The sequence below is a fragment of the Haliotis cracherodii genome, unplaced genomic scaffold (assembly GCF_022045235.1).
Source record: "Haliotis cracherodii isolate W230 unplaced genomic scaffold, xgHalCrac1.p SCAF_13, whole genome shotgun sequence".
NCBI lineage: Eukaryota > Metazoa > Mollusca > Gastropoda > Lepetellida > Haliotidae > Haliotis > Haliotis cracherodii.
In genome coordinates this window covers 11,857,424-11,997,879 of record NW_027266268.1, presented here as the reverse complement: position 1 = coordinate 11,997,879, position 140,456 = coordinate 11,857,424, and the positions used below count along the sequence as shown (strand labels likewise).

The 140,456-nt window shown below is 40.8% G+C and overlaps 9 protein-coding genes and 2 pseudogenes across 9 annotated transcripts; 8 read left to right on the top strand and 3 right to left on the bottom strand.

Moving 5' to 3' along the window:
• Positions 1-5,202: 5,202 nt before the first annotated feature.
• LOC139458908 (tubulin beta chain-like) lies at positions 5,203-8,024 on the bottom strand. The gene is made up of 5 exons (XM_071240343.1): positions 7,968-8,024; positions 6,967-7,075; positions 6,826-6,831; positions 6,396-6,751; positions 5,203-6,021 (listed from the first exon to the last, which is right to left on the bottom strand). Exons 1-5 carry the CDS (start codon positions 8,022-8,024, stop codon positions 5,203-5,205), a joined length of 1,347 nt encoding a protein of 448 aa, XP_071096444.1.
• Positions 8,025-12,399: 4,375 nt separating this feature from the next.
• LOC139458907 (tyramine beta-hydroxylase-like) lies at positions 12,400-23,522 on the top strand. The gene is made up of 10 exons (XM_071240342.1): positions 12,400-12,416; positions 13,690-13,876; positions 15,967-16,096; positions 18,014-18,112; positions 18,529-18,720; positions 19,161-19,315; positions 19,470-19,713; positions 20,973-21,069; positions 21,427-21,712; positions 23,235-23,522. Exons 1-10 carry the CDS (start codon positions 12,400-12,402, stop codon positions 23,520-23,522), a joined length of 1,695 nt encoding a protein of 564 aa, XP_071096443.1.
• A 5,629-nt stretch (positions 23,523-29,151) lies between these two features.
• On the top strand, positions 29,152-38,057 carry LOC139458904 (dopamine beta-hydroxylase-like). The gene is made up of 10 exons (XM_071240340.1): positions 29,152-29,207; positions 30,650-30,839; positions 33,249-33,378; positions 34,238-34,336; positions 34,640-34,831; positions 35,179-35,333; positions 35,472-35,715; positions 36,296-36,392; positions 36,961-37,240; positions 37,773-38,057. Exons 1-10 carry the CDS (start codon positions 29,152-29,154, stop codon positions 38,055-38,057), a joined length of 1,728 nt encoding a protein of 575 aa, XP_071096441.1.
• A 21,842-nt stretch (positions 38,058-59,899) lies between these two features.
• LOC139459471 (uncharacterized) lies at positions 59,900-61,669 on the bottom strand. Its single transcript, XM_071240912.1, has 2 exons — positions 61,291-61,669; positions 59,900-59,913 (listed from the first exon to the last, which is right to left on the bottom strand). The coding sequence occupies exons 1-2, from the start codon at positions 61,667-61,669 to the stop codon at positions 59,900-59,902; spliced, it is 393 nt and encodes a 130-aa protein (XP_071097013.1).
• A 5,521-nt stretch (positions 61,670-67,190) lies between these two features.
• LOC139459470 (uncharacterized) lies at positions 67,191-68,950 on the top strand (annotated as a pseudogene).
• A 5,679-nt stretch (positions 68,951-74,629) lies between these two features.
• Positions 74,630-77,660, top strand: LOC139459469 (serine/threonine-protein phosphatase 6 regulatory ankyrin repeat subunit C-like; annotated as a pseudogene).
• A 9,610-nt stretch (positions 77,661-87,270) lies between these two features.
• Positions 87,271-89,412, top strand: LOC139458903 (beta-microseminoprotein-like). The gene is made up of 3 exons (XM_071240339.1): positions 87,271-87,358; positions 88,615-88,735; positions 89,223-89,412. The coding sequence occupies exons 1-3, from the start codon at positions 87,271-87,273 to the stop codon at positions 89,410-89,412; spliced, it is 399 nt and encodes a 132-aa protein (XP_071096440.1).
• A 6,709-nt stretch (positions 89,413-96,121) lies between these two features.
• On the top strand, positions 96,122-99,326 carry LOC139458902 (beta-microseminoprotein-like). The gene is made up of 3 exons (XM_071240338.1): positions 96,122-96,271; positions 97,288-97,408; positions 99,184-99,326. Exons 1-3 carry the CDS (start codon positions 96,181-96,183, stop codon positions 99,317-99,319), a joined length of 348 nt encoding a protein of 115 aa, XP_071096439.1. The 5' UTR covers positions 96,122-96,180; the 3' UTR covers positions 99,320-99,326.
• Positions 99,327-105,105: 5,779 nt separating this feature from the next.
• Positions 105,106-110,239, top strand: LOC139458901 (beta-microseminoprotein-like). The gene is made up of 3 exons (XM_071240337.1): positions 105,106-105,270; positions 108,065-108,185; positions 109,942-110,239. Exons 1-3 carry the CDS (start codon positions 105,183-105,185, stop codon positions 110,075-110,077), a joined length of 345 nt encoding a protein of 114 aa, XP_071096438.1. The 5' UTR covers positions 105,106-105,182; the 3' UTR covers positions 110,078-110,239.
• A 4,510-nt stretch (positions 110,240-114,749) lies between these two features.
• LOC139458900 (uncharacterized) lies at positions 114,750-117,720 on the top strand. Its single transcript, XM_071240336.1, has 3 exons — positions 114,750-114,939; positions 116,297-116,417; positions 117,506-117,720. The coding sequence occupies exons 1-3, from the start codon at positions 114,852-114,854 to the stop codon at positions 117,639-117,641; spliced, it is 345 nt and encodes a 114-aa protein (XP_071096437.1). The 5' UTR covers positions 114,750-114,851; the 3' UTR covers positions 117,642-117,720.
• Positions 117,721-119,404: 1,684 nt separating this feature from the next.
• On the bottom strand, positions 119,405-132,660 carry LOC139458899 (uncharacterized). Its single transcript, XM_071240335.1, has 9 exons — positions 132,600-132,660; positions 128,598-128,738; positions 128,152-128,294; positions 126,723-126,839; positions 125,154-125,267; positions 124,274-124,426; positions 122,209-122,417; positions 120,839-120,997; positions 119,405-119,732 (listed from the first exon to the last, which is right to left on the bottom strand). Exons 2-9 carry the CDS (start codon positions 128,735-128,737, stop codon positions 119,514-119,516), a joined length of 1,254 nt encoding a protein of 417 aa, XP_071096436.1. The 5' UTR covers position 128,738; positions 132,600-132,660; the 3' UTR covers positions 119,405-119,513.
• Between the last annotated feature and the right edge of the window lie 7,796 nt (positions 132,661-140,456).

Here is a 140,456-nt window from a genome sequence, read left to right as displayed (position 1 = left end):
TAACATATAAATACAAGGTCAAAATTGTAAACTAACCAAGTCTCATAATACTAAATTGCCTAATTATCAAACATTAAAAAGTGATGGTAATGGGTTGTAGGTGCTGACATTAAAATTTGAAAGAGTTATGGATTGTAGGTGTGAACAATAACTCAGAAGGGTAATTGATTGCGGGTGTGAACAATAAACTCAGGAGGGTAATGGATTGTAGGTATGAACAATAAACTCAGAATGGTAATGGATTGCGGGTGTTACCAATAAACTCAGAATGGTAATGGATTGTAGGTGTGAACAATAAACTCAGAAGCGTAATGGATTGCGGGTGTTACCAATAAACTCAGAAGGGTAATGGATTGTAGGTGTGAACAATAAACTCAGAAGCGTAATGGATTGCGCGTGTTACCAATAAACTCAGAAGGGTAATGGATTGCTGGTGTGAACAATAAACTCAGAATGGTAATGGATTGCGGGTGTAACCAATAAACTCAGAAGGGTAATGGATTGCGGGTGTTACCAATAAACTCAGAAGGACAATGGATTGTAGGTGTTCACATTAAAAGTCTGAAGGATAATGGATTGTAGGTGTTAACATTAAAAGTCTGAAGGATAAAGGATTGTAGGTGTTAACATTAAAACGCAGAAGGGTAATGGATTGTGGGTGTTAACATTAAAACGCAGAAGGATAATGGATTGTAAGTGTTAACATTTAAACTTTAAAAATGTTTTCGTTTTCATTAAGGTGTGATAATATCTATTTTACCAAACCTCAACAAGTTCTATTGTAAAAAAATACAAATCGTATCCATTACAACATATACATATTTCTCAAATCTTGAAAGATAGAACAAGTTACCGTCACCTGATACCAGTCGTTAGAAAAACAAAGAGAAACTACATAATGTAATTTGCATAACCGCTCTCTCTGTTGCTGATGAATGTCCCTATTTATTTGGTTGTGAAGCCTTTTCACACGAAATAGTATAACAACATACTCAAACTTCACTTGGTCAAATGTAAACAACCTTAAAATGTCTTCTCAACTCGTCACGACTAAGAGAATATGAAACAAAGGTCAAAGTGTATGATAATAATATTAAATGAGAAAAAGGTAATAACTGTCACCTTGATTGACATATCTGATGATAGCATACATGTATACACATACATATACATAATATGTGTGTTTGTCTAATTATTGTTAGCTCTTGTACTGAGGTGGATGAATCATGGATTTTGTGGAGAACTGATTGGTTGATTGGTGGTCGGTTGGAAGGCTTGTTGGTTGGATTGATTGATTGACCACAAAAACGGGATCAATATGACTATCAAATATTTCTAGAATTCTTAAAAGGTGCGTCATAACCAGTTGATATTTTACAGCGTATCGACCTTGTTTTATTCCCAACTAAAATTAGATACCATCTACTTCATTTCCAAACTACACATATTCCATTTTCATTCCTTGCACCCTGTACTTATAACTTACAATTACGAGCGTCATTTCTATTTGTGCCATATTATGATTCAGAGAATATTGTTTTACACCAGTCAGCAAGCGTAGAGTCATATCAGAACAACCTGTAAATATTCGAATGAGGCCGGACCAGGCACACCCGTATTTGACTGCATGCTCAATTGTATTAGTCTTAACATTACGAGACAAGCCTTACGAGACATTAGTGTGCATGGAGTTCCAGTTTGGTTACACAGTCATACATGCGCAGTCACTTATGCCACTTTGACCGTACGTTAGTCATTATATTATTTCTGTATCAAGTAGACTTAAGCTGAACAAGAGTTATTTCAGATACTTGCACATTGAAGGAACATAAGCGAATGTCAAACTGTATTATTAATTCTATTGTGTTTCTTTGTTTGTTGTTTAACGCCGCACTCAGCAATATTCAAGCTATATTACAGCGGTCTGTAAATAATCGTGTCTGGATCAGACAATCCAGTGTTTGACGTCATAAGCAGCTATCTACGCAGTTCGGATACCTTGACATGCATCAACCAATTCAGCAAGCCTGACAACCCGATCCCAGTTCGGATACCTTGACATGCATCAATCAATTCAGCAAGCCTGACAACCCGATCCTGTTAGTCGCCTCTCGACAAGCATGGGTTGCTGGAGATCTATTTTAACCCGGATCTTCACGGGTCCACTTCTATTGCCTAACACATCATGCTTACTCTTAATAGTCATAATAACCTTTCCAAAATGAAAAGAAATCTCTGCTTGAAGCACAGTCCATTGTACTATTCCGCCTATATCATAATATAATTTCTTTTGGTATTTTCAACATATTTTCTTCACAAATGGGAATGTGGTTAGTCTTAGAATAAGCTCTCTAACCATATCTCTACCATTGTAATACAAATTAAGTATTGTTGAAAACAGTCAAAGAAGAGAAGACATTAATGGGCAGCAGAGGTAAAATCTATACACAAATGAGACAAATACAGTTTACATGGATAAATACATCAAACTTTCTCTTGAATCGTCTTGCATATGACAGAAAAATATGCAGCGAAATACTATTTTTCCTGCAATTCCATATTAAGAAATTGCACATATACTGGTATGAACTAATCAGATGTATTAGGAATGTTATCATACAATATCTGTCTTTGTTTTAATCAATGCACAGGTTACAGTCGATTAGATAATGATATTATTTTTACATGGATTACAGCATGGACAATAGGCACTGTTTAAACATAGCATATTTGAGCTGGTTAACATTGTTTCGTGACTCTTTGGTTTACCTTATTAAGTGTTGTTTGTCTACAGTCAGCATGCAGTTCTCTTTTCAGGTATAATATGTACATTAGTATCAACACTAGGTGATTTGTGATTGTTCCGCTTCCTTTCAATTGGATAACTATTGAATGGCCGGCGATTTGGTAATGAGAGTCAAATGGTCATTAACACAAACATCGAACGTAGCTCTAAGTTGATTTGGCGTAATCTTTAATTTATTTTGCTTTGATAACTCTGTTATTTTTCGAAAAGTAAGTTTTATGTTTAAATAATTTAAAACAATGGGCGGCGTTGCTTGACCGTAAACTTTACTTTCTTAATGTCACTTCTTCTTCAGACATACTAGTAAGTGAGTGAGTTGGGTTTAACGCCGCTTTTAACATTATTCCAGTTATATCACGGCGTGTCAGCTTAATACGGGAGGAAAGCCCGAAGTGATGCAGGTCTCAGACGTTTACCACTTCGATGAAACCCACGAGCACGGGTATGGTGCTGACTTGAAAAGAGAGAGAGAGAGAGAGAGAGAGAGAGAGAGAGAGAGAGAGAGAGAGAGAGAGAGAGAGAGAGAGAGAGAGAGAGGTGGAACTAAATCTTGCCTTGCATGATTACTTTCCAGAAGGCGAGCCAAATGTATGTATGAAGAAGCTGTACTACACCCTTTCAGTGCCTGTTAAATATCCAAATAATGGTGGGAAAAACAATGTTCAGGCACAGACATCCCAATAATGTTGTTTGATAGGCATTTGTTAGAAGTTGAAGGAAACACCCGTAAAATGTTTGAAACAAATCATGGGTCGCAAAGTGGACTTTGTTGATAACAACGTCATTTTACTGTAATGGCCATGTTTTGGTATGGATCCAACCGTTGTCGAGAAAGACTGAACAATAAACATGGTACAGAAAATATATGGTAGATATACATATTCTGTACCATGTTCATTATTTAACACATTTATGATATTCCTACACATTTATATACAATGGAGGGGTGTGTGATAAAAAAGAAGCATCATATTTCATTGTTTTAACATGGAAGTGTGGCATGTATAAATGGTTTTGGAGATATGTCCTTGAATGTAAATAAAAGTTGTTGTTTTTTAAAAATTGTCCAGACCGTATCATCGTATGTTGCCGAGGGCATGTAGGGCGTTGCACTCCTGGTGTTTGGTAGTGAAAAGGCACACACTGTCACATGCATGTGGTCTGTAAGTATCATGATAATTGATATATTTTCAAAACAACACGATTATATGCATAAGATCACAACAATTTAATCATTTTTCTACGTGTGTTTGTCTTCTTCACAACGTCACAAAAAGGTAAGATTTAAAAGTTCATATTCTCACTGTGGATGAATGCATACTATGAATGTTGTTCCTGGCAGCAGTGGACAGAGAATTTTATCTCATTTTACATTCAAATACTAGCTTCCGATTGGTTGAGGAGCGGGCTATTACATTCCATGTAGCCCGCTCACGTTCCCCGCTGAGAAAACAATCGGAACACATCGTAGGCAATATGCATATCTCGAATGAAACTGCGGACATATGTTCCGGGTCTGTATGAATGAATGAATGTCGATGTTATAAATTCGTTGTCAACCGATCCCTCGGGCATTTGGTGTGATGTTCCCTGTGTGTGAGCCTACGTGTATGTAACCCAAGCCCGACGCCTAGGGATAAATAGACTCACACACAAGTTTCATCACACCATATGCACCTCGAGATCAGTTGACAACTTATAAAATTCATCGGAATCGGATGTTCCTATAAAAACAATGGAATTGCTATGCTTCTGTTTCTATCAGTACATGGAATCATCACTGACTTAAACATCAATACTTTGTTGTCAAATGTCTGATCCGGGTTCGATTCTCTGTAAGGATATATCTGAAGACAATATTTGGTGTTCCCCTGCTTGAATGTTGTTTAAACCGGGCATCATCACTGATTATCTGTAATCGATTCGTATATTTTTCATTCCTATTTTGCCTTTTACGCCTATTGGAATCTGTTTCGAGGGAGAGTCGGGACTGGATATTGTCTGGCATTTTCGGATTATATTTAAATCTAAATGCAATTCAATCACTCCCTCCAAGAACGTTATATGCTTTGATGACATATAAAGTTATCCTTAAATGAACCAGACAAACTCATTTTTTGATCGGTTCAGATATGTATTTCTGAATATACACAAAAAACTTCTTCTGATTCGTCATGCGTTCTTTTTACTCAGCTAGAGTATCGTGTTGTATCTTCGACAGTGAAGTGGGTAGTTACTAGTACATTTAAAGGGGTTTTCTCTCATTTCTTCTTTCCTTGATCCTATATGGTATATTTAACACAAGTGTATATGCACTATTCATTTCGTAAAGCAAAACGAAATATTTTGATCGGGTTCAGATTTATTCTGAGTATACAGATATATGCATTTCAGAACTAGGCTTCTTCGCCTTCTCCTTCTTCCTCGTCAAACTCTCCCTCTTCCTCGGCGGTAGCGTCCTGGTACTGTTGGTATTCGGACACCAAGTCGTTCATGTTGGACTCAGCCTCAGTGAACTCCATCTCATCCATACCCTCGCCAGTGTACCAGTGAAGGAAAGCCTTGCGACGGAACATGGCTGTGAACTGCTCGGAGATACGTTTGAAGATCTCCTGGATGGCTGTGCTGTTACCAATGAAGGTAGACGACATCTTGAGACCACGTGGTGGGATGTCACAGACGGCTGTTTTAACGTTGTTTGGGATCCATTCGACAAAGTAGCTGCTGTTTTTGTTTTGAACGTTGAGCATCTGTTCGTCAACCTCCTTCATGGACATGCGACCTCGGAACATGGCAGCCACGGTTAGGTAGCGGCCGTGACGGGGATCACAGGCAGCCATCATGTTCTTGGCATCGAACATCTGCTGGGTGAGTTCGGGCACAGTCAGGGCACGGTACTGCTGGCTTCCTCTGGATGTGAGTGGAGCGAATCCGGGCATGAAGAAGTGGAGACGAGGGAAGGGCACCATGTTGACCGCCAATTTACGGAGATCGGCGTTCAACTGTCCGGGGAATCGAAGACATGTTGTTACTCCGGACATGGTGGCGGACACCAGATGGTTGAGGTCACCGTAGGTTGGTGTGGTCAGCTTGAGTGTCCTGAAGCAGATGTCGTAGAGAGCCTCGTTGTCAATACAGTAGGACTCGTCAGTGTTCTCAACCAGCTGATGTACAGACAAGGTAGCGTTGTAGGGCTCAACTACTGTGTCTGACACCTGAAAAAAGAAAACATGACATTGTACATTGCCAGATCACAGAATTGTGTTTAGGCCACGTTTGCGTCTTTGCTATTTGGCGCTTAAGGTCGCCATCATCAATATTCTAAAAACATGTATATCAAGACGACCTGTATAAAATCGACTCTGGAATCGGGAATCGGTGGTTGATATGGGACGCAACGCCCCCACACCGCCGAGGAGCGATCACACGCAATAAACAAAATCATCAAGCGTCACCACACTATTCATTAAATGCACCGCCCCTCTAATGACAAGAAGTTTCTTGGCCTCATTTAACAGACTGACGTGATAAACCTACACGTACAGTACTATCTTGGCATATTGTCAATGTGTGCAGCTTTTATACATACCTTTGGTGACGGCACAACTGAGAAGGTGTTCATGATCCTGTCGGGGTACTCCTCCCTGATCTTGCTGATGAGGAGAGTGCCCATGCCAGAGCCGGTGCCGCCACCCAGGGAGTGGGTCAGCTGGAAGCCTTGCAGACAGTCACAGCTCTCCGCCTCCTTCCGGACAACATCCAACACGGAGTCTACCAGCTCGGCGCCCTCTGTGTAGTGACCCTTGGCCCAGTTGTTGCCAGCACCGCTCTGACCGAAAACAAAGTTGTCTGGACGGAAGATTTGACCGAAAGGACCGGATCGGACAGAGTCCATGGTTCCGGGCTCCAGATCCACGAGAACAGCACGGGGAACATATTTGCCTCCTGGAAAAATATTTGTTAAGGTCAATATCCAATATCCAAATAACCAGTGTATGTCTTTGATCTTGGGATATTACCTGGAACTGCATGTTGTAATAGTATCGCTATCATCGTTTTCCATGGTATTATCGTCCTGTCATGCTGATCGTATTTGAGCACATTAATGATACGTTGTTTTGCTTGTGAAGAAAATTTAATAACCAGACACAATTACACACCTGTTGCCTCGTTGTAGTAGACGTTGATTCTCTCCAGTTGCAGGTCGGAGTCACCGTGGTAAGTGCCGGTGGGGTCAATGCCGTGCTCATCAGAGATCACCTCCCAGAACTAAAAAGTAGAAGAGTAACGTGAACTATGGCAAAACGTCGCTCAACATGAATGAAAGATATATGTATCAACGGAGGGTGTCGTATTTTCGTCAATCGAAACACCTGAAACGTATTTAGCTTCATATTATTCCGATTCTTTGGGGAGTCATTTTAGCGCGATAATTGATTTCCAGTGGTTTATATTAATTGATATCTGATCAAAAACAATCAAGTTGTATTCTGTAAATAAGGTGTAGTTTGATCAACAAAATTACTGTAAAAAGTGGATAACAGCGTATAACAAGCGTAAACGCGACAACATTCATTCTATAATTATATGAAATATCTGCAAAAAAGCAGCGTCGTTACCTTTGACAGGAATTGTTTACGAGGATTGAATTTCAAAGAGGACCGTACGAATCGTGCTCATTAGCCGTTTGATCAGGGTTACAGCAGTCAAGGCGTTCGTGAAGCTTTCAAAATGTTTTATGTAGACATGTGGAAGACAATTTCAAATTTGACGCCAAATAATGTTCGTTGCAATTCCCTACTATGCATATGGATACTTACAATATCATTCCGGAAATGGTTTACTTCGATATTTACCCTTGATTATCTCAGCAAAATTCCCAAATCATAACTATGCAGCTAACCAATCAGGAAAATGCCTTGAATTCAATTCAGCAATAATGGATGATGAAGCTTCAGACCATTTGGCTTCTTCAAATATTTCGCCACAGGATGAATTATTTGTAAAGCGTTTCAGATTGTATTGTGGGCATGTACGTGGTTTATTGGTGTATACGTGATGCTGCCTGGTGAATGTTTGTGCGAGTCCTACAAAACGGCATGTACACAGCTTGTTCATATACTTAGTGCGGACATTGAGATTCCTTCCACAACAAACTCACCTTAGCTCCGATCTGGTTGCCGCACTGGCCAGCTTGCATGTGGACGATCTCACGCATGTTGAAGTTAGGAGTTGTGTGTTGGAAATGTCCTTTCACTTATTTGAGCAAATGGTTGACTTGATCCTTGACAGAACAAGACTTCGCCTTATATAGGTTCTGGCGAATGCGTTGCATGCGTTGTCTGGCAACAAGGCTCACATCTTACTGCAGATTAGCGAATCGTTAATGACTGTCGATAACAAGCTAATGCTAATCCCCACCAACAGCTTGAGATAATCTACTATCGTTGGATCATAGGTTTTCGGGCGTCATACGTTTTCGGACAGCCATGTTTATCGCGATTACTCGCTCTATAACGTGGGGTGTAACTTCACACAGAAATTGTAAATACTCAGATGATGGCTTAAATAGCTTGTTTTAAGAGAAAGTTGTCTTCTATGAGCGAATGAGATGCTCTACAGTTGTTCATGTGATTAGAGAGAAAACTACGACTGTTTCTTAAGCGTCTGAAAACCCATAACACGGGGATATATTGTATTCTTCTGAATTAGTCAGATGAAATAGCTAGGCCAATGCTACTTCAACACCGGTTTGTGCAACATAAAATACTAAAATACTACTTACTACTATTACTACTACTACTACTACTACTACTACTACTACTACTACTACTACTACTACTACTACTACTACAAATACTACTACTACTACTGATACTATAATAATAATGATAATAATGATGATGATGATGATGATGATGATGATAATAATGATAATGATAATGATAATGATAATGATAATGATAATGATAATAATTATAACAATTATAATAATTAATTAAAATAATAATATATAGTTCATGATTGCCTACATTACACTAACATAATTTGTTTGCTTTTGTGCATTCAAACGTACATCATTAGCTCGGATGCCTTTAACGCGATATGCCGTCTAAGACGATATATTCACAGCAGAATCCATGTCAGCATTATGATCTCATATCCCGCGCCCTGATTGACTCAAACATCAACTAAATCGACATTGTGTCAATAGTCCCGATTACGTTGGGACAATGAGGTTTAAATGCATACCATTGTGTTCCAAACCTACGAGGCATTAAAAGCTACTAATTCCTGCGATGTCGTTAGATATTTAAAGGGACTCTCATTAAAGGGACTTAAACTTTAAGTGGACTCTGAACACCTGATTCATTCGTCAATTGTTGAAGCCCGATAAATGGAGTTGTTTATACAGTATTAGCAACAAGACACATTATAGTGACCCACGGGGTTCGTTTGCATGGACAATTTGGCTGTTAAACTTGAACGGATATTGCTGTATAAACAATGTGTTGACAGATCGCTACTCACCAGATGCCAGTGACGAGCTTATCAAGACAAACGTGTGACTGGTGTTTGTCGTAGGTGTCGACCTATATTTAGGCCATGGATTGTTATGAGCTAGCTTACGGACTTTCTTCTCAAACCTTTGTTCAATGGTCGAATTAAAAATAAATTTAATATCTTCAATATTTTTGGTAAGAATGAAGGGTCGATAGGACGAACAAACAATTCGAATTCACTATTTGCCTTTAGGCTATTTTTTTGCGAAATGTAAAGGGATTGGTATGCAAGCATCAATATGATTAAGTGAAGTATATTTGAAGGTTATTTCTTTGTTCCTTTGCTGTTTAACGCCACACTCCGCAATAATCGAGTCGTCACCGGGCAACCCAGTGACGGACATTATGAGCATCTTTCGACAAGCATATGGGTGTTGGAGAAACACTGTAGACACATGCAGACACTTTCATGTTTCTGTTTGATCTAACGAAGACGTCTAAAAGGTTTTTGATACCTCTGAAATTCATTACACGGAGGAACGATAAACGTATTGCTATTCCATTTGGGATTAGAATTGAGTTGACGAAAGCAGACCATTCGCCATATCCGATTTTGTTATATCGGGAGTTGGTTATGACTATGTACACACTTGTAAAGTTAGTAAACTGTACACAAATACACGCGTTATACACTTGCGTCTACTACACGCAAAGAGATGTTTTGTTTTTGTTGCATGTTAATAACTGAGTCTGGACAAGGCAAATCAGGGATGGCTATTTTGACAATCGTGCCACGCTGAAATTAGCCACAACACCGAGTCTTGTCACATCACCTGAGCCATATTACTCGATCCATTAAGTCCCTTCTTATGACAGTATCCATACTCATGCACGTTATTTGGGATCTATTCTCATACAGAATCCACACGGGGAAGTTTTCACATTTGCTGTAATTCCATCGAATAGAATTTCATGCATTGATTTACAAAATAGATAAACATGATCTCATACTTTTGTTTAATGTCCGTTTTCAGGTATCGACATTCCACTTTTGACAAAAAATGTAATTATTATTGAATCTTTCAATGATTATTTCATCCAAACAAACTGCTTTAGTAGCTATAGTTTAAACATGTAACATGTTTTTCGAGGACCGATTACGTTTTGTATGATAAAATGTACTACCTTACTTGAGCTAAATAACAATATGTTTCATATGTACATCAAATAATTGTCTATAGGATGTCTTGATGGTTTCGATTATAAGCGTATTTAGAGGTTTGCAAATAGGTATTTTGTTTGTTGAGCAATATAGGTAATACTATTCATTTCTTGGAAATATAATATTGTTCAAACTACACTTATAGACAAACAGTCTTTTGTTTCAGACTGATCTTGAGACCGAAGTACGATGTAAAGTTATGAACACGACATGTTTCTACTCGGCGTTACGGTCTGATATCTTAGATCTGTTTATCTCGAACTTTGAATAACTCGATAATGTTCAGGACGACCGGAGACGGCTCTGGACGCCATGAAAGGGCCTATTAGTTTCACCATTACAAGGTCACCGATGTCTCCTGACCGACACGCTCTTTCAAAATACTTAAACCAGGAATGTCTGCAAAGTCTGTCCAATAATACAACATAGAAAATTTAAACAATCTTATTAGATACTGTCTAACACACGAGTAAATGTACATGGCGACGTTGATGGCGATGATGGTGACGATGGTGAAAACGGTACGAAATGGCGGCGATGATGATTACAAAGACAACATTCTCATTTTTATTTATGATCTGGGATAACCGAAACCACGGGGCAAAAGAAAGTAGACACTTGAAAATTGTATTTGACCAAATTATTACAGACGTTATCAAAATATTACTAGGCTGAAAATAGTCGCCGAAACACAATAAACTTGACGTCCAAAAGGCATCTGTGATATTTGTATCAAACACTTCCCCATTGACCAACCATTTCTTGTTTGTTTCATTTTTAAAATTAACTACCACTACGCATTGGTGAATACTTTATTTTGCCCGGCAGCTTACATTCACAAGGGGGCGGTCGGGTAGCCTAGTGGTTAAAGCGTTAGCTCGAAACGCCAAAGACCCGTATTCGATTCCCGACATGGATACAATGTGTGAAGCCCATTTACCCCGCCGTGATATTACTGGAATATTGCCAAAAGCGGCGTAAACCCATACTCACTCACATTCACAAATGCATACTGGATCAACATAAAGACCATACGCTTACCCATGACAAATAGTGAGGCTCCTTTTTTTTTTTCTGTCTATACTTATGTTATTGAACTTGTTGTAAATCACAAACTATTGGAATATTGTTGTAAACAAAATAACCTCAAACAAACGATCCGATTACTATTACTTACAGGACTGAAAGTTATTGTAATACCCTGTGTCTATACAGATTCATATCAATGTAAAATATCTGCCATTCTTATTCACCTTGCATGTTACAGACACCTAATTCCATTGTTGAGCATAATATGTACTGCTTGACCATAAACTCGTCAGTTAAACAGGTCACCAGTGAAGATATTGCAAAATATGGATAAAGAGTTGAAGGTGAGATCTCCTCGCTCCACAACATACATCAACATACTGACATCTCCAAGTTGCTCTGGACGTTTGGGGAATCCGATGACTCATCCACTCACAACGACCAGCCACGAGACACATAAATCCTTATTAATACTCGTGCATGATATGTTATTTTTAAATAAAGGTCATCAGACTTAAATTTGAAAACATTCATTCACCTGTCAGGTGTGATGAAGGTATTATAATGTCGAATGGTGTTTGGTAGTGATGACTCGAGTATGCTCAACATATAAATTGAAAATACTTGGAATGACGACTCGTATCATCGTTACTATGTTTGTCGACATAGGGGTACAAAACAAAGGTATGAGGATCATCTGGTCATACTCTTATCTCTACAGTCATCATCACGTGGATTTTTATCAGTTACAATTTCACAATTGGGAGGGGCTTGTGTTAAGATAAAAAGAGGTTATACGAGTTCCCGCTCACTTCTAAATCGGTATTGCTCACAGAAACATGGAATCTTTAAAGATGTAAGTAACTTTTACTGGTATTTGCCAATATGTAAATGTGATGTCTTTTTCATTTGTATGCACAATAATACTGCTATTGTGTTAACATTATATTTTTCAGTCCCATAACATTGCAGTCAAATGAAAGTATACGCCCATGCCTTAAGATGGCTAAACACGACACAAACACGAATTGTTATTCAGTGGTGATGAATTTGATAGGGTATCAAGGTTGGGTCTTGCAGTTTTCAGTTTACATTGTTCGGCGACTGTTTTGAGGCTCCAAATGCTACGATAACATTTGTTACCTTAAAGGACAAATCCAATTTTTAAGTGTAACTTTCTTTTGTCCAGTTGTTTATGTCACGTCACAGGTATGTATTAATATGTGTTTTAAGCGTTATAAGTTGATTTGTACGGGACCATGACACGATATGGCAGAAATTCTGCCGATATGATTCTACATTGTAACTCACTCACTTGTTTCGGGCCTTTATAAATACCACACAAAATTCTGATATTTGAGATCAACAGGGTACTTTTGTTCATTAATGAAAAGAAATGTCGTGTATACTCAATAGAATACTTAACATTGTTTAAGACATTAGATTGATGGTCAGGAAATGAATACATGCACAGGACGTTATCTGTGTATAGAGCACGCATAATGTCAATGAAAATATTATATATAATGTCTCTAGAAAGATCCTGATTTCAAACTTGGGTTGATCCTCAGCGGCTGTATATTATTACCACGGTCAATGGATCAGAAATTCATTCTCAGCTCCCTAGGGAGTATACAGCCCAGGTTGCCTTGGAGGCACTTGAAGGTTAACAGCCACATAACCCTCTCATCCTATCGAGTACCCATTCACTGGGTGGACACTGGCATATTTCATTACGTGCTGGCCACTACAATAGCAGAACATGTATTTTCAATACTTGAAAATTGTGTTTTACTTGTTTCACACATTAGATATATTTCACTTGATATAGGCACTGAATGATCTATAATTGCACAATTGAAATGTATATTTGTAACACTGACCATCATGTAGAAGACAAAACTTCATGTTTTTACTACACAGTAATGTTCCTAGGTTTGATTTTACGACCTCCGAGGAAGATGATTGTGAAACTTTATGCCTCAGCAGCTGTGTGATATTTGCCAAGATAGAGTAAATATATTATTCAGTATCTTATTCTTTGCAAAGTTGACTTGATGACACATGCGAATTAATCTTGCAATATCACTTGCGCCTACTCTTGACGTTTTCTTTGTTATCTGTTTTAGATTACTTGTTTGTTTCTTCATTGGTGTTTCGTACGGATACCGACATTTCCAAGACACAATACCCAACGGGGACGCGGTACCACACCCATGCAAGATCAACTTCTTATGGCGGGGGGTGGGGCACAAGAATCCCCAGGGTGGGGGAGACAGGAATCCATTTGGTCTCGATTTCCAGCAGGTGAAACAGGTAGGATGATTTTCTTTGTATGTACTTGAAAACCACGCGAAGTCATGTGAACCATCGAAAACATCGAGTTATCCACACAAGCGAATAGTTGACAATGCTGATAATGATTCTGTTCGGTCTATGATATTGACATTGAGTAACATTTAATGTCGTTGACATGATGTTTTGGAAAATCACAGTAGGTCATCTTGATGTTGGAGAACACCAAAGAGCCATGCCGTGCTTAGACGTTTAGACGTGAAAGATGTATCGAGGAAATACAAAAATACTTTAAATTAGTGAATATTCCACCTACAAATCCTTACTACAACTGAGAAATATCTATCATCGATTAAGACAGTAAATTTAAGAAGAGCTGTAACACAGTTTAGCTGATGGTGTTTGAATGATTTTAAAATACATAAATACAGAACGTCTATGCGTTCTGTAAAGAAGATTGTGATGAATACCATACACTATTGATATGTGTAGCTTATACTAACTTAAGGTCAAGATATTTGCCTTTATATAATTATGAATATCCTACCATGCACAAATTTGCATCGCTGGTCAAAACAAATGACAATAACATTTTATTCCAGCTAGTTCTTTATATTAATTTTTTTTTACAAATTCAAAATTTTCTCAAGTATTATCCAATCATCTGTACTATTGGCCTCATGGCCAGACTATACGAAGAAAGATCTGTTCTGTACTGTTCCGAAATACTAAGCTAACAATATGCAAAGCACGAATGTATGCCATTGGCTCTCGGAAGGTAAGGTTGAAGAGTTCATGAACAAATGATTTCATACGAATACGAATGGTACTCTGCGCAGAGTTAAGCCGCATGGAGTTGACCATATTATCTCAAGGCATGGTCCGTGGTCTGTCTGCAGCATACCTTGGTCGTTGGTTACACTAAAGTGATAAACAAAAAGGACCGGTGACACTTTTGACTTGAATCCTACATTAAACTGACGTGCCGTAATGTATCTGAAGTACAGTTGAATGTGGTATTAAAACCATTTCCTCCTTCACAAAGGTTGTGTTTGATCATATCCATAGGATTCAACCATTACCCTCAGGTGAATCTGAACAAACGGGTGAAAGATACGTTGTGTTGTTTGCATTGCTTCTCTGGCTATTGATACAAACCGATACAAACCAGGGTATCCTTTAATTAGGTAACTGTTTTCTCGACCGGATCGGAGCGTGTTTTTAACGGAGGACATTGGCTTATCTGCACAGTGTAATGCTCAATGGCCCACTTTACTACTCACTCGTCGTTGTAAGCATTTATCATTAAACCCCACATGGAGATCATTGACTAAACTGGTATGTCACAATGTTGTGTTGGTTTCGACTGAGCATGTGATTGTGACGTCCCTACATTGGTTTCAGTAGAGAACACCACTTTTCTATATTTAATATTAATCTGCTTTGTGTACAAACGAATTCGTTTACATCTTACACATGTGACATGATTCAAAAGTGAAAAATCAATCGGATTTCCAAGGTTTTATATAACTGATATTAGAGTTATGTTTTAAATGAGAAGTACAAAACGAGATGTTGTAAAACAAAATGGAAATCTCAACTTTTTTGTCAGTTAAACATAGAATCATAAAGAAAAGTCAAGACGAATATGCCGTAGGTATACATAAGGTTGATAGTGGTGAACCTAAGACCCATCCATGGCTGCAAAGCTGGGTCTGTTTCCAAAGGACGTACGTTTTCACTAGAAATGATGAACGGGTGGCCCAGTCGTCCAAGGCGCCGCGATTCGCTGTGCAGAGTTGCGTCCCTTGGACACGCCAGGAACCAACGATTGTGGGTTTGAATCCCGGTTCTCCCCGATTATGGTTCTAGGTTTGTAAGCACCATACCCGTGCTCGTGGGTTTCAGCGAAGTGGTAAACGTCTGAGACCTGCATCACTTCGGGCTTTCCTCCCACATGAAGCTGACACGCCGTGATATAACTTGAATACTGTTAAAAGCGGCGTTAAACCCAACTCACTCACTCACTCGTAAATAATGTAATGTTATGTCCTTAATGTGACCCTTAATGGCATTCTTGTAAAAGGTGGCTTGTCAATATTTCGTTCCAGTGGACTACAGAACTGTGCCAGAAGGATTCTGATGGGGACGGGATGACCAATGGTCAGGAGCTAGGAGATCCAGACTGTGTGTGGCATCCGGGCAGTTTCCCCTCGAGGACCAAGAACATCACACATCCAGGTATATTCACCTGTTCCGTCACAGTGTTACATATAGCTGTGAACGTTCTTACGAAATGTTATAGTGTAAAATACAGTCTTTTAACACAAAAATAATGCTTTGAAATGATGCATCATAATCGTTGTGTCGTGTGACAGGAAAATGGAAATTCATATTAGTGGAGGCATGTCAATTAGTTACATTCAAGGACACAAGGTAAGACTAAACAGGCTGAAATAACATGGTTATACAATTCCAATTAATTCTGAAAAATAAATCACTTTAATCCACTTTGATTCAAACCATTTTAAGACATTATGTACGGTCTCTTTAAGGACGTTCATAAAATATCGACGCTTTAAAAATATTTACCCGTATTTACTGTTGACTCCCTGAATATACTAATACCTCGGCAATGTCGGACAAATCTCATTTATGAGCAGGGGGGTTAGGTTTGGTATTTCCAGGACATTCTCACAATTTTCACGTCGCTTATCTTAAACTTTTCTTCCTAAACCGTTTCTCATATCTCTCCCATCTTTGAATGCGATCGTTCGGCTAATGCGTTTATCTGCATTGCCCAGCTACATCAACTGGGAACAACTTACGACGTCATCAAGTTGCGAGTGCATGTTCGAATCTCCAAAAATGACGTCATGATCGAACAATGTTTTATCGTGAAATAAACAACATTTCGTTCTTCATCGTTCTTTGCGATTTATCGCGTAGTTATCTTATATAAAGAACTGGGTATATCAATGCTCTGCTGTCAAGATCCATGCAAGGAGTGAAAAAGACGTTTACGGAACATTAATGAAAATATTTCACTTTCCGACGCAAACAGACTGCATTGTCTTATCGTTTAGAACTCATATGGTTCAGGTCTGTTGTCATGGTAGAGAGTTTATTTGAATCTGCGTCAACTGAGCCATAGAACGACTACGTCGTGGTGCTTCTCTCATTCACTTTAGCTGTTAGCAATTTGTGACCTGTCGTACAATGTGAAGGAATTTGTTAGATAACGTACGCCGTACCATTCGCTATTTGATTCGTCCATGGTTACTGGACCCGTGAAGATTCCGGGTCAGAATAGGTCTTAGCAACCCATGCTTGCTGTAAAAGGTGACCATGCTTGTCGTAAAAGGCGACTAACGGAATTGGGTGGACAGGCTCGCTGACGTGGTTGATGCATGTCATCGAACCCAATTGCGTGGATCGATGCTCATGATATTAATCACTGGATTTTCTGGTCCAGACTCGATTATTCACAGAACGCCGTCATAATGCTGGAATATTGATGAGTGCGGCTTTAAACAACAAACCGACCAACCAACCATGGTACCTTACTGTGTGGCGTGATAATGGCGATACCTGAACTACACGTATGTCGTTAAAGGACTAGCAAACTAATTCACGCAGTGAACACAAAGTAATACCAGTAGACATCCTCAACCTAACTACTTCAATTGCAACTTCAGCAGCTAAACCGAAGGGCACGACAAGTGGTTGACATATACAACACGACCAAGCACGACATGAAGACAGCACCGTACCAAAACATCGTCAATATTAACGATGAATCGTGTGTAAAGACTAATGCCACTTTAATTGAGCACACTAATCCCGGATAATAATCCCCCCGATTGTGTCACTAATTTCGTTTCGAAACGGTTCCTCGTGACGTTAAATCCTCGTGTCCACCACTGCTGATCGAATCTAAGTTCGCCAGATTCTTGGTCTGTCAGCACAGTACACGTGTTCATGATTTTCACATTTGGGCTTTCCTTTCACATTAAGCTGACACGCCACGATAGAGCTGAAATACTATTCAAAGCGATGTTTTCATCTCTCGTCACGTTTTCTGATATACTGAATATCATAATTAGATGCATATGACTTTGAACCTTCATGGCCTCACCCAAGCGTCTCTCACTTCAGGTATCTGTGACCCCTGGGGAAGTCCTAAATGCACGGCCAAGAACGACTGGGTGTCTTGTACAGCTGGCGATTTTGTATGCAACGCCACAAAAGCTCCTGGTAAGTTGAACACTTAACCTCATCTACCTTGACTCACCAAAGAGGCAGGAGATGCGCCCAGTTTGACACACTGCAAAGTTTATAGTTGAAATTATCATTTGTGTAAAAACTGACAACTAGCCATTATCACTGTTGCTAATTGGCCTCGTGGACATGTCACATTTTAATGTTTCGGAAAGGTTTGCTGAAATTATTAGAAATGGGCAAAAGAATGACAACTATCATATTCCTCTTTCCTCCTCTTGTCAGTTATCGACTTCTGGCAAATGTTGCTTAACAGGAGTGAACAAAAGGTGATACTGACTCCAAGAGGAAATCGAATTATGAGGAAGACCATGCTGAATCGCCACACCGATGCAATGCTTAAGATATATATGTACGTTCCCTACTAACGTTACAGTACTTCCGTTTTCCAGAGGTGAAGAGCTTCACTCTGAGATATCCACCAACACGGGTGCCTCCGACTGAGACCAACTACTACTGCATGCCCTTCGACGTCAGCAAGTACATCGACATGTCACAGGACTACCACCTGATTGCAAATAAGCCAGAAATCAACAACACCAACGTCATGCACCACATCGTCCTCTTCGGATGCGATAATGATGGTAAATTTATGTTTACGTTATCAAAAGAGAATTATTGGTCTATCCTTATCGCAACATATACACACATGAAAAATCAAACCAATATGTCTGTCGATTAAATCGAAATCGCAATCACAGGGTTTGCCTGTTTTTAGGACCGACAAATATATCTTCCTTGAGTGGCATTAAAAGTTGGTATGATAAACCAGTTGGATGGTTCTGTGGATATACGATCAATGAGACGCTTCGGTGTAGATACTAACACAGTTATCAAGCATGCCATGATAATTATGTAAGGAGTGTCTTCACCAAAAACGTTGCATTCATGGTTACAAATAGAACAATCTCCCTTGTGCGACAAATGTTATCACAATAAATTCGTGATTTCTTTAAACCAATGATAACTTGTATACATTATCTTTAACAAAGGGATAGCCGCTGATATGTTTCATTGTTGACAGCTGACATAACAGACCATGCCACGCCCTGTTACATGTCCCAGAAGGGGTGCTCTCAAGTTCTTGGGCTCTGGACCCTGGGGCTGGATGGAACATGTGAATATGAAGAGGCAGGATATCGCATAGGTCGCACTGGCCCAAAGAAAATGGTTTTGCAGGTAAATAGTTCTTCTGGTCAATGCACTAGTTGTATGAGGAACGCAGTGCAGAGGTAAGCTTAATACTGCTTCGTAAGGTTCACGGCGAGGGTCGTAATAACAGTTTGGATGCTCTAGACCTATCCCCATTCCAACTTTATTTATCATGTTTCAGTTTCATTGGACTAACCCTGAGTTGAGAAGTGACTATGTTGACAGTTCTGGTTTGACCTTATATTACACGCCAAAACTGAGAAAGTACGATGCCGGATTCTTAGCTACCGGCCAACAGTATCTGGAGATTCCACCAGGTGCTAAGCGGTCCACGTTTGAGTCGACATGCACAGAAGAGTGCACCAACAAAATAATGAAGGGAAATATCTACATAACATCTGGTCTTAGCCATATGCATTATCTAGGTAAGATGTGTCTTTTAATACTAGGTAAGATGTGTCTTTTACCGATGAGACCCGTGAAGATCCGGGGTAGAATATGTCTTCATAACCCATGCTTGCCGTGAAAAGGCGACTATTCTTGTCGTAAGAGGCGACCAGCGGGATCGGGTGGTCAGGCTCGCTGGCTTGGTTGATGCTTGTCATCGATCCCAATTGCGTGGATCGATGCTCATGATATTAATCAATGGATTGTCTGGTCCAGACTCGATTATTAACAGACCGCCATCATATAGCTGGAATATGGCTGAGGGCGGGGTTAAACAACAAACCAACCAACCAACCAACTAATACCGATGCATCGGTATCTCTAGAATATGTCAACCATGACCATTCAGAGTCAGTTGTATTTCTCATTATTCATACCCGTACCCGAGGAAAGGATTCAGTTGGGATGAAGATGGTCAGTATAAACTGTGGGGCAAAAGAAAGTATACCGATGTTGTTGTCGTTCTTTAATGTAATTGAAAATTGAAATAATTGTTTTGCAATTTGATTACTCATTCCTGCAACAGCTTGTAAAAGGTGATATGTGGCTGGGTAATTATGTGTAAAAATGTATTGGTTCTATGACGGCAAAGGTAAATTGATATATATGTTATAAATTGATGCCGAAAAAAAACAAATTTCTTTATGGATTTTCAAAGATAAGATGTCTACGGTACCCATCAGCAGGTATATTTTATGGCATTTTTTAAATTTATAAAACGACAAAGGTAAATTGATATATATGTTATAAATTGATGCCGAAAAAAAACAAATTTCTTTATGGATTTTCAAAGATAAGATGTCTACGGTACCCATCAGCAGGTATATTTTATGGCATTTTTTAAATTTATAAAACGCTTAAAATGAAATTATATTTTAACAAATAGAAACCTTTTAGATTTTTTTAAAATATTGACTAAGCACCTGTATGGTTTATATTACATGATATCGCTAACTTCAGATACTATCATTTGAAAATCCAACTTGCGATCAAATCAACTAAGAGATATAGTTTATTTTGATCACCAGTTTATATGACTTTATAGTTGTGTATAAGGTACAGAATTGAGAAAATACTCACTTCATGTAAAGATTGAACTGGGACTGAATCGATTCAGAGAATAAATATATTGAACCATATTAACGTTTCATGTGCCCATCTACAGTTTGTCTAACATATGTACGTTTATCATATCAATATCTCCAGACAGAATCTTTTTGAAGACTATTTCTTGCAGGATTTGACGAGCAGGTTGAATTGTTCCGCAATGGTCAGAGGGTGGCCAAAGTTATCGACGACCCCACTTACTCCTATGACAACCCCCAGCTGAAAGTGTAAGTATTAAGGTTTCAACACTCGCGTTCATCTTATCTGGGAGCTACATGTATATGATGCCAATCCGTCTCAGACATCGTACTTCTCCGAACAGAGCTACCTCATATAGGCTAAGATGAAACGACAGTAAAAATAGCCATCCAATCCAATTTCACCCTATTGGTCACAGTAACCAGAGCATAAGTACTCGACTTGTGTCACCTCTGTGCAACAAATTGTGCGCAGAAGACGACAGGATCTCCAATGCCTCCACTTCAACAACGAAGCTGTTGTGGCGTATGTGTCCTTGTAGCACGACAGAATGGAGATCCAATAATATGCTGGATAATCGAGGAAAATACAATGTGACCTTTCAGGTACTCATCCCCGATTGAGGTGAGACAGGGTGACAGTTTGAAGACGACGTGCGTCTACAGGTCTGTGTCCAAGACCCGTACAACCATGTATGGAGAAGGTTCATATGATGAGATGTGCTATGGGCTTTTCTCCTACTTCCCAAAGCAAAACATGACCGGCTCTTGCACGACGTGGAAGAACTTCGATATCTGTAAGTTCGCCAAAGAGGATCATATAATTGACGGATGTGACATCGGAATGTTCGAAAACCTAACCAGTCCTGAAATGCGTGCGATCGTGAATGAGGTAAGCAACAAGCATCAAAGGCTATATAGTTATTGTTTATCTAATAGTTTAGTGATAAAGAATATATGATGATATTTTAGGATCAATGACATTCAACATCTGCTTATAACGACCACACGCCGAAGACCAGGGTTCGATTCCCGACATGGGTACAATGTGTGAAACCCATTTTGTGGTGTCCCCCGCCGTGATATTGCGGGAATATTGCTAAAAGCGGCGTAAAACCAAACTCACTCACTCACTATAACGACCAGTGAGTGAGTGAACAGGGTCTTTCAGTATACCAGCCGAAGTGTTATAATGGAAAAAATACATTCCAAATTGTATGGACCATTCATACAAAATGGCGGCCGTCGTCTCGACAGCGCCGATGCTTTTTTGATATTTTGTACATGTAATGTAAGTAGTGGGGCTCAGATAATGATCTTTTAACATCGATGTGTCCTTTCTGCAAATATTACCAAGAAGATGAATACGATGTTTTATTGATATATCCAGTATATGACGATATAAGAACCAAATACTTGCCTAACTATTATTATACGTATCCATCACAAAGAAAATTTGTACAGTTAACGAACAGCAAAAATAGCCACATTCTTCTCAGACTTGCAGTTTGTATTTATAAGCTATTTGAAAGAAGGATAAGACTTTGAATATAAATAAAACTGTGTACACCTATTTAGCTACAATCTAATCAGTATATACAAGTGGTGCTCCACGAGGAGTTTTCTTACAAAAAAATGTCGTACTATTGGCCTCATGGCCACAAATACGAAATATATCTGTCTGTCTATATCTCATATTACCGGTAATAAAACAAGATTATCCTAATGTTTTATCATATGTTAGTGGGGCTCAACACCTATGTTCCATATTTGCGATATTTTATATGTTGACCTTTGCACTTCAAACATAGGGAACGCTGAAACTTTCTATCTTATCTATCTTTCTTTCTTTCTTACACAGTTTTTTGGGTGTGTTCAAAATGTACCGAAATTTAGTGTGCGTGTGCGTGGTTAGTGGTGTTGTTTCATCTGTTGACATTTAAAAAAAGATTGGCATTGCTTTAACCATTGCACTTTGACTCTCGTATATTCTCGCAAAATCACTGATAGACCAAAGAAGCTGACACTTAACATGCATGCCTCTTTTAGTGTGTTCAAGATGTGTGAATCCCATCTTCAATATGGTCATATGGTTTTGTATCTGTCTTTATTGACATTTTGAAATGCTGACTGCATGTCAAGGTGCGCTGCAGACCCGTCACTAATGCCATGTATTTAGTGATGAAATACTGAATTGATCTGAATACATACAATCGATATATCCATCGAGTGAAATAACGTGTCAGTCTGCCTTAATGACACTATGTTTGATTAGTAAAACAAGACATATACCTCATCCACTGACGTGACAAACGATGTCAGGTCATCCGATGAGATTACGGGGAAAAAAGCCTTCATATATTAAACAATAATGTTTTGTAGGTTTGTTTACACAAAAACGTGATTGGTTCTAGGTGATGGATAGCTGCAACCACTATGGATCCTGCAGACCGGAATGTCCAGCTGTTCTTGCCCGACTCAACAAACATCCTTGTTTTCAAGGGGAATTGGGGGAATTCCTGCTTTTCAATTTCGCTGACGGACACGATCCACAGAGGATTAAATTTGCGCATGCGCTGAGGTCATGTGACAAGGCAGCTGACCCTGTTGAAATGAAGTATCCGATGTCGGCAGCTGCCCGTGCAGCATCCTCCGTTGTCTCTGGCATGGTTGTAGCAGCTGTGCTTGCCTTAGGTCTGTAAGTCCGTCATGGCGAAATGAGTGGTATCTGGTGATAACATTTAAGATAAATTCTTTTGACAATGTTTTCTATGGTTAACGCTAAATTTTATAGACATATATCTGTTACATGCTTCAGACACTTGTGATAATTTGTATATTGCACATGAAATAAAGGCTGAATTTATCGTCTTGGTACAATTCGTAAACATGTATAGCGAAACCAGGTCAATACGGACGGTACCGATCCAACTGAAATATTCCAGTTTGACAAGTTTCCGGTTTAAGGAATTATGGATATGGAGTCATCTCCCTTTGTCCACAAGGTGGATTTTCGGACCAAAGTGGTCCGACTTTACTTTGAGAAAAGAATGGCTTTTATCGATCAGTATCATATAGCTAAATCGATAAATGTTGAATATTTTAGCATCTGTGTCAAGTCTTCAAACGTACATATGCGGGCATGCCTGTCATCGTATCTCAGTTGCGTGGATTAATGTTCATGATGTCAATCACAGGATTTTCCGGTCAAGACTCGTTTATTTCAGACCTCCGAAATACAGCTGAGTGTATCTGATGATAATATTCCAGACAAATACTTTTCTAACAACATTTGACGGAGTTTTCAATAGTTAATGCTACATTTTACATACATATTTCTGTTTTATGCTTCAAATAACAGTGATGACTTGTTTACAGTGTACATGTAATAAAGGGTGAATTTATTAAACATGATAGTCGGAAACATATTCAGAGGACCATGTGGACGGTATCGTTCCTGTCCACTCTAACAAGTATCCGAAATAATATGTTATGGAAATGGAGTTATGTCCCTTTGTATGTATGAAGATGTACCTGAAAGTAACTGTCCACAAAGTGGTTTTCCGGACCAACGGGGTACCACTTTACATTCAGAAATAGACGGCTTTGATCGATCAGTATTATATAACTAAATCAATCAATCTTCACATGTATGGGAACTCCCCAAACGAACATAATAGAGAATACGTGTGATCGTAATTGCGTAGATAGATGCTCACTGTGTCAATCAATGGATTGTCTGGTCCACACACGATTATTTACAGACTGCCGTTACATGGACTTGTGCTTATCACGGCGTTAAACAACAAACAAACACAGGCAAGCGTACACTCTTTTAACCGATGACGAATGAGCGAGTTGGGATGAAAGCGGCTCTGAATCCACTGATGTCACGTCCCGTGTGTGGACACCCTGAAGTGGTGAAGTGATTGCCACTTTCATGAAACCCACAAGCACATATTTAGGACAAACCGGAATTCGAACCAACGATCGTAGCTTTCTTCACACATGGGGGGACAGGTGGGCCAATCTTCTAAGGCGCCGCAATTCGATGTGCAGAGTTGCGTCCCTCAGGCACGTCAGAAACCAATGATTTAGGGTTAGAATCCCTAGAATATGTTTCTGGGTTTGTCAGCACCATACCCGTGCTGGTGGGTTTCACCAAAGTAGTAAAGGTCTAAGACCTACATCACTTCGGGATTTCTTCCCACATCAAGCTGACATGCCGTTGCATAACTGGAATACTGTTAAAAGCGACTTTAAACTTAACTCACTCACTATCTCTGGCACACCTAAGATGCGTTACGCCATACCCCCAGTGTCTAATTACAAAAGTACTAATGATTTATATATTATTAGCATGTAAATAATGTACGCCTGTCCGAAATACAATACACCACTACAGAGTTTTAATTTTCAAAGACAGTACAATGCACATATGTAAACATCATTTGCAATGGAGGACATTTCAATTCTAAAAGAGAGTGAGTTTTGGTTTCAACGCCGCTTTGAACAGTGTTCCAGTTATGTCACTGCGTGTCAGCTTGATGTGGGAGGAAAGCCCGAAGCGATGCAGTTTTTTCCGATTACCACTTTGGTGAAACCAGCGAGCACGGGTATGGTGCTGACAAACCAAGAAACATAATCGGGACAGATCGAGAATCGAACCCACGATCATAACCCATTCGAGTGTAATTACGTTGAGACACCATCGTTTCATGCTTCCAACATGTGTCTGCCGACCAAAAAATAGCGTTGCTACAAGGTTGTCACAACGATTCATTTTCGTTGTGGCAACGTTAAATAGTAACGTTGGCACAACGTTAACGTGTATGGGTTTTTAACGATGCTATAACGCTACGGTGTTATGGTCTAAAAACCCTTTCCTGCAACATTCCTACAACATTGCATTATTTACACTTTTAATCATTATTGACGTTTCCTCATCTCTTCTTGACAGTGCTGACATTTATATGCAGTTCGTGATAATTCCCTTTTACCATCAAATACTGTTTATTTAGTAATGTGGTTCTCCTATCCAGTTAGAATTAAGACGTTGTGGCAACATTGGGTAAATCCCGTTGAATCAATGTCGACAAAGAAACGTTGGCCCAACGTTGGATTGACGTCAGGTATATTCCCCAATACCTGTTGGCCTGAAATGTTTGTATCAAACTTATCCTGTTAAGATATCACTAAGCAACCAGTACATGCTACAAGCTGATTTCATTTTGAACTCTATCCATGAAACAGCAGGTCAAGGAAATGCTTCCTCTCTGCGCTGGGTACTTCTGGATACTATGATGAGGGCCATAAAAACATAAAAAATAGGTTTCATATTATTTATTTTTCAATCAATTTTTGTGCACATATTCAAATTTTATTTCAATTCAATTTATACATATTTCATTTTCCGCAAAAACTTGAAAATTAAATACCATCAGACAATAGGACCTTCACAAAGCCCTACATAACGATGTGAAACATTTGATATTTTCTTGGCCTAACACCATACATTCAACATAGAGGGCAAGTTTGACACCAGCAAAATAGTCTACATGTCTGATGTCCCATGATCCATTAAAATCAAAAGTTGAATAACACAACAACATAAAGACAATAGATACTCCTGGTTGAGGTGAGCTTTATTTATTTGTTAAATGACAACTCAGAACATATGGATCTTGGGATAAGTTGCTGAGGAGCCTTTTCAGTTCTCATGAATAGTCAGAAAAACTAATCGTATAATGATCTTCAACTGCATCCATGGTCTCGCAAGTTTCAGGGTAAGAAGAACTAGATCGCTAGTCCGGGATTGGTACAAATTTCCCCACTGTTTTAACATTACAAGGGACATATTTCAAGGGCTTTTGTAAATATAAACAAAAACGGGTTGCCTACTTTTTTTAAAAAACAAATTTTATCCGAAAATATACTATATCTTAACCACCCTCACGAATATTAAATGGTCATACCGTAAAGAATATTAATGGTCCTGATAATAATACCATGATACCCTTGGGTCATAAAAGGATAAGCTCTAAATATTGAATTCATTGAAACCGGAATACATCTCTCAATTCCCGCAATGAATTAATGTTTGAAATCGTTCATATTTATTATTGCATAACGGATACCTTTCTTCTAAGTTGTAAGAGCCACCACTCCTGTCAGTGCTGTACTGAGCAAATATGCTGACATTACCTGCCAAAAATGCACACACAAAAATACCCACAAAGCATCACACTCTCAAATAAATCAATAGAGATAAATCCTATTTACTAACAGTATGTCACTCGTGTCAAATAATGTTATCAGTCAGTGGAAACCAACATAATTAATCTACAGCTAACTTAACCTTTATACTGCACATCTGAAATGGGCGATTCACGTATTAATGCGAATCTCTGACATCACGAGTCTCTGAAACCTGATGTGATGAATACATTAATTAAAAACAAATATTGCGAAATATGCATAATAGTTCAGTAAAAGCATTCATGTTCATGATGGTGAAGGCATGAATGTTGACTCTTAAGTATAAATTGACCTACCAATAAGAGATTAAAAATGTTTAAACGTCGGGTGATTTTGATTAGAATATTTGATGATTTTATATGATACATAATAATATTCATAAACTGCTAAGCAAAATAAAGTATACCGAGTTTGATTTTAATGTAACTGAAAAATGAAAGAACTGTTGTTAAGTTTGATTACTGGTGTGTCTGCGTAACCATCACTCAATCCAAAAAATAATGAAGACCTTGGTAATTTTGTGTAAAAATAAATTGGAAGGCATGGTAATGAAGAGAATGTGATACCACATGCCCAGACACCTGAGGCATATTTGCACTGCATGGGATGTTCCATTGTGGGATGTCATACATGTAGGTTACAGAAAAAGTTGCAAAAACGCTGAACAATTATTGTTTCTCAACAAACTTTATTCAATATCATTCTTTTACTTATCAAGAAGTTAGGAATTACCCCGACCCTAGTACATTATACAAATTAACAATTATACCTCCCCATCCCGAATTGAGAACATACTATTAGTATTACTGTCCTAGCTTGTCCCCGATGTCACTGCCCTGCACTGTTCTATCAATCATGCCAAAGAAATTGTTTACAGGAACAGTGCTGTTGAAGAATTGCAAGAAACCAGAAGACAGCCCAGGACTGTGAGTGTGATGCTGTTCAACATTAAAATGTTCACTTCCTATGCCTGCTGATATGCCGTTGCTGCTTCACTGGAGTATGACTAAATACCGTCTCTTTTGATCCGAAGAAGAGTCGGAACTATACGACATGAGAGACTGTGACCTATCAGCTTCACGATTTCGCGACATTCCACCCAGCATAAGAATTGCGAAAGAAGTATGACTGTTGTGGAATATTGCTGAGTGCGGCTTTAAACAACAAACGATATGAACATTTTGTTTTATCAAATATGTTGTAGTCTCGTTACACTAACTCTGGTAAAATATACAGATAATGGCTTAGTAACGAATAACGTTTATTCAGTCTGTAACGTGGTAATGAGATGTACGGTAAAATAAATCCGAAAAGAAGATACTGTTTTGTATACAAAAAATGACACTGTACGAAAGGCGACCAAGCCCTTCTCAATCACGTAATGGACGCCGATTCAAGTTTAAACAAAAGACGTGGTGGTGGTCGTGCACATGGTCAACACTCCTGGCTGGAGGCTGCCATTTTGGTACGTTTGGAAAGCAGAGAATGGTGAATAAAACAAAATTAAAAAGAAGTTAAACAAAGCAACGAAACGAAATAAAAGAAATTTGTGCTCAAAAGGCTTTCTGACAAAGTCTTGTTGAGATAAAAAAAATCATTTTGACTTGTTCATTTTTTTCTAACAGTTTTTCGTGCACTACTTCAACATACGTCGTGTTTTTATTTTGCAATATATGGCATTGTTGACATTTTCACTAAATAACTTAACACTGCTGATGATAACAGCAGGCATGATATATAAACCTGAAGCAAACAATCGCATTGTATATTATCCCGGATACGGTAAACGTTGCTGGAATCCATGTTCGACGACACACCACAGTCATGTACTGTACAAATAATGTTGAGGCCTACTCTCTTGATCCAAGCTAAAATCAAATATCGGATTCGCTGAAATGAAATATATAAGGTTTAAATAAGACCACAGTACGGAACAGACGTTTAATATCAAAAACATTATTTGATTTATTGTATGCGCAGCCTCGTATATTTCAACGGTCACTCTCACGTGAAAATGAAGTCGGTAATGCGTCACAATCTAAAGTGGATTTTGTATGGTATAAAAGCGGTTTTATGCTGGTCGAGTATCAATCTGGAGTTGCCTCTACCAACATGGATCGTTTCCAGCGGTAAGTTAGTGAGTTTGGTTTCATACCGCTTTGAACAGTGTTTCAGTTATATCACGGCGAGTCAACTTAATACGGGAGGAAAGCCTGCAGTGAAACACGCCTTTGACACTTATAGGAAAATATAAAACGTCAATGTCCGAGAATAATCAGTCTCGACTATCTGTCGAAACAGATTCCATTGGTAAAGGAAAAATAATGATGACTGTCATATGAATGGTTCTCTGAAAACCCACAATCTCAGTTTTGTTGACAAACCTAAAGACAATCTCGGAGAACCGGGATCTGAACGTCTGAGGGGTACAACTCTCTTTAATTAGATTACTGGGCTATCCGTGCCCACGGGCTTGATCCAGAATACCATTAAGATGTTTACAAGATTAAACATTATGAATTCATTTTCGAGGCTCGTAATGCGAGTACAGTAAACTACGGTTATAACGAACTCAAAGACTACTAATTCTAGTTCGTTATAACCGTAATTCGTTATAAGCATATATGCAGCATAACTACAGCATAAAGTCGGGGCTAAAAAAATAGTTCTTTATATCCGTTAGTTCGTTATAAGCGTGTTCGTTATAACCGTAGTTTACTGAAAATGCAATGGTTATGGTTGGTTTGTGATAACAAAGCAAACGTGCATTTATCTGTCTAAGTGTCATATGCGGTTTCGGATCGGACTAGGTCCACAGGACGTGGTTGTATCAAACTTCAATGATGCATTAACTTGTCATTAAACCTCCATTACCTAAAATGTCATTAATTTCGGTTGTGTCAATCTTTTGATGACTCCATCCGACACTAACGGGCGTTTGACATAATGGAGTTTTAGGAGTACCTAAACTGTCATTTAACCAAACAATATATGCTGTGATACGTATAAAAACATTGTATTATATATTTACACTTTATGAAAAAAAGAAACAATGAACGTCAGAAGTGATGCAAATAGCATTTATAACGTTTGTGTCGAGAGTGACGAGTGTTGTTTGTTAACAAGGAATTGTGGGAAAATTCCAAAAACTAATTACGCATAAATGGAATTCCTGTGCCTAAACTTCATTAGTTAATGATAGTTTAATGATTTCTGTGCACGACCTATTTCATTCTAAGAGCAACAATAATGGTAAGCTTAATCACAATGAACACGTGATTCGAAGCCGAGATCAGTGGATCCTGGGGGATGTAAGGGACGAAACTCTGCACAGCGAATTGAGGCATATTGGACGCACATGAGATCAAGAGTTGTTTGTACCAACTTGCTTGTGGGGCATCAGGCAGCTCTTTCCTTACTGAGCTAGAACAAAAACAAAATACAAAAACAAACGTTTCTGAAAGAGTCTGAGCCAAATTATTGCCAAATTCGATATGAACCGATTTATGTTTCAGTCGATTGTAGCAGGTTTATATATATCAAGTCAATATTTTGTTTCTATTTCCTTTAGACTGATTGCTTTGTGTTTCATCATCGGTGCTTCTCACGGATTCCGATATTACCAAGACACCATTCCCAACGGGGACTCGGTACCACATCCCTGCAAAAACAACTTCTTATGGCGAGGGGTGGGCCACGAGAATCCCCAGGGAGGGGGAAACAGGAATCCATTTGGTCTCGATTTCCAGCAGGTGAAACAGGTAAGATGATTTTCTTAGGCAATATACTAGTATGTACTGTGGTAAGGTATACAATGGAAAACACAGGTAAAGTAATGAAAATGCACCCTAGGAACATAAAAGACCATCTTGGTGCTACGTGCGACGTATCTTCATTTAGTTAGTTGATTTAAGAGATATAAGAGAAGCTTCTTTCCAAATCATCCCCCCTGAGGTACATGTACCAAAAGACGCTAAAAGATTGTACTTCTTACCCTCCCTGGCGCTCGTCATTCAGGGGATCAAACAAGAACTGGTCGGCTTGGGGTCAGTATTTTGTGTCGACATCGTTTCGGTGTAGACACTGACATCGTTTTTAAGCATGTGATGAGAATCAATAAAAGTTTTATGGCCCCAGGCGTCGGCACACCCGTTCTGTAGGATGACAAGTCATATTGCTTAACGTTTAAATGTGACCTAAGATTAAGTGTTGATTTGTTTTTGGTATTCCTTTTTCAATTTTATTCATAATATCACCACATTTCTAACATAAATGTTACAAATGAAACTTTAAAAAGACTTCGTATTATACGTAACATAGATTTAACTAAAACAAATAATGAATTACAAATATATTTTGCATTGATCACATTGACATTTATTGTATTGTTTGCATTGTCCAAATAATCGTTTTGTCAGTCATCTTGCCCATTTAAACGTGTCGCCGACTACGTGCTCGTCTGATTTAGGCCAGGTTCACACAGTGCCGATTATGGCTCCCGTTTGAGATCAGACACCGCTACGACACGAAGAGTGAAAAAGTCGGATTACTATCCTCGATGATCTAGAATGTCCTATCATTGTCTGAAAACATTCGTATCTGTTCGTAACAGAGTCCAACGGACCGGGAAAGGTCCAGAGAGGTCGGCCAAGAACTCCCGACAGTATGGTGCGACCCGTACCATTCTGGAAACTCCGCCGATTACGCTAGTCGGATTACAATCGTGACTATGTCATGACAAATTTTGCTGTATCGGATCAAAATCGTAGCAATGTCCTGTGTCGTCTGGACGGTGTCCTGTTGATCGGGACGCTGTCGTGATGAACGGGCATAAATTGGTCGTTGCCGTTACTTGTTGATTGAGTCCAGATTGCGTCCAGATCTTGCCGAATGGGAACCGTCTTTGTTGGTTCACTTTCCGGTCACTGTCTGATCTCTGTCGGATCGCATTCGGGAGACATGCCACGCTGTCGGGACAGATTCGGTCGTTGTTTACCATGCGGAAGATACAAATCGGATTAGATTCGGAATTGAGAACGGGAGAATCGGGACGAATTCGGCTGGAGACGGCTGAATCGGGACGCTTCCTAAACAATATCTGATTGTTTGTGAATTTCAGGCCACGAATCTCAGGATCTTGATCAGACTTTTGACAAATTTTAATCGGGAATGGTCCTGTCAAGGACGGCAGTAAAAATCCTGAATGTGTGACTGAGCCCTTAAGAACAATAATTACACTGATCGAAGTGATTTTCTTTTAAAACAGGACAAAAGTTGTAAATATACACGCTGTTATGTTTCACTGTAAACATTCAGATAGAGTAGATACATGTCTTCTCCTTAAAGTGAATACAAACTCCAATAGGATGTTCCGTCCCTATAATAGGTGGGTACAAACACCAGCATCATTTGTAGAAGAACATAGAACCTAGGGCTTTGTTGTTGGGCATTACAAAGAAAAGCTGAAGTGTCACAATCACAAGTGTTCGTTTGGGCCTTCAGATGAAATGTTTTATTGATGGCAGTGTGTGAGGACATGGCTTTACCTCGCTATTGGCATTATTTGAACAATAACGAGGCGGGCGACAACAGAAATGGACTTCACGCCCATGTTGAGAATTGAACCCGGGCCTTCAGCTGATGAGTCAACTCTTAACCACTCTGCCCTTGTCTCGTTCCATTTCTTTGGGTTTCATGTTTATTTTTTCCACGTAGTGGTAGTTGTAACGCAATTCTTTTTCAGTATCCATAAATTTAGCTATTTCAATGTCATTGTTTACTCTATGTATTTACGATATCTAAAAGATTCGAATTACTAATTATATTATCTGTACACTTAATGTGGTGTAAATATCCAACGGCAAGATCGCACTTATCTGTAGAGATCGAGATATGACAGTTTGATGATGAAAATTCCGTCATTCATTACTGGTGAAATCTATAAACTTGTAATGAAAAGACTGATGTGTAGATCGCACGTATCAAAGATCATTCAGCCTGTTTGTATAGCTGGATCGTAGTATTTATTTTCTAGTGGACTGAGGAACTGGGCCAGAAGGATGCCATTGTCGGTCATTACGTATATTCCATGTCACAAAACCTTCAGCCATGTCATTAAAACCCCTTTGTTTCTATGTTAAATTATTACAGAACACATGTTTCTGTTCCAGTGGACTGAGGAACTATGCCAGAAGGACTCCGACGGAGATGGACTGACCAATGGTCAAGAGTTAGGAGATCCTGAATGCGTATGGCATCCCGGTCAGTTCCCTCAGAGGACCAACAACATCACGCATCCAGGTACAAGAATGGTAGACATTGTCGTTCTGTCCGTTCAACTGACAGTAACTATACTCCTGGTTAACTTTAAGCGCCAGATCTCTTAATTGTCATGTATGTGTTTGAAACATCTACAGGCCGTAACGACCACCGATACCTGATCATATTCCCTATAATTGTTCGTACATAATTACGTCCATCAAGAGAACAAAATCTGCTTGAATTATGACTATTGGTTTTGGCACCAAACTGTGTTCTTGTTTTCACCAAAGTTTTCTTTGTTTGTTTGTTGTTTAATGCCTCACTCAGCAATATTCCAGCTTTATGACGGCGGTCTGTAAATAAATGAGTCTGAACCAGACAATCTAGTGATTGACATCATAAGCATCGATCCACGCAATTGGGATGGATGACTTGCTTCAACCAAGCCAGCGAGCCTGACCACCCGGTCCCGTTAGTCGTCTCTTTCGACAAGCATAGTCGCCTTTTACACCAAGTATCGATGACATGCTTCAACCAAGCTAGCGAGCCTGACCACCCCGTCCCGTTAGTCGCCTCTTTCGACAAGCATAGTCGCCTTTTACACCAAGTATCGATGACATGCTTCAACCAAGCCAGCGAGCCTGACCACCCGGTCTCGTTAGTCGCCTCTTACGGCAAGCATGGGTTGCTGAAGACCTATTGTACCCCGGATCTTCATGGGTCATTCACCAAAGCGCAAGACTTGGGGTTTGCCTGTACAGTTAAGCTGACACGCTGATATGAACTTCAAATACTGTTCAGTGCGGCGCTATACACAATTTACTGAATATCATAATGAGAGATTCATAATTATGACTTTGAACCTTCATGCCCTCACCCCTAGCGTCCCTCACTTCAGGTATCTGTGACCCCTGGGGGAGTCCTAAATGCACGGCCAAGAACGACTGGGTGTCTTGTACAGCTGGCGAGTTTGTATGCAACGCGGCAAAAGCTCCTGGTAAGTTGAACCTAAATCAATTTTACACTAAACCTCATCTACCTTCACTCACCAAGGACAAGGACGTTTTTGACATACTCGAAACGTTGAAGTTTATAGTTACTGAAATCATCAAATAGCCTTTCTTTTGCACTGTTGCAAGTTTTTGACTTCTGGTATGACCAAATTAACAAGAGTTGCCAAAGTAAGTGAAAAAAGCAGAATTTACTAACTTCAAGAGAAAATCCAATTGTTTGGACGCCCATGCCGAATCGCCACGCTGATATGCGTTCCCCACTGATGCAACAGTACTTCTGTTTTCAGAGGTGAAGAGCTTCACTCTAAGATATCCACCCACACGGGTGCCTCCGACTGAGACCAACTACTATTGCATGCCCTTCGACGTCAGCAAGTACATCGACATGTCACAGGACTACCACCTGATTGCAACTAAGCCAGAAATCAACAACACCAACGTCATGCACCACATTGCCTTGTTTGGATGCAACGACGATGGTAGTTTCTTGTGTTTATCGATTTCATGGAAATAAAAGCGTCAAGAAACATTTCCATCATTATAATAGGTCTCTTCTAAAAGATGTCTAAAGTACGATTCCGACTCCGCATGTGTTTTTGAATCAGTACCAAATAGTGATAATACCAGATGTGAACCTATTCTGCCCTGTGGGCACCCTGTCACAAACACATGCCAAAAACACGTAAGGTATGGTACAAATCAAGATAGTTAATTGTATCTGACATCATTTTTGCCACTCTTGGAAATCTCTTCCACATGGCTACCATACAGTTGTTTTCTATCGTGTTATCGGGTCAGTTGCTAATATATTCTTCAATTCTCACAGCTGACATAACAGACCATCCCACACCGTGTTACATGTCCCAGAAAGGATGTTCAGAGTTTCTTGGGCTCTGGACCCTGGGGCTTGATGGAACATGTGAATATGAAGAGGCTGGATATCGCATAGGTCGTACTGGCAGCAGGAAGATGGTGATGCAGGTAAATAGTTCTCCTTATCGCTGCAGTAGTTGTGCCTAGAAACCTAAATCGCGGCGTCTTAGACGACGGGGCCACTCGTGCCCCCAGATGCCTGAGATGTATCCCTTTAATTTCTAGCTTTAAAATATTTTGTTCCAGTTTCATTGGACAAACCCTGAGTTGCGAAGTGACTATGTTGACAGTTCTGGTATGACCATATTTTACACGCCAAAACTGAGAAAGTACGATGCCGGATTCTTAGTCACCGGCCAACAGTATCTGGAGATTCCACCAGGTGCTAAGCGGTCCACGTTTGAGTCGACATGCACAGAAGAGTGCACCAACAAAATAATGAAGGGAAATATCTACATAACATCTGGTCTTAGCCATATGCATTATCTAGGTAAGTCAACTTGAGATATCCGCCTGCTCTGAGACATTTGCATTGCTGGGGAAGACAACTTGAGATATTTGTCTGCTCTCAGTCTATGCATTAACTAGGTGAGACAGTTTGAGATATCCACCTGCTCTCAGACATGCTGGGGAAGACAACTTGAGATGTCTGCCTGCTCTCAGACATACGCATTATTCATGAATACTTCAGTGTCTCTAGATTATGTTTAATCATGGCAATTCAGGGTCAATCGTGTTCTTAATGTAGTGTACATATTAAGAATTAGTGTGACGAACATAATCACTCCATAGATATTGAAATCGACTTTAAATGTTTGAGTTAAATGAATCTATCTAAAAAAACATACGTTGGATCATTATAACGTTTGATGTTTCCTTCTAACTGTCATTTACCGACATAGCCATAGCAATGGAAGAGTAGTACACGCGTAAGTTAGAAGATGGATGAATTATGACGACCTGCTTCATGATCATATGATATGCTGCATTAACTTACACAAGTCCTTGATGTAAGTATCCTATAAATGCAAGTAAATGCAGTGTTGTATATCAGTGGCTCTGTTTTACAGGATACGACGAGCAGGTTGAGTTGTTCCGCAATGGTCAAACGATGACTAAAGTCATCGACGACCCCACGTATTCCTATGACACCCCACAGTTAAAAATGTAAGTTGAATATTGAGAAACTAACTTTCTTCTTATTTGGGAGGCGGGATATGCTAATCCGCCCAGGACACATTATGTCTATGTGCAGGGATACCCTTCATAGCCAAGGATCCGCTGATCTTTGGTTTAGTTGCCCGAAGGGAAATAGGAATACCTGCCGTCCCAATGTATGTGGATTTGAACGTCTATGACTCCTGTAACCTTGGACTTGCCACAAAAATGAATCAGTTTTTGGTTGTGGGTAATTGGAGCAGAATAGGGGAAAGGGGTCTTGGACCGTTGTTATCGTTTTTCTCATCTTGTGACGGGGAGAAAAGGAGATATTTCACTCGATGCATGAAATATCCTCTATACCTTTTCAGTCAGCGCTTCAAGGCATACATCTACTTCTGAAAGGACGAAACTAAGCATTATTTTACCCACAACACGTTATGTTTCGGACGTTTCAGCTTCTCCAGCTAACTATTTAATTTTGGGGTTAAACATTCAGGTGAAATCTTCAACAAAATTAAATTCTAGACCGTCTGTGGTATATCCTTAGCAGAAGTATTACAATCTGATCTTCCAGGTATTCCACGCCGATTGAGATGAGACAGGGTGACAGTTTGAAGACGACGTGCGTCTACAGGTCTGTGTCCAATACTCGAACAACCTTGTTTGGTGATGGCTCATACGAAGAGATGTGCTATGGACTCTTCTCCTTCTTCCCCAAGGAAAACATGACCGGAAGTTGCGTCACATGGAAGAATTTGGATCTCTGTAAATTCAGGGATAAAACTATTGACGGGTGTGACAACGAAATGTTTGGAAACCTATCCAGTCCTGAAATGCGATTGATCGTGAATGAGGTAAGCAACAAGTATGAGTTCAAATCAACCATTTGTAATGCCTTTTGGCAGCAACAACACTGTCCTTCTGTTGGTAGATCAAATCGGTACAGAAATATTTCCTCCGGCCACGCAGACCGCCTTTCAGACAGATGAGGCATTTGCTGCGTGAAATATCAAATGAACGAATGTTGTATTTCAAAATAAACCAAGTACGGAAAACCGAAATGATTATTATTATTATTGATTATCATTGGCTGAGATTATGAGATTATCTTTCAAAAACATCTGTTTAATGACGGAAATGTGTTCAGGTTAAGGATCCATAACACTATTTTATGTTCCTTGTCGTTGACTATCAGCTTACAGCAACCCCTGAGTGAATGAATCGTGTTTTGCAATTCTCCAGCCGTATCAAGGTTGGGAAATACTGAAATGACATACTGAGGTAAATGAAATAAACATGTTTTCTGGCTCGAAAATAGCAACCACCTCTATGTATTAAAGAATATGTTTTGTAGGTTTGTTTTCACACAGGCGTGATTGGTTCTAGGTGATGGGAAGCTGCAACCACTACGGCCCCTGCAGACCAGAATGTCCAGCTGTTCTTGCCCGCCTCAACAAACATCCTTGTCTGCAGGGCCAACTGGGGGACTTCCTGCTTCATAACTTCGCTAACGGACGCGATTCCGATAAGATTAAGTTTGCACATGCGCTGAGGTCATGTGACATGGGAGCTGACCCAGCTGATGCGACGTATCCGATATCAGCTGCACGTGCAGCATCTTCCGTTGTCCCTGGCATGGTTGCAGCAGCCGTACTAGCTTTAGGTCTGTAAGTCTGTCATTGCGTTGATGCTGATATTCTGGGATCATTCTCAACACTTTTTGACGGGTGTTTCCGATGATGGAACCTCGATGAATGCTTCATTTTACAGTCATATTTCTTTGATATGCTACACATAATAGTACACATATTCATATTGTACAATATGTCATGTAATAAAAGCTGAATATAAAGAACATTGGTACATTTCGGATATATGTACAGTGAAACCTGGTCAGTACGGACGGTACCGTTTCCATTGTTATTGTCCCGTTTAACAAATGTCCGGATTAACGAATTATGGATATGGAGTTATATCCCTTTGTTTGTAGACACACCTAACAGTAATTGTCCACAAGGTGAGTTTCCGGACCAACCGGGTCACACCTTACATTGACAAAAAGGATGGCTTTGGTCGGTCATCATTATATAACTAATGGATCAATGTTGAACAATATTGCTTCGCCTGAATGAGAACACTGCAAATGTACATATGCGAGGGTACATGTGTTGATAAATGAGCTGAGATGAATGCCTGAAAAGTGTTTCAGTTTTATCACGGCCTGCGTGTCCGTGTTATGTTGGAGGGAAGCCTGAAACCCGAAGTCAAAGACATTTACCACTTCCGGGAAACACACGAGCACATTTATGGTGATGGCAAACCTAGAAACATAAGTAGGCGAACGGGATTCGGGCCCACGCTCTTAGGAGGTGACTAACGGGATCAGGTGGTCAGGCTCGCTGACTTCGGTGATGCATATCATCGTACCCCAATAGCGTAGATCGATGCTTATGATGCTAATCACTGGCTTGTCTTGTCCAGATTCGATTAATTTCAGACCGCTATCATATAGCTGGAATATTGCTGAGTGTGGCTTTAAACAATTAACAAACAAACACTGTAATTAATACAACAAACTACCGTTGTGATTTTATTCTCAATGCAAAGTACAATGGAAATATGTAAACATGGAGGTAATTTCAATCGTGAGAGTAGATAGGCTTTAGATATGACAGGAAGGAAAATGGTACAAATAATGTTTTACATCATTTAGTGTGATTTAAGAAATTTAAGATTGACAATAGAAATTTAAGATAGACAATAGAGTGATTGAGTGAGTATAGTTTTACGCATCTTTTAGCAATATTCCAGCGATATCACGGCGGGGGACACCAGAAATTGGCTTCACAGGAAAGAGTCAGTGGGGGCTAAGTCTGGGCTATAGGGTGGGTGATTCAATCTCATTAAAATCAGATCTGAGTTCTGGCTGACGCTAAACAAAGATCTGAGGACATCCCATTACGGGTCACGTCAGAACGACCTTCCGCGAACTTTGACCGACCACTGAAACGACTAACAAGAAGTCAATCAGCCAATTAGAAAGCAGCTTTCTCGAGCTTCACGGCACTCGTTTTAACCTGGCGAGTTCCATTTCAGACTACGCCTGAAAAATATGTTGATACAGTTCTCGATTAAAATTTTGAAAACTGAACAAACGAACATTCCGGAATGTCTAACATATGGTTGTTATTGTCTGGCAGTGCTTCCCATGTACTGAGCAACGCCTCCTCCGTTCAAATGTTTATTCCTCGGAAGCGAGAGATAGACGTCGATAATTTTGTCGTATGGGCAGTAACTGTCGTTCGGAATACCCGGTGTTAACGTTTTCGAGGTTGCATGATCAGAAACCACATTTCGACTGTCACTTTCATGATCAGGTAAGCGACGCTTTGATTGGTCGGATGAAAGGTCGATCTGACGTGACCCGTAATGGAATGTCTTCAGATCTTTGTTAAGCGATAGCGAGAACTGAGATCTGATTTAAATGAGATTGGTGGGTGATTTAACTGCACAGGTCCAGACTTACAGAAGTACATGTTATGTTGTCTGTAGTGGAACAGTAACCACAACATGGGGCGGTTGGGTAGCCGAGCGGATAGAGCGTTCGCCGGATTCAATGGTTCACATGGATACTTTGTTTGAATCCCATTTCTGGTGACCCCCTGAATATTGTTGAAATATTTCTTAACATGGTGATAAGAGCATTGAAAATTGGGAGGTAGGTGGGGTATATCCCAATATTCGAGTGGGTGTCCTTATACCATAATTTGATCGAGTTTGTATAACCAGGTCGCAGTGTACGATTGTAAACACTGCACGGTGTATGTTTGTCCATTACACGTAGCTTGTCACTCTTCAACTGAGTACACACTCCCCTCTCGAGGAATATTGCGAAATATCTCCCCGTGTCAACAATCCAGTTGCTTGTAGCGTCTGTCTCGCGAAGCGACGGTAACACAAAGATACAGCTTTCATACAGCAGGTCGTAGAGGAATATAACTTGACTGAACCTCACAAGCATGGCTCTGACGAGTTCACGAGAAGAAATACGGTCTAATAATCCACAACCAATGGATCGGGACGTAACTCTGAATGCCGTTATGCGGCGCCTTAATTAGATGTCGTCGTTGCCAAGACCTGAAACATGTAGAGACTGCTTATTTGTTCACGACGCTTTAAACACTATAAACACCAGCAATAGGTTTTACACATCGGATTCATGTGGGGAATCGAACCTGAGCTTCAGCGTGACGAACGAACGCTTTAACCACACGGCCACACCACCGCCCTAACACGAATACAAATATTGTTGCCGCTTGCACAACACCATTCCCACAAGTAGTACAGTTAACGTTTTCTGAAAATGATCAATCAGATCAACTTCCCGTGAAATGTGACCTCAACACAAACACATCATTACCTTAATAGATACATACATATTCCTTATAGCTACTGGAGTATACTATAGTAACAATGGATGTTACGACGTCACTTCCGGAACACAGCAATTGTAGCGAATGGGTCCAGGTTATTGTATAGCGCATATAATACACTGGATTGTACTATTATATACTCTGGATAATCGAGGATGAAATGCCGTGTACACGCTATGTCGTGGGGAGGGGAATGTAACGGCACATCGTCGCTTCTTCACCTGAAACAAAACGAACTATAAATGAGGAATTGCATCGGACATCATTTATGTTACTGATGCGTATGAAATGTCCTCCACATGTCTACCATACAACGTTTTGAAAGCTTTACTGAGGCCTTGAATGTTGTAACTTTGATGAAGCAACTTCTGAGCAAGAGTTGTATCACCGGACGCTTTACGCCTCCAAACAATTGGGGAATAATTTGTCATCCCCATATCCGTTATTTATAGGTATACTTCTAATATCATTACGTATACATGAAACGATTTTGGAGATATCTGTGTTTTCCGCACAATGAGTGTGTCATTGGTTTTAGATATCTGTTTTTAAAATATTTTATAATTATTAAAATATTTATATGACTGTACATCTCATGATCTATCGTCTGATAAGAATGGTGGATTTTGTACAGTGCGGGACTTTCTGATCATGTGGTTTGATTGACAGGTACATGTAGCAATAGGTTCATTCTGTCGGAGAGCAGAGGAGTACACGAGTAGACGAGATCACGTGATGATCCAAAGCGAGCGAGGACAGTGAAGCAGTCAAAGGTCTCGGATATATACTCTTACAAAAAAGTAGGGGAACATGAACTATAAATGTTAATACCAAGTATAACTTGGTTGTTGGTTTGTTGTTTAACGCCGTACTCAGCAATATTCCAGCTATATAAGGGCGTTCTGTTCTGGTGCTGATAGTGTGAGTGAGTTGGGTTCAACGCCGCTTTTAACAGTATTCCAGTTATATTTCGGCATGACAGCTTAATGTGGGATGAAAGCCCAAAGTGATGCAGGTCTCAGACGTTTACCACTTCGGTGAAACCCACGAGCACGGGTATGGTGCTGACAAACCTAGATACATAATCGGCACCAACCGGGATTCGAACCCACAGTCAGGTTTCTGGCGTGCCCAAGGGACGCAAATCTGCACAGCGAATCGCGGCGCTTTAGACGACTGGGCCACCCGTGCCCCCTATGGTGCTGAGAAACCAAGAAACATAATTAACGCGAACCTGGGATTCGAACCCGTGATCATGAGTTTGTGGTACGTCTGCGGGACGCAGCAACAATGTCACAACACGGAGGAATAAAACAACCCGAATGTGGATTAAGAATATATTTATGAAATAAATACACATCGATGTCATCACCAGAGATTTAATAATCAGAATAATGTAAAATGAATATTAATCTTATGAAAAAGGTTGCGAATGTTGGTTTATCGTCTGTTCTTACATTTATGTGTCAAAGTAAATATATATGAAGCTATATCTATTTTTTCTCTTCTTTAGTTTTCATTCTCACAGAGGAATTCAAATAAATACACGTCAGTCAAGTTTTCGGCATCCAGGCCTTCATCAGGTAGGAGGCGGTCGGGTAGCCTAGTGGTTAAAGCGTTAGCTCGTCACGCCGAAGACCCGGGTTCGATTCCCGACATGGGTACAATGTGTGAAGCCCTTTTCTGGTGTCCCCCGCCGTGATATTGCTGGAATACTGCTGAAAGCGGAGTAAAAGCGTACTCACTCACTCATACAGGTAAGATCTCAAGTCACCACTTCATGCGCCACTTCACCACTTGACCATCACAAGATCAATATCCTTGTCTCGGACATATTTCTACATCCATATACTATTCAATTACTACGCATATATATATACATGCAACTTTATGAATAATACATACATGGTCTAATGTTCAGTCTACATGAATATGAACATAAACAATATCTGAATATAATGTAATTTACGCCATGAGATTGGATAACCAGTGTCTCACCAAGAGAAATCTCAGTGAGTGCCCTGAATTTTAGGTGACAGTCTCAAATATCCATTCAATCACACAGCTCATGCAACAAAAGACGTTCACTCCTGACCTAACATCGTTAGAACTCGCAGCTTACAAACGGTCCAACCACACTCTAATACTTACAGTCAGAACCACTTATAAGAAATATATACAATGTGATCTTGTGATTGTGGCGCCTTAGGCGACGACTGAGCATTGCTAAATTGCAGCAATAGCATAAGATGAAGAGCTTGATCACTCGTTTATTCCCCATCAGCCGCCTTTACAACAATCAGTGTTTGCTAGCTACAGGTTCTACTACACCAAATCAGTACCAGTTTGGACAGTGCGGTTTTCGTAGGCCTTCAGTACAGATCGAGAGATATCTGCAGGCCGTGATTGGAGGATATTCTGTAAGATTTTTATGTCTTTCAAATGTACATCCATCCAGTTAGTAAAACTGACCATGTTTTTGTATATTTAGTACTGTCTTTTTCAACATGATGACTTATGCTGAATGTGACCACAGCTATTTTCAAGTAGGTGACAATTGGTGCGAAACTGGGGGTGTTGTGTTTAGCTTCCGGTACTCGGAAAAGGAGCTGACTAAGCTAGTCATTTTTTATTTTTTTATCGCTGCTCTAAGGCCAAACTGTGCACACACGTACAGGTAATAGCTGCTGCATGCTTAGTTATTTAAAAAAAAATATAACGTTACTATAGAAGTCTATGGGAAAACATTTGGTTGTGTGTAACCTGTAGGGATCTGTTTTAACCGGGAATCCCACTTGTCTATTATCTCCAGTTGATATTTCAACCAGCTTCGAAAACTAACAGCCACCTATTATGCATAAACCAAAGAGAGTGAGTGAATATTGTTTAATGCCACACTCACGACTATTCCGGCTACATCACGATGGGCTGTACAATAAAGTCTAGACCAGACAGACCAAACAATCATCGCCGGTAGGGCGCATTCATCCAAACCACTGTGCTTGACTTCTCGATCTAGTTTAGTCTGACCTTATTACAAGCATATTGTACTGCTGACACAGTCAGTCCCGGAATTAGGGGCACGGATGGCCCAGCGTCTAAGGCGCCGCAATTTGCTGTGCAGAGTTGCGTCCCTTGGACAAGTCTGAAACCTCTGATTGTGGGTTCGAATCCCGGTACGCCTCTAGCCCCACACCCGTGACCTTGGGTTTCACCAAAGTAGTAAATGCCCGAGACCTGCGTCACTTCGGGCTTTCCTCCAAAATTAAGCTGACACGCTGTCATTTAACTGGAATAGTGTTCAAGCGGCTTTAAAACCAACTCACGCACTCTATTCCGGAATCATGTCAGGCTGCGTAACTCCGTATAGATTGTTGTAATACTATGCATATCAAGTGATAATTAGTTTAACACAGTGAGGAATTTCGTACCAGAATAATTAATAATACAAATACATGAACATGTAGTTTCAAGCTTTCGGCCTCCCGGCCTCAATCAGGAACACTCTTTTGGTTTAACACTGTTACATTCAGTAACAGCAGTGACAGTGTCTCAAATAATGTAGTGCAAAACTCAAACTGGTCTACCTGATGAAGTGATTGAGTGAGTGTGGTTTTACGCCGCTTTTAGCAATGTTCCAGCAATATTACGGCGGGGGACACCTGAAATGGGCTTCACACATTGTACCCATGTCGGGAATCGAACCCGGGTCTTCGGCGTGACGAGCTAACGCTTTAACCACTAGGCTACCCGACCGCCCCCTACCTGATGAAGGCCTGGATGCCGAAAGCTTGACTGACGTGTATTTATTTGAATTCCTCTGTGAGAATGAAAACTAAAGAAGAGAAAAAATAGATATAGCTTCATATATATTTACTTTGACACATTAATATAAGAACAGACGATAAACCAACATACGCAACCTTTTTCATAAGATAAATATTCATGTTACATTATTCTGATTATTAAATCTCTGGTGATGACATTTACACCAGTAAAGAGACAGTGATACGTTACGAATAGCTTGTTTTTTTGCATCACAACGTCCGAGGTGCAGTCGAGCATGCTCTTTCTACGAAAGTACAAGGTCAGATCAGTTTACCAGAGAGCGTCATACGCCCCTTTCTCAAACGTTGTCTGATCATGGATACAGTATCCAAGGCCTTAAGTAAAACTTTCAATACGTTTAACGGTATACATGTGGAGGACATTTCCAAATTTGACGCATTAGTGACCAAACTAAAGTCGGATACAATTCCGTATATTGATTGTTTATTAATATGTTCCCATGTTGGTTTTTTTCAGGTGAACATTTGACTTGCCTTCAAATGCGTTGCTACAAGTGCCCGGGGGACAGGACACGAAAAACTGTTCGCGAACACCTGGCATCATGACTATTTGGCAGTAATTCATGAGCCCCTGCTTATGAATAGTCGAAATCTTACAGATACAGTCGGAATAGTACGGATACAGCCGGAATCGAACAGATACAGTCGGAATAGTACAGATACAGTCGGAATCGTACAGATATAGTCGGAATCGTACAGATACAGTCGGAATCGTACAGATATAGTCGGAATCGTACAGATACTGTCGGAATCGTACAGATACAGTCGGAATCGTACAGATATAGTCGGAATCGTACAGATATAGTCGGAATCGTACATATACAGTCGGAATCGTACAGATATAGTCGGAATCGTACAGATACAGTCGGAATAGTACAGATACAGTCGGAATCGTACATATACAGTCGGAATCGTACAGATATAGTCGGAATCGTACAGATATAGTCGGAATCGTACAGATACTGTCGGAATCGTACAGATACAGTCGGAATCGTACAGATACAGTCGGAATCGTACAGATATAGTCGGAATCGTACATATACAGTCGGAATCGTACAGATACTGTCGGAATCGTACAGATATAGTCGGAATCATACAGATATAGTCGGAATCGTACAGATACAGTCGGAATAGTACAGATACAGTCGGAATAGTACAGATACAGTCGGAATAGTACAGATACAGTCGGAATCGTACATATACAGTCGGATCGTACAGATACAGTCGGAATCGAACAATGGATTCTGCTCTTAACACAGATTTCTTTTGATAATGAAAGTGTTCAGTCGCTTTTATGCAAAAAATCTGTGAAGTGGTAGTTACGCGTAAGGTATAAGGAATTTTGTATAAATAAATGAATGAAACTGAATTAAATGGTGCTGGGCCCAAGTTACAAGATCACAATTTATGCGATCTTAAACACTACCGAAGTGCACTACTGTGGAAAAAAACGCATCCAGTGGAAATCTTCTGGACAAAGTGTTGCAGAACAAACTTCATTTTGACATGCACACTTTTCCCGTTGAGTATCCTGTGGAACATACGCCATGATTCTAATTTGTAATATATGGCCCTGTTGAATAATAACCGGCAATGTATTATCACTTGCTAATGATAACAGGCACCTTAATCCCGAAGTAAACTATCGTTTATAACCTACCCTGGTTACGGTAAATGTTCCCGGAATCCATTGGTACATCACAGTCACATGCAGTACATATAATGTTGATGCTTAATCTTTTGATTTCAAACAAATAAGAGATTCACTGCAACGGAAGACAGTATGTTATAAATAAGACCATAGTACAAAACATAGGTTTCATATCAAACACACTATTTGATGTATTATATTAGTGTCAATAATTGTCTCTAATAATTCAACTGTCACTATCACGTGAGAACAAACTCGGCAATGCGTCACTATCTAAAGATGGAGTCGTAAGTTATATAAAGAAGGTCAGGCTGGTCGATGATCTATCTGTTGTCTCTTTCAACATGGAGCTTCACCAGCGGTAAGTCGGACAAATATCTTGTGAGTGAGTGAGTTTTGACTTTGAGCAGTATTTCAGGTATATCACGGCGTGTCACCCTAATACGGGAGTAGGGGGCACGGGTGGCCCAGTCGTCTAAAGCGCCGCGATTCGCTGTGCAGGGTTGCGTCTATTGGGCACGCAAGAAACCTATGGTTGTGGGTTCGAATCCCGGTTCGCACCGATTATGTTTTTCTAGGTTTGTCAGCACCATACCCGTGCTCGTGGGTTTCATCGAAGTGGTAAACGTCTGAGACCTGCTTCACTTCGGGCTTTCCTCCCACATTAAGCTGACACGCCGTGATATAACTGGAATACTGTTAAAAGCGGCGTTAAACGCAACTCACTCACTCACTAATGTGGGAGTAAAGTCTGCAGTGACATACGTCTTTGAAATTTACTTAGTGAAACCCACGAACAAGGATGTGGTCCTGACAAACTGCTAAAACACATACTCAGGGAGAACAGGGATTCGAACGCCAAGCCAAAGAGATGCAACTGTGAACAGCATAACGGCCCCTATTTGGGCGAGTGAGCCATCCGTGCCGATCAGTGGATCCTGTCACCTCTAAAGGACGAAACTCTGCACAGCGAGTAACAGCATCCTATAATTAGACAACTAGCAGATCCAGATTTGTGTGTACCAAATTGCCTATGTGACATGAAGTCGAGTGGAATCAACATATCCTGAAAGATACTCAGCCACATTATTACCAATTTCGAGACAAGGCGCTTTGTCTTTCATTCATTTGTAGCAGGGCTATAAATATTACGTTTATATTTATGTTTCTTTGGATTTATTTCAGATTGCTTTTTTCGTGTTTCATCGTTGGTGTTTCGCAAGGATTCCGATATTTCCAAGACACCATATCCAACGGAGAATCGGTGCCTCATCCCTGCAAGGTCAACTTCTTATGGCGAGGAGTGGGGCACAAGAATCACCAGGGTGGGGGAGACAGGAATCCATATTGGTCTCGATTTCCAGCAGGTGAAACAGGTAGGATGATTTTCTTTGTATGTACTTGAAAACCACGCGAAGTCATGTGAACCATCGAAAACAGTTATCCACAAAAGGTAGGATAATATTCCTAGGGAATATGTCTATTGCAGTAAGGTATGCAACTAAACGCTGGTAAATTATTGTAAGCATAATAAGATCCCAGTTCCACAAAACCATATAAGTGATACGTGTATCGCAAGTTTTGTGTTACGAAATTCATTGATTGGACACCGAATGTGGGGCTCGCATAATCATGGTACCTACGAAGCTATGGTCCTCGATTCGACACGTTTGGACACGACCCCTTTCACAACTAGCTTAATCTGTCTACTTCACTACGTTCCGTCAACAATGGTGAATACATACGAGCGGCGTTGTAGTGACGAGTGTCTTGTTTAAGTCGAACGCTGACATGAGGTCGTTCATAACTCATGAAAGTCAGATAAGCTTAACACTTATTCTACCGTTGCTCTGTATGGCAGCAATGCGTTAAGCAGTTTGTATCAAGGCTGTGACACACGATAAACATGATGCCGTTTGTGAAAGAAAATCTGAACGCTCATTGGCCAGAACCAGATTCTTGACTCATGTTTCAAAACAGCTAATGACAGGTGATAGGGTTGTACAAGGACCAATATCCTTTGTAGCAGAACATAGAATTTAGATTGTGTGTTGGGCATTACGGACAAATACTGATGCGTCACTATCCCATGTGTGGACCTTTAATTTCATCTATTATCTGGGAGAATGGGTGAGCGTGGGTATGGTTTTAAGCGAGAAAGCGATGTCCCCTCTCGGCCACCATAGCTTACAGCAATATCTCAGCAGGTTCGGTGTAACGAGTCAACGCTTTAACTGCTTGTCGCTTTTCTTTCATGTCATTGGATTTCAACTTTATTATCCCACGAGGTGGCCATTGTCAATTAATGAACGACAACGGTGTGTTTTCGAATACATACATGTAGCTCGTTTGACAATATCCACAACGCGAACCGTGTCAATGTTATGTATTATGTGTATTATGTATGTATTCAAGACGTCTATGATAATATTAATAGTACAAATATTAATAATTATATTATTTGTACCTTTAATGCATGTTTGGTGTAAATGCCATGTGACAAGGTCCCATTTAAGGTAGCCATCGACGTCACACCTGAAACGCTGCTTAATCCCCAGACATTATCATACTATTTTTAGTTTCATTAGATTTGTGTACACACAAGTCCAAACTGATAGTTGTTTGTTTATTTGTTGTTTAACGCCGCACTCAGCAATATTCCAGCAAAATGAGTCTGGACCAATCAATCCAGTGACTGGCATCATGAGAATCGATCCACGCAATTGGTATGCGATGACATGCATCAACTAAGTCAGCGAGACTGACCACCCGATCCCGTTAGTCGCCTCTTACGACAAGCATAGTCGCCTTTTACGGCAAGCATAGGTTGCTGAAGACCTATTCTACCTCGGATTTTCACGGGTATCAGATTGGCAGTGATAACACGGATGTGTGCAGAAAAAGTAATTCATTATCTGTAACATTTTTGGATTTAGATGTATCTGAGATCGTCCAACCTTTGGGTATAGCTCGATGACAATACTTCTTAAATTTGAAGGAGTTTGAACTTGGTTGGTCATTACGAATATTCCATGTCAATAAAACCCTCAGTTTTACTTTGTTTCTTTGTTAAAATATTACAAAACAAATGTTTCTTTCCAGTGGACAAAGGAGCTATGCCAGAAGGACTCGAACGGAGATGGGCTGACCAATGGTCAAGAGCTAGGAGATCCTGGCTGCGTGTGGCATCCCGGTCAGTTCCCTCAGAGGACCAACAACATCACGCATCCAGGTACTAAGATGGTACACATTATCAGAATGTCCGTTCAACTGACAGTATACATATCTATGTATATGTGGTTTATGTGGTAAATATCTAGGTATTATAATGCGGCGTTAGACAAACCTATTGAATACTGAATACATTTCATTTTATTGTCTGCATATACCTTTGTACCTGCTAATTATTGCCACCCCACGCGTCCCTCGCTTCAGGTATCTGTGACCCCTGGGGGAGTCCTAAATGCACAACCAAGAACGACTGGGTGTCTTGTACAGCTGGAGAGTTTGTTTGCAACGCCACAAAAGCTCCTGGTACGTTACTAGGATCCTCTACAAATACATTTATTCTGTATACCCCTGAATCTCTTTTAACACTCTGAAATCATGTTTCTATTTAATCTGCCATACGATTACATCTTTGTCTGACCAGTGAAAACCAGGTGTGGAACAGACCTTCCACAACCATTTCGGCATCAGGTGGTGAGGCTCGCTAACTTGGTTGATGCAACCCAATTGCCAACATCGATGCTCATGATGTCAATCACTGGATTGTCTGGTCCAGATTCGATTATTTACAGTACGCCGTCACATAGCTGGAACATTGTTGAGTGCGGTGTTCAACAACATACTAACATCTTATAATAATACATCATACTAACTAGGAGAGTTGCGTCCCTTAGGTGTCACAAAAATATCAGATAATGTTTTTAGGTTTGTCAGCACCATACCCGTACTCGTCGGTTTCCTAAAAAAGGGAATCATGTTAGACATGCATCACGTGCGGCGTTTCCCCACATCATGATCATGCCGACAGCAACTCACTCACACACTCGTGTTCTCTAGAGGTGAAGAAGTTCACGCTAAGGTTTCCACTGACGCGGGTTCCACCGACCCAGACCAACTACTACTGTATGGGTTTCGACGTCAGCAACTACATCGACATCTCACAGGACTACCACCTGATTGCAACCAAGCCAGAAATCAACAACACCAACGTCATGCACCACAGCATCTTATATGGATGCAACGATGACGGTATGCATCAGATTTTCCATTTATGATGATCGAATATGGACTTCACGGTGTGCCATGAATTCAACCTGGGTCTTAGGCGTGATGGGCGGTCGGGTAGCCTAGTGGTTAAAGGGTTCGCCCGTCACGCCGAAGACCGGGGTTCAATTTTCCACATCTCAAAACTGTCCCTTTGAAATGTACCATGGGACAAGTGTTTTGGAATAAATCAAAGCGACAAAACCCTTTCCATACAATTCTGCTCAAACTACAGAGTCCGGTGTACGAATCCGACTATGTCTTAAACATGTCTTTAAAAATTACTAATAAATAGTGATGATACCTAATGTTCATATCTTGCCTCACCAGATGTATCCGTCAAAAAACACATGCAAAGGCATGTATATTCTTCACCTCAAAAAAGAACGTGAAAAAATGCTACAGGTCAAAATAATGAAACAATGTTTTGTACCGGAAGCCTCAAATTTGAAAATGCCCTCTACATGTCACCATAACTTTGAAAGGGTTACTGTTCCCTTGAATGGTGTCACCTCTTGAGCAAGAGTCGTATGACGCTCTTTGAAATCTTGTTAGTAATATAAGAATATTCTCGATTGTCCCTCAAAGATGTGAAATGTAGGCACCAAAGGTTGGTACTGACGGAATATTGTTCTGCATGAAGGTAAGGTTGACTTGAAGCTGACGTCACACAGTTTTGAGGAGGGTGTTTGTCACTCTGCATCTTTGTGCACAGATCTCAATCTAGAACAGATGATGCGGTGTCATTTGCCTCTTTCAGTTCTGGTTCAAATGGGTAAATCAGTGAAAGGCAATTGTTTATTTTTTTCTCTGATCATCGCTTTACCCGTAGATATGTTGACAAATCAGATGTTGTGACATAATTAACGTAAATATTTATGTATGACGATATGCTCAATGTATCATGGATAACAAACGTCAAACGTAAATGTTTATGTATTATGATATACACAATGTATCACGGATAACAAACATCAACTGTAAATGTTTATGTATTATGATATACACAATGTATCATGGATAACAAACATCAACTGTAAATGTTTATGTATTATGATATACACAATGTATCAAGGATAACAAACGTCAAACGTAAATGTTTATGTATTGATATACACAATGTACTATGGATAACAAACATCAACTGTAAATGTTTATGTATTATGATATACACAATGTATCATAGATAACAACGTCGAACGTAAATGGTTATGTATCAATATACACAATGTACCATGGATAACAAAAATCAACTGTAAATGTTTATGTATTACGATATACACAATGTATCATGGATAACAAACATCAAACGTAAATGTTTATGTACTATGATATACACAATGTATCACGGATAACAAACGTCAAACGTAAATGTTTATGTATTACGATAAACACAATGTATCATGGATAACAAACATCAAACGTTGTGTGTGTTGGCTGGCTCTTCCGGGGACAATTGTCCGGGGAGCATTTGGCATATCATCGACGTTTAATCCCGCTAAAGCTAAAGCTGTTAACTCCATGTTGACAGTTGTGCTGGCTGACCATGCCACGCCCTGTTACATGTCCCAGCAGGGATGTTCGGAGCTCCTCGCAGGTGGGACCCTGGGGCTGGATGGAACGTTTGAATATGAAGAGGCTGGTTACCTTACTGGTCGTAGTGGCAACAGGAAGATGGTCATGCAGGTACAGAGAACGCCTAGTTTGTTTGTTTGTTTATTCAACGCCGCACGAAACAATATTCCAGCTTAATCGAGTCCAAGTTGTAGTCGTTCTCGTGACTAGCGACTGATTGGGAGAAGGATGCTCAGTGGTTGGTGTTAGCTGATGTTGCAGCGCAACTGATATAAACGAATGTGGTTGCAAATGATACTACTAAAATACAGTACCGCCTCCGTGGTCTAGTGGTAGAGCGGATGGTCCGGGGTTCGATCCCCGGCCGCGTCATACCAAAAGACGTTAAAAGATGGTACTTGTTGTTACCCTGTCTGGCGCTCGGCATTAAGGTGCTAAAACAAGGACAGGTCGGTTCGGAGTCAGTATCCTGTGTCTGAGTCGGGTATTCATGTTAAACTGCGGCATAGTATCTCAATGAGCTAGCACTATAAATCGGCATCAGTCCGGACTAGTACAAGCAGCCACACAAACACACACACACACACACACACACACACACACACACACACACACACACACACGTGCATGCACGTCGCTATATCAGTGCAATAATCTTGGACACGACGTTAAACCCAATTTCACCTCACATCACCTCACTAAAATACATTACTGATTTTGTTATTACTTGTATGTGGTAGTAGAGGAAATCATTTTATATATCTATCAAATAGCTAGCTGGTGTATCCCACTCACTCAACACATTGATTAATGTGCCTGGAATAAAATACCAAATTTTGTGATATACCCGTTTTACAAATGTGAAAATGATGCACTGAGTAGGATAACAGAAAGTTATTTTACTAATACTTTCAAACCAAAATTACCTGGCTCCAAATAATTGAATTATTTTATACAATTATTGCACACTTTACTGCCACTACAATACTTATTTATTACTTGCCCGTGAAGAGATCACCCGTTTAATAAACATACAGCTGTATTACACATTGTGTAATACCAAAACGCGTGCTTATGTACTCTCAGAACACGTTTCTAGAACAAATATTGAAAGCTCTCAACATACCTTGGCTTATTCAACGACATTGTGTGTGGAGATAATAGATCACTGAGAGGAGCTTATGCACACCCGATGACCCCAGCAACCTTGTTGCTAGGCTGACGTCACATGGCATTGTTTCGACGAAGGATCTTGCAACAAAATTCCACAAATTACGTCATCGGGTATTGTGACGTGATTGTAAACTCGCCCGTTCCACAAGGCGATCCTACTGTAGCGCAACGACAGTCGTTGGTCTAAGTTAAAGTATGTGAGTTGCGATAACCTTAACGCTACGATAATTTTGTGTAACGGGCGCCTGAATTCTAAAGGTGGACCGTTGTATGGTATTAATTCATACGTTTCAACTTTTGACGTGTTTGAAGTATTACTCAACTCAATCCAACTCAATTGGATTATGCCGTGGATCGTGTAGGTGTCAGCCTGTTCACACTCGAGAGGATAATTCTAAAAACGTTATAAATGGCAAGTAATAAATAAAATACTAAACTCGCTCCCGTGTAAAACCAATTTTATGAAACGAGTGAATAGTTGTGGTATCTGGCTCGCTTTCGCTCAAGTGGAGTTTGTGACAAACTTCGGCGGAAAATCGAGTTTGGGGAAGTCTTTCGGCTATGTTTAAGAAAATAACAAGCTTGAAAGAACTCTAAAATCCATCCACGGAGGTTGTCTGAGGAAACAGAGTCACGGATGTGGTATATACATCCACCACTTAATGAAACCCGCGATCACCGGTATATGGCTCCGTCTTACCAGAGAAAACGACCATTACGAATTTTGAATACGAATGTGTGAATGCAAGTGTTTATTTAATTATAGTAACCTTGATCTTATCGTATTGAACACCCTTTGTTGCACCACACAGCTGAGGAGTGTTGTCGCACGAGGAGCTGCCATGTCAATCATGGACTGAACCTGACAGCAGCACGCGATCCTTGTACACAGGAAGCTGGGATAATTGATATGCGAGTCAGTTTTTGTTTCGTCTCATTGAAAACAACGGCGAAACAACACACTGCACCAGCTGGTGACATTCATACGTCATCAGCAACTATCTGTTTCAGAAAGTGTACAAAATGTTTGTTTTTCGCTGCTAAACTGCTACACATGTCGATCCATATATTACCAGTATGTAAAACGCTGAAAACGAGCTTGTACCGTAAAAAAATACTGTGGCACTACATGTCAAATATCAGGCATAGAGGATAATAAACACATATGTATTTTATTCGGCTAGGTAAAACGCATCTGGACGCAAACGCGCAACTTTGAAACTTTACTTGGCAGCATAAACGTGTGGAGAGAGTGACTGAGTGAACAGTATTTCAGTTATATAACGGAGTGTCAGCTTTATGCGGGATGAAAACCCGAAGTGAAGCAGGTCGTAGACATTTACCACTTTTGTTGTAACCCTCGAGCACGAGCATGGTGCTGAGAAACCTAGAAACATAAACATGGCGTACCTGGGAATGGAACCTTCGACCATAGGCTTTTGGCAAGGCAAAGGTGGCAACCCTGCACGGCGAACTGTGGAGCCGTAAACGACTGGGTCACCGGGCCCCGTTTGTGTGGACACATCAACCACTGTGTCAACGTTTTTGCATATCAGAAATAGATTTAACTTTTACAACCACGTCAGCGCAGAATAGAACAGAACAGAACTTTATTTACGCTCATATGAGGTACAAATTTGCAGGGGCAGTAGGGTAGCCTAGTGGTTAAAGCGTTCGCTCGTCACGCCGAAGACCCGGGTTCGATTCCTGACATGGGTACAGTGTGTGAAGCCCATTTCAGGTGTCTCCCGCCGTGATATTGCTGGAATTTTGCTAAAAGCGGCGTAAAACCATACTCACTCACTCACAAATTAGCAAACAGTAAATACATAAGATGGCGGGGTGGTTTACATGGAAGATTTTACAGTTTTCATAATAACATTACATAACGTACACATTTATTCTTTTACAATTAAAACGTTCTTTAAATTTAAACATATTTGGGTTTTTAGCATATGAAATTTGATAGGTTAGAGGACTTACAGCGCACATCTTCATATTCTATGGCAATAAATCATAAAATATTTTTAAAATCTGTATACCTGTCTCTTTCTTAATCACTTACCTCCAAATACGTAAGGACTTATTTCATCAAAACTGAAGTTTGAATGGAGATTCCAGAAAACAAAAACGGTGTTGTTTTCGAGAGGGACGCCATCTTGTTTTGCCTAAAACCCTGGCCTACCCGTTTTCGTCTTCGATCTGGAATCTTTAACCAGCCCAAATCAACTCGATCCACCCAGCCGATCTGTAGCCCCGTGTAGGGAAACTTGGAAAATCTGATCATATTCGAAGAATGACTGAGGGGTTATGGTAACTGCAGGTCGCGTTAAACCCTTAAAAGTTTTACTTCAATCTATTTTGACAAACACATCCACCCACGTTTATTTTATTGCTGGGAATTACGGGTCACGTTGGGGAACAGATGCATTTATTAGCATGTAAATATAGTCCTATCCTAAATTGAATTTCATCCTCAATTACCCAGTTCGTTTTGTCTCCATTCTATTATAACAATTATCACGGGCCCGTTCGCTACCATAGCTTAGTTTCGAGTCTCTGTTTTCAAATGAGACGAGCTCCTATAGCCATCCAATAACATAGTACTTGTATCTCGTTTCATGATTGAAACAAGCGGTACTCCCCAGTACTCGAATCGCCTTGTGTCTGAAATACATCTGGCAGTAAAATGACTGTACCATCCCCAAAACGTGATTTTGCAAAAGGCATGAACAGCTATTGCTAGGAATACCAATGTTAGCGGACTGAGTTAACCTTGTTTCTGCGTTGAATGAAAATGTACTTCTATAAAACTGTCAAGGGCTGTGCTAGTACTGAGCATTTATTAAAGTCCCGTACAATGACCATAAATTGTTTTAGCTTTATCAACAGTAATACAGAAACAGTCACATTATTAACGTTTGATTTACAAAACGTTTACTGTCCAGTCTGCTTAATTCTGAATTTTACGACAAAAATATAAATGATTATATTTCAATTCTCGAAAGCATTCTTATTGTTTGCCATTGTAGTGAGCTATGGATGATGTTATTCACAGGATATGGGTACATTTTCGTACATGATTCGTTCGACAACATGAAGTGATTTCAAATTTTACTTATTTGAGAACAAATACGTTAAAAATGAAAATATAAAAGCGGCCTCTTGACAAACTCAATCACATCAAAAGTGGGAGGCCGAGGCGAACCTAGTGGTTTAAGCATTTGCACGTCACCACGAAGGCCCGGGTTCGATTCCCCATATTGATAAAATGTGTGACGCCAATCATATATAACCGTTGGAATACTGATAAAGTGCCGTAAAACAAACTCACTCACACACTTTAGAGAATACGAACTAGGTCTCAATACCGTTCCTACAGGACATTCTAACCCCTCCAATCTCGTTAAAATGAGATCTTAGTTCTCGCTACCGCTAAACAAAGATCTGAGGACATCCCATTACGGGTCACGTCAGACAAACCTTGCGCGAACTTTGACCGACAAATAGAATGACAAATCAGAAGACAGCTTTCTCGTGCTTTACGGCACAAATTTCAAATTGGCGACTACGCTTCGAAACATATTTTGACAAATTCTCGATTACAAATTTGAAACCTGAACAAAAAACATTCTGGAATGGCTAATACATGGTCTAGAATGTAAGGATTCAGTCGTCAAACCCGTAACTATCGTTCGGAATACCCCGTGTTAAAGTTTTAGAGATTGCATGATTAGAAATCACATTCCGACTGTCACTTTCATGATCTGGTAAGCGACGCACTGATTGGTCGGATGAAAGGTCGATCTGACGTGCACCGAATGGGATGTCTAAAAATATTTGTTTAGCCGTAGCGAGGACTAAGTGGTTAAAACGTTCGCTTGTCCCGCCGAAGACCCGGGTTCGATTCCCGACATGGGTATAGTGTGTGAAGCCCATTTCTGGTGTCCCCCCCCCGGGATATTGCTGGAATATTGCTTACAGCGGCGTAAAACCCCACTCACTCACTCACTCTTATTTGTACACAGAGCGTGTATTTACGCGGAAAAAAACGTGAAGTGAATTCTAATAACTGTATTAGTAACAGCGGCCAGAAGGAAACTAAACAGCGAATTTACGTTGATTGCAAGCGGCAGGGTTGGAGAGAATGGGTATCATATTTCAGTTTCGGCGTCAAGACCATGTGACAATCTTCACTTCCGCCTTGGTCATTGTCCTGCCCGCCATCTTGGGACAACAAAGAAATAGTTATTAGTCAAAGTGATATGTATATTGTGGCTTTGTGGCAATGTAATGTTATTTATTCATGTCTGACAAATAATGATCTTTATGGCATGTAATCAATGAAGAAAGGCGCTAAGTTAACTGTGCCAGTGAAAAACAAGACTTGTATATTTTAGGTACCTGCCAATTACTTTTTGTAGTGTTGTGTAACTCAATTTTAACCATATCTTTGTCAGATGACACTATACTCTTTTTCCACCTATCATACAACTTGATGACAGATCAATTTCCACGAAAAACGTGTGTCGTCAACTAATCGGTTCGCTCCGATCCTATGGTTTTAACTCACCATTTCAACGATTTAACATCGGATCTGAGTATTAAACACTTGAGATTTTTGTTGTCAAATTGCATTCAGCAGCTGTCGACATGGAGCGCATAATGACCAAGAAACGAACCTTGACAACTTACTACAAGCTTTGTAAATATACCATTGTGGTTATGAGAAGACTAGTACATACCACTTATTACACCAGTATAATTAGTTACTTAAATCAGTAGTTATTTAAAAGTTGGATACTAATCTCTACTAGCTGATTATAGCAGATTGTAATTCGCAAACAGTTACTAACTGGTTAGTAAAGTCTTCTAATTTGTTGGTGTCTGTGTAGACAGTGAAATTCACTAAGTTAGTAAATTTTACGAACTATTTCCGTCACTGTACATGAATGGATTTATGGGATAAAAAATCAATAACTGTCCACTCGCAAATCACTTTACAATAACAGTCAATGTCACCAGATGTCTGCAAGGTTAGGACGCTCTGTTCTAACCGGCAGCACATGCCACAAGTACATCAGAACAAACACTCTATACTAAAAAAACCCGTCAACCCTAAGACTAACCACTCTGGATAATCCGACAAAAAAGATTCCATGGGCTTAAAAGGCAAAACAGCCAAGGTTAAAAATCAAATGACCTTCAAATTCAAGTCAATTTATTTGAGAATGACAATATTCTGATGTGTATGCTTGCTGTTTTCGGTTCATACCTCTGCCATCAATGATCAAATGTAGTTCTAAGTGTCTCGGGGGAGTAAGGACCACTCTCATCTCATTACTGAGTCATTTTGATGGGTGAGTGAGTGAGGTAAGTGTGACGTCACTTTGATCATTTTCCCGTTATTTCACAGCGCGTTATCCTGCTTCAGTATTTGTATGTTCATTATTTATACGTTCCGTAATTGTATGTTCAGTACTTATATGTTCCAGGATTTGTTTGTTCCGCATTTGTATGTTCAAGTATTTGCATGGTCCGCATTTGTATGTTCCTGAATTTGTATGTTCCCATTTGTATGTTCCAGGATTTGTATGTTCCGCATTTGTATGTTCCATATTTATATGTTCCGTATTTATATGTTCAGTATTTATATGTTCCGTATTTTCCTCATTTTTATTTTCCGTATTTGTATGTTACAGTATTTGTATATTCCGTATTTGTATGTTCCAGTATTTGTATGATTAGTATTTATTTGTTTAGTATTTGTATGTTCCAGTATTTGTATGTTCCGTATTTGTATGTTCCAGTATTTGTATGTTACAGCATTTGTATGTTCCGTATATGTATGTTCAAGTATTTGTATGTTCCAGTATTTATATGCTACAGCATTTGTATGTTCCGTATTTGTATGTTCCAGTATTTATATGCTACAGCATTTGTATGTTCCGTATTTGTATGTTCCGTATTTGTATGTTACAGGTATTTGTCTGTTCCGTATTTGTATGTTCCAGTATTTGTATGTTCCGTATTTATATGTTCAGTACTTGTATGTTCCGTAGTTGTATGTTCCGTATTTTTATTTTCCGTATTTGTATGTTCGAGTATTTGTATGTTCTGTATTTGTATGTTCCAGTATTTGTATGTCCTGTATTTGGGGCGGTCGGGTAGCCTAGTGGTTAAAGCGTTCGCTCGTCACGCCGAAGACCCGGGTTCGATTCCCGACATGGGTACAATGTGTGAAGCCCATTTCTGGTGTCCCCCGCCGTGATATTGCTGGAATATTGCTAAAAGCGGCGTAAAACCATACTCACTCACTCACTCACTCCTGTATTTGTATGCTCAGTATTTGTATGTTCAGTATTTGTATGCTCAGTATTTTTATTTTCCGTATTTATATGTTCAGTATTCGTACGCTCAGTATTTGTGTTCATACTCGAGGATGTGATACTATTTGTGTATTACGTCGCTCAATAGCCAGTACGAGGTGTAAAAAGTGTTAATAAAATATGTTGATAAACTGTTCTATGATTCCTGAGGGTAAAAGCTCTTACAACAACTTCAACGAATAAACACTGTGCGATGGCACACGCATATGAATCATCAGAAAGTTAACACTTTTGTACTGTACTCGCAATATGGTATTTTCGACATAATATCTGTACATGTGTGTCAGTGGGTTTGGGTTAAAGCCGCTCTGAACAATATTTCATTCATTTCACAGCGTGTAAACTTAATTCGGGAGGAAAGAGGAAAGTGTTGCATAGATGTATACATTATTCATGATATAATCATCTTAATCTAGTGAGAGCATCTCAATGTCAATGTTTCGAAGCCAAATACTCCTTTGAATTGCTTATATAACATACAAATGGGCGAATCTCTAAGTTCATAATACCACAATATAATACACTGATCCTGCAAACGTTGTTTTGATATTGACACAAAGGAAATTTACATTTACATATTCAATAACCCTTTAACATAGTCAACACAACTTTTAGCTCCCAAATCATTATACTTCAGAAATTCGCAACTGTGTTGCATAAGCACGTCCTCGGGTTTTTATACTAAAAACCTGCATCCGCGGTGTAAAACCGAGGGGCGTTAGGCCCGAGGTAGTATCCCAAGGATAAGGGTTTTAAATATCATGAGGGGAATTGTTTTATCTAACGTATAAACCGAAAAAAACCATCTCCTTTAAACAACATTTATCAACATTTGTATGTTACAAACATACTTTCCATGAACCTTAGGAAACGGGCGTATTTGTTACTGGCGTACATTACTTACATTAAATACAAAAGACATTCTTAAAAGCAGTGTGCCTTGTCAGTGTCCCTGTAGCCTAGTGGTGCTCTCGCTTGGTTACAGTAGACGAAGGTTGCGTTCGACCCTCGGATATATAAAGAAAGCATCTGTTGTTTGATTTTACATATAATTTTATTCTGTTCAAATGCAAAATAAACTTCTGGCGATAAACATTCATATGTTACAATCTAAAGGGAAGTTGTATTAATAAAGTCTCCGGGATATAATATAAAATTCAAGCCACATTATAACATTATATAGCAAATATCCACTGCAAATGATATAAATTCCCATCGTTATTATAACATCCCTGTTTATGACAGAGAGAAGAGAAGCGAAAAAAAAAGTTACAATGATACAGATTAATATTATACAAATTCAACACATAAGTAAAATATGTAACGACCAGCCATAGGTCTTTTGAGACACGATGAAAACATATAAAACATATAATTCATATAAATGTATGAAGTTATGACAATTTCAGCACTATATAAGTATTGTTGAAGACTATTCATATAAAAAATAGTAGTCATTTCGACGACGATAAACACGTTGTCTTCCAAGGAATCGTGATTCATGGCTAAACCACACTCGTCTCAAGTTTCTCAAATTCCCAGGCTGTAATATATGGCACGAACGCAAGCGTCGCTGTCGATGGATCTGCTGCAAAACAGGGACGATAGCTGGTCTTCTGGGTCGGATTCCAGCCTCGCGAAGATGGTTCCTGACAGTCTGGTCCGACATCCTCCTCAAACCAGGGATGCGCTCTGCAGTCTCCATAGCTGTGGCATTGCGATGACGTAGGTGGAACAGTCCAATGAAGCGATCCTGTGCAGGGGTGGTAACTTTTAGTCGGCTGGTTCTCGGACCGTCTGCAGTGGAATTGAACTGTGTGTATCGGCCACAAAGGCGGCAAATGGTGCTGTGGTGGACGTTGAAGTGGCTTGCAACAGAAGACTGCGATTCCCCTCTTTGGATATGTCCTATGACGATGTTCCGATCGGCAGCGCTCGGCATTTTCGAACTTGAAAATATTTACAATTGAAAGACAAATTATTGTCTCATGCTTGCCTTTTTATAACCACTACCACGAGTTACGAATGCCATAACATGCACGTGCATTTTAATTTACTGTTTTCCTCCATGACATTTTTGTACAAGTGTGAAAACAATGCTGTTTAAGACACTGCCAATTGCCAATTGCTGCGTTTTGACGCACCGTTTGTCGAATACCAGGCCACCAACATTTTCAAATAACATACTACCCGTGCGTTTCTTTTTTTGAAGAGTGTATTTTTAGATCTGTTTTTGAGTTTTTGAAGTTTTCTTTCCTTGGTGCAGATAGAGGAAATGAAGCAGCATTTCTGTGATTGAATGTGTTTGTTATTGAAAAGAAGACAGGGACACAGAATATTTGCATAACAAATCCATGCCACAGTCCAATATTTCATTCACCACTGTTTGTTTTAGATATGTACATGCATCTCATTATTCTTCTGGCATAATTATTTCTGCGCCGTGGGCCTTTTTATTATTAGTGTATGTATCTTCATATGTTTAATACAGGCATTAGGGGATCGGTTCTATAAATTTCATAGAGAATTGAACTGATTTTGCATTTGTAACTGATTTTACTGTTGCTTCCATGTTTCTTTGAAGGGTTAAATGCTTCGGTCTCTTGTGCTGAAATAATTATACCCAACCCTCGATTCAGTGGGTATTAAGCAACCTTCCTAATGTGTTTGATCAAATTTGAGCTCAAAATTGAGTATATCGATAATGCACTTATGTTATGAGATTCCCATCTTCCCGAGGCAAGTGAGTTAACTGACTATAAAAGTCAAGTTTCCACCCTTGCCGAACTAGGCTGGTATTATTGAGTTACATGTTGGCTGGACTAACGAGTCATAGTACAATCGAAATCGCGCACCGAAATCGAAATCCGGTTCGTAAAGTGTCATGCAGATTTCGGTCGACTGCAGGATTTGCAAAACATGTGCACCGCTAACTCGTTGTCAACAGATATTTTCTAAATCTTTTCATGCTTTTAATCAAGGTGCACACGTGATTTGATGCACTTCGCGATGTTAGACTCGTTTTATGACAATATAGATCTTGATTATGGAAGATGTGAGATTTTCATATTTGATGCTAGTGGTCGTATTGGAGATTTTACGTGTGCTTCAGGCTGAACCGTTTTCGCACTGAACTTCACAGCCAGGAAATCTCCATGTTGTTGAATGACATAAGAGGTCACTTTAGTCGATCAGTATTTATCAGGACGATAATCAAAACCATTATGTACAGGATAACTGAGTGTTTAAGATTGATAATTGACGAAACTAGATTTCTAGAGCAATGTCTCGGTCATCCCTTTTGGGTGCCCTCCATGTCAAGGTCAAGCTCACCAGGGTCACATGAGTTTCCGTATTAATTCATTATCACTTAACACTTTTTAACAATCAGTTTAAAACACTCTACATAACTAACACAACTCTTATGTGTCATGATTGTGTTGGTGGGCACAACGTCGTTTACAGCGACTCATTATTACGCCAAATGTCAAACACACTTTGTGTGAGGAATGCCCGAAGTGATGCAGGTCTCAGACGTTTACCACTTCGGTGAAACCCACGAGCACGGATATGGCCCAGACAGAAAAGTGAATGATAGCATGAACAACGTCTCCCGCATCGGGGTAAGATAACACGCAAGATATTATAACAGTAGTTATTATATGAGTGACTGTATGAGTGAGTGAGTTGTGTTAACACCGCTTTTAACAGTATTCCAGTTATATCACGGCGTGTCGGCTTAATGTGGGAGGAAAGCTCGAAGTGATGCAGGTCTCAGACGTTTACCACTTCGGTTAAACCCATGAGCACGGGTATGGTGCTGACAAACTTAGAAACATAATCGGGCGAACCGGGATTCTTACCCACGGTCATAGAACGCAACTCTGCAAAGCTGACGACTGGACCACCAATGCCCCAGTTAATTATATGAAATGTCACAAAGTTTATATCATAAATGAAAACATTCTGTTTGACTGATTTATTGTCCTTTGATAACGTCACCAGTCTGTGTCGTTTTACCTTTTCACCATACAACATGTCATAACCCTTTGACTTTTCATGTCATAACCACGGACGTAAAAAAAGCAATTGTATTTAATTTCAGTATAGTTTTGACGAGGGAATTGATAATGTAATCTGCCTTCATATTGAAAATGACAAGAACATGTTGATGGGTTAACAATAAAAGAAGATGATTGATATATGTACTCCACTTGCCGGCGTTTTCTCCACACGTGACACCGAGAGTTAAAAGGAAAACAGCTTTCTCACATGCAATTCATCACCTGAAAACTGAAAAACTACGGATATAACGAACTCAAAGGGACCACTCTATGCATTCCTAATTCAACGGTATGCCAGTCAACACACTCATAACGTAAATATGATAATTAAATATCATTATGACTATGAACCACATGCAACGGTACTCTCATCATTTAAATGAGTGCACGAGCCATGTTTAACGCTACAGATGATGGCTTGTACGACTCACAAGACAAATTGAACAGGCCCATAGTGCATCTGAAAATTACATCTGTCTGTACACATACAGTGTGTGCGTTTTCTTGTTGTCTAACGCTGCACTCCAGCTAAATGACAGCGGCATGTATATAATCGAATGTGGCCCAGACAATGCAGTGGTTGATACTATGAGCAACGATCCACGTCGGAGTATGCCTAGATGCCATCAAGCAACTTGTCTAGCCTGACCACCCGAACCATTAAGTCGCCTCTGACGGCCAACATAGTTTGCTGGGGACCAATTCACCAGGTCCCCATTTTAGTTGCCTCTTACGGCCAGCAACGGATGCATTCATTGACCCATTATTCATTCCAGTCGCTCCTCTTGCATTCAAATACATAATTATATATTGATGAATCTTAAAAACTCGGTAAGTACCTTTAAGTATTCGACTTTTAATATTAATGCCTGTTTATGCTGGCCCTTCTGAACGTATTGGGCGAAAGTCCGCCGCGATAGGGTAGCAGAGTCGTTAAAGCATTCGCTCGTCACGCCGAAGACCCGGGTTCGATTTCCCAACATGGGTACAACATTTCTGGTGTTCTCCGCCGTGATATGGTTGGAATAACGCTAACAGCGGCGTAAAACCATATTCACGCACTCTCTTACTAAATGTGTGACATAATGCTTACTGCTGTTGAAAAAGAATTTAGATAAAACGTAATTTGTGTTCACATAAACCATAGATAGATAACTTCTGAAGTTACTGTACGTATATGTGTTTACACAATCATGGTGCAATATTGCCGAGTGCGGCGATAAACTAGACACGTGTTATGCCCTTGCATGCGTGTTTCACGGGTACCATCGGTGGGGAAGGACACTCTCATTTTGCATGCCATCATCACAATATGATAGTGATCACGTTTTCGTGTTTTCAGTGTCATTCATAAGCATATGCTTATTTCACAGTCGCAAAGTAGATATGCTTTAAGTAGATATTTCTTATGATTATGGAAATGTTTTGCCCTTTTTATTTACATGCAATCCTGGAAAAAACGTGAAATAAGCACCGGTCTGAACTGATCCTGTTCGAGGTTTGTGAACAAAACTACAGTCAGAAACATTTGGAATATGAAACTCATCCTGTTCGAGGCTATTGAACAAAACTACAGTAAGAAACATTTTGAATGTGAAACTCATCCTGTTCGAGGCTATTGAACAAAACTACAGTAAGAAACATTTTGAATGTGAAACTCATCCTGTTCGAGGCTATTGAACAAAACTACAGTTAGAAACATTTTGAATATGAAACTCATCCTGTTCGAGGCTATTGAACAAAACTACAGTGAGAAACATTTTGAATGTGAAACTCATCCTGTTCGAGGCTATTGAACAAAACTACAGTAAGAAACATTTAGAATATGAAACTGATCCTGTTCGAGGCTTGTGAACAAAACTACAGTTAGAAACATGTTGAATATGAAACTCATCCTGTTCGAGGCTATTGAACAAAACTACATTGAGACATATTTTTGATGGGAAACTCATCCTGTTCGAAGCTATTGAACAAAACTACAGTGAGACATATTTTTGAATGTGAAACTCATCCTGTTCGAGGCTATTGAACAAAACTACAGTAAGAAACATTTTGAATGTGAAACTCATCCTGTTCGAGGCTATTGAACAAAACTACAGTAAGAAACATTTTGAATAAGAAATTCAAAGGGAGATTATCCCACTATTCCTTTCGCACACACCATGATACCAAAGTCAGGTAACTACAGAGATGAGCAAGGCTTTCATAGTAACAGGTAAAAATGTAAAACACTCGATCAGTATTCATTACATGAAAGTAAATGTGTCGCAAACGTGCATTCGGGATATACGTAACGTCACCAATAGCATGTACAATGTACTTTGTATACTGTTATCTATCTTGGTTGTCCAGAACCGAAATCCACATCGGATTAAGTGTTTGAGCTTTGATCAACGCTACACGGGAACGAATACGCGTTAAAGTAACCAAGCAAGTCGTACCAGATGGTACTCCATTCTTCTCGAACCAGGTGGACAACAACACTGCTAATAATCAACGACTGTAGCAGCTGTGGAAAAGTAGTGTGTCGTGAATATTCAAACGTTTTATCTTGTGTAGGATGGCGATTGGCTTAATAAAATGATGGACAGGAATGGCCCTAAGGCAGTAAACTATAAATAGTGAAGAGATCCTCTTCTTTGCATCGAGACGCAGGAGCTTGTCAGATCTGAAAAGGTAAGTCGCAATTCTTATGAACGAGACAGTTGGAATGAATATTCTATGCAGACAGTGTTGACTAGTAATTTCTCGTCAGTGACTTACTATATCATGATGTGGAATAAATTGTTCTTGTTGTTATGTCCGCTATCCCAATTGTGTTCCGTATTTCATTCAATATTGTTTACATTCTTTTCATCGAAATCGTGTGTAAATTGAATGGTATCTACTATTTTACTATTTGAAATAAATGATAGAATAGCAATAGTAATCATATGTTTGTTTGTTGTTTAACGCCGCACTCAGCAATTATCCAGCTATATGACGGCGCTCTGTAAATAATCGAGTCTGCACCAGACAATCCAGTGATTGGAATCGATGACATGCATCAACCAAGTCAGCGAGCCTGACCACCCGATCCCTTTAGTCGCCTGTTAAGTCCTTCAGGAATAATACATTATATTGGCGCTTATGTTTCATTATTACAAAGCTCTCAACTCTTCTTCGTGCATCATTAACAGTAGTAGCTACCTAGTGCTTGGCGTGTAATATTTTCTTTTCTTTGGTAAACACAAAGCGCTATCACCTAAACATGATAACAGTTAGCTGACGATTATGTTTTGTGTAATGTTTTTTTCCTGTAATAAGAATATCCTAGAACATAATTATAAGCCTGATTGCCTCAATCACATTCTTTCTTATTTAAACCAGTTACGGTTGTCTGGAGAAGATCTCAAAGTCATGTTCAAACAAGGACTCCTTTTTCTTGGCCTGGTTGTATCAACTCAAGGGTTTGGCTATCTGGATATGCCTACAGGAGTAACTAACAGTAAGTATGACATCTGGACCATTTGAAAAAAACAACTCTTTCTCAGGTCACCTCACATTGATTTTGTTTTCTTCTGATCTGTGTGGGGCGCGGGTTGTACAGTTGACTAAGACATCGCAGTTGGCTGTGCAGACTTCCGCTGGCGTGACAGAAACCGGTCATCATGGGACGAATTCGAGAACTGACCTGATACTCCTTCAAGGCCTGCGCCATTTCGGGCTTTCTTACCATATCAAACTGCAAAACCCCTAATATAATTAAAATATTGTTCACAGTGGTGTTAAAGCATGCTCTTTGACTAGTCTCAACGCTGTATGGATTGGCTAGTTGGTTAGTTGTTTTACGCCGCACTCAACAATATTCCAACTATATGACGGCGGTCTGTAAATAATCGAGTCTGGACCAGACAATCCAGTGATTGAATCATGAGCATCGATCCAAGCAATTGGGATCGATGACAGGCTTCAACGAAGTCAGCGAGCCTGACCACTCGATCCTGTTAGTCGTCTCTTACGACAAGCATAGTCGCCTTTTACGGCAAGCATGGGTTGCTGAAGACATATTCTACCCCGAATCTTCACGGGTCACGCTGTATGGAGGTCACTGACTATACACTGGTGATGTTTATAACATACCTGACGTCCGTTAAAAACCTCTGATCGCCTTGAGTTTGTTTCAAGATGAGTGATCAGTTGATTTAGAAAAGCGTGCTTTTGAGAATAGTTCATCGTTCAATACGTGAAAAACTAGAAAAATAAAAAAGTAATGTTGTTTCTGAAAGACCTCGAGGTCTCTTGTTCAATATGCATATCATGCTGACACATAACACATGTTGCAAAAGAGATTATAATTACGTTGTGTTTTGTCAAATATAAACATTAAACATAAGTGTGCATATGTTCAGAAGGCATGAATGAATGTTTTTTTTCTTCCAGAGTATGGAACGGACCAAATCTACTGTGAATACCAGAACGTGAAGATGCTCCCTGATTCCATATGGAAAACCACAGAGTGCGAGGAATGCGAATGCACCAAGAGCGGGATGTTCTGCGAGGGGTGAGGAGATGTTTTGTGTTCGTTTCGAGAGCAAGTTTAAGACGTTCGAAATTTAAAATTGTCAAATATGCCGAATGACATCATCTCGCAGTAACGTGTGCTATATCTTTCTTATAACACAGACAAATCAACATGTCATGCCTACCCAAGGTATATATCGTTTGAAATTGTGTAAAATAAAATTGGACAAATATATTTGCTGTACTTTCATCTGTTTCAAGATTTCCTACTTTATTATGGTCAAATATGTCGTGTGACTACATCTCGCGGTAATGAGTGATATATCTTTCTTACAACCAACCATATCAACATGTCATTCCTACTCAAGGTATATTTCGTTTTAAATTGTAAAATAAAATAGTGTAAAAGAAATCTAAAATTGGACAAATACAATTGGCTGTTCCTTCATCTGTATTTAGATTTGGGTTCGGTGCGGGTCTGCTTGAGGCACCGGAAGGATGTGATATCGTCAATGATGCATGCGAAATAAGGTTGGTGGATGCTCTAGATGACACCAAGGACTGCAAATCTTTCAAACAAGGGCCTCCGCCTAAACCTCTTTGAGCAGGCTCAAGGCTCAAGGCTCCTCTCGTGCAACCTAAAGAGACAACTGTAGCTAAGAAACGAATAAACATGACATGAAACGTCAGCTAAGTGTGTTCTTGTTCTTTTGTAATCGAAATAATAGTCATTTTGCAGTCTGTCTTTGTGACAGTCAGTTAAAAAGATTAAATTACATTTTTTTTTTTTTGCAAAGCCAAACTATTTATGGAAACTCATTGCATTTTTCAAAGGATGAAACAGTGCTTCGATCCCTGTCCTTATGATTTAGGAACTGCCCCTGTGAAATAGTACCAAAAGCCGTTGCAGGGAGAGCGAAAGGTCGGGAGTTCGACCCCATGGCCACGTCATAACAAAATATAGATGATACTTGCTGATACCCTGCCTGGCGTTCGACATATTTGGGACAAAACAAGGAGAGCAAAGCTCGAAACCCTGTACACTGTGTCGAAGTGGGATATCCATGTTAAACTGCAGCAGTGGGCCTGCACCCTAGAACCGGCATAAGTCCGGCAAGAACAAGAAGCCACACATACACACACGTCGGTATATGAGTGATATGACCTTCACCTCTTTACCCAGCAGCCCAATGGGGATGTTTTAAGGTTTTGTCAGAATTTGCCACCTTAAAACAACAGGGATTTACAAATATTTGAAGTAGGTCAATGAAACATGTCATCCTTAGGACAGGGCAGTCAATTGGAATAGTTTCACACAGTAAATGATAGGGCATCAGAGTATGGAAAACCTAATGTTTTATTGCTTTCAGACGTTTCTATACACGGATGGAAACCCAGCAACTAAAGTACACTAGTAAGCCAGCTCCATAGACAGAAGCCCGTGAAGATCCGGTTTAGAATTGATCTCCAGCAATCCATGCTTGTCGTGAGAGCGACTAACAGGATTGGGGGGTCAGGCCAGCTGACTTGGTTGATGCATGTCGTCATATGCCAACTGCGTAGATCGAAGTTCTTTATCGCAATCACTCGAATGTCTTTTCCAGACATGATTATTTATAACCCGCCGTCATATAGCTGGAATGTTGCTCTGCGGCTATAAACAACAACGAAACAAACAAAACAAAGTCACCTGTTTGACAGACATGTTTTGCTTATGGTTTATTATTTAATAGAAAGAAAGAGAAGAAACTTCTGTATTTAACAATTCCAATCCCTATAAAATAAATAACAACAGGAAAGTTTCCGAATACGATACAGGACCTGTGATAGCAATGTACACTGTTATTAAAACATGGTTTACGTATGTGAAAGATTCGCAGAGGGCATATGAGTTGTCTGGTCACCGATTTCATTGAGTTGACCCGAAAACAACTGAATAGGATCTGGAACATTTCTGAAATAGTCCGGTTTTAATTTCGCAGCACACAATGTTTCAAAAGGACCATTGTGCTCTAGATCTTAATGACCAGATCTAGAGGCCGTTCCGTGTCATCTGAACGACAAACAAACCAGGCTCTCAATCATCCGCCCTTATATGACAGGCGTAAATGCCCTGCAAATAGTTATCTTTTCAAACAGTAGAGGGATGCGGAAGTAAAAACAGGAATATCTGAGCCACTCCATCTGATAAGATATTGTGTTTAAGCCAAGGCTGGGCAACCACTGACAATGTGCTGGACAGTCTCATAAAATTCATTGCATTATCTACATTTCATATTTACATTTTGATGCAAAAGAAACCAGGCCATGAATGTTAATTGGAAATTTTGAACGTACTTTTATTTGGTATGTCCGCTAGTTATAATTATCAGGTGCAATTAAACTTATTTTAAATTGTATGCATTCCAGTAAGGAGTTCTTCAAGGTTATTAGGGTAACATATTTTTAAGAAGAATTTTAAGCCAGGGCTCCAATATTTCCATTTGCATGTGATTTGATATGGGGTCACGGGGGGGCCAGTCGGCTGAGGCGCTGTAATTTGCTGTGCAGAGCTGCGTCCCCTGGGCAAGCCATAAATCTATGATTGTGGCTTCGGACCCGGTCTGCTCAATAATGTTTCTAGATTTGTCAGCACTCATACCCGTGCTCATGGGTTTCACCAACGTGGTAAACGTCTGAAACCTGCATCACTTGGGCTTTCCTCCAACATCAGACTGACATGCTGTTTAAACTCAACTCACTCACTCAGTAACCTTTGATAGGCATAAAGCACAAGAAAATCGTATCATACAAAATGTGACATGAAAATGTTAGTTCACGAGGTGCTGGGGTCTAATCGTTGAAATGTTAGTGAGTGTTAGACGATAAGACGCGATGGTTCCGAGCGGACTAATCTACTTAAAGCATAAGGTATTGTTTCAAACGGGGGCAATTTCACTTATACATCCTGCTCTACCTGTATACGACTTTATATATTCATGTTGATATATATTAATATATATTCCTACATTGCTTTGATTGCAATGAACAGATGAAGAAGTTTGAATTATCCTACATTGTCAAATTGTACTTAAATTGTATTCTTGCATTAACTGTATTATAGTTACTCTAATAATATCATCTTCTTTTTGGTATATATCGTCATTTTGTTTTAAATTGTGTACACATATCTATTTCGTCGCTATGACAACGTCCGTTACGGGGCAAATTTTAATTGGCCTTAGATAAATAAATAATTTCATAGGCAAATGCACATTTATATATCTTGTTCAGAGTTTGTACCTGTAATTGATATCCCTGCACACGTCCAGCCTTTTGATAAGGACTTAGATGTTTTCAATAGAAATATTTCCTTGTGCATTCTAACTCAATATTCTTTCCATCATGTTACTGTCTGTAGTTTCAATTTCGACCCTGCATTTGAATTTGAATCTACAGGGAAATCCTATAAACAACAAGCTCACACTGCAACAACTATTGCACGTATGCCTACACACATTATTTTCTTAGGTAAAAGCGGACTGCTATCAAGTTACAGCGGCCCACAGCTTTCTGATAACATGTGGGCATTTTTATGATAATATTATCCATTTTAGATATAAAACTTGTTTGAATGTTCACACTTAGTGCATTATATATTCCATTGTTAACGTTTGTGTTTTTATTAAAGCGTGGTGTTGGAAACATATGTACTGGTCCTGTCATTTATACTGGTTGTAAGTGTCAAGTTTTCATTTGGACATGACATGTACGATAAATATACCAAATAGTGTAAACTTATTGGCATAAAAATACGTTATGCTGTCGTACCCAATACGCCTAACCTAATACTTTTCTGCTAACCTAATATGACACCGTAAATGGCAAATAAGGACACCATTACTATTAGTATGCTTTGATTTTTTCACAGAGCATTATGGAATTTGCGCCATGGTGGTTGGCATATTTTACATTTTTTTTATAGTTTATTTCATTGTTTCTTTGTTTGGCGTGCCGTGTAGCGAGATAACGTTTTGTCTTCTGAGCGGTGTCACATGTTGCTGTCATGAAGTGAAAAATAGTTTTCAGGTGACATAAATAATCCTAAAGTCAAGACAACTTAACCTTCGCAGATATTACCCATGGTAAAACAAAACTGAAACGGGGTGAACAATAAAAGTTCAAAATAAACTCACACTGTATCGACATTTACTTGAAGATTTGATCATGCCGACAGTTTCAATTTCCTGGTGATCGAACAAAGGCAACTTTGGGTTCACAAATTTAAAGTAATTATGCCAAATGTTTACACAGACGAAAGAGTAGATTCTATATGCAACCTAACCTTTGATCGCATCAATTCAAATACCTTGAACGCTCGAGGGGACAATTGCCGTCTTACTCAATACCCTGGTGTGAAAACTTACTGCGTGCAGACTTCAGGCTTACACGGAAGGGATGGCGTAAAATATTTAACCTTTAAGTTTGGGCATTTTAAATCCCTAGTTTAAAATAATTTGGATAAATAAGTGAATGTCGTAATGTCTATTGTAGTAACACTCATATGATGTGGATGATGACGACGTTCGTTTCATTAAAAAAATGGAATAAAACCAGATGTTAATATGAGCGACTAAGATCATGATTACTTACGCAATATAGATGTTTCAACATTATATAGAAATAAATAATAATAATAAATAATAAAAATAATAAATAATTATTTATTTCTATACGTTTCATATCATTTTATTTCTATAATAAAAATGGAATAAAACCAGATGTAAATATGAGCGACTAAGATGATGATAACTTACACAATATAGATGTTTCAACGTTATATAGAAATAAATAATAATAATAATAAATAATAAAAATAATAAATAATTATTTATTTCTATATAACATTTTATATTATTTTATTTCTATAATAAAAAAGGAATAAAACCAGATGTAAATATGAGCGACTAAGATCATGATTACTTACGCAATATAGATGTTTCAACGTTATATAGAAATAAATAATATAACAACTCGTTGTGAGATAAATGGTACATGACAGGCAGGACTGCGCATAATTCCACAACACCCGCTTACTGCTTACTGCCGAAACCTACCAGGAAGCAGTACAGCAGCGTTGTGTGGAGTAGGGGACTAGCTCTTCACGCTGCTGTCTCTCTGTGTACCATCATGTCTCACCTCAATCAGTACTCAGCAGTGTGACGCTGTAGTGAGCCTGGCTATACTTCTTCCAGTGTTTTAGTGAGGTGCCATCGCCTCTGTACATGGACCCGTGTGTGTGAGGCGGTCTAGACGATTGAGGTGCCATCGCCACTGTACAAGGACCCATGTTTGTGAGGCGGTCTAGACAACCAACCCGGATCTGTGCCGATTGGAGGAGGCAACTGACACGGGTAAATCAAGTAGTCTGTTGTCATGGTGATAACATAATCCATGCATAGTTTGTACGATTCTGGATTGACGATAGGTGAGACCATTCCATCTTTGTGTGACCGTTTTCACAACCAATTACGTGAAGACACTTAGGAAGCCAGTGTATCATTATTGCTCTAGTTTCGATTTGAGAAGACACTCTGATGACTACCGCAGACGTCAGTCATACGGAGATCGAAGAATGATAAAGGCGGTGAACACACAATGCCATTTAGAAAGTGGTCAAATGTAACAAATGTTATATTTGGGATAACACTTGTCGTAAAAGGCGACTAACGGGATCGGGTGGTCAGGCTCGCTGACTTGGTTGATGCATGTCATCGATCCCAATTGCGTGGATCGATGCTCATGATATCAGTCACTGGATTGTCTGGTCCAGACTCGATTATTTACAGACCGCCGTTATATAGCTGGAATATTGTTGAGTGCGGCGTTAAACAACAAGCCAACCAACCAACCAACCAAACAGGCTTCCACATCAGGGTTACCTCATGTTAAGATCTTTGGATGATGTAGGACATTGGGCATCAAAAGTCAGGCACATACTCTTTCAGTATGTTTTTGGTCATGTTTTGATAATTTAAAACAGTCGTGGTATTCATCAGTTAATGAATCTTGAAAGTGTGTATTTTATGAAGAATACAAGGCTGTGAAATATACCTTTGTAGTGATATTCAAAATATTTAAGAATTGTTTTCTCTAGGTCCAGATGTAGTAATTAAAATATTGCAGTTAAAACTGGTAGATATACTGAAATTGAATATAATGAAAGATTACGTCCATATTGAAAATCAAGGGGTCATTCCTATATTGTAAATGAAATTCATTTGTTATTTGTTTGCGGTATTTATAACGAAATTAGAAAAAAATACATTGGTAAATATATTCATGAACCGTATACTATGCACACGAAAGTGAGTCTTTTACAAAAATGAAAACAAGGAAGCCATACATAAGTCATTGGTTTATTTCTGTATTATGTCTATAAGATTATCAATGCTAGAAATTAAAAAAAAGTGAAAATATGATGCATGTTTGTAAATGCGTATGCACAAATATTTAATGTGTCTGCATTTTGGGTCAAAGGCCTTATACCGGATAAATTTGACTTGGCTTGTCTCTTGCCTGAATTACAAACAGGAAAGTAGTCGGTCATAAGCTGACTTCGGTCAAAATCTAAGTCAATCACAGACCTGGAGTTGATATCATGTGTGAGCAACCTAAATCTGGTTTGGTTCATTCTGGATTAGATGTAAAAGTTGTTTATCGAGTGACTTGTTTCATATTCCTTCTGATTGTTTAGTTATGTTCAGTCTTGGGATTGTTCACATTTTACTAACAATGTGGTCATTTTAAACAGCACGTCATAGGGGGAGAGGGTACGTTACAACTTGCCTGATAATTTTAGATATTATACAGTATTCAATAAAGTCTGGCCATAGTTTAGGATGATAGTCATTCAGTCATTTAGGAGAACCGCTTCTGCGACGCCTGTTTCGCTGTCGGGAACAGGTGGGTGTTATGTGTGAATGAAGATAATACAAAATATAACATCGAGCATAGATGACAAAATACGGGCGCAGCTTTATTTCTTGGCAATACCACCCGTGAAGATCCGGCACAGAATGAGTCTTCAGTAAACAATGCTTGCAGTAAGAATCGACTAACTGGATGGGTTGGTCAGGCTCGCTCACTTGGTTGATGTCATGCTCACTGAATGTTCTGGTCTAGACTTGATTATTTTCAGACCGTCATATAGCTGGAATATTGCTGAGTGAGGCGTTAAACAACAAACAAACAAACAAACAAACAAAGGTAGCTACAAATGAGGAAATAACAGATTTCCCTTCTGTGTTCACGAAAGGTGGACAAGACGTTGGAGGACATGGAAGACGAGACAACAGCGGATGTGAACCAGGGCACGGGTGATGTTTTTGTTTTATGGCGTTAATTTGGTAAAAAGACATGACAAAACAAAATAATGGGCTCACCATGCATTATTCCATGTTTGGGGTTGTTTTAGACAGGATGTGTGTTCAGTCACTGCAATTATTTTCTGTGAAAGGAACCAAGCAATTTAATTATTATTCACAACCTACGTTGTTGAGGACGTCGAGCATGTTCAAAGCAACCACATAATAAGCCTCCCACCCTACCAATCCACACGAAGACACACACGCACGCACGCACGCACGCACGCACGCACGCACGCACGCACGCACGCGCGCGCGACGTTAAACCCAATTTCACCTCACCTGTCAACTCTCTCAATCTTCCACACACGTGCGCGTTGATATTAAATGGTCGATTCTGCATACAATCTATTTACAATTGAATTTAAATATGTATACCACATGTAATTTAAGTCCTTTATACTTTCACTTATATCAATGGTCAAGAAAGGTTATCTATACTCGAAGTAACATGCAGTCTTGTGAAGCCACACTGTTTCTATATTCCCTCTTTATTAAAAGACAGTTTGTTTTTTTAATTTGAGTCATTCATGCAAATGAAAAAAACATTTCTTGTTTGAATATATAAAATCAGATCTGTATGCAATGTCTTATCTAATTTTACTTGTCTTTCTTAGGTAGTGTAACCAATACTGGAATAGCAGGCGACGGCACAGCAATCGGTACCAATGTAATCGGGAAGATAGCGGCCAACACAGTTAACCAGGGTATGTCTTCAACATCTTTACATCTGATATTGTTTTGCCATTTCAGTAGCACATATTGTCATAGCGACCGGTTTGAGACAACCATTTTCTGAATGCCAGAGGGAACATGTCAAATGTATTCTAATGTGAAAACACAAACCTAAGTCAGACTTATCAGACTATATGTAACAAAAACATTCTAATCATGTAAAATACCTAATCGGTAAACTCACACAAACCAGCTTTAGTCATTCCCTCTACGAAACGCCACGTTGCTATCAGCCATATTGTATGTATAAATAATGCATCCACTGTTTCATATCAGTGTAAGATATGAACAGTAAAGCTGTAAGATACAGATGTCCGATATGTTGGTTGGTTGGTTGGTTGGTTTGCTGTTTAACGCCGCACTCAGCAATATTCAAGCTATATGATGGCGGTCTAAATAATCGAGTCTGGACCAGACAATCCAGTGATTGACATTATGAGCATCGATCAACGCAATTGGGACCGATGATATGCATCAACCAAGTCAGCGCGCCTGACCCCCCGATCCCGTTAGTCGCCTTTTACGACAAGTATAGTCGCCTTTTACGGCAAGCATGGGTTGCTGAAGACCTATTCTACCACGGAATCTTCACTGGTGCCGATATGTGAACAGAGGTTTCTTTGTTTTGCAGCACGGACAGACGCCTGGGTAGACTCCGAAATCCATACATGCTCCAAGTCGGGGAACCTAGCGGGTGTGAAGCGGATCCTGACAAAAAGTCGGGTTGACGTCAACAGTAGAGGAGAGATGATGGGGACACCGTTGATGATGGCGGCATGGTATGGACATAGAGATGTGGTAGAGTTCCTTCTGAGTCAAAACGCTGATATGTCACTGATGGACCAGTACGGTAACAATATCCTTCACTACGCCTGTTGGGGAGGATATGTGGAGATGGCGAAATTTGTCCTCTCACACAACATGGCGGACATCAACAGTAGGGGAGGTTGGGGCAGGACACCAGTGATGTGGGCAGCAAATAAGGGACACAGAGATGTCGTAGAGATTCTTGTGGATGAAGGAACAGATGTGTCACTGATGGATGATTTAGGTAACACCATCCTCCACTGCGCAAGCGAGGGAAGCGATGTGGAGACGGTGACGTTTGTCCTCTCAAAGATGAAGGTGGAGGATATCACAGCCAGGGGTTGGGAAGACAGCCGCCGAAGTGGCGGAATACGAGGGCCACAGGAAACTGGTGGATCTCCTGGTGGATTATCAGTGAAGTGAGAGTAGCCTACGCAGAAGGACGTAGTTTCAGATTGTGCGTGGTGTGTGCCGTTTACATCGTCGTTTCATATATTTTTTTACTAATGTGAGGTTTGTTATGTTTTCGAAGAAATAAAAGTTGTAAAAAAACTTAGAAGAATTTTTGACTACTTTTGCATTTGGAACCTTGCATAACCAGGCAAATAAATTGTTTACTGAGTGTGACTGTAGATTACGTGTGATCAGTATATAAACACCACGTGTCGTAATATCTTTCTGAACGAATTGTATGTCATACGTTGATGCACCATGACAATGAAGTCACAGTGCTATATGATGACACTATGAACAACATTTATACCATAATTACCTCACTACTTTTAAAATACATTTCTTAAATACTACTTTGGTTAGATTTTATTTGTTGAATAACTATACAGAACATTTACGTGAGTTACCTTATTGACAACAACAGCCCAGGAAGAGTCTTGATAGGAGCGCTATCCCTTTAGCCCGTTTCCACATAAGGAGGGGTGGGGTAGCCTAGTGGTTAAAGTGTTTGCTCGTCACATCGAAGGCCCGGGTTCGATTCCCCACATGGGTACAATGTGAGAAGTCCATTTCTGGTGTCCCTCGCTGGTGTTTGAATAACAGCAGCGTAAAACCCAACTCGTACAGCACACGCTTCTGATCATTTTCAGAACCATCAGGTGTCAAAATGCGCAACACATTTATGATCATAAGCGCTATTCACTCAATGAACGCTTCCATCCGTCATCGTGAAGTTAACAGTACGTTATCCATTGTTTTCTTCTCCGTGGTGATTTTGGTTTTGGTTTGGTTTGATTTGTTGCTTTACGCCGCACAGCAATATTCCAGCTATATGACGGCGGTCTGTAAATAATCGAGTCTGGACCAGACAAACCAGTGACTTACATCATGAGCATCGATCCACGCAATTGGAACCGATGACATGCATCAACCAAGTCAGCGAGCCTGACCACCCGATCCCGCGTCTTTTACGACAAGCATAGTCACCTTTTTACGGCAAGCATGGGTTGCTGAAGACCTATTAACGAAAATAACAAATGTTAGAGTGATTCTACCAAGCGTAGTATTTCAAGAGCGAGGCAATGAGCAATTGGCACCAGTGACGTCATATTGCAAAGGGGCAATAGCCATGTTGGGTTTATTATGAAAATAGAACTCTCGGTAAATGTGAAAAGGAGGAATCAATTTAATTCGAACAATGAAATTGTTAGTTGGGATATTTGTTTTGGGTTTTCTTTGGCTATCACACTAGTAGGTAAATATTTTTCATGTTGAAGAAGTACAAGAAATGTAGGATAATTCTTGCATGAACTTGCCCTTTATAATATTGGGAATATTCTACTGCTGTGCAAGGTTTCATGATTTTAGGAGAAAGTCCACAATGATTCGCGAAAAGGTCGGAGTATGGTTTTACCCGCCTTTCCAATATGGCAGCAATAACACGGCGGGGAAATGCCACAGTAGGAAATCCAATTCGGGATTTCGCTGTGATGAGTAAACGCTTTAACCATAAGGATACGCAACTCAACTTTTGTTTAACGCCGCACTAAACAATGTTCCAGCTACATGACGGCGGTCTGTAAATAATCGAGTATATACTAATAATGGACCAAACAATCCAGTGATTGGCATCATAAGCATCGATCCACGCAATTTGGAATACGATGACAAGCATCAACCAAGTCTGCGAACCTGGCCACCCGATCCCATTAGTCGCCTCTTACGACAAACATGGTCGCCTTGTACGGCAAGCATGGGTTGTTTAAGACCTTTTCTTCCCCGGATTGTCACAGGTCAGTAATCGAGTATGGTTTTACGCCGCTGTTAGCAATATTGCAGAAACATCTCGGCGGGGAGACCAGGATTGGGCTTCATTCATTGTACCGACTTGGTAAAATCGAACCTGTGTTTTCGACGTGAAAAGCGAACGCTTAACACTAGAATACCTGAACACCCCTTGAAGGTAAGCCAATAAAGCCAATGAAATAGTACTGTCAAGCCAAATAGATTTTGTGTCTGTTATATTGGAGGGGAGTTGTGACATTGTACCACAATTGACATCATTCAGATTTTGTACAGCGATGACCACGCCGCGATGTAAACACTACCTCCGTTTTGTTATCAAAATTTGAGTGATCTGGTTCAACCGAGGTTACCACATTTGAGACAACCAGGGTTGACTAGATTCATCCAGTGTTAATCAATGGTAACATTTGTTTGTTTGTTGTTTAACGCCGTACTAAACAATATTCCAGCTATATGACGGCGGTCTGTAAAATAATCGAGTCTGGACCAGACAATCCAGTGATTGACATCATGAACATCGATCCACGCAATTGGGATCGATGACATGTATCAACCAAGTCAGCGAGTCTAACCACCCGATCCCGTTAGTCGCCTTTTACGACAAGCAAGGTCGCCTTTTACGGCAAGTATGGGTTGCTGAAGACCTATTCTACCCCGGAATCTTCACGGGTCCAATGGTAAGAGTACCCGATATATATAAAATAGCAATACCTATATTATTATAGTAATTAAAATTATTTAATTCAAGAAAGAATCAATAAATGCAAGTAATTATATTTTACACAACACAACAATTACATGTTTTACTAAATTTAGATGAATGTGATGGTTGTTATATCTGAACTGATATGATATATATAATGGCCTTACTGTCGAAATAAACATCTAAATGATCACACAAACCTTTCCATAGCCATAAGAAATCTCTCAGGTGACAGATGTTGTATGGACAACTATCAATGTCAGTGTCAAAGCAGGCAGTTCAAATGTACATAACAGTTATCTATATTCACAAGCGACATAAGTATGCTTATGTATGTATTTCATTGTGCAAATAACACTGAAATAAAAACACATTAGCTTCCTTAATGCAAATGGTTATGACAAGAAAACTGTCATTTTGGGTAATGCAATAGTCACCGATGATCTACATGAACAACATTGAGTCCACACATCAGTCTCTAAATGAGATACTGTGCATGTATAATGTTATGTGCCTGTTGGAAACAAATTTTCCATTCTCGATGGCGAAAGATACAGGTAGACTCAATGGTAGGTTTATCAATAGATAAACTCGAAAAAAAACGTTCAGTGATAACACGACTTTCTGTGTCCTTGAAACAAATCAAACGACTTCAGCAGCGTGTTGCTGGTGGATAATGGGTCTACAACCAATAAGAGCCCAAGAGTATTGACTACAGAGTACAGTACATGTCATCGTATCCCAAATGCGTAGATCGATGCTTATGATATCAATCCCTGGATTTCTAGTCCAGACCCGATTGCTTACAGGCCGCCATCATATATCTTGAATATTGCTGAGTTCGGCGTTAAACTACAAACAAACAGTACTTGATATTGCTTTGAAAACAATATGGCCAAAACAGAAACAGACAAGAAGTAAACCAGAAAAAGACCGCATGTTCCGAATTTGAAATTTGCAAACTAGGAAACCGATGCTTTTAATATAAGCGACAAAATCCTTTCCATATTCATAATACTTCTCTGCCACACTCGACTGTACGATTTCCACTACATAATGATGCAACTCGTTCGTTGTTTAACGCCACACTTAATATTTTATATTCCACATATATAGCAATATTCCAGCGGTATGTAAATAATCGTGTCTGGACCAGATAATCCAGTCATTGACATCACGTGCATCGGTATACGCAATTTGGATACGACGACATCCATCTAAAAAGTAGAGAATAACTCTTCAGCAACCAATGCTTGCCCTAAGCGGCAACTATGCTTGTCTTAAGAGGTGACTATAACGGGGACAGGTAGCCAGGCTCGCTGACTTGGTTTATGCATGTGATCGTATCGCAATTGCGTTGATCGATGCTCAGGGTGTCATGATATCAATCACTGGTCCAGAGTCGATTATTTACAGACCGCCGTCATATGCCTGGAATACTGCAGAGTGCGCCTTTGAAATGAATTGTAGGTAATTTATAAAAGGGGTCTTTTCTATGATTTATTAGCGTTTAATGGGGATACAGAAGTGGGTGGTGGGGGATCAGGAAGAGGACGATGACTGGTCGGTAAAATATAAATACACTGCCTATTGGCCCATGGTCAGCTAGTTTCTACACTACTGGAAATATTTCTTCACTGAACTAACCCACCAAAGTAAGGCAAATAGAACTGATGGCAGCTGACTGTGACAGAACAGGTTTATTCAATTTTGAACCAAAAACAACGCCTGGAGTTGTGTGGGGATTTAGTGGTGTGTTCTTAAGTCTGCCTTTAGCAATATTCCAAATACAGTAAACAACGTTTATAACGAACACGTTTACAACGAACTGACGGATATAACGAACCTACTTTTTTTCCTGTCGGTATGCTGTATATATGCTATAGTTCGTTATAACCGTAGTTTACCATACATGTAAATCACGATGGGGGGACACTATAATTGAGCTTCACACATGGTACTGACTTAGTTGAGAGCCACATTCAGCATCATGCCATCTCTTTGATGTCGGTCCAGACACACCAGTGATTGATTATATGGGAAACGTTCCCCGCGTCAGGGTATGATGATGCACAATAAAATATTATACTAGTAGTTAATTTTAAATGTTTTGTTGTTTGTTTTGTTTGTTTTTTTAACGTCGCCCTCGGAAATATTCCAGCTGTGTAACGGCAGTCTGCAAATAATCAAGTCTGGACAATACAGTGACTGACATCATGAGCATCGATCCACGCAATTGGGATACCATGACATGCATCAACCAAGTCAGCGAGCCTGACCACCCGATCCCGTTAGTCGACTCTTACGTCAAGCATTGTCGCTATTTTACGGCAAGCATGGGTTGCTGAAGACCTATTCTACTCCGGATCTTCACGGGTCTTATGAAATGCGATAAAGGTTTATCATTTATGAAATTGATATAGTTTACCGATGTGTATATTATCGTGTTCTTTGATAACGTCACCAGTCTGTATTGTTTTACCTTTTGGTGAGTTTTCATGTCATAACCATTGGCATCAAAGAACCAGTCGTGTCTAATTTCAGTATAAATTAGACGAAGAATGGAAAATGTAATATGCCTTCATGTTGGAAACGACAAAAGCATGTTGATGTATTACTGACACTTCGAGATGATTAATATATGTACTCCACCTGCCTGAGTTTCCTTGATAATTGACACTGAGAGTCAATAAAAACTACTGTCTCACATGTAATATAAATCACCAGAAAACTCAATACGTCGATTGTGTTCTATGTTACCTGACAAACAAAGTCATCTTTTAGGACTTGTGCTCAAATGAACGTATACATTTACACATGGTCCCGTCCGGGAAATTGACGGAGTGTAAGTTATTTTATGCAGAATGAAATAGAGCCACAATGCCCTGTAGCTCACCTGAATTATGAAAAAATAAAGTGTATGATGCTTCTACCTTATTAAGGTGAAAAACATGTGAGTTGAAGAAAAATGATGCAATTGATTCAAAGTAAAATGTTTTTTGCAACATTGTTTACAACGATGAAGTTTTGAACAAACTTGAATTTACTAGCCATTTTCATTCACACAAAGTTCAATTTTCGGCGGTGGTTCTTAAGAATACGATTTTAAAACATGTCGTGAAAGTTGATTTTTAAAATATTTTTAACAAAAACACTTTTTATTGGTCCGTCAAAAGACACTTGTCAAATTATTAAAAATGTTGCCCGCCGTTCGTGCACATCTCTGACCAATTTGAACGTATTTCGCTGTTATCTCCTGCATCACAATGGACCACCCTTCGTTCCTCTCACAGTGCCCCCCTCCACGTCCGAAACACGTCTGCCACCTGTTAAGTGTAAACAAAATCTCAATTCATCAGAAACCATGATGTATCTCCAGTGCGCCTGTTGATGACGCCCAAACGGTTTAATTTTGCCCACTGTTGTCAGATGCGCATGTGTGCCACAGTCAGACAACATTCCTCTGAAAGGACGTGTTGATTTCAGACCCAAATATTTTTCCTGTTTCCTATCGTTGACGTCGAAAGTCGCATTTCTGTGGCAGCCCTGACAAACCCTACCTGGGAGTAGTCTTTCTAAGCCCCCCTCTTCCCATCCCAATCTTAACCCCAACCGTTTGCCAATAGATTTCCGACCCGTAAAGATTCCGGGGTAGAAAAGGTCTTTTAGCAACCCATGCTTGCCGTTAAAGGTGACTAAGCTTGTCGTAAAAGGCGACTAACGGGATCGGGTGGTCAGGCTCGCTGACTTGGTTGATGCATGTCATCGATCCCAATTGCATGGATCGATGCTCATGATATCAATCACTGGATTGTCTGGTCCAGACTCGATTATTTACAGACCGCCGTCACAAACCAACAACAAACCAAAAACCAATAGATTTCCATCAGTCGGAAAATCACATCTTAGATTTACCAGTGTCTGGCAACTGCATTCTGTTATTGTCCAGCTCTGTCATGCCTTTTGCGCGCATTCTTTCATTTTCTCGTGTACACTTCTGGGGGCCTTTTCCTCCGTTGTAACCGATCAATAAACCATATGGTTGTGACGATTATTGGCACATGCGACCGCCTCCGTGGTCTAATGGTAGAGCGTCCGCCCGGAGAGCGGTAGGTCCGGGATTCGATCCCTGACCGCGTCATACCAAAAGACATTAAAAGATGGTACTTGTTGTTACCCTGTCTGGCGCTCGGCCTTAAGGGGCTAAAACAAGGACTGGTCGGCTTTGAGTCAGTATACTATGTCTGAGTGGGGTATTCATGTTAAACTGCGGCATGGTATCTCAGTGAGCTAGCACTATAAATCGGCATCAGTCCGGACTAGTACAAGCAGCCACACAAACACACACACGTGCATGCATATATAAGTGCAATAATCTTGGACGCGACGTTAAACCCCATTTCACCTCACCTCACCTTATTGGCACATGCAAGAAACCAGGATGCGTCACCGTGCACGGCATGTTTTACGTGTGCAATGTGCAACTATTATGCTGAAAAGATTCTTAATTAAAATGGCTGCCGAATCGACCATGTTTAACAACGTATTGTATTTCTGTGAGAATTTTAGAGACACCAAAGCTGAGATTATTAATCATTCAATTTGCACCTGTATAGATCTTGTGATATTGGAGCAGATGTCAAAAATCCAAAAGGTAACGACGGACGGACGGAATGACAACGCGCCACGACATAAGTCCACTATACTTCACTTGTCAGGTAGAGGCGGTCCGGTAGCCTAGTGGTAAAGCGTTCGCTCGTCACGCCGAAGACCTGGGTTCGATTCCCGACATGGGTACAATGTCTAAAGCCCATTTCTTGTGTCCCCAGCCGTGATATTGCTGGAATATTGCTATAAACGGCGTGAGACTCTTCTCGCTGACTCACTTGTCAGGTAGCTATATCCAAAATTGGTCTGGAAGAATGTGGTTCGATTTACCATCACTTCGGCAATGTTTCAACTCCAAAGAATAATACTTATACAGCCATATAAAGAATGCACAATCAAACCGTAAGGACAATAAATATCACATATTTAAGATAAAACATGTACAAATAAGATCTATAACATAACCCTTAGCTGTAAGAATCCAAACGCAATGGATATTAGTTAGCGATTGCTTCATTAAAAGAGTGTCTTCACTCAAAGATAGCTATCGAGACCATCTGATCTCGTTAGCTGCTTCTTACAACGAGCAGGGTTGCTGGGATTCAGTGAAAGTTCGTAGCATTATGTTTTGACAATGGTTAACTGTCAGGAAATACTATCTAATTTACGCAGTGTTGTGGAAGATACCATATTCAGATGCTTCCATTGTTCTTTTTATCATAAAATGAAGAACAAAAATTAACGCGAAAGAAACATTTTGAATATGAAATTCTAAGCCAGATTATCCTTTCTGCAGACAACATGATACCCAGTAAGTCAGTAACTACACATTTCAGCAAGGCTTTCAACGTTTTACCACACATGTTGACATAACATATGAAAAACACTCAATGTAAAAGTAAATGTGTTGAAAGTGTATGTTCGAATGATATAGAGAACCTCAGCAGAGTGTCTTTTGATATCAAATATATCAACACGAGTTGATAAAAGTGGGAAAACTCCGAGGCTTGCCGAGGTTTTTTTCCACTTTTATCAACGAGTGTTGATATATTTGATATCAAAAGACACGAGGGTGAGATTTTATTTATCATCCAACATCATTCTTCCATCTTTTTCAGTTTGTAGAGAGTAATAAGCAGTGTCTTAAGTGTAAAAAGTACTGCTAACAGCTTAAGTAGCAGAGCCATTAGTGATGTCATTTGATTGTGACGTCAAGGTAACCAATGACGTCAGAATGGTCTGCAAAGCATTGTGATGCAATTTCATTGCAGCCATATCTACAGTGTAGATATCGCTTGATCTCACCCAAGCGATATCTCACGTTGGAGCCAGTTTTGGATAATAAACTAACATACATAGCATATACAATGTACTTTCTATAGAGTTACATATATTGCTTGTCCTGATCTGCATTGATCAACGCAACATGGGTACGAATACAAATTAAAATAACCAAGTAAGCGACACCAGATGATACTCTGTCCTATCGAACCAGGTGGTCTACAACACTGCCAATGATCTACGAGTGTAGCAGCTGTGAAGTGAATATTCAAACGTTTTATCTTGTCATGTGTAGGATGGCGATTGGCTGAATGAAATGATGGACAGGAGTGGACCAAAGGCAGTACACTATAAATAGTGAAGAAATCCTCTTCTTAGCATCGAGACGCAGGAGCCTGTCACAGATACTGAAAAGGTAAGTCGCAATTCTTCATGAGATGTGACATTTGAACTCACTTACTCAACTCACGGCACGCCATTTATTCATGCTTTGATGTTTGTTAGATTTTTGTTTAACGCCGCACTCAGCAATTTTCCAGCTATATAATCGAGTGTGGACCAGACAATCCAGTGATTGACATGAGCATCGATCCACGTTATTGGGATACGATGACTACATCAACCATGTCAGCGAGTCTGACCACCCGATCCCGTTAGTCGCCTTTTACGACAAGCATAGTCACCTTTTACGGAAAGCTTGGGTGCCTGAAGACGTATTCCACCCCGGATCTTCACGGGCCCCATTTATTCATGCTTGCATCATGAACAGGGTAGTGGTTACCTTGTGCTTTGCTTTGGAATATTGTTTCTTCTTGGGCAAGCACATATCACTTTCGTCTGTTGCAGGATAACAGTGATCGGCGGGGTTGCCTTTTGGTTAAAAGCGTTCGCTTGTCACGCCGCAGAACCCGGGTTCGATTCCCCACATGGGTACAATATTGTGAAACCCATTTCTGGTGTCCCCCGCTGTGATATTGCTGAAATATCTCAAAAGCGGCGTAAAATACTCACTCACTACAGGAGAACAGTTATATTAATTCGCTGACCAGTTTTGTGCAATGCTTTGCCCTGTTATAGTAATATCTTCGACTGAAAGCCCGATTGCCACAATAACATTATTTCTTATTTTAGTTACCGGTTTCTTTACACTTGTCTGGAGAAGATCTAATTCAGCGTCATGTATATGCAAGCACTCCTACTTCTTGGCATGGGCGTATCAACCCAAGGGTTTGGCTATCTTGATGCACCTACAGTAGTGACTAACAGTAAGTATAACATATGGACCGTTTGAATAAACCAACGCTCTCTGAGGTCCCCCGACATTGTATTTATTTTTTCATGGGAGGATGCGGGTAGCACAGTAGTCCATGGCACCGCAATTTGCAGTTCAGACTTCAGGTGGTGTAGGGGCGCCGGGGTAGCCTTAAGGTGAAAGCTTTCGCTCGTCACGCCGAAGTCCCGGGCTCACATGGGTACAGTTTGAGAAGCCCATTTCCGGTGTCCCCCCGCTGGAGTATTGCTAAAAGCGGCGTAAAACCATACTCACTCACGCTGGTAAATTATGATCCTCGGACCAAACCCTGGAACTGACCTGTCACTGTTTGTTAGGAAATTGTGCTCGTGGGTTTCACCATAGTGTTAAATTCTAAGAGGAATTTGTCACTTCGGGCTTTCGTACCACATCAAGCTGACACACACATGTACAGCTGAAATATTGTTCATAGCAGTGTTATGCATCATTCTCCTTCACTCTTCTCAGTTGAGGTTTGTCACATGCATGACGTCCTTTAAAAACGTAGGATGTTGGGTTCAAAGCCCCGTTCGCCCTGGTTTTGTTTCAAGATGTATTAGGGGGCACAGGTGGCCCAGTCGTCGAAGGCACCGCGTTTCGCTGTGCAGTGTTGCGTCCCTTGGGCACGCCAGAAACCTATCATTGTGGGTTCGAATCGCCCCGATTATGTTTCTAGGTTTGTCAGCACCATACCTGTGCTCGTGGGTTTCACCGAAGTGGTAAACGTCTGAGACCTGCATCAGTTCGGGCTTTCCTCCCACATTAAGCTGACACGCCGTGATATAACTGGAATAATGTTAAAAGCGGCGTTAAACCCAACTCACTCACTCACTCACGATGTATTAACACTTATTGCCAGTGAGTGATCATGACAAAAGTGTGCTTGTGAGAATAGCTCATCAGTATCCATCACAACTGCTTCACACTGTAACCGCCGCATCACCATTTTCGTCGGCTCGTAGAACCTTCATGCATTTCATGGATACAGTAATTACCTTCCCTGGAATACAACGCTGTCCTTCACGTGAAAAACGAGAAACAATGACGTACTTATTCAGTTATAGTGTTGATAAATAAACTCTAGCTCTAGTGTTCCGATAGGCCTGTCATGCAGACACACAACACACAATAACAAAAGAGATAATGTTGTGTTTTGTCAAACATAAACATTAAGCAAAATAGTGCACTTCTTCAGAAAGCAAAGTAAGAAACGATTTTGTTTTCTTCCAGAGTATGGAACGGAATTAGTCTACTGTGAATACCAGAACGTGAAAATGCTCCCCGATTCCTTTTGGAGAACGGCAGATTGCGAGGAATGCGAATGCACCAAAAGCGGGATGTTCTGTGAGGGGTAAGAAAGAAACGCATGTTTGTTTTGAGAGCAAGTAAAAGAAGATCATGCTTTATTAGACCCGTGAAGATCCGGGGTAGATAAATGTTCAGCAACCCATGCTTGCCGTAAAGGCGACTATGCTTGTCGTAAGAGGCGACTTTCGGCATCGGGTGGTCAGGCTCGCTGACTTGGCTGATGCATGTCATCGTATCTCAATTGCGCGGATCGATGCTCATGATATCAACCACTGGATTGCCTGGTCCAGACTCTAAATTATTTACAGACCGCCGTCGTATAGCTGGAATATTGCTGAGACCGGCGATAAACAACAAACAAACATCATGCTTTTTTATGGTTAAATATATATATATATAGATATATATATAGATATATATATATATATATATATATATATATATATATATATATATATTGTTTTGAATTGTGTAAAATATATCTAAAATTCGACAAATTTATAATTTGCTTTTCCTTCGCTTTTATCCAGATTTGGGTTCAATGCTGGTGTGTATGGGGCACCGGTAGGATGTGATGTCGTGAATGATGCATGCGACATAAGGTTGGTGGATGCTCAAGATGACACCAAGGACTGCGAACCTTTCAAACAAGGGACTCCGCCCCACCTCTTTGCGCCACCTGAAGGAACATCTTTTAATATGGAAGAAGTACACTTCTGAGGATCTTCTCGCGCCCCTAACGGGACAAGATACAAATAAACTGACATGAAACGTCAGATACGTGTGTTTGGGTTTCTTTTGCTATCGATAACTACAGTGGAAGTGTGTGTCATTAAGTTAGTGAGATTAAATTCAGTCTGTGTATTTTTTACAAAGCCATGCTGCATGTATTTAGGGATTCAGTAAACTCCGGTTATAACGAACACGCTTATAACGAACTGGCGGATATAACGAACTGGTTTTTAGGTCCCTGCCATTTGCTGTGTATACGCTATATATTTGCTTATATCGAATTACGGTCATAACGAACTAGAATGTGTGGTCCCTTTAGTTCGCCATAATCGTAGTTCACTTTACTAGTATTTTTCAAATGATGACACGAGGGCATCGATCCCTGTCCTTATTATGTAAGAACTGTCCCTTTGATCTTGTGAATACAGACGCTGCAGAAACAGCGGAAAATCAGTGGTTCGATCCCCTGGCACGTCATAATGTTAAAGATGGTGCTTGATGTTACCCTTCCTGGCGTTCGAAATTATGGGTATAAAACAAGGACTGTCAGGCTCGGATTCAGTAAACTGTGTCTGAGAAGGATATCCATATCTTTTGCAGTGGGCAAACACTAGAAAACCGGCGTAAGACCTGGGCCCACTTGCACAAAGCGATCTTAGCGCTAAGATGATCGTAACTCCCATACTTTAACATAGGCTTACAATAGTCGTAGCGCTAAGATCGCTTTGTGCAAGTGGGCCCGGATCAGTACAAACTGCCACAAAATACGTCCACACACGTCGCTTTGTGAGTGATAGAATCTTCACTTTTTTATTAAGCAGGCCCATGTAAACTTGGGGGTGGACCGCTCCCGGGGTCTAGTGGTAAAGTGTAGATCCGGGGATCGATTCCCGGCCGCGTAATACCAAAAGACGTTAAAAGATGGTACTAGTTGTTACACTGCCTGGCGCTCAGTATTAACAAGGACTGATCGGCTCGGAGTCAATATACTGTGTATGAGTGGGATATCCATTTAGACTGCGGCGTGGTATCTCACTAGGCTAGCACAATAACATCGGCATTAGTCTGGACTAGTACAACCAGACACACACACGGTAATGCACGTCGCGACCGCCTCCGTGGTCAAGTGGTAAAACGTCCGCCCGGAGAGCGGACGGTCCGGGGTTCGATCCCCGACCGCGTCATACCAAAAGACGTGTAACGATGGTACTTGTTGCTACCCTGTCTGGCGCTCGGCATTAAGGGGCTAAAACAAGGACTGGTCGGCTCGGAGTCAGTATACTGTGTCTGAATGGGGTATTCATGTTAAACTGCGGCATGGTATCTCAGTGAGCTAGCACTATAAATCGGCATCAGTCCGGACTAGTACAAGCAGCCATACAAACACACACACGTACATGTACATGCACGTCGCTATATACGTGCAATAATCTTGGACGCGACGTTAAACCCCATTTCACCTCACCTCACCTAATGCACGTCGCTATATGTGAGTGCAATAATCTTGGACGCGACCTTCAACCCCATTTCACCTTACCTAATTTAGAAGTGGATGGTAGGGATGTGGTTACTGAAGTCAAGTGTCTATCGTAGTACAGTAAACTACGGTTATAACGAACTCAAAGGGACTACTAATTTTAGTTCCTTATAACCGTAGTTCGTTATAAGTACATATACAGCATGACTACAGCAAGCAGTCGGGACCAAAAAGTAAGTTGTTATATTCGTCAGTTCGTTATAAGCGTGTTCGTTATAACCGTAGTTTACTGTAATCAGATATACTTTAAGTGCCAGCTTCCCGTATGATTGGTTGGTTTATTGTTTTACGCCGCACTCAGCAATATTCAAGCAATATGACGGCGGTCTGTAAATAATCGAGTCTCGACCAGACAATCCAGTGACTCATATCATGAGCATCGATCCAGGCAATTGGGATCGATGACATGCAACAACAAAGTCTTCCCGCATGACAAAAAAACTACTCGTCCTACAGCAACAAAACATACAGTTTTAAACCTCTGAGGGAAACTCACTCACTCACTATATCTATCGTGGGAAAGGACAACATAAGCATTAGGTGATCTTCTTTGTATGAACTGGCCGGTTGTGTGTCATCCCGCCGTGAATCGTTGTTCATGCAATCAACCACTGGTTCTGGCATGATTATTTATGTGCCGCCGTGATATTGCTGGAATATTGCTTATTTCGGCTTAGAAACAACTTTCTCTCAAGAATGTATGTTTTTCTTAACATAGGTCGTTCACTGCTGTTATAGTTGTATAAGTACGACATAAAGTATTTGGTCTCCTTACGGCGGCGTAATAAGACTAACTTCGTTCACACTGAGACGAGAGTGCCCAAGAAGCTGGAAAGATACGTAATTGAACAATTGCGGCGGTTCAACACAAAGCTGATGCAAACAATCAAATATTAATATTTTTTTAAATGTTGTTTCAGTGGTTGCCTCTGATGTGACAAATGTAAAAATCATTCGTTTGAAAGCTATCCCACATAGTGTTCGACCCGTGAAGATCCGGGTTAGAATTGATCTGCATATTTTGTGGCACGGACTCAAGGCGCTGGACCAAGTGCACAAGTTTTGTGAAGTCACTATTCTCGGACCGTCACACGGGCATGAAACAAACAATAAAGTGTTACGTAAAACGAAGGACTTCACTGACGATCAGTTCATCGCCTGCCTCATGCTTTTTTCGAGGCTTGTGCTATTGTTTAATCACATCTGAGTCAAAGTGGAGTGGTGTGTACATAACAGGGCCATGAAGTATTTTATGGGGGTGAGGAAGTCAACCCCAAACAGCGCTGTATCTGGGGACATGGGATGGGAGCCACCGGTTGTACGGCTATGGAGAAGTGTAGTAAGGTATTACAAGCGATCATGCGACGTGAATCCGGACAGATTTATATTTAAAGTGTTCAAGTGGGCAGACTCAGCGGCGTCATTAGGTACACGTAACTGGAATCTCCGTGTCCACAAGAAACTACGAAGTTTACAGTTAGACCATTTTATCCCTATTGGAAACACTTTTTATATACACTTTTTAACGAGTACGGTTGGAGAGAAGATAAAGCAGAACTTCATACAGGAATGGAGTAAGTCAGTCAGACAGGAGGAAAGTAGACATGGAACAGGAAAGAACAAGCTCCGACTTTATCGACATTTTAAGACAAGTTTTGAAGTTGAACGGTATTTACAGTTTCCCCTACCCCGGTCTCACCGCCGTGCTATAGCTCTATTCCGCTGTGGTGTTGCCCCGCTCCGTGTTGAGACAGGTCGCTACAATAATATACCATTGAATGAACGGGTGTGTTTTAACTGTCATGAATGCGTGGAGGATGAAAGCCATGTTTTATTTCATTGTCCTTTATATAAAAACATTACTGATAGCCTTTTAACTACATGTGCGAATCTCTGTGCTACTTTTCAAGTTTTATCTGATGTTGATAAGTTCTCTTTTATTATGTCCAATGATGATTTGTTGTTTCTAACGGCCAAAACCTGCAAACTTTTACTCGAAAAACGCAAGAATATTTTATATAATGATTTACCTTCGTGATATATTTTACCACTTATAAATTATACCTTGTATTTATTTTTATGTGACCTCGTCTCTCATAACTCATACTGAGTGGTTCTGTACTTTTATCTATGTTCTATGTATATATGTATGTAGTATGTTGTACAGAAGTGAGACGTAAATAAACAATTGTCTGTCTGTCTGTCTGTCTGTCTGTGTTTCATTTGATTTGAAAAAAACAGACAGGCGCTGTCTCATCAGGCGAGTTGTCCTTTCACTCTGCGTCTGTTGTTTAGTTGTCAATGTAGCAAATGATCCTTTGTGTCGTCGGATGATTTTAAGTATCATGACAACATTAAACAAGGGGACGATGTATGTTAGAGTTGTCGCACATTTTGATCTTCAGTGGTGGTTGGGTAGGGGTGCCCACTCGTCTGTATCGCAACAATATGCAGTGAATTGGTCCCAGAAACCTATGATCGTGGCTACTGATGCAAGATTCGCCCTGATCGTGTGTGTTGACTCTATTTTATACCCGGGTTTCACCGAAGTGGTAAACGTCTGCATTAATTCGGCTTACCTCCGGCCGCCATATAGCGTCGTTAAACAAGCAAACAAACAATAGCTTACCTCCGACATCAAGCTGACATACTGTTATGTAACTATTGTACTGTTCAAGGGTCATAAGCCTTTCGTCATACGCCGGTATCTTCCCAAAACGTAGACCTGCCAAAACGCAGACACGTTAAAACAACACTCGTTATGGCTGGTTGCATCAGTAATAAGTACCCTGTACCCTTGATTAAGTAAAATGGTATCACCCATGTAACAAGAAAGAAAGCTGGGTAGATTTCACAATTTTTTATTCAAATGTTATTTCATTGTCATTTATTATTATCAGTCATTTTCAATTGTTTATCATCAGTGGACCAACTGCATCCAGGTATTGAAGGGGTGTCTTTTCACGGCGACGAATCTGTTCCTTGATTCGGACAAGGCGATGTTCTTTCTCTCTGTAGACAACCTTCCTGGGTGGCGGTGCTGTTCCAAATCCAAATTGCATCTGCGCTAGTTTCGCTCTCCACCTCAGCTCTTGACCTCGGCAATGGAGGGATGTTCTGTCGTCTGTGGCGATACATGACACTACTCACACTCGGGAAGGACACTTTGTGATGTACCGGGAGCAGATTAAAGAAAGAAGGAGTTTTTTAAAGACAATGTTGTTGTCCACTTCTGCTCATTGTCTCAACATATTGATAATCCCTCATAGCAGGGGAGTAGACCAGTCTATTCATTAATTAGGTGTGACCAGCATGGCCCAATTAATTAGTGAGCTAATGTTAACTGTTTTTGGGAGGTCTGCATTTTGGAGGTCTACGTGATGGGAGGGAACCGTGCTAATACGGTGGCCATCCCAATGGCCAATCTAAGCCATTGGGATCGATGACATGCATCAACCAAGTTACCGAGCCTGACCACCCGATCCCGTTAGTCGCCTCTTACGACAAGCACCATCGCCCTTTAAGACAGGCATGGGTTGCTAAACACCTATGCTGATCCGGATCTTCAAGGGTGTGTATCTCCAATGGCGATTCTTTGTTAGAGTTAGGCCGCGGCAACCTATGCTGGTTGTACAAGGCGAACAAATTGAATGAGAGCGAAGGCTCGGTGACTTGGTTGATTGTGTGTCACAGTGACACGATGGCGTTTGTCGTTGGTCATAATATCAACCACTTGATTAGCTAGACTCGATTATGTACTGGTCGCCGTCATGTTGCTGAGTGTGGCGTCAAACAAGGAAACATGAACAATCCTCTTTGAGTTTGCTGTTCTCTCAATCTCATTAAAATCAGATCTTAGTTTTCGCTACCGCTAAACAAAGATCTGAGGACATCCCATTACGGGTCACGTCAGAACGACCTTCCATCCAACCAATCAGAGCGTCGCTTACCAGATCGTGAAAGTGACAGTCGGGATGTGTTTTCTAATCATGCAACCACGAAATAATTAACACGGGGTATTCCGAATGACAGTTACGGGTTTTATGATTATATCCATTCAATCTAGGCCATCTATAAGCCATTCCAGAATGTTCTTCTTAACAGTTTTAACATTTTTAATCGAGAATACGTCAAAATATGTTTCGAAAGTAGTCGCCAGTTTGAAACCAGTGTCGTATAGCTCGAGAAAGCCGCCTTCTGATTGGCTAATGTTGATTTCTTGTCAGTCATTTCTTTGGTCGGTCAAAATTAACGAAAGGTCGTTCTGATTATAATGAGATTGCTGTTTTCTTTGAGTTTTATGAATATGTTTGTATAGTGCGGATTTTGATGGTTGTCGTGAATAAAAATGATAATTTCTGTGTCTTAGTTGTATATAAACAGGTATCTCTTCCAGAAATAGTACAAATGCCCAAGAATAGATGAATGATTAATTAAATTAGTCCATTCCTGATACTTGCAGTTAGTCTTGCATAGTCTTGTTTCTTATGAGTTTTTTTTTTAAAAAGCTGAGTTGTGAAGATGAAGTTTGTTCTGAAGTTATTGTATTTCTTTATCTTCCACTTGAACTCTTCTGGTGTCGCCACCTGTGGTTGGAGTGATTGAGTGAGTTGGGTTTAACGCCGCTTTTAACGGTGTTCCAGTTATATCACGGCGTGTCAGCATAATATGGGAGGAAAGCTCGAAGTGATGCAGGTCTCAGACGCTTACCACTTCGGTGAAACCCACGAGCACGGATATGGTGCTGACAAACCTAGAAACATAATCGGGGCGAACCGGGATTCGAACCCACAATCATAGTTTCTGGCGTGTACAAGGGACGCAACTCTGCACAGCGAATCGCGGCGCCTTCGACGACTGTGCCACCCGTGCCCCCGCTTGTCGTAAGAGGCGACTAACGGGACCGGGTGGTAAGACTTGTTGACTTGGTTGATGCATGTCACCGATCCCAATTACGTGGATCGATGTTCATGATGTCAATCACTGGATTGTCTGGTCCAGACTCGAATATTTACAGACCGGCGTCGTATAGCTGGAATATTGCTGTGTGTGTCGTTAAACAGAAACAAGCACAAGCCTGACACATTGTAAAGTGGATCACATTCATGGAAAAGTGATTTCGGCACAAAATGTTCGTCTTATCAGTATGATGTCAACACTTATCAGTGACTTCTGTGTGCTGTCTACTAAAGTCACGCAATCACTCTCTGCTCGTCACCATGTATGTGAGCTCGTTGTTCCTGGGACTGTGTTTGATCGCCTCCACATATGGCTTCTGTACCATCGACAAAGTATATACAGATATGTCCAGTAAGTACGAGGGGATAGAATGTGTGTGGCCTACTGGGTGTTGGGTTGAACGCCGCTTTGAAGTAAAGGATAAAACACGCCTTCGAGGTTTTGGGTGAAAATGTGAACACGAGGGAGCCGGAGCAGGCCACGGTCGAGGGTCCAAGGGTTATTTCCGGCCCCGAGTTTTTACATTTTCAGTCTAAATGGAGAAGTATTTCCTCCAACATATAATTCGTCTAAATGACAGAAATACCAAAATGAATACAGAAACATAGCGATACCTTATAGTGAAACAAAAGTGTTGGTATAAAACAAATTCTACGACAGTGGGCGACAAAAGGCCACGTGTAGCATGCAGACAGCAGAAGTTTGTCAGGTGTAATTATGAAAACCTTTACGTCACCTACACCAAGCGTTTACATTTTAACCAAACCTGAGGGACGGTGTTTAAAATGTCAAATAGGCCTAGAGAAACATCTGAAACATTTAACTCTTTTATATCCTTGGGTCAGGGTAGAGTGGGGGGGGGGGGGGGGGGGGGGGGCGGGTCTCAATTTAGAATAACCCTGGGTAAGGGGGACTTTCTTTTCTGTAGACTATCCCTGGATTGGGGATCTTTGTCCAGGAAATTCCTGGGACACCCTGGGACAGAGGGACTTCCAACAGAATATCCCTGGAACAGAGGGATATTCTGTAAAAAGTCCCAGCTAAGAGGGTATTCTTCGAAAACAACGCCCCGTAAAAGCGATAGGATGACTTGAGGTTTGTCGTAGTTTTTTTATCAGTTATTTCAGAATCGATTTATGAGTGGCATTAATACACACACACACACACACACACACACACACACACACACACACACACACACACACACACACACACACACACACACACACACAAAAACTGTTGGTGGTAAATTAGTCTCGGGTTATCGTTTTGTTGTTATACTTTTATTTGTAATTATTGTTGAAATATGGCATTCCTATACCATGTACGTATACACTATGTGATTTGAATGAACTCTCTCTTCCCAGAATTTGGAACAATCACCCAATACTGCATGTACCGAGGGCTGAAGATGCAGGTTGGATCTCACATTAAAACTGCCGACTGTATGGAGTGTACATGTGATAAGAACGGTCTCAGCTGCTGTGGGCGAGTATAGATGACAAGCTGTTACTGTTTAAATGTATTGCTCACATAGTGGTTAAAACATTGACAATAATCTTCATAAAGAAATGTGTCCTTCTTTTTATAAGCCAAAGGTACCTAAGGCATGGTGATGTTCTAGCTAAGTAGATCAACTCGCATAAAATTTGAATTGAAGAACATTTTCACTGTCAAATTCTTACCTTGTGTTACTGTCCCGTGAAGATCCGGGTCTTCAGCAACCAGTGCTTGCCGTAAGAGGCGAATTTGCTTGCCGTTGGAGGCGACTAACTTGGTTGATGCATGTCATCGTATCCCAATTGCGTGGATCGACGTTCATAAAACCAATCACTGGATTGTCTGGTTCAGATTATTCACAGACCGCCGTCTGGCATATTGCTGAGTGCGGCGTTAAATAACTCTTAATGTGGGAGGAAAGATCGAAGGGATGCAAGTCATGGATATTTACCACATTGGTGAAACCCACGAGCACGGGTAGGGTGCTGACAAAACCTAGAAACATTATCGGGCGAACTGGGATTCGAACCCACAATCGTATGTTTCTGGCTTGCCCAATGGACGCAACTCTGCACAGCGATACGCGGTGCCTTAAACGACTGGACCACCCGTACCCGCTATGACTAACGATGCTTCATAGTAAACTGAACCAAATTAAAAACTTCACAATCCTAAAATTTTAACATTTTGACCAGTTATCAGTGTGGGCCCTTATTGTGTATTTAAACAATAATGGCCACGTATTGTCGTCAGATAACTCCCGTTTTTGTGCAGGTGACTCGATCAAAGTCATGTGCACAGCACTATAGTGGCAAAAGTGTTTTTTCACGTGCAACTGGTCACGTGGCCATAATACCGCACGTGTTTTCAGCCATACTTGTTAGCAGTCATTAACACAAAAAGAAAAACACAAGAAAACAAAAGTCTTTACGGCCATTTGTCATGCCACGCCTTTCAAATGTGCAACGTGAACGTGCCATCGGCATGTTGCAGACGGGATCGTCCGTAGCTGAAGTCGCAAGGACGATGGGTTGTAGTCCACGGACTGTTTATGATTTACAGACGCGTCTACAGCAAACCGCTGATCGCCCTCGGCCAGGTTGACCACGTGTGACGTCACATGCAGAGGATCGTCAGATTGTCTTACGTCACCTCCGTAACCGATTTTTGACGGCTACATCAACCAGAAATGAACTGTTTAGGGGTAGACTGAGTGCGCAAACTGTTTGAAACCGTCTGAGAACTGCTCACCTTCAAGCACGATGGCCATACTGCGGCCGTCATGGACTGGCCGTCAAAGGTCTTCCGACCTCAATCCCATCGAACACGTCTGGGATGCTCTTGGCAGAAGTCTGCGCACTCTCCAGAACCAACCACAGAATTTGCAAGATCTTGGCACCATTTTGCAGCAATAATGGCGTCGTCTGCCCAATCATGTGTTCACAAGCATCACAAGGTCCATGTGGAGGCGTTGTGTGGCAGTTGTCAACGCACATGGTGGCCATGCACGCTACTGAACTTGTGTGCCATCAGTTTCTCGTGCTTGGGACTTATGATTTAAGCTGTTGATGTTATTACCGAATATCGTAGGTGCTTGGAACAAATTATGGTTACCACCGTAATTAAAAAATCCTTCTTTGGACATTAATGGTTAAAAAATACCTTCTCTGATACATTTGTCCGTTGTATATCATATATGGGATTACTTTTAAAAATGTGAAGTTTTTAATTTGACTCAGTATATATGGTTTATTTCTTCACAGATACGGCATTAAGGGTGGTGTATTCGGGGCACCAGAGGGATGTAAGGTCATTGCTGACGGATGCACTGTGTTGATGGTGAAAGCTGACGATGAAACGAAAGACTGCTTCTCTGGAAGTACTCTAATAAAACATTAAAACTGTTTATTTTATTTGTTCAAATAATTTTTATCAATATTGGGCTACACTCATTAATGACAAAATTGTTAATATATATATACTTGGTCTCGTCGCTTTATGGCTAAAATAATACCGATGCGACGTTAAATTTTAACTCACTCACTCACTAATATTGGGCCACAAGAATGTATTATTTGTCCTTCATGATGTGGTCATAATCTTCTCACTAAGAACAGCCTGCCATTGTTTGACACTTAGTTACTGCCCTGTGCGGCGTTAAAGAACAAACCAAACATATGCACACGTAGAATTAGTTACACATGTGCAACATTACTTACGTGTAAAATGATGCACATGTGACGGGGTATTATAATTTGGTGCAATGCGCTGAATGCAAATTTGAATCCAACAATGTCAAAGATAATGATCCTTGTTTTTTGTAGGAGGGGAGGGAGTCTGGGTTTATATGGAACCTGGATATATTAAAATGAAGACCACACGCACGCACGTATATATATAATTATTCTCCTTTCTGGATATATTCCAAACGTCATCGCCAAAGAATAATCAGATTATCCGTCAAACCAGGTTCCATTGGGCGTAAAAGGCAGAATATGATAAAATTTATGTGAATGGATCATTGAAAATCTGGGATAACACCAGATGTTCGCAGAAAAGGTAAGCATATCCTGCTCTACCGGTAGCAACCGCCACTAACATAATTTGCGTTAATAAGTAAGTGTTCGTTTGTTGCCTAGCGTCACTCAGCAATACTCCTGCTACACGACGACACGGGATGTTTTGGTTGGTTTGTTCTTTAACGCCGCACTCAGCAATATTCCAGCTATATGACGTCGGTCTGTAAATAATCGAGTCTGGACCAGACAATCCAGTGATTAAGATCATGAGCATCGAACCACGCAATTGGGATCGATGACATGCATCAACCAAGTCAGAGAGCCTGACCCCCCGATCCCGTTAGTCGCCTTTTACGACAAGCATGGGTTGCTGAAGACCTATTCTACCCCGGATCTTCACGGGTCCGGTGGGATGTAAACCATCGAGTCTTGCCCAGACAATCCAGTGATCAGTATCATGAGCAATGATCTGTGTCGTTGTGGTACAACGCCACACTGTCAATGAAGTCACCAAGCGTGACCACCCGATCCATGTATGCCAGAGTCGTCGGCAAACAAATAGTGGAACGTCGACAGTTACCCATGTCGTTGAGTCTGCAAATCAAGTGACCGCCTCCGTGATCTGGTGGTAGAGCGTCCGCCCGGAGAGCGGAAGGTCAGGGGTTCGATCCCCGGCTGCTTCATACCAAAAGACGTTAATAGATGGTACTTGTTGCTGCCCTGTCTGGCGCTCGGCATTTAGTGTCTTAAAACAAGGACCGGTCGGCTCGGAGTCAGTATACTGTGTGTGAGTCAGGTATTCATGTTAAACTGCGGCATGATATCTCCGTTGGCTATCGGCATTAGTAAGGACTAGTACAAGCAGCCACACACACACACACACACACACACACACACACACACGCTTGCATGCACGTCGCTATATAAGTGCAATAATCTTGGCCGTCACGTTAAACCCAATTTCACCTCACCACCTGCAAATCAGGCGGTTTATATACTCACACGCAAAAGAAACGAAAGTCGAGTACATATATGCAGTATACATGTTATTTATTTTCAACAGTAAAGACAAGAAATACTATAAGGGCAAGATTGACAAAAAATTAACTGACGACAGTTTAATGGATTAAAAGGCAGATGACATAATTGTTTTTTTTCAAATGTTAAGGGCCTACACAGTTTCGGGTCAATACCCAAGATGTCAGTCAATACCTGGTGTGACCACCATTAACATTGATCACTGCCACACATCTTCTGTACATTGAGTGGATCAGACGATTTGTGAAGGTCCTAGGGATCCTCCTGCACACATCCAGAGCAGCTGTGCGTAGTTCATCGGCAGTTGTAGGGACTGGGCGCACATTGTGCAGACGCCTTTGAACCTTATCCCACAAGTGTTCGATGGGGTTCAGATCAGGGCTGAGGGCTTGTCACGGTAGAACACGGATGTTGTGTTGTTGCATAAAGGCCATGGTAGCTCTGGCAACATGGGGACGAGCGTTGTCCTGCTGGAAATGTGTTGTTGATGTTGTGCAAAAAATGGAACAACGTGGGGTCTGATCACTTGGTCGATATACCGCTGAGCAGTGACGCCGTGTCCCCGACCTTGACCAACATTCAGAACGCACATGGGTCCAAGTCTTGCATTCAGTACAATCCCTGCCCATATCATGACGCTAGGTCCACCCCATGGATCCCTTTCCACAACGTTTCTGTCAGCGAAACGATCACCTCGACGCCAAGACTCTTCCGTCTGCATGGGAGACACAAAAGCGACTTTCATCAGAGAAGATGACACGCCTCCACTCACGATGACGCCAGTTGTGATGATCCTGTGACCACTGAAGTCGTACTTGTCGATGCCGTGGTTGGAGAACAGGACGACGTGCTAGTCGGCGACATCTGAGGTTGTTGGAACGGAGACGTCGGATCACAGAGTCCCGGCTAATGTGTCGCTTATGTGTTCTTATGGTCTGTCGAGCACTTTCACTTACAGTTGGGAATCGATCTTGTCGAGGTGTGGTGACTCTAGGACGACCGCTCCGAGGAAGGTCATCTGTGGTCTGTGTAGGAGACGGTAAATTGTGGTTATGTTAACGTTGAAATGACGGGCAACATCTTGGACAGACTCTCCAGCTTCCAAATGTCCGATAGCCTGGATTCTCTGAATTTGAGTTAGGCGTGGCATTGTTGACCAAGGAGTGGTAGGTCCAAGAATCGGCCACAGTTTTATACCCACTACAGTTCGTGACAGTTCGTGTATTTTCGATTTCGCGATAAATGGGTGCATGATACCCACATATTCATTGAAATGGTGCGTTTTGGCGATTCGTTTTTTATGTTGCGATTTTACTCGGGGCTTCCAAAATGCAACCAAAATATTGATAACACCATCAGGCTTCACTACATGCTAAAACTCGTATCAATTTATGGTTCCGTGTTTATTACTTATTTGCTTAAAACCACTTGCGTTTCTTTTGCGTGTGAGTATGTAATAGTGACGCTATTTACGAGAGGGTGACGCCAGCCACTTCAGCATGTGTTAACCTTACACAACCTGGAGTGCACATTCTGGTGCTGATGCTGATATACATATATACGAAGTTGGTCCCAATCTCCCCTACTTTCACGTTGCCCGTTCTTCGGTGCGCATTTACCGGTAAGTCCAATGACATTGACAATAAGTGTTGCTCTATGGATACCCTCAAATACAAAGTTAAGTGTCGCCGTTGAGCAAATAGTATAACGTCGTCAATAATGCATTGACTCATGATGTTGTCTGTTCACAAGCAAATTAAAACCAATTACGAATTATCTATAAACAAAATCACCAAACTCGGGTATATCGTCAAAAGCCGCCCTGAACGCTAAATGCTGTAAATTCAACTAAACCCTTCCACAGTACTAGAGTAACTATATCAGTTAAGGGAAACCCTTGAAACATAACTGTACTTTTAAAATAGGCATAACTGCAACCTCATCAATGGAGAGCGAAGATATGTTCTGTCTTGGTGTTTTTTTGTCAATTCAATGGTAAAGTGTGTTTAGAATATAATCCATATGACGTCAACACATATACATGTAGCAAAGAGAGAAAGAACAAAACCATGCTAGTATGATAATAATAGTGAGTGAGTTAAAATTTAAATTTATTGTCGCATCGGGATTATTTCAGCAATATTATATCTAGCCGCGTAATAATAATCATAATCATAATCATAATCATAATAATAATAATAATAAATTAAAGGGTCAAAAGATATTCCATAATTATAAAAATTCTCTACTAAAAGCAGAATCCACTGTATCATAAGCAGGTGTTTATGAATCGTTATCAAATAGTGATAATATCAGGTGTTAGCTCAAAGGTGAGCGTGTGCTGCCCAACCACTGCTGAAATGTTTATCGGTATGGCTGTAAACAAGTTCCGTTGTCACTTAAGGCCGAAATGTTAAGCAACATGTTTCGGAAATTCCTACATGCCTAACCCTAAATTCTCGCCTAACCCTAAATGCTCGCCTAACCTAAAAACTAAAATGGAGAATCGCCGGATGCTACTTGCCCAATCCAACCACCTTGAATGGAAAGAGATTCTGCAGGAATTCGTTGTGTTGAATAAGGCGGTAATGATGCATCACTGCACAACGTTGAATGTATCAAAGATAAGAGTTAGTGAGTGACTTAAAATTTACAGTTATATCGGCAGTATATCTGTCATATCGTCACAATTAAAAGTTTATACGTCAATAATAAATACATAAAGTACATAAAAACCTTTAAGAAAGGACAGTAAAAAAAACAGACTATCACAGATTATATTTAAAACTAGCATGTTATTATAAAAAGATATCATTATTCATAATAATACATGATAAAAACGAGCTAGAAATCGCCAAAAGCCAAAGGCCACCGTACAAGGGTCCGTAAGGACTTACCGTACCCCTGCTACCTGCACGGTCAAAGATAAAATACATTACACGTACCCATGAAGATCCGAGGTAGAATAGGTCTTCGGCAACCGGACTATGCTTGTCGTAAGAGGCGACTTACGTGACCGGGTGGTCAGACTCGCTGACTTGATTGATGCATGTCATCGTATCCCAACTGCGTTGGTCGATCACCGTCAAGCACATATTGCTGGTCTCTTTGGACTTTGCAATCGCAATTCCCGTTTCAGCGGGTATCCCATCTTAAGTTACTCGAAAGAAATTGGTCTGCATAATACATTCTAAACATGTATGTGATTAATAAAATTCTTGTTTTTAAATTTGGTGTGATGATTTTACCAACTGACATTATTGAAGGCTATGTCCAGGAGGTTGAAGTATCGTAAAATTATTGTCCCCTTGTGTATCACGTAATCCTATCATAATCGATGTAACTATCATCAACGAGTGTTTTTAAGCCACCTCATTGCTGATTATTTTTAATATTGGCTAGCATTGTGTGGCTAAAGTGGGGACGTAAATCCCGCTGGGATATCATGCAGGAAGCAGAGTTACTGTAAGTCCCCATGATCCCCAGCAAGGTGGCCTGGCTCTGATTCCTGGTGGCGTAGAGCCCCGGTTTTAAACTGTATTAATGATATCGTTATGTATGTTTGATAAAATGGGTTTTTTAAATTTAAATTTGCATTGATGACTCACTTGTGAAATGTCAATTTGGTCTCGTCGCTATATGATCGGAATAATGTCGATGCAACATTAAATTTTAACTCATGATGTCCTTGGTTGATGCATGTCATCGATCCCAATTGCGTGGGTCGATGCTCATGATATTAATCACTACATTGTCTGGTCGAGACTCGATTATTTACAGACCGCCCGTCATATAGCTGGAATAATGCTGAGTGCGGCGTTAAACAACAAACCAAGCAACCAACCAACCACTCATGATGTCAATCACTGGATTGTCTGGTCCAGACTCGATGTTATAACAGACCGCCGTCATATAGCTTGAATATTGCCGAGTGCGGTATTAAACAAACAAACATGATACACTACCATTCCCCTATGTATCATTTCACGAATTGCTTCATTTATCTGAATATTAGACTGTCTACTAACATTAATACTTTTGGACCCTCAGATAGCAACGAGTTTTTTTCTTATCATGACACCATATGCCGCTTCACATATATCTGTATGACCCAAAGAGACAACCATTTTGTCCGTTATCAGTGTACGAGTCGTCATTTCTGTTTGTCAGAAGCAGATAGACGTCTCCACCACCTCTACTGCGACATGTACGTGTACGGACTGTTACTCCTTGGTTTGGTGGCATCAGCAGAGAGTTTCTGTTTTATGGACAAAGTGTACACGGACGTGTCCAGTAAGTTCCTTGGCCACCTGTACCTTTGTAGTTATTATTGTAAAACTATTCTTCACGCTAATGTTTATTCCAAGAAGGGAGGGAATGACTCGTTTTTGAAAAATAAATATTCTCAAATATGTTGTGTCATCGCAAAAGCCAAGTCGCTAAGGTCATAGGGGTTTACCACTTTGGTGACGCTCCGCGTTAGAATAGGTATTCAGCAACCCATGCTTGCCGTAACAGGCGACAAAGCGTGTCGTAAGAGGTGACTAACGGATCGGATGATCATGCTCGCTGCCTTGGTTGATGCGTGTCATCGTATCGATGCTCATGATATTAGTCACTGGATTGTCTGGTCCAGATTCAATTATTTACAGATCGCCGTCATATAGCTGGAATATTGCTGAGTGCGGCGTTAACAAACAAACAAACAAACAAACAAAAATCACTTTGGTGAAACTCGTGAACACTGAGGTGGTGAGAAAATATGGATCATGATAGGCACAATATGGAATGCAAACACACAAGCGGCTCCTGACAACTAAGCGACGAACTCTCACTGGCCTTCTCTTGCCTCGTCATCAATGATGATGATACAGAAACATACACTGAAAAAAAGGTCAAGTGAATTCTACTAACTTAATCAGTAACAGAGGCCAGATGGTTAGTAAACAGCGAATTTACCAGCCTTCTTGGTAGAATTCACGAAGATGCTGAAGATAACTAATTATCAATTATTACATTAGTACAATTCAAACCACACTGTAAGACTGTGTTAAGAATGTAAACATATTCAGGATATGTTCAGGAATGTGTTTCAGTCCTAAACGGTATGACGATTTGGTGTGTTCTATTGCTGCAATGGATAAAAGGTTGCAGGTTCGAATCCAACCGAGATTTAAAATTCTTTTAGTTCATCAATGTGTTGTTACTGTATGCCTCATAGTATTTCTTTCAAACAGGAAACTGACAATAAAAATATATGTGACTGAACCTTTTTCCGATACTGTTTAGTAAAGTCTACTAACATGTTAGTGTCTGAGTGGACAGTGAAATTCACTTACTTAGTAAACTTTACAAACTATTTGTTTGAGTGTAATGCCAAATAGATCATTCATTTGAGTTAAGATAACTTAGACATTGTGATAGTTGTTTTTGCAGGATTTTCTTTAAAACAAATATTCCATTTCCAACTCAATTTGCATGATAGGGATAGGGTGTGACATATGTCAAAATCGTGTTCCATGTGCGTTTCCTTCACAACCAGGTTCCTTCATGACCTGCATCTCCTTTGTCCTTCTTCCCACGTCGGGGACACGGGTGGCCCAGTCACCTAAAGCCCCTATCTCACATTCTGAAAAGAATGAACACGATTTAACGTGTTTCATTAAATCGTGTTAGAACGTATGAAGGTCGCGCACTCATTCGTGTTCATTGGTGTTAAGTCGTGGTCGGTCGCGCGCGGTCGTATGGACGTCGCAGCTCGGCTTAAATCGTTATAAATTTTTGCATTTTTTTATAACACGATTTAAGCCGAGCTGAAAAGTCGTGTTCAGTCGTATGAAGGTAGTATGAAGGTCGTATGACAGTCGTGTTCAATCGTATGAAGATCGTGTTCAGTCGTATGAAGATCATGTTCAGTCGCGTTCAGTCGTGTTGGGGAGCGTGGGAAGAAACTCATACGACCTTCATACGTTTTAACACGATTCAACACGACTTTCATACGCCTTTCAAACGACTCCCATACGCCTGAACACGAAATCCATACGTTTGTCATACGACCGGAAGAGCCTATCACGTGACTGAGTGAGAACGTGGGGAAACCCCCTGAAGGTGAAAGCTCACTCTACAGCCATGCCAAACCTCAGGCGGCCGAAACGTAAACTCCTCCAAGCAAAACCTTCGAAAGGGAAACATCCTTCACCACCAACTATGGATGAACATCCACCCTCTACCCAGGGACAAGATGAGCCAGCTGAAACCTCTGTACCACCACCAAAATCGCCAACAACAACAACAAAAACAACTGAAACTGCCATCCTCCTCCAAAGCTGCTTCTTGCGGGTCTTGTTCCTTGTTGAACATGGTGAAGACTGACACAGAAATGCTGCTGCAATGCAGCCTATATACTACATGACCCACGTGACCAAAATAAACAAAAATATGTCGTATGAAGATCTTGCTCAGTCGTATGGAAATCGTGTTTATTTTTGTAGTCGTATGGACATCGTAATGATTCGGGTTTAATCGTATGGCGGTTGTGTTGAAAGAGGCTTAAATCGTGTTGTATCGTATGAATATCTTATGACGGTCGTATGAGTGTCGCGTTCAGTCGTAAGAAGGTCGTATGAGGGTCATTTTTGGTCGTATGAGGGTCGTGTTTGGTTAAGAAATTTACATAAACCACAAGGTCGAACACGAATCAACACGATTTTTCAACTTTTCTTAAATCGTGTTCGCACTTTCTTAAATCGTGTATGTGAGATAGGGTCTTAAGGCGCCGCGATTCACTGTGCAGAGTTGCGTCCCTTTGGCACGCCAGAAACCTTGATTGTGGGTTCGAATACCGCTTCGCCCCGATTATGTTTCTAGGTTTGTCAGCACCATACCTGTGCTCGTGGGTTTCACCGAAGGAGTAAACGTCTGAGACCTGCTTCACCTCGGGCTTTCCTCCCACATTAAGCTGTCACGCCCTGACATAACTGGAATACTGTTAAAAGCGGCGTCAAACCCAACTCACTCTTCCCAAGTCAAACTGTCATGCCACGACATTAAAGCAATTCTGGTCAAAGGAAATGTCTCTACTTTTCAGAATATGGATCAATCACTAAATACTGCATGTACAAAGGGCTGAAGATGCAGGTCGGATCTCAACTTAAAACAGCCGACTGCATTGAGTGCAACTGCCACGATACTGGTCTAGGCTGTTGTGGGCAAGTATAGGGAACACTTCGCTACACGGTTTCACACAAATCACCTGTCCCATACACCAAACATGTAGCATTAAGTCAAGTTTAACATTTAGCAAATGATAGGCAGAGCATCCCCATCCTTACAAACAGAACACTGCCTGTGCAGTGGCATAGATTCATACACCACCTAAACATCAAAAGGACTTCGAGCAAAAACTGACTCATGATGTGCACACACGGTTATACATACTACGGTCCAAAACTGACATGTTTCAACAATGTTTAGACACGAGAATTTATTCTGAAACTAATATAGGATAAACTATATTGAGATACGAGGATATATTGTAAGGTCAAGATTTGACATGGAGTCAACGATATTGAGACACGAGTATAAGGTCCAAAACTAACATCATGGAATTTAGCATTGTTTGGACACGGATTTATTTTCTAAGACTAATATCTGATCAACAATATTGAGATACGCCTATATATTATTCTATGATCAAAACTTGACATGGCATCAACAGTACTGTTTGTTTAATTTGTTGTTGATGTTCGCTTTGGAAAAAGGTTTAAACGAAAATCCACAAAACTGCCAATGCGATAGCCCATGTGACAACTCATACTATATTTCCATTCAATGTTATTTTTCTAATTAGTTTGAAACGAACTGATACACCCACTATTGCTAATTGTGAAAGATGCTTGTGTTTGTTTGTTTGTTGTTTTACGCCGCACTCAGCAATAGTTCAGCTATATGACGGTGGTCTGGACTCCAATCCAGTGACTAACACCATAAGCATCGATTTAGGCAAATGGGATCCGATGACGTGCATCAACCAAGTCAGCGAGCATGACCACCCGATCCCGTTAGTCTCCCCTTACGACAAGCATGGTGACAGAGTATATATTATAAGGTCCAAAACTTATCTGGAATCGGCAATGTCTGGACATGAGTGTATTTTGTAAAACTGATATTGGATCAACCATTTTGAGGCGCTATTCTGAGGTCCAAAAAATCATAAAATGAACAACGTCACACAGCTGCTAAATTGACAAACATGGGACTATCAATGCTCAGACATGAAGACATATGTTAATGTATGCATGGAATAGAACTTATCAGTGCATATTCTGAGAGTCAAATATTTCAAAAGGTCAACAATGGTTAGAAACGAAAATATATTTTGAGGCGTAAAACCGACAGTTAAGAGCGGGTGTATACTTGAGGTCTAATAAAATACTGGGGATAAATTAGATCTTCAGCAACCCATGCTTGCCGGTAAAAGGCAACTATGCTTGTCGTAATAGGCGACTATAACGGGATCAGGTGGCCAGGCTCGCTGACTTGTTTGATGCATGTCATCGTATCCCAATTGCGTGGATCGATGATCATGATGTCAATAACTGGATTGTCTGGTCCAGACTCGAATATTTACAGACCGCCGTCATATAGCTGGAATACTGCTGAGTGCGGCGTTAAGCAACAAACAAACAGACAAAAAATACAGCACCAAACTGATATGGGACAACGCCATACAACACTGGCTTTATGTTAGATCCAAACTGGCATGGGAGGGAAATGGGTACTTTACGGTACCACAATCACCACAATGTCGTGAAGATGTGCATTGCCCCAACACTGACATATGAATGGCCATCCACGTTTAGACATGAAAATATATGTTAAGGTCCTAATGTGCCGTGTAGAAATCACCGTCATATCCAAACAGGAATCAGTTGTCTTAGTCTGAGTTGTTACCTTTCACTGCAGATTCGGCATCAATGCGGGCGTTGTGCAGCCTCCTAGTGGGTGTAAGGTCGTCGCTGATGGATGCAAGATGTTGCTGGTGAAAGCTGACGATGACACGAAAGACTGCAGCTCTGGAGAGTCTCTCATAAAACCGTAGAGCAATCCCCCCCCCCCTCCCGACTTCTCCCCCCCCCCCCCTTCCCGACGTCTCCTGTTTTGCATGCGTATAAATTTGTATAAATGCGAATAAATGTGTCTCGTAGCATTTACTATTCCTAAAAGGTAATTGTGGAATAAATATACGACCTCAACGCCAATAGTGATTGAATGCATATATCTAGTCATTAAATGCATATTGTCATAGCACGCGTATTCCTCGACCCATGCTTGCACTATGAGGTTGGTTGTTGGTTTGGTTGGTTTGTTGTTTAACGCCGCACTCAGCAATATTCCAGCTATATGACGGCGGTCTGTAAATAATCGAGTCTGGCCCAGACAATCCAGTGATTGATATCATGAGCATCGATCCACGCAATTGGGATCGATGACATGCATCAACCAAGTCAGCGAGCCTGACCACCCGATCCCGTTAGTCGCCTTTTACGACAAGCATAGTCACTTTTTAAGGCAAGCATGGGTTGCTGAAGACCTATTCTACCGCGGAATCTTCACGGGTATGCACTATGAGGCGACCATGCTTGTCGTAAGAGGCGAATAACGGGATAAGCATAGACCTACGCAAATGGGATACGATGACATCCATCAACCAAAGTCAGCGATCCTGACACTTGATCCCGTTATTCGCCTCTTACGACAAGCATTGGTGCACTATGAGGCGACCATACTTGTCGTAAGAGGCGAATAACGGGGTCAGTTGTCAGGAACGCTGACTTTGGTTGATGGATGTCATCGTATCCCATTTGCGTAGATCTGTGTTCATGATGTCAATCACTGGATTGTCCTGTCCAGACTAGGTTATTTATAGACTGTCGTCATATAGAGCTGGAATATTGTTGAGTGTTGCGTTAAACAAGAAACAAACAAAGCCATATTTCTCTCATGTCATGAATTTATTCTCTTCACAGCATGCATATGCCTCACCATTGCATACATAATAATCAAACGATTAATTAAATAAAACGACAAAACCTATTCCATATCCAAAAGACATTTCTGCAAAAAGCAGAGTCGATTGCATATCACTATATCATGATCATGTGTTTATTATGAATCACTATCAAATAGTAATGGTATTCGCGAAAAAGTGAGCGTTTCCTGTCCCACCGGCGGTATCCGTCACAAACACATGCAAAGGCATGTCAATCATTCACCTGAAAAATAGGGAATTGCATCGGACATCATTTTTGTCACTGATGCGTCAAATTGGGAAATGTCCTCCACATGTCTACCATAATACTTTTTGAAATCTTTACTGAGGCCTTGAATGTAGATCAAACAACTTCTGAGCAAGAGTCGTATGACCATCTATCAAATCCTGAAAGAAAGAGGATGCTCGATTGTAACTTAAAAGTTGTGAAATGTAGACACAAAGGGCTGGAGCTGCTTGAATATTGCTCGACATAAAGGGAATGTTGACTACTGGAAATTTGAAGTCATCCCTCTTGTCATACAGTCATGTGAAGAGTGATTTGTCACTCTGAATCTATATGCATAGATCTAAATATGAAACAGATGAAGATGACACTCTGGTCTCTTCTATTTCTAGTTCAGGTGGGTAAATCGTTGGAAGGGAATTGGCTGTTTGATGGTTATTGAACGATATCAGATCATCAGTAAACATGAAGCTTAAGTGAAACCTCTTCACCAAATTACCTTGTTTTCAAATCAGTAAGAAGGGGAGCGCACTTAGTGCCAATGGGAATGCCTACTTCTTGCCTACGTGTCTTACCCCGAGATGGAAATGTTGTTATAGAGAAAATCAACATAATGTTTAGTCATTTGTCTGATCAGTGTTATATCATAGGTGACATGGGGTTTAACGTCTCGTCCAAGATTATTGCACTTATATAGCGACGTGCATGCACGTGTGTTGCTGCTTGTACTAGTCCGGACTGATGTCGATTTATAGTGCTAGCTCACTGAGATACCATGCCGCAGTTTAACATGAATACCCCACTCAGACACAGTATACTGACTCCGAGCCGACCAGTCCTTGTTTTAGCCCCTTATTCCGAGCGCCAGACAGGGTAACAGCAAGTACCATCTTTTAAGGGCTTTTGGTATGACGCGGGCGGGGATCGAACCCCGGACCTTCCGCTCTCCGGGCGGACGCTCTACCACAAGTAAAGTATACATTAAGCAAATGATACCATGTAATTACATCGATATTTACACACACATACACACACAAACGCACACACAAACGCACACACACACACATGCCGTTATTTATAAGCGAAATAATGTTGAACGCGACGTTAACTCATTTCGCCCCACCTCACCTGTGCTTAGATTAAGCATACTTATCGCTACAGAAGGCTTCGTACCTGTCAAAAGGGGTCGGGTAGCCAAGTGGTTAAAGTGTTTGCTCGTCACGCCGAAGACCCGGGTTCAATTCCCGACATGGGTACAATGTGTGAAGCCCATTTCTGGTGTCCCCTGCCGTGATATTGCTGGAATATTGCTAAAAGCGGCGTAAAACCATACTCACTCTAGTACCTGTCAAAAGAACATAGTACTCGACTTCTCATGCCTGTATTTATTTCAGTCTTAAATAATGGTGTATCTTTGGAATTTCATTTCACATGTAATTAAACCGACGTTTTATAATAGAAATACAAAGCGGTAGTGTACCTTGGCATGGGACTTGGAAACAATGGAATAAACAAAGTGTCATTTGAGCTACGAGGACAAAAAATTGAAAATTACACCTAGTTATAAATTGTCACCTCACTTCAATCTTCATGCATCAAGGGTACACGTGCCACAATTCACCTTGCAGGGTTGCGTCTCTTAGGCGTGCAAGAACACAATGGGTTCGAATCCTGATTCTCCCGGATTAGTTTTTGTGGTTTATCACCGCCCTACCGGTGTTCGGGGATTTAACCAAAGTGGTATACGTCTTGCAATGGCATCGGTTTCCTCACACATCAAGCTGGCAAATCGTGATCTAAATCAATTAACTTTGTGAGCGGCGGTGAATCCAACTCGGGCATTCACTCCATGCATCACTCTGTGTGTTAGTGGACTATTGTAGGTAATTTCTGATGAGTCTTAGTAGCAACAAAATGAACGAGGCTCTCGTAAAATATCGAGCAGCTGGATTTGGTTATGATTGGTTGGTTTGTTATTTAACGCCGCGCTCAGCAATATTCCAGCTATATGACGGCGGTCTGTAAATAATCGAGTCTGGACCAGACAATCCAGTGATTAATATCATGAGCATCGATCCACGCAATTGGGATCAATGACATGCATCAACCAAGTCAGCGAGTCTGACCACCCGATCCCGTTAGTCGCCTTTTACGACAAGCTTAGTCACCTTTTACGGCAAGCATGGGTTGCTAAAAGACCTATTCTACCCCGGAATCTTCACGGGTCTCGAGCAGCCGGAGTACTTGAGAGTTATTACCCTGTGTACATTAGAGTGTGAGTGAGTGAGTGAGTGAGTATGGTTTTACGCCGCTTTTAGCAATATTCCAGCAATATCACGCCGGGGACACAAGAAATGGGCTTCACACATTGTACCCATGTCGGGATTCGAACGCGGGTCTTCGGCGTGACGAGCGAACGCTTTAACCACTAGGCTACCCGACGGCCCCATGTACATTAGAGGTACCTCCGATCCAGTAGGTGTGTAGACACTGAGACGGTGCTACAGTGATTCGATGCCATCTACTGCTTGACCTGGGTATTTTCTCCTTTCCCAGTGCGGACGGGATAACTGTCTGATTACACCGACTACCAGCTTCTGACACTTCCACACATGTCACCCATCGTATTGGCTTTTATGACTGTAAACCAAATACTACTTTTTCAATATAATTTGTTACTTACTTATTGATCGTGTGTTGTTATTTAACGATTTCCCAATTTATTTCTGCAATACAGTTTAGTGATATTTTTTCCATTTTAATCAATCAGTGAAAGCATGATGACATCTTTTGATAAAACGATCCAAGATTATTGCACTTATATAGCGACGTGCATGAACGCGCGCCTGCGTGCGTCCGTGCGTGCGTGCATGTGTGTTTGTGTGTCCGTGTGTGTGTGTGCGTGTACTAGTCCGGATTAATGTCGATTTTATAGTGCCAGCCCACCAGCATAACCATAATGCACTACCACCAGATCACGACTTTCGATAAAAAAAAAGACTCAAGACGAATTGGAATGCTTTTTAAAAATGTTTTAATATATACAGAACATGGATTGAGATTTATGGCAATAATACAATCTGGATTCTCAAAAACTCCAAGGAATTGCTGAACTTTTCAGAAAACAAACAAATTCAATTCTGTCAAAACATTTGAGTTTATGCTTCTATTGTTGTTGATCTGTTTCTATATATATATATGAATGGAATTTTTTGCGCTTCAGGTATATCGATGGTGGGATATCGTTCAATGACCATTGGTTCCCCAATAATTATTTGTGTGGAGTATTGAGCGAGTATATGCTGTAGAGGTCTGTAGGGAAGCGAAGTGTTTAAGACGTGGGCGCTTGTCCTAGTTATACCCCATGGAGACTACTAACATAACATATAACAGTATTTATCTTTCCTTGTATCCTGAACAATCTACATAGTGTTTACGCAAAACAAGATAACAAAGAGTCCGCTTCTTATCATGACGGAGCATGTGTCACATTCGTGTATAATTCCCCAACGAAGACAGACAGTTTGGTATCAGTAAAACAGTCGTCAGTTCTGTTTGTCAGAAGCAGATAGACGTCTCCACCACCTCTACTGCGACATGTACGTGTACGGACTCTTACTCCTTGGGTTGGTGGCATCAACACATGGGTTCTGTATGTTTGGTAAACCCATCACAGAAATGTCCAGTGAGTCCTTTCACTATCTATTATGGCTTTGTTGTTTGATATTCGACCAACATATTTGTCTTCTCAAAGAATTGAGAGAAGGAAATATTTGAATCATATCTCACCATTTAAATCTAGAAGCAGAGTTCGTAGGTTTTTACCACTTTTGTGGAATCCAGATGCTGAGACACCAAGAATCAGCGGATACTGGCAACTAAGGGACGAAACTCTTCACTGAATGTCGTTGTAAAAGTGAAACTTACAGAGACGTCATAACAAATCATCTCATGTTTACATATCAGTCGATCATGATTAGCACAATACATAAATTGTTTTATGCGTCTTTGCATAAGGAATTGAAACAACTTCTGGATTTAAAAATATATTTTTCCACACAGGGCATTTTGTAACAAATTCAATTTTGCGCTCACAGATTACAAACAGTATGGGTCTAGCATATCAAACACATTGTCGTTACTTCCTTAGCATCTAGTCTTTGTGGAAAAGGAAAGGACACTCGCTCGCTCTATGGCTAAGTGACCCGTGAAGATTCCGGGATAGAATTAGTCTTCAGCAACCTTTACTTGTCGTAAGAGGCGACTAACGGGTTCGGATAGTCAGGCTTGCTGACTTGGTTGATGGATGTCATCGTGTCCCAGTTGCGTAGCTCGATGCTCATGATGTCGATTATTCACAGACCGCCGTCGTGCGGCGTTAAGCAACCAACAAACAAACACATCTATGGCTAAGTTACACAGACAGCGCCGTGTTTCCTTCCACGTAAATGCCTGTCTTCCTCTATTGAATGTCTTCAGTACTGATATGAGTAGGCGCATTATGCCAAACATGTCATTATTTTTATTTGTTTTGCCACGTGTTGAATTCGAAACATCCACTCACTTTAGAGTGTTAGTGAGTTTGGTTTAACGCCGCTTTTAACAGTATTACAGTTATATCACGGCATGTCAGCTTAATGTGGAAGGAAAGCCCGAAATGATGCAGGTCTCAGACGTTTACCACTTCGGTGAAACCCACGAGTACGGTATGGTGCTGACAAACCTTGAAACATAATTGGGGCGAACAGGGATGCGAACCCACAATCATAGGTTACTGGCGTGCCAAAGGGACGTAACTCTGCACACCGAATAGCGGCGTCTTAGATGACTGGGCCACCCGTGCCCCCTTCACTATAGAAAAAAAATAAACGTTTGGAAATAGAACCCCGCACTTTTTCTATGAACGCAGTATTTTGAATGCTTTTAATTGCAATCAACAACACCTCTATATCAGCCAACCTGTTCTTTCTCTTTCCATTCATTCACTGTCTGTCTTTCAACCGTACTTGTTACTTCACAATTCCTTTTTTCTCTTTTCACAGAATATGGAACAATCTCCCAGTTCTGCATGTACAAAGGGCTGAAGATGCAGGTCGGATCTCACATTAAAACAGCCGACTGTATGGAGTGCAACTGTGGTGCGAATGGTCTCCACTGCTGTGGGCAAGTACAGGCGATAAAATAATTGTGTACATGGTTTACAACAGACATCATTGTCTTCATACAGGCAATCTTTATATCCAGTTAGACGTATCATTGTGAGTCAGTTTATATTTGACCTATAGTTCTACAGAGTTGCTGGGGCCACGGGTGGCCCAGTAGTCCAAGGCGCCGCAATTCGCTGTGCAGAGTTGCGTCCCTTGGGCGCGCAAGAAACCTATGATCGCTGGTTCGAATCCCGCTTCGCCCTGATTATGTTTCTATAGTTTATCAGCACCATACCCGTGCTCGTGGGTTTTCACACACCCATTAAGCTGACATGCCGTGGTATGACTGGAATACCGTTCAAAGCGGCGTTAAACCCAACTCGGTCACTCACAACACCGAGTTGTCGCTCTCTTCAGGCAGAACACAGTGTGCCCAATCTTTCACAGGCATTGGAAGAAATTGAAGACATTAAACTTTCTTATTTAAATAACTGATTTTAACAGAATTTTCGGGGCTACTTTTTCAGGGCTTTTTTACACAGGATGGATTAATATACAACGATAACAATACAGCGAGCACGCTTAAAGGGTTAACGGGGAAAAAACTAAATTAATGAATTCGCTGTGAAGACATCGTGATGTGGCAGGGGTTGGTAACAATATGACAGTGCCACGGCATCAGGATGTCCGTTTTAGGGGTAATCCTTGGTTGTGGTAGGGGGATTTGATTCAATTTCACTTCAACCCCCTAAACTCCAAGATGTCGAGGCAACCTGACGTTTGGTCCAAAATGTCTAGACGAATATTTATTTGAAAATATAACACTGAACATATTTTCAGTTAAAATGTTTACAAGACAAACAGAGATAACAACAACAAAATCAATTAATTGATTGATTGAACAAAATAATTCATTAAGATATTCTAAGTATAAAAAAAATTGGATATAAGTTGACTACAGAGTTTTCCAACGAGCATGTGTTGCATAAAGTCCAAAAGTAGCTTTTGTTCGATTCAAGCTGACATTCAATCAAACATTGAAACATCCTTTAGTTGGAACCTGGAAGTAGTCGTCTGAGCCTCTGTTGTTATTTTTCACTGCAGATTCGGCATCAAGGCGGGCGTTGTACAGCCTCCAGATGGATGTAAGGTTGTCGGTGATGGATGCAAGATGCTGGTTGTGAAATCTGATGATGAAACTAAAGATTGCTTCTCCGGGAATTCTCTTGTCAAGCAATAGAACAGCTATCATTTGCGATTATTACCCACGCTATACGTGTATACTGTATAAACGAGATTCATTAAAGAACGGACTTAAATATCTATTTTTCCTTTACGGAGATATAACCGTGAACGCTGGTGCTGGAACCGCACACATCCACGTATCAGACTGTACATATGGTTTCCTAGTTTGTCCTCCATACGTGCAAGCGATTGTTTCATTAAAGTCATGTCTAATCAATAAATGAGTCAACAACTATAACTTCACCGATTGCTTATTTTATCAGGATTACCAAAAATGTAAACAACGATACGAAATAAGTGACATTGTTTGTGGCTATTGTATTCATATCGCTGGAATATTTTTGGATTGGTTGGTTGGTTTGTTGTTTTACGCCGCACTCAGCAAATATTCCTGCTATATGACGGCGGTCTGTAAATACCAGGTCGACCAGACATTCCAGTGATTGACCTCATGAGCATTGATCTTCACAATTGGGATACGATGACATGCATCAACCAAGTCAGCGAGCCCGACCACCGGATCCCGTTTGTGGCCTCTAACGACAAGCATGGGTTGCTGAAGTTCAATGCAGACAATCCAGTGATTGACATAATGAACAGAGATCCACGCAATTGGGATCGACATGCATCAACTAAGTCAGCGTGCCTGACCACCCGATCCCGTTAGTCGCCTCTTACGACGAGCAAAGTCGCCTCTTACGACAAGCATTGCAGAGCGCGGCGTTAGACCACACACCATCAAACAATAGCAGATTACACGGTGACGATTTCTCGAAGCTTAATGAACAGTCGATGGACATATTCGGACTTGAAATAACGGGTATTACAATTCACAAACCCTCATATAACAATTATGTGTGATTATGTAATGGATAACGTCGTTTTGTTTCAATAATTCAGTTACAACAAAGAGTCTCAGCTTGATGTGGCAGCACAACTTCAAGCGCTGGAGGCATTCTGAAGACATTTACGACAAAGGATCATACCAGGGAGAATCTGAATCGAACCTACAATCCTAAGATCCTGGAACGCGTCTTGAAAGACTGTTTGTTTGATTGTTTGTTGTTTAACGCCGCACTCAGCAATATCCCAGCTATATGACGGCGGTCTGTGAGTTATCGAGTCTGGACCAGACAATCCAGTGATATATATCATGAGAATCGATCCACGCAATTGGGATCGATGACATGCATCAACCAAGTCAGCGAGTCTGACCACCCGATCCCGTTAGTCGCCTCTTACGGCAAGCATAGTCGCCTCTTACGACAAGCCTAGTTGCCTTTTACGGCAAGCATGGGTTGCTGAAGACCTATTTTCACGGGCCTCTTGGAAGACTGGGCCCCCGTGTCCATTTAGTATGTATTTTTATCAGGAGATCTTTTACGTGATTGGAAGGAAATTTTGTAAGACCTAAAGTATTGAGACTAATTAACTTGACTCGAATACACTATATACAATTTGTACACGCTCTTATAGTGACGAAACCCAAGTTACCCGTACACAAATATATGGATATAATACATTATATTGAAAGTGCCTCTTTTACTTCTTGATTGTATAATATACGTCATTGAGAGTGTCTGTTCAACTTCCGATTTTATCGAAAACAATAAAAAGCCACAAGAATACATTGTTGTAAGATTTTCTTCCCAAACAATATTTAGACTCATAGTTTTGACTATCTGTTTTTTATTTGTTGTTCACAAAATATCTTGTCTATATACCCCTTCTATAGGGTCAGTCAATATGGTGGCAAAGTTTCTTTCGCAGCTATATTTTGCCAATGTAATGAATATTTACAATAACACGAAGGTGCAACTCTTATTTTGAAAATGCAACTGCTTAAACCGTTTAGACAATAGACCAGTTAATATATTCGGTCTGTCAGCGATCTGGTGGAGCTCGTTTTGTAATTCTTATCAGCTTGGATGACTTCTAGGAGACAGTCAGCCAGTCGCTTGTACTCCTCCAGCGTGTTGTACACCTGGGTACTGATGCGAAGATGAAGGTGACCCTGAATCACCTCGATGGCACACTGGATGTTGTACTTGTAGCGTATGTCAGTGTGGAAGGCGATCGATCCTTCCTGTAATTTCAATAACATAGAGAATAACACCCTCGTGCCTTTTGGTATGAAATACATCAACACGAGTTGATAAAAATGCATCTCCACTTGTCGAGTTTAAAACTTCTATCCACGAATGTTGATATATTGATAATGTTGATATTATGATTCTGTGTATCATCCAAAATAATTCTTCCAACATTTTCAGTCTGTAAACAGTATCAACCTGTGTATTAATGACAAAGGTACAGCTAACTGGATTTCGGGGTTAGTGATGTCATTTGAGCGTGACGTCATGTTAACCAATGATGTCACAATAGTCGTCAAAGCATTATGGTGCAATTTCATTGAAGCGCTATCTCACTATAAATCACTATTATACCATTGACTATTCCATTGCCAAATACCTTCCACTGATTGGTTTATCAGGGCGTGGCGTTAACCATTAATACAAAAGCTGAGCTCCTTCAAGGACCACTCTGACTTCCTTTGGAACAGTGACATGGCTGCGACACCTGGTGTTATAGGGAACGCCGCAGCCCAGCTCGTTCTGAAGAAGTTCAAGGAACTCGATAACAATGAGAAGCGCATCATCCGACCGGGAAATTGTCGTAGTCGCCCACCATAGGACTTGCCTGACTCCAAGCCTGCCACTCCTGACACCCCCACCCCCCCACCCACCTTCCATTCACCCCAACCCAAGCCCATATTTTCCCAGTTAGTATCATATATTTACCTTAACAACCTCCCCCCCACCACACACCCACACCTCAAACTTATTTACAATTTTTTGGAGTGAGCACTTTTCTTATTTTTCAAACTTTTTTTTTCACCAAAGTTATATAGCGCAACCCCGTGTGCGAAATTGAGAAAAGCGCACGTTAAATCCCCAGTTAGTAAAAGAAGAAGAAGTCCTTAATGGTGCAGTTATCATTTGACTCCCTGAGTCTCAATTGAAGAAATAAAGGATATGGCTCCTGACGTCCTGGCTTCCAAATAAGGAAGGTGGCCAGTATATTAAAGGGACGATACAACCTCAAAATAGAATCAGGGACCTCAGATGTAACATCTAATGATAGACGTGTAATAGTTTGTAATGTTCCACGTGGCAAAGTATTCCGACATACCAGTGTGCAGGGGTACTGAGACAAGTCTGGCAGTCGGATCACCCTCATGGTGGGAGACTCCATACTCTGAGGTATCTGCAAAGGCTCTGCTTTGAGCTTCTTGAGAATGTACACATGTGCCTCCGAAGCGAGCTTGGATGTGTAGCTGATGATCTTATCCTGAAACAGTTCCATGTCAGGAGCAGGTCGAAGATGACTTTCGAAGTTTTGCAATCAAACACATGTCTTTGAGTAGAGGCATAAAGCATGGTAATTTGTTATAGGATAAATAATAGTTATTACAAATTCAACACACTTAACTCTATCTTATCTTTTCCCCTCAAAAAGTAATAAAAGAAATGTAAGCATTCCCATTTTGATTGAAAGTATCAATAACCGTTCTGTCAACAAAACCCAAACCAAAAGGGTTGCAGTGCCTGAAAAGAATTCTTTTTGTATGATATCAATTTCTTTTGCGGATATTCTCACAATGTTTAGGGGTATATTCGTACTCTGCCATTCATTTCTTTTCTGGAGCACCTGGTATCAACACTATTTGATAGCGATTCATAAACACGCTCAACAGGATAATGATAAAGCGACAAAACCCTGGCCATATTCAAAAGATTTCTCTGAATAAAGCAGAGTAAACGTTGATTGTACAATTCCAACTAAATTATGAGTATGTGTTTATGAACCACTATCAAATAGTAATAATACCAGGTGTTCGCGAAAAGGCGAGCGTATCCTGCCCCACCGTGTACACACGTCACAAACACATGCAAAGCCAAGTCAATTGTTCACCTGAAAACACATGGGAACATATGGTAGTTATGGACGGAATCGTACAATGGACTCTGCTTTTAACATACATTTCTTATGACCGTGGAAAGGGTTTTGTCGCTTTTAATTTATTGACCTTTTCGAAATGAAAGGAACTACAGTAAAATACGTTTATAACGAACACGCATATAACGATCTGACTGATATAACGAACTATTTCTTGGTCCCGTCCATTTGCTGTATAAATGTTGTACATATGCTTATAACGAACAACGTCTATAACGAATTACAATTATTGGTCCCTTTGAGTTCGTTATAACCGTAGTTTACTGCAGTTGTTTGTTTGTTTAACGCCGCACTCAGCAATATGTTAGCTTTATGACGGCGGTCTGTAAATAATCGAGTCTGGATCACATAATCCAGTGATTGAGAACATGAGCATCGATCCACGTAATTGGGATACGATAACATGCATCAACCAAGTCAGCGAGCCTGACCACCCGATCCCGTTTGTCGGATCTTACGACAACACAAATCTATTCTCTGTTAATGATAACAATACCAAGCCACTAGCCATCCAGCCACCAAGACGAGTGAGTGCCAATTACCATGCCTCCAATCCGCTGGTAGAACTCCACTGCATATTTGGCCGTAATGAAGGGGGTCTGATCGTCAGTAGCAACGATGTAGAACTTTTTTTCCAGAGATAGCCCGTGGTTCCAAGATGTGACAAGCGGGTGAACCCAGGCGTGATGTTCTCGCTTCACGTACAGAATCGCACAGCCTCTGGGAGTGAACATCCATTTGTGGAAACTACCTGTTTCAGAGATACCGAGAAGACTAACGCAAGAAACCTGATATGTTCCTTGTTTAGTCCCCGGGTTAGGGGTAGGAGTTAGGACTAGAGTAGGGGCCATGGGTGAGGGTAGGTATTATATGATTTATGTAACACTTTTCACAGAGTAAAATCAGAAACACAAGTTACATATTATAATAACTACATACACTCTTCAAAAAAAAGAAACGCTCAGGTAGTATGTAATTCATTAACCTGACTACACAAAAATGCCGGTATATAAATTGGATATATGTTATTGGAAAATGTTGGTGGCCTGATATTCGACAAACGGTGCGTCAAAACGCGGGCATTGTCGATTTGCAATGTCTTAAACGGCATTGTTTTCACACTTGTTAAAAAATGGCATGGAGGAAAGCAGTAAGGCAACATGTAGATGCAAGTTATGGCATTCGTAACTCGTGGTAGTGGCAATGAAAAGGCAACCATGAGCCAATAATTTGTCATTCAATGGTCAACATTTTTCAAGTTCGAAAATGCCGAGACTCGCCATAGGACGTATCCAAAGAGGGGAATCGCAGTCTTCTGTTGCACGCCACTTCAACGTCCACCACAGCACCATTTGCCGCCTTTGTGACGTATACACACTGCTGACCGTCCGAGAACCGGCCGACCAAGAGTTACCACCCCTGCACAGGATCGCTACATTCGACTGTTCCACCTACGTCATAGCAATGCCACAGCTTCAAAGACTGCAGGACTCATCCCTGGTTTGAGGAGGATGTCGGACCAGACTGTCAGGAACCACCTTCGCGAGGCTGGAATCCGACCAAGAAGACCAGTTATCGTCCCTGTATTGCAACAGATCCATCGACAGCGACGTTTGCGTTGGTGCCACACCTTACAGCCTTGGAATTTTTGAAACTGGAGACGAGTGTGGTTGAGCGATGAATCACGATTTCCTATACACCGACGAGATGGAAGACAACGTGTTTATCGTCGTCGAAATGAGCGTTTTGCCCCACATTGTGTTCGTGAATTCGACAAATTCGGTGGCAGTAGTGTCATGGTGTATGGTGCCATATCCTACACCACGAGATCTGACCTGGTTGTGGTTCAGGGAAATTTGAAAGCAAATCGCTACATGAATCAAATTCTTCAACCTCACCTTCTTCCAATCATTGGCCGCCAGAGGGAACTGTTTCAACAGGACAACGCTCCACCGCACACAGCTCGTGTCACGGTAGACTACCTACATAATGTCAACATCAACGTCTTGCCCTGGCCGTCGAGATCTCCAGATCTCAACCCAATTGAACACCTCTGGGATGAACTCGATCGACGTGTACCTCAACGTCAGAACACGCCGCAGACACCTCTCAACTGGCCAACGCGTTACATGCAGAATGACGCAGAATTCCACAGGACAGAATTCGTACACTTATCCAGTCAGTGCCGAGGAGATGCAGAGCCGTGATTGCTACCCGGGACGGTCACACGAGAAACTGAGTTCCGTGCAACCTTGTGACCTTATGTGACATGACAATGAACAGTTTTATATGCCTTTGTACAACGACAACATGTGACTATCGAGCTCCAATATTTCATATTTGTATCTATGATATGAAATTAAATATATCGACTGTATTAGGTACAATAAATTTACTAAAAATCTGCCTGTGCGTTTCATTTTTTGAAGAGTGTAGTTACCTATTGGAAGTAATTTATTCATCTAACCTGCATACACTGAAAAGGACTATGTTTTGAATTGTGTTCAAAGTGCCTGGAATTTGTTGCAAGTCTTTTCGGAAACAAACACTGCTTAAAAACCAGTTTGTACAGTTTATGTAAACAAATGTATATCAGATGAAAATTACCTATAAAAGCATCGGCGCCGAGTTCGGTGAGATTGATTGGAAGCACACCAGGAGCATGTGCGCCGTCTACAAGGGCCAAAACTCCATACCTGTGACACAGAGTGACGAGGCGCTTCAACGGCATGACAACAGCTGACGGACTGGTGATGGCATCTAACATACAATGACAGGTCGTGGTCAATACAAGCATAAGACAATTCATCAACGTTACCAAGCACAATCATGATATTCGTGTTGCAGCTGATGAAGATGCCAGCTTGTACAGGCATACGTTTGTGTGCATGTGTCTGTTCAAACTGAATATGTGTTTATTATCAACGAGTGAATTAAATTTCACGTCAGATATTTTACGTTGATCGGTCGGTGTTGCATGTTGGCCATACATAACGATTGTTAATAGATTTGGTTTGGTTTGTTGTTTAACGCCGCACTCAGCAATATTCCAGCTATATGACGGCGGTCTGTAAATAATCGAGTCTGGACCATACAATCCAGTGATTAAGATCATGAGCATCGATCCACGCAATTGGGATCGATGACATGCATCAACCAAGTCAGAGAGCCTGACCACCCGATCCCGTTAGTCGCCTTTTACAACAAGCATAGTCACCTTTTACGGCAAGCATGGGTTGCTGAAAACCTATTCTACCCCGGATCTACCTGGAATATTGCTGAGTGCGGCGTTAAACAACAAAGCAACCAACCAACTATTCCGTACTTGAATCGTCACGGAGAGACAGGTATTGGTACTGGTGGTTATTAATCAGCCTTGGATCCTATGCTCTTGAATGTTCATGCGAATTATGTTTTATTTGTAAAGATGTAATTCAAGAAACCATTAGTCTTGTTGTGGGTCAATTGGAACCAACTATTTACTCACCCAGGATAGCGATTTTGGTGTTGGGGTTAGATTTGAAGAAGTCTTCATATTTCTCACAAATCTCATCGTCACTTGATATCGGAAATTTAATCTCCATCTCAAGTGTTTTGACTCCTGAATTTTACAAAATACAATCAATGAATATGAGGCACTGGTGCATGTATTTGTCGGACGTAAACATGTTACTCATACAACAACATCTTTGTGTCACTTGATGTTTATCACATGAGGTGATTACAGACCGATGCTCATAATAGAAGCCACTGTTTTGTCTGGCTCGGATTCGATTATCTACGGACATAGCTGGAATATTGCCGAGCGTGGCGTTAAACAAGCAAACATATTAGACTACAAGAGGTCGTTTATCTACGAGTAAACTCAGCAACTATGATTCTTCCCCTGATGTGTGCCATTGTGGAACATGGCCATCACCGTCTACCCAAGAAGGAAACTTTTCAAATTAAATTAGTAACTATACATATTGTTACAAATACACTGTAAGTTTTTCCTTTTCAGATTGCAGATTGCTTTTTCAAATGTGGGAGATTCTGTGACCCTCCCTTGTACGATGAATCACCCCCTGTCCCCCACTACTTCCCCTTGTTTAACCGCCTCCATGGTCTAGTGGTAGAGCGTCCGCCCGAAGAGCGGAAGGACCGGGGTTCGAACTCCGGCCGCGTCATACTAAAAGAGGTTAAAAGATGGTACTTGTTGTTACCCTGTCTGGTACTCGGCATTAAGGGGTTAAAACAAGGACTGGTCGGATCGGAGTCAGTATACTGTGTCTGAGCGGGGTATTCATGTTAATTATAAACCGACCGCGTGCACGTTGCTATATAAGCGCAATAATCTTAGATTCGACGTTAACCTCCCTTTCACCTCACCTCACCTCTCATTCTCTAGTTTAGACATTTTTTCCACATAAAACGGATTGTGTATAAGTTATCACAACTTAGAACACACTCTTCAACAGATTTACACGTGTGCTTATTTACAATAATTACATTAAACGGCAGAAACATACACAGAGAAATATATGAAAAGAAATGGACGAATGTATGCACATTAACATTGCTCACTCAAATCTTTTTTTTTTCTATTATATATATATGTACTATTTCAGAATATCTCCAGCTTACCTTCATAGAGGTCCGCTGTGGCCTGGCAAGTATAAGCTATGGGCCTGAACGTCAGCGTGGTGTACATCAGAATATCTCCAGCTTACCTTCATAGAGATCCGCTGTGGCCTGGCAAGTATAAGCTATGGGCCTGAACGTCAGCGTGGTGTACATCAGAATATCTCCAGCTTACCTTCATAGAGATCCGCTGTGGCCTGGCAAGTATAAGCTATGGGCCTGAACGTCAGCGTGGTGTACATCAGAATATCTCCAGCTTACCTTCATAGAGATCCGCTGTGGCCTGGCAAGTATAAGCTATGGGCCTGAACGTCAGCGTGGTGTACATCAGAATATCTCCAGCTTACCTTCATAGAGATCCGCTGTGGCCTGGCAAGTATAAGCTATGGGCCTGAACGTCAGCGTGGTGTACATCAGAATATCTCCAGCTTACCTTCATAGAGATCCGCTGTGGCCTGGCAAGTATAAGCTATGGGCCTGAACGTCAGCGTGGTGTACATCAGAATATCCCCTGGTTTGTAAGGGCAGCACTTCAGCACTGTGTTCAAACCTGTGGTCAGATGTATCAGTTTGTCATGTTGCAATAATGACCATATGTGTCAAATGTCACTTGTGTCAGCATGTACGTTATGTTGGAAATAATTCCTGTATGTTTTCAAGTAACCCCAAATATGTTTATTGTTGCCGTGTTGCAGGTCATGGCATAATTTAAACGGGTGGTCAGTTTATTCATGCAGCTGTGGTATTATTATGTAAATTTTACGTTTGTACGAATTCGGGCTAACAACCCGAGCTGCCTTTGAGGTTCTAGAAGGTTAACAGTCGCATAACTATCTCATCCTACCGGGTACCCATTCAGTGATGCGTAAACAGAGGCATATTACGAAAAAGGTCACTTGACCAAGGAGACACCACGTATGCTACATGGGCTTCAGAATGGGGCAGGCCCGAAGCCCTTGAAACATTGAAAACCCAAGCTGGCGAACACTGTCACCCATTCAAGAACTCTCCGCGAGCAACATTGCTAAACTTCACCTGCTGTTCAGAGGATCACATGCAACCACACCAACAAGTTCATATTGTTGTACATGCATATATTACTTTTTATCAGTTTAAAAAATCAAACCTCTGTATGTTATGCTGAACAAGGTAATGCACTTATTTTAGCCTGTCCAACTCAATAGTAAAATAGATAGTACTGGAATTGAACTTCTTCCTATTTCTACCAGCGACCAAAGCTTGTAAGAAGAATATCCGTAAACCAACTGATGCAAAGAAGGCCCCAGTGAAATTATCGAGCACAGGTATGGTACACGGTTATATAAATGAGGGATTGGGACCCACGATCAGTGAATCCTGGCATCGGCAAGCTTTGATCGGGGGACGCAACGAACGGACATAGTATCGAGCAACCACTGCGGCGCCATAGACCACAGGGCCACTTTTAATCAATTTATCAGAATAAAAAAATGTAGAACATTGCAGCACACAATGCTGCTTCAGTTTGGGTTTTTAGTTGGGTTCAGCACTGCTTTGAACAGTATTCAAGTTGTAATTTATTACGACGTGTCATGATCACCTTGATGTGGGAGAAAACCTGAAGTGATGCACTTCTTAGACATTTACCGCTTTGGTGAAACCCACGAGCCCGCATACAGTGCCGAAAAACCTAAAACATAACCAGGGTGAATCGGGATGCGAACCTACCCTATACGAGAATCTAGATTTATCAGAGAGTGAGATAATTCGGAAACAATTGAACCACTATCTGCTTGATACATATCACAAAACTATGAGTGAATGAGTATGATATGAGCTCTATTGCAAGATCAAAGTGATGATGGAATTAACACAAGTGTTACCTGTTGTCGCATTTTGCACACACACCAGATCCTGGGGATCGCAGTGCATGAAGTCAGCTACTGCCTTCTGTGATTCATGCCAATACTTGTAGATACTCCTCCGGTACCAGTCATCCGGATGTCTCTCTATCTCTTCGCGGAATCTGAAGTCACCAATACATATGTATTGATGTCAAAGGAGATGTCATATGCCACGGAAACCACGATGCAACATACATCTGCGAGACTGTCAGATTAACGGGTCTAAATAGCACTGATTAAATCGGTTCCCATTATTTGTGTCGGATAAAGCCGATTGTCGGATTAACGAGTGTTGGATTAACAAGACTTGACTGTATTGATATTTAAAAACATCGAAAATTACCATTTTCAATCAGGTACACTTACAAAATTGAATAACATGTCGACCATATCTGTCTAAAATCCACAACCAGTAACCCGTTTACCTTCGTTGCACTTCTTGAACACAGTTAGGAACTGCACCAAATGATCCATTATTGAGAAATGTCTCTCCTTTCTGCAGAGAAAACTCTTCTCTCATCTTGGCCCCGAACTCCACGGCTTCATGCAGATTTTCCAGTTTCATGCTGTGGAATAAGCATGGATAATTATCATGAGTCATTTGGCTGTGAGTTGACTTTCAGGCCTCATGATGTGAAGATAAACATGGCAATCATTAGTCATTTGGCTGTGAGTTGACCTTCCAGCCTCATGCTGTGGAGATAAACATGGAAATCATTAGTCATTTGGCTGTGAGTTGACCTTCCAGCCTCAAGCTGTGGAGATAAACATGGACATCATTAGTCATTTGGCTGTGAGTTGACCTTCCAGCCTCATGCCGTGGAGATAAACATAGAAAGCATTAGTCATTTGGCTGTGAGATGACCTTCCAGCCTCAAGCCGTGGAGATAAACATGGACATCATTAGTCATTTGGCTGTGAAATGACCTTCCAGCCTCAAGCCGTGGAGATAAACATGGACATCATTAGTCATTTGGCTGTGAGATGACCTTCCAGCCTCAAGCCGTGGAGATAAACATGGACATCATTAGTCATTTGGCTGTGAGTTGACCTTCCAGCCTCAAGCCGTGGAGATAAACATGGACATCATTAGTCATTTGGCTGTGAGTTGACCTTCCAGTCTCAAGCTGTGGAGATAAACATGGACATCATTAGTCATTTGGCTGTGAGATGACCTTCCAGCCTCAAGCCGTGGAGATAAACATGGACATCATTAGTCATATGGCTGTGAGTTGACCTTCCAGTTTCAAGCTGTGGAGATAAACATGGACATCATTAGTCATATGGCTGTGAGTTGACCTTCCAGTCTCAAGCTGTGGAGATAAACATGGACATCATTAGTCATATGGCTGTGAGTTGACCTTCCAGCCTCAAGCTGTGGAGATAAACATGGACATCATTAGTCATTTGGCTGTGAGTTGACCTTCCAGTCTCAAGCTGTGGAGATAAACAAGGACATCATTAGTCATTTGGCTGTGAGTTGACCTTCCAGTCTCAAGCTGTGGAGATAAACATGGACATCATTAGTCATTTGGCTGTGAGATGACCTTCCAGCCTCAAGCCGTGGAGATAAACATGGACATCATTAGTCATTTGGCTGTGAGTTGACCTTCCAGTCTCAAACTTTGGAGATAAACATGGACATCATTAGTCATTTGGCTGTGAGATGACCTTCCAGCCTCAAGCCGTGGAGATAAACATGGACATCATTAGTCATTTGGCTGTGCGTTGACCTTCCAGCCTCATGCCGTGGAGATAAACATGGATATCATTAGTCATTTGGCTGTGAGTTGACCTTCCAGCCTCAAGCCGTGGAGATAAACATGGACATCATTAGTCATTTGGCTGTGCGATGACCTTCCAGCCTCAAGCCGTGGAGATAAACATGGACATCATTAGTCATTTGGCTGTGAGTTGACCTTCCAGTATCATGGTGCGATGATTGTTAGCCATTTTGTTTGTTTCCATTTTGTGAATACCACACATTGAGAATAATGCTTGTATTATGCGAGCCAGGCACCTCAAACGCCTCCATTCAGCGTGTAGAGTTGAATGCGTCCTTTAATTTTGGCCCGCTAAACGTAATAGCAAAGGACATTATTGACTTAGATGCCATGTTTCAATTCGAACGTACACATCGATATAGTGAGACGATTACGTCCTACACTCATAATCTAAAGGCTTAAATAATTGTGAGATGAAACTAAAAAATAACGCCATATGACACTCATTTGGAAGTCTCTCTTTCCACAAGACCTCAGAGGCGGTCTTCATAGAGTTCATAGAATAAACAGGTGAGGTGAGGTGAAATGGGGTTTAACGTCGCGTCCAAGATTATTGCACTTTTATAGCGATGTTATAGTGCTAGCACACTGATATACCATGCCGCAGTTTAACATGAATACCCCACCCAGACACAGCATACTGTTTTAGCCCCTCAATGCCGAGTGCCAGACAGGGTAACAACAAGTACCATCTTTTAACGTCTTTCGGTGTGACGCGGCCGGGGATCAAACCCCAGACCTTCCGCTCTCCGGGTGGACGCTCTACCATTAGACCAAGGAGGCGGTCCCATAGAATAAACCTTTTTGCTGAAATGAAATTATTTCTAGGTGTACCCTTCAGGTACTAGGAAGTAATTGTCACTGCGTTATTGTGATGCATGCCACAGACCCTGTAACACAAGGAATATCAAATATGGATTGTAATAGGTCACGGAGAAATGCCTGATGTTTGTATTGATCTGTGATTGTATGTCAGATGCCATCACCAGTCCGTCAGCTGAGTGAGAGAGTATGGTTTTACGCCGCTTTTAGCAATATTCCAGCAATATCACGGCGGGGGACACCAGAAATGGGCTTCACACATTGTACCCATGTCGGGAATAGAAACCGGATCTTCGGCGTGACGAGCGAACGCTTTAACCACTAGGCTGCCCGACCGCCCCCTCGCTGAAGTCACACCGTTGAAGTGCCTCGTCACTCTGCGCCACGGGTATGGAGTTGTGGCCGTTAGAGACGGCGCACATGCTCCTGGCACGCCTCCAATCAATCTCAACGAACTGGGTGCTGACGCTTGTACAGATAGTTTGGACCTGATATACCTTTGGTTAAATGCATTGTACAAACTGGTTGTCGGACAGTGTTGGGTTTCTGAAACGATTTAAAACAAATTCCAGGCACTTTGGACACAATTCTAAACATATTTCTTTACAGTGTATGCACGTTCACATTTTCGTAAAGGAATAAGATAAACAGATAGTTGTCATAAATTTTGAAACTTGTGTTTCTGATTTTACTCAGTGAAATGTGTTCCTTAAATATTGCGCGAAATTGCGCGTTTTGCGCAGCTCCGTTTTAACTTGTATCCGTGGGTGTGGCACCAAATACAGAACATCGCCGAGTGCAGCCGAGTTCGGTATTGACGGCTAGAAAATTATGCCAAACCCAGTTTGACAATGAAATTGCATAAATATTTTGTACTTATTTCATCAAATTATATTATTTTAGAGGGTCACAAACAATGAAGTAAATGTGTGATGATGTTGACGTCCTAATTTCAATCAGCTGACATAGAATCTTTTACTGGTAATATTCATTTGATATTATTTTGGTTAAAGAATGAAAATTAAATCATTTCCATGCAATGGCTTTGAAAAATGTTGAGGTTTTATGTGGATTTTAAATTATAGATGTAGCTTTTAACTGTTGTTGTTGCCGTTTAGGCAGTCAAAGATTTACGACAGTCTCATGGATTGCTAGACGGAATAGGCTGGCGGACGATGGATGGATGGGGACCGCAAAAGCAGGTCCGATTAAACTGGCGTTTCAAGGAAGCTTAAATTGATTCAAACTCACTTAATAAACTGTTCTTAAATTTCTCTTGTCACATCTCTCATGGTATATTGTTATCGAGTGAACTACGAAACACTATCTGCAGCTCTAAACCTGCAAATATATATGTTTCTAGCTGTTAGCGATAGCAACGCCTGCATTTGGTAATTCTTCTCGATACAAAAATAAAATATGCCAACTTCACCTGATTATATTAAATGTTCAATGATTATGTACATGTCGCTCGGACTCTTGAACAATGTATCCTTAAAAGTGTATGAGTGAGTGAGTGGGTTGGGTTTAACACCGCTTTTAACAGTATTCCAGTTATATCGCGGCCTGTCAGCTTAATGTGGGAGGAAATTCCCAAGTGTTTTACTTCTAACGTTTACCACTTCGGTGAAACCCACGAGCACGGTAATGGTGTTGAGAAACATAACTGGGATTCGAACCAACAATCATAGGTTTCACGCGTAACTCTGCACAGCGAATCGCGGCGCCTTAGGCGACTGGGCCATCCGTGCCCCCATATCCTTAAAAGGCTATACATGAATGTTCACTGTCAGTAAATATTGGTAAACAATCTCGACCTACCTTCAACAGACAATTTTGTTCCAACAGTGAAGTCAGCAATATTAACAATCAAAAACACAACATCCAATATCGAAGCCTGAAGCTCCGGCTTGTCTACATCTGGTAGCTGGTGTTAAGAGCTCTCTTTTATTACTCTTAATATTTACTCATCCATTAAATATTCCTACGCGCGAACGTATAAGGGAGTGAACAGCACAAAAAATAATTCGTTGACAATGCACAACAACTTATAGAGTTGTAGCATTATAAAAAAAATAAAAATAATGGAACATATATTTCTTTGGATTCAAATGGCATTTGAAATAGAACAAGAAGATTATGATAGATGTTGTTTGGCCATTGTGAAAGTAGTCCCTAAACAGACTACAGTTTTGCCTCTGCTTTTTGATCATGTACATGTAGGTTGTTGTTTTTGCGCTTTCTTGTACAGTTTGTCTGGTGTTATTGTGGGTGTTCGCGGTTTTTTGTTGTTGTAAAAACCGCCTTTTGTGAAAAGTTCAGACCTGGAGGCCAAAGTGTGGTACCCAGTTTGTCTCAAAGTTGACATGGAATTGAGATATTTACTGTATGTACTGCCTTGTTATGGACCAAAATATCGTGAGCAACCCCCTACAATTTGGGATCACAACTTAAATATCACAATGGATGCTGTCGAGAAATGGGCAAACAGAGAAGATAAATCTGTTGGATGTCTTATCGAGTAGGTTAAGTCGGTTGTGGTGTTGTCATTGGTTGAATGCGCAAACCGAAAAAGAGGAGACAGAATTGGAATGAACTCATTCTGTTCCAATCTGGCTGCCCTATATATAGCTACATGATCAGTTTATAGTTGTTCGCACTGACAGGCCTCAAAAAGCATAACCATTATTTGGAAGCATCACTCCAGTATTGCTTGATCAAAGATCAAGGTATAAGCGACATATCATATGATGCCACATATATGGCCAGTATGTTAACTGATGAAGAAATCTAAACATGACCTGACCTAAAGACTTTCTACTGGATTCCAAACCTTCATGAACATCAGTACAAAGGGAGATATATTCCTGGATCCAGCGACTCTTGCTCGAAACATTTTCAAAAAGCATTAAACCTCGACAATATTTCAGTTCTATGTATGCTAGGCTCAAAACATATTGGGGGCGGTCGGGTAGCCTAGTGGTTAAAGCGTTCGCTCGTCAGGCCGTAAACCCAGGTTCGATTCCCGACATGGGTACAATGTGTGAAGCCCATTTCTGGTGTCCCCCGCCGTGATATTGCTGGAATATTGCTAAAAGCGGCGTAAAACCATACTCACTCACTCACTCAAAACATATTGTGCTACCCCTCGCATACTAAGTACGACATTTCACAGATTTCAGTGAGTGAATAATTGATGAAACAATACTAGCGTGAGCAACAGCTGGAAATCTCTGGTAGGTATCCCTACTACAATTGAGAGTGTTTTGTAGAGAGAGAAAAGAAAACCCAACGTGTGATAATATTTTGAACGGGGTGAATATGAAACTAGATAATTACGATTATTGAAAAAGTATTATTACATTTCACGATAATAAAACACCCCACCTATTGGATCTGCAAATGTATTTGAATAATAAAAAAGAACAAAATATATGTGTGAATAAATGCATTATTTTTATAGGCAAAGAACTCGTGCCATGCATCATGATCAACGGAAACTCAAACCCCATGATGATTAAGTGAGTTTTCATGAATATTGCACCCAGATATAATCATCACATTTAAACACCATATAGGATCATATCAAACTACCATATGGCAAATAGGCCAGGCCTTTACACACGGGTTATTACAATCACAATATGCTATGGCTATGTGATAAATAACTGAGTACGGGTCGTGTTAATGTCTGCGCGTTTTCAATATTAACAGGAGTTTGCCACTAACGTGGCTATATCCCCCGCCCCTGTTGCAGAATTTATAACATAATTAAATCTAAACAAACCCTAACCTTTCTTAACCGAGGTGGAACTTGTCATGGAAATTGTAAAAAAAGAAGAGTGTGAAACCTAAGTCCATCTTGTTGCGATGGAAACGTAAAAAATACAAATTTCTAAAATTTCTAAATAGCAAAAGGCACCAGTTCAGCATGTACCTGACAAACCTGTAAAGTTTCATGAAAACATATTGAACAGTTTATGGGTTATGTGCTCCGGAAACGAACCCTACCCTCACAGAACCTAAGACCATCTTGTTGGCATGGAAACGTAAAAAATAAAAATTTCTAAAATTTCTATATAGCAAAAGGCACCAGTTCAGCATGTACATGACAAACCTGCAAAGTTTCATGAACAAATATTGAACGGTTTATGAGTTATGCCCCGGAAAAGAACCCTACCCTCACAGAACCTAAGTCCATTTGTTACCCTGGAAACGTAAAAAATAAAAATGTCTAAATAGCAAAAGGCACCAGTTCAGCATGTACCTGACAAACCTGCAAAGTTTCATGAAAACATATTGAACGGTTTATGGGTTTTGCTCCGGAAACGAACCCTACCCTCACAGAACCTAAGTCCATCTTGTTGCCTTTGAAAGGTAAAAAATAAAAATTTCTAAGATTTTCCCGAAGTTGGGTGGGGGATAAAAACACATGTCGTGTGAACACACAATGCCATTCAGAAAGTGGTCAAATGTAAACGAATGTTATATTTGGGATAACACATTCTTAGTGACGTACATATTCCAGTTTTACTTTTTTGGTTGAGCCCCATCCGGGATACGAGCCCACACTTCCAGAGTGAGGCACCTAATCGCCAGCACAGAAAGTCAGCGATCTAACCAACTCAGCCACCGAGGCTTCAACAAAAAAGAAAGTCCGACAACTCGTAGTCTAGATCACATACTTTGTGTACCACCCTGACAAGTGTACATAGGCACGGCTCTCATGGCCGAAAGCCATGAACACACAATGCCACGGCAGGCACCGCAGTGTGGGTTCGAATCCCGGATGGGGCTCAAACCAAAAGTGTGGTTGAAGGTTTTTTGTTTTACGCCGCACTCAGCAATATTCCAGCTATATGACGGCGGTCTGTAAATAATCGAGTCTGGACCAGATAATCCAGTGATCAAAATCATGAGCATCGATCCACGCAACTGGGATCGATGACATGCATCAACCAAGTCAGCGAGCCTGACCACCCGATCCCGTTAGTCGCCAACAGAAGCCGAAAATGATTGTTAGATACGTCCAGAAGAATCTTTTTTTAGAATATGCATTTGAAAAAAATATTTTTATTGGTTTGTAACTTCAACTGTTTTTTCCTAAGAAATCTGAGCATCATAAATCCTTATTTTTCTTTCAGTTTGCCTCATAGACATGAATCGTAAATCGAATGAATAAAGCGTGTAGGTTAGCACACACCAGGTGACACATGATGCAGTTGGGATAACACTTTCTTAGTACAGTACAGATTCTAGAACTCTTTTGGTTTGAGATCCGTGAAGATCCGGGGTAGAATAGGTCTTCAGCAACCCATGCTTACCGTAAAAAGCGACTATGCTTGTCGTAAAAGACGACTAACGGGATCAGGTGGTCAGACTCGCTGACTTGGTTGATGCATGTCATCGATCCCAGTTGCGTGGATCGATGCGTATCCCAATTGCGTGGATCGATGCTCATGATGTCAATCACTGGATTGTAAAACAAAACAAAAACAAAAAACAATACTATTGGTCAACATAGGGAATACAACTTTTACAAACATTCTTTTGTGTGGTGACATTTATACTACTGGTAACATCTCTGTTGGTAATCAGTTTATATTAGAGTCAAATTAAAAACTTCACATCTTTAAAAGTAATCCCATATATGATATACAACGGACAAATGTATCAGAGAAGGTAATTTTTAATCATTAATGTCCAAAGAAGGATTTTATTGACGGTGGTAACCATAATTTGTTCCAAGAACCTACGGTATTCGGTAATAACATCAACAGTTTAAATCATAAGTCCCAAGCACAATAATCTGATGGCATACAAGTTCAGTAGCGTGTATGGCCACCATGTGCGTTGACAACTGCCACAGTTTAAATCATAAGTCCCAAGCACGAGAATATGATGGCACACAAGTTCAGTAGCGTGTATGGCCACCATGTGCGTTGACAGCTGCCACAGTTTAAATCATAAGTCCCAAGCACGAGAATCTGATGGCACACATGTTCAGTAGCGTGTATGGCCACCATGTGCGTTGACAACAGCCACAGTTTAAATCATAAGTCCCAAGCACGAGAATATGATGGCACACTAGTTCAGTAGCGTGTATGGCCACCATGTGCGTTGACAACTGCCACAGTTTAAATCATAAGTCCCAAGCACGAGAATCTGATGGCACACAAGTTCAGTAGCGTGTATGGCCACCATGTGCCTCCGCATGGACCTTGTGATGCTTGTGAACACATGATTGGGAAGACGACGCCATTGTTGCTGCAAAATGGTGCCAAGATCTTGCAAATTCTGTGGTTGGTTCTGGAGAGTGCGCAGACTTCTGCCAAGAGCATCCCAGACGTGTTCGATGGGATTGAGGTCGCCAGTCCATGACGCATTCTGAAGGAAATTCCTTGTCAAAATTGCTGTGTGGGGTCTGGCATTGTCGTGTTGGAAGATGAAACCGGGTCCATGTGCTGCCATAAAAGGCAGAAGTTCTGGTGCCATTACCTGGTCGCGGTAAGCAGCAGCGTTGAGGTTGCCACGGATGACAAGAAGCCTGGAACGTGCATTGCCACAGAAAGCACCCCACACCATGACACTTCCGCCTCGAAATCTGTCAACTTCCTGTACACAACACTGGGCGTAACGTTCATGACGGCACCTCCACACCCTCGCCCTACCATCAGCAAATCGAAGATTAAATCGGGATTCATCACTGAAGACGACTTGATTCCAATTCCTCTGAGTCCTTCATAAGTGTCGCTGTGCCCACAATTGACGTTGACGTCTGTGTTATTGAGTCAGAATCGGCCCGCAATATGGCCGTCGTGCTTGAAGGTGAGCAGTTCTCAGACGGTTTCGAACAGTGTGCTCACTCAATCTACCCCTAAACAGTTCATTTCTGGTTGAAGTAGCCATCAAAAAGGAGGTGACGTAAGACAATCTGACGATCCTCTGCATGTGACGTTACACGTGGTCGACCTGGCCGAGGGCGATCAGCGGTGGTACCCGATTGCTGTAGACGCGTCTGTAAATCATAAACAGTCCGTCGACTACAACCCATCGTCCTTGCGACTCCAACTATGGACGTTCCCGTCTGCAACATGCCGATGGCACGTTAACGTTGCACATTTGAAAGGCGTGGCATGACAAATGGCCGTAAAGACTTTTGTTTTCCTGTGTTTTTCTTTTTTTGTTAATGACTGCTAACAAGTATGGCTGATGTGCAGTATTATGGCCAAGTGACCAGTTGCACGTGAAAGACCACTTTTGCCACTATAGTGCTGTGCACATGATTTTGATCGATTCACCTGCACAAAAACGGATGTTATCTGAAGACAATAAGTGGCCATTACTGTTTAAATACTCAACAAGGGCCCACAATGATAACTGGTCAAAATATTAAAATTTTAGGATTGTGTAGTTTTTAATTTTGTTCAGTATATCACTGATCATCACTATTATCGTTTTTATGGAATATACTCAGTACATAAACCCGACATGATTCCATCATACTAAAAAGAAATAATGTATAGCAATAAATGAACTAATTTGACCTGCAGCTGTTGTGATATCACAAGCTGTGAAGTAATCTGACATTTGATAATCAAACCATTTCTAATTCGTCATCTACAAAAACTATGAATATGTTTTAATTTTGTGGCACTCGTGAAGAGCAACCTCCTCGTGGTGAGTGCTGGGTAGGGCTAATAGCTCTTCCCCCGTAAAAGGCGACCAAAGTGGGCAGCCCGTTTGCCGTGGGTTGCGTCCCTGTGTCGGCGGAGGACGGGAGTCTGGTAGTTGAGGGCACTGGTTCCTTTGCCCAACACACTACTTCGACCCTTACTTCGCCTAGACGGGTGGTAAGATGGGCCCGGTCTTATCAATCGGCTGGTCATGCCAGGCCCTGTGCGTAATATTGTATATGCACACCTGTGTTGTATTTTACTGTATATTTTGGTCTTGGCCGTGCATAACTTGTGTGAATACTCAATTTTGGATTGAATAAATTGCCTAGAGTCTTACGCCAGAAGGAGGTGGCTCATGGGCCAATCTGGTACTTCCGACCTCTGAGTTCTGTATGTCTTCAATTTTTTGTCTTGGGCAGAACCAGCCTGGCATTTACTTTGATAGACAAATACAGCTATTCATGTTGTTTTTACTGGAGTATACGACCTCTGTATCCCTGATGTTTGAATCTTTGGAGATCCGGTGCAGTTAAACATCGCTCTTTGTGGTACACTTCATGGTGGGTGGGGAGCAGGGGTGCTGAAAATATTCCTTTCATGATGTCACTACAACCCCCTGGTTCGAAACGAAATGAAAAAAAGAGACGTCTTGAACCTGACAATTCAGATGAAAATGCAACAGTTACAAAATCAAAAAATATAGATTCCTGTTCTCGGTTCCTGGTGATTGAGGCTTCTGATCATGAACCAATCAAACTAAATCCATTTGCCGTTTCCAAAGCTGTATCTGGAATTTGTGGTGAAGTCAGAAACGTTACTCGTCTTCGGACTGGCTCCCTTCTTGTGGAGTGCGACCGGAGACAACAATCTTTAAACCTTTTGTCTGTGACTAAGTTTGCCAATGTTGATGTTATTGTGTCCGCTCACAGGACATTGAACTCATGTCGGGGCATTGTTCGAGATAGGGCTCGTTGCCTATCCGACATGTCTGAACAGGAGATTCAAGCTGTACCAGGTACACTCGTCGTGTGACACTGATTGCAGTAAAGATCCCAAATGTGCTAATTGCAATGGTGATCATCTCTCTTCCTCAAAATCTTGCCCTGAGTGGCAGACACAAACAAAAATCCTTAAACTCAAATATGAAACAAATATTTCTTTCTATGAAGCTAAAAAACAAATTCTCAGCCAGACCCTAACACAGCAATCTCCTACTCTATCATATTCAGCCGCCGTGTCCAACAAGGCAAAAACAGTTTCATGCCAAACTGATTTTACGTGGACTAATTCTGAAAAACCAGTACAAACAGTTACTGTACAGCCTGTTTCTGATAATCACTCACTTACTTTGACAACATCCTCCTCTGAGACTGTGACTCAGTCACAACCTGAGGTTGCTCAAGCAGCTGATGATGTTGAAGTTCCGGTCGGAATGTCCAACAAACAACGTAAACGCCTAAATCGTAAACAATCATCAAAGATCCCCTCACCTTTAGAGGTTCCTGTCACGCTTGAAATCCATAACTCCTTTGACCCTCTGGAGATGGAGGTGACTCCATCTGCAGAACACAGACAGAGGAGTCCATCTTCCTCACGTGCACGTAAGAGATCCCCGATAGAACCGGCATAAACCAATCTCATAATTTAATTCAGTGGAATTGCAGAGGACTTAGGAATGATTTTAATGAAGTACAGTTATTAGCACAAGATTACAAAACATCAGTATTTAGTTTGCACGAAACATATCTTAAGCAAACTGATAAATTTGAATTGCGTCAGTACAATTCTTATCATTCTTTCTCACCACCAGGTGATAAAGCCACTGGCGGTGCTTCAATTTTGGTGAGGCAGGGCATTATCCACAGCCCTGTTCCTCTTAACTGCAATCTTCAGGCAGTTGCTGTCCGTCTTACCTTACACATAACCTTAACTCTTTGTTCATTATATATTTCTCCATCATCCAATCTTCAGCAGTCTGATCTTCAGGATTTATTTGACC

Coding starts and splice junctions, on each gene's coding strand:
- LOC139458908 (XM_071240343.1), bottom strand. CDS start 8,024: ATGCGTGAGATCGTCCACATGCAAGCTGGCCAGTGCGGCAACCAGATC. Junction 7,076..7,967: donor GCAACCAGATCGGAGCTAAG/GTGAGTTTGTTG, acceptor TCTACTTTTTAG/TTCTGGGAGGTGATCTCTGA. Junction 6,022..6,395: donor CAGTTGTGCCGTCACCAAAG/GTATGTATAAAA, acceptor TTCTTTTTTCAG/GTGTCAGACACAGTAGTTGA.
- LOC139458899 (XM_071240335.1), bottom strand. CDS start 128,737: ATGAAACTGGAAAATCTGCATGAAGCCGTGGAGTTCGGGGCCAAGATG. Junction 126,840..128,151: donor TGTGCAAAATGCGACAACAG/GTAACACTTGTG, acceptor ATCTGACCACAG/GTTTGAACACAGTGCTGAAG. Junction 122,418..124,273: donor CGGCGCCGATGCTTTTATAG/GTAATTTTCATC, acceptor TCTCTGAAACAG/GTAGTTTCCACAAATGGATG.
- LOC139458901 (XM_071240337.1), top strand. CDS start 105,183: ATGTACGTGTACGGACTGTTACTCCTTGGTTTGGTGGCATCAGCAGAG. Junction 105,271..108,064: donor AGTGTACACGGACGTGTCCA/GTAAGTTCCTTG, acceptor TCTACTTTTCAG/AATATGGATCAATCACTAAA. Junction 108,186..109,941: donor ACTGGTCTAGGCTGTTGTGG/GCAAGTATAGGG, acceptor CTTTCACTGCAG/ATTCGGCATCAATGCGGGCG.
- LOC139458903 (XM_071240339.1), top strand. CDS start 87,271: ATGTATATGCAAGCACTCCTACTTCTTGGCATGGGCGTATCAACCCAA. Junction 87,359..88,614: donor ACCTACAGTAGTGACTAACA/GTAAGTATAACA, acceptor GTTTTCTTCCAG/AGTATGGAACGGAATTAGTC. Junction 88,736..89,222: donor AGCGGGATGTTCTGTGAGGG/GTAAGAAAGAAA, acceptor GCTTTTATCCAG/ATTTGGGTTCAATGCTGGTG.
- LOC139458907 (XM_071240342.1), top strand. Junction 18,721..19,160: donor CTTCGGATGCGATAATGATG/GTAAATTTATGT, acceptor CATTGTTGACAG/CTGACATAACAGACCATGCC. Junction 19,714..20,972: donor TAGCCATATGCATTATCTAG/GTAAGATGTGTC, acceptor TATTTCTTGCAG/GATTTGACGAGCAGGTTGAA.
- LOC139458904 (XM_071240340.1), top strand. CDS start 29,152: ATGCTGGTCGAGTATCAATCTGGAGTTGCCTCTACCAACATGGATCGT. Junction 34,337..34,639: donor CAACGCGGCAAAAGCTCCTG/GTAAGTTGAACC, acceptor TTCTGTTTTCAG/AGGTGAAGAGCTTCACTCTA. Junction 37,241..37,772: donor TGCGATTGATCGTGAATGAG/GTAAGCAACAAG, acceptor GATTGGTTCTAG/GTGATGGGAAGCTGCAACCA.
- LOC139458902 (XM_071240338.1), top strand. CDS start 96,181: ATGTATGTGAGCTCGTTGTTCCTGGGACTGTGTTTGATCGCCTCCACA. Junction 96,272..97,287: donor AGTATATACAGATATGTCCA/GTAAGTACGAGG, acceptor CTCTCTTCCCAG/AATTTGGAACAATCACCCAA. Junction 97,409..99,183: donor AACGGTCTCAGCTGCTGTGG/GCGAGTATAGAT, acceptor ATTTCTTCACAG/ATACGGCATTAAGGGTGGTG.
- LOC139459471 (XM_071240912.1), bottom strand. CDS start 61,669: ATGCCGAGCGCTGCCGATCGGAACATCGTCATAGGACATATCCAAAGA.
- LOC139458900 (XM_071240336.1), top strand. CDS start 114,852: ATGTACGTGTACGGACTCTTACTCCTTGGGTTGGTGGCATCAACACAT. Junction 114,940..116,296: donor ACCCATCACAGAAATGTCCA/GTGAGTCCTTTC, acceptor CTCTTTTCACAG/AATATGGAACAATCTCCCAG. Junction 116,418..117,505: donor AATGGTCTCCACTGCTGTGG/GCAAGTACAGGC, acceptor TTTTCACTGCAG/ATTCGGCATCAAGGCGGGCG.